This window comes from Myxocyprinus asiaticus, chromosome 10, assembly GCF_019703515.2.
Source record: "Myxocyprinus asiaticus isolate MX2 ecotype Aquarium Trade chromosome 10, UBuf_Myxa_2, whole genome shotgun sequence".
NCBI lineage: Eukaryota > Metazoa > Chordata > Actinopteri > Cypriniformes > Catostomidae > Myxocyprinus > Myxocyprinus asiaticus.
In genome coordinates, this window is record NC_059353.1 from 18,024,664 (window position 1) to 18,168,842 (window position 144,179).

Genomic DNA, 144,179 nt, shown 5'->3' on the forward strand with positions numbered 1-144,179 from the left:
CGCTGACTTAGCGCCATCTTTTGCTCCATGCCACATCACAGTGACGCCTCAGCCTGCACCATGCCACGTCACAGCAATGCCTCAGCCTGCACCATGCCACGTCACAGCAATGCCTCAGCCTGCTCCATGCCACGTCACAGCAACGCCTCAGCCTGCTCCATGCCAAGTCACTGCAATGCCTCAGCCTGCTCCATGCCACGTCACAGCAACACCTCAGCCTGCTCCATGCCACGTCATAGCAACACCTCAGCCTGTTCCATGCCACGTCACAGCCACACCTGAGCAGTTGTACCTGGAGATGGTTCCCACCCTTATACTCACCCTTAGTTCTCCTGAGCAGGCAAGGGGAATTTTCAGCCCTCCAAACCCACCTGGAACCTCCGAGCCCTGGACTTCGCCTTGGCCTGTCAGTCCCTCGACATTGCCTCAGCTTGGCGTTCCCTCGGCTCCACTGCGGTCCTTCAGCCTGTCAGCTTTGCCGGGGTCCCTCGTCCCTCCGGCTCCTCCTTGGTCTGTCGGTCACCTGGTTCCACCTTGGCTCTCCGATCCTCTGGCTGCGCCTTGTCCCTTCGATCTGTCAGCTCCACCAGGGACCTCCTTCCCTACGGCTCCACCTTGGTCCTCAGTCCCACTGACTCCACCTCAGTCTTCCGATCCCCCAGCTCCGCCTTGCTCCTCCAAGCCTCCAGCACCACCTTGGTCCTCCCTGTCATCAGCTCCACCCTGGCCCTTCGAGTCTTCGGCTACTCTCCGGGCACCAAGTTTCATGGCTCCGCCCCCGAGCCTGTCATGGCTCAACCCCCCACGGACTCTGCCCTGGTCCCATGCCCCTCGCCCTTTCTCGCCACGCCCCACACCTCAAGACACCACCCCCCCAGCTCCCTACAGAACTTATGTCATGTTTTACGTGTTTTGTTTAAGTGTTGGGGCGTCGGGAGCCGCCCCTCAGTGGGGGTGATATGTCGTGTATTTTGTTGATTCATGTCTTTTATTTTGAAATGTTTAGTTCCTGTTTCCCTTGTCATGTGATTCCTGTTTTCCCTCCACATTCATGTGTCATGTTTTCATTGGTTTATTATTAAATTAGCTTGTTATGAGTTCTGTTTGTTCATTGGTTTATGTTCTCCCATGTCTTGTATTTAAGCCCTCATGTTTGCATTGTCTAGCTGTCAAGTATTGAATGTGAATGTATGTGTTTGGTACGCTGTTGTTAAGTCAAGTCAAGCCAAGCCATAGTCAAGTCTAGTCTAGTCCATGTTCATGTTTTGTTTTGTAGTCAGGTTTATTGGTTCTCACTTTGTAAATAAACTGCACTTGGGTTCTCTACACTACGTCATCGTCTTCATCATCCTCATTGCCAGCAGCCAGCACACGTTACACGCTTTTAGTAGGAGTGAATTGATGTGAAGATTAAAGATCGAAACATCAATTGCTAAATGTAATAATCGATTATAATGTCTATAATAATACTCAATGTATTACAGAGGCCATCTCAGATAATTTTTCATAACTGTGTGCATCCATTTGAGCAAAATTTGCCACTTTATTACGCATATTTTTGGAATATTTGGAGAACATGGAAACGTCCTGCTGCGCCTTTACTCGTAATTATTTGTTCTTTACGTGTTATAGGCATACGCCATTAAATTGTTAATTCTGTGACCGTGCTTCATTAAAAGATGAGACTTCTCTGCCTGTATTCATGACAGATTTTATTTAGGTTTTATATATGTTCAGTAGCAAAATGATCAATGTTTGTTAATTTACATCAAGTCAGACACGTTATCCTTTATTCATATTGGCTCAATTAATGTAACATCAGTTTTCATATTTGTTATATTTATATTTGCAGTCACAAATAAACCAAAGCTCCCACTACCTAGTCCCTAAATAAAAATAATGTTCAGTAAAGATTTGGAAACTTCTTACTGGTGTGCCTACTTTTGTTCCACACAAGGCATTTATTTCTTATACTAAATTATTTTATTTTATTTTCTGAGTCAGTGAATGTACAACCTTGTGTATTTTTGTATAATATAGGGTATTAGATATATTCCTTAACAGTGCAAATTGTCCCTCAATTTACATTTGCGTCTTTGGCATATTTTGTCAAATAATTAAGAATCGTTACAAAATAATCAAATCGAACCATGATTGAATTTCAGACTTCATCACAATATTTTAAGCCTATATTTGAGAGAACAGACCAAAATATAACTCCTTTTTCACTGTCATCTTGCCATTGCAGTCTCTAGGCACGATCATGATTTCATGCTTAATTTCACTTCTTGTGCTTGATGGATGTACATAGCGCTAGATGGCGCTATAGGAAGTGTAATCGAGCTGGAAATCATAATCACCTAGGAGACTGCTGATGTCAAAATTTATAGTGCAAAAAAGAGTTATATTTTGGTCTGTTCTCACCCAAAACCGATTAGATAACTTAAGAAGACATGAATTACACCACTGAGGTCATATGGATTACTTTTATGCTGCCTTTTGGCTTTTTGGAGTTTCAAAGTTTTGGCCACCATTCACTTGCATTGTGTGGACCTACAGAGCTGAGATATTCTTCTAAAAATCTTCGTTTGTGTTCTGCAGAAGAAAGAAAAGTCATACATATCTGAAATGGTATGAGGGTGAGTAAATGATGAGAACATTTTCATTTTTGGGTGAACTATTCCTTTAATGCAATGGTTGTCAACGGTACATGTCACTTAGGGGGCTTTCACACTTGGCACATTTGCTGCAGTCCGATTCCGAGTGTGATTGTTCCCGGTGCCCCCCGCAGCGTGGGTCTGGTTTCACACTCACTTGATTCTATCGAACCCCGGTCCATTTGCGTTCATCTTACGTCATCACAAACACGCATGGAGAACACAACGTGACTCATCATACTTTTTTTTTATTTTTTATTTTGGTGCCATTATGCACAGCAGAGTGATCGACAACTATGTATATGTGCACTTCATGGCGTAACTCATCAGATGTCTAGGGGAAGGCGGCTTGCTGCTGCTCGCAAACTGCATTTTTGAGGAGACAGCTGATTGCAAGGAATTCATTTGCATCTTTGTTTACACTATACGCTTACGCTCGTGTCCAATGTGAAGTTATCGCCACTGTCATCTCCTATTATACCCTGTATTTATAACCTATAATAGTATTTATAAGGTGTATAGATAGATAGACAGACAGACAGTATTTATAGTGTTGTATGTCATTGTGGTGTCATTACTTTTTTGGGACTTTCAGGAATGTGTGGATCCTCGTGTGTTGTCGAAATAATGATGTCGTCATCGGCTAAAACGCATGCGCAGGTTACTTTACTTCTTGAACGAGGGCGCACCCGAGTCTGAGCTGCTTTCACATTCATGCGAATCGCGCTACAGGTACCACGGTGTGCTCCCCGGTCTGTATGACAGCTTTCACATTACCAATTTTTCATGCGAACCATGCTCTGTTTCGAACTAAACTGCCAGTGTGAAATCACCCTTAATTGTGCTTCAGTTCTTGCACACACTGTTTTTCCTTGGCACACCTGAGCCTCGTTTCTTGTTAAGCCATTGGTACTGTTCCCTTATTCTTGGAAAAATCATCCCATGCTTTCATGCAGATGCACAACAAAAATGTAGATGTTTAGAGAGAAAACCATAAAAGTCACTGAATTAATGGTCATTGTTTTTTGTTATTTTGTGGTACTTCTGTAGAACAATTTTTCCACTGCTACAATAAATAAATACTGGACTTTTTTCCTCAGATGAATTGATTTAGTCATAACAATAAGGACAGAGAAATTACCTGTTTCTGTGCAGTGAACACTCCTGGTTTTCTCTCAAGGTAACACTGTTCTAGAATTTCTTTGATAAAACTCTTTTCTTGCACCTGTCTGTCAGAGGCTGGTGACTCATAATGAGTACAAAGAGCAGCTTGTTTTTTTTTTTTTTTTAGTGCACTAGGCTGTCCATTAAGAAATCATTTAAATGCCAACATAGTACATGAAAGTGTAAAGAGATGAGTCACGACCACCGTTTCATGACAAGCTGACAGAATAATGATAACATCTGTAAGGAACTTCTTTAATGTTTCTCGGGGGAGTGACAAGACAAGATATTAAGAGTCTGTGGGGGATGTTCAATAAGAACTTGATAGATAGTTGTAAATTATGTTCAATTTCAGGAGTGAAACTCCAAATAAGCAGGGCCGTAACTAAAATTCATGGGGCCCTGACAACAACTTTATGGGCAGGCCCCATCTCCCCCATGACAGATGAGCAGCCTATACCATAGAGCAGACTCCATCTCCCCCATGACAGATGAGTAGGCTATACCATAGAGCAGTGAGATTCCCAACCAGGGGTGCACATACCCAGAGGGTACTCAAACAGGTTCCAGGGGGTACTTAGAGAGCTTCTTCTTTGTTAAACCTAAAATGCTGTTTGCTTTATTTATAATGATGATGCTAAATTATGTCCATTAATATATGTGTTAAAAGAAACATATCTTTGTTTTGGTGTCAATGAAGATGATTTTGGTGAGCTTTCTTGGTTGTCCTCCCCTGACAATGTCCTGCAAGGTGACTGTGGAGGTGGGGGCGTGGTTGAGCGTTTGTCCGGAGAGAGAGAGAGAGCGGTAAGTGTTCACACCTGAGCACACTCTTGATGATTAACAGCTGTCTCGTTGCAGAAATGCTGGGGAGAGCTATAAAAAGGGAGAGAACACCAGAGGAGGAGAGTGCGACCTGAGTATGTATGTTGTGCTGAAAAGCCAAACTTGTGTGTTTAGACTGAAAAGTCACATAATAAAATATTACGTAGATTGTTCACTCGGTCCCAGCTTCCTCCTTTCCACCCACCAACGAACTTTGTCACACTGGTGCCGAAACCCAGGATTTTTGAAGGCAGTACACGCCGATATGGAGTCCTTGCCATTGGCCAGAGTCATCCATTCCCTCGCCAACATGCAGCATACCCAACATCAAGTCCTGCTTGAACTATGTAAAGATCAGGATCGTCGCTTCCAAGAGATTCTCCAGGCTCAAGCAGAGGACCGGCAGGCGATCCGAAGCTTACTACGCCAGGAGAAAGTCCCAACTGCGACCCCGGACACAGACGCCACTGTGCCTCCGGTCGCCCTCATAAAACTGGGGGCAGAAGATGAACTGGAGGCCTTTCTGGACATGTTTGAAAAAACTGCCGAGATCTGGAAGTGGCCGCATGTCCAGTGGGTGGCCAGGCTCCTTCTCCTGTTCTCCGGGATAGCCCAACTCACGGCCAAACATCTGCCAGCGGCTAATCTCCTAGTGTATGACAACCTCAAGAAGACAATATTGCAGCGGGTCGGCCACAGCCCTGAAAAACACTGTCAACAGTTTTGCTCGCTGAAGCTTGACGAGCATGGCCGCCCGTTTGTGTTCGCTCAACAGCTTTGTGGCGCCTGTCGGAAATGGCTTTTGGCTGAGGACCATGACACCGAGGATGTTGTCGTTCAAGTGGTGCTGGAGCAATTCATTCATCGCCTACCAAATCATCTACCAAATTCATCCACTGCCTACCAAAAGGAATGGCGGAGTGGGTCCAGTGCCACCGCCCGGCATCGCTGGAGGAGGCCATCCAACTGACTGAGGAACATATATCGATGTACCGAAGGGAAGAAGATCCCACGTGCTCTCTCTCACTTTCTCTCACACTCTCCCTCTCACTCTGTCCCTTTTTCCCGTCCTACCCCTTCCTTTCACCCTATTTCCACACCCCGAAAAAGGGGAATTCCCCCTCTGAAGCCAGCGCCCCACTCTGGGGGTTTGCCATACTGCCACTAACATCTCTCTCTCTACACCCCCCCCCCCAGGTTGTGGAACCCACTGCCACGAGGGCTGGTGTAACGTTTGGGCCAGCCTGCTGGAGATGCAGGAACCCTGGGCAATTCCAGGACCAATGTCCAGTAATGGAGCTGGAAATGTTGGTCCAGGTTACTGACTCACCGCAGGATGCCCCTGATCGAGCTGGAGCATACAAAATACCTGTGAGTATTAAGGGGAGTACATATCAAGCATTGGTGGATTCTGGTTGTAATCAAACCACAATTCACCAATGTTTGATTCAAAACGAGGCATTGTGCACAAATAGGAGGGTGAAGGTAAGGTGTGTACATGGGATGTTCATGATTATCCTTTGGTTGTCCTCATCATTTAATTTCAGGGTAAAAAGCATAGAGTCGAGGCGGCGGTTAGTCCCCGCCTCACCCATCCACTAATCTTGGGTACGAATTGGCCGGCATTTACTGCTTTATTGAGGGGAATTTGTGTGGGTGGGTTCTGTAACAAAATGTTTTGGTGTGTGGTTTGTGATTCATTGGCTGGGGAGAACGAGCTGGGGCCATCTACATCAGCTCCACATCAGGAGTCATCCTACTGTATGATAGGGCACTCGGGCACTCGGCTACGGGAATTTGCACCGGGAGACAAAGTGCTTGTATTACTCCCAACATTGAGCTCCAAATTACTCACCAAATGGCAGGGGCCCTTTGAGGTAACACGACGATTGGGAGATCTCGATTATGAGGTAATACGAACAGATAGAGGTAAGAGAGGGGGAAGTGCCGGCCTCAGACACAAGACCCTTAGGCATGCCTTTGATCAGGTGAAAGTGATTGATGGTCAATGCCACCAGCCAGGCATTGCACTCGCATATCCATATTTTGCAATCATTAAGGATCGGTTGTATCGAGTGACACAGGACACCCAGACAAAGGAAAATACAACACAGTTGTTAGTGCCAAAGAGCCGTCAGAAATTTTTATTCCAGGCAGCTCATTATAATCCGATGGTGGGACACTTGGGACAGGGAAAAACACTGAACCATATAATGACCTGTTCTATTGGCCGGGCAATCACAGGGATGTGAGTAGGTGGTGTGCGACATGCCGTGACTGTCAGCCTGTAAATCCACCGGCCACCCCAAAAGCACCATTGCGCCCTCTACCGCTAATCAAAGTACCTTTCGAAAGAATTGCCATGGATCTTGTTGGGCCATTTGAATGGACAGCACACGGGCATCGCTTTGTATTAGTTCTGGTGGACTATGCAACGCGATATCCGGAAGCAGTGCCTCTGTGCAACATCTCAGCACATAGTGTTGCGGAGGCACTCTTCAGAATAATCTCCCGAGTGGGGATTCCGTAAGAAATCTACACTGATCAAGGCACTAGATTTATGTGACGTACACTACGTGAACTGTATGAATTATTGGGTATTAAATTGATTTGCACCAGTGTTTATCACCCACAAACAGATGGGTTGGTGGAATGATTTAATAAAACCCTGAAAAATATGATTTGTAAGTTCATGCACGAGGATGCTAGGAATTGTGATAAGTGGCTTGAACACCTGTTACTTGCAGTTCAAGAGGTCCCGAAGCCTCCACAGGGTTTTCCCCATTCAAGCTGCTATATGGGCGTCGGCTGCTCGGCATGCTCAACGTCATGTGGGAAGCTTGGGAGGAGGGACTTTCAAACAGTAAAAAACGAAATTTAGTACGTTCTTGATCTTAGAGCAAAACTCCACACTTTGGGTCAACTAACACAGGAGAATTTGCTCCAAGCTCAAGAACGTCAAAGCCGACTGTATGATAGGGCACTCGGCTATGGGAATTTGCACCGGGAGACAAAGTGCTTGTATTACTCCCAACATCGAGCTCCAAATTACTTACCAAGTGGCAGGGGCCCTTAGAGGTAACATGATGAGTGGGATATCTCGATTATGTGGTAAAACGAACAGATAGAAGTGATGCATGTCAAATATACCATCTCAACCTCCTGAAATTATGGAGGGAGTGGTCCCTGTGATGTTGGCAACGGTGGTTCCGGAGAGGGCGGAGTTAGGGCTGGAGGTAAACTTAAAAGCCAATCATGTCACCACTTGTGGGGGCCAGCTTTCACCATCTCAAGTTACAGAGGTTGCCAAGTTGCATGCCTGGTCATACAAACCACATACAGCACCACATCGAGACTATGCCCGGGGTAGTGGTACGTAGTTGTCCCTACCAACTTCCAGAGCACAAGAAAAAAGTAGTTTGGGAAGAATTAGATGCAATGCTCGATATGGGAAGAATCCCACAGTGATTGGTCCAGCCTGGTCTTTCTAGTCTCTAAGAGAGACGGGTCAGTACGGTTCTGTGTGGATTATAGGAAAGTCAATGTGATGTCTAAATTTGATGCATACCCAATGCCTCGTATTGATGAGCTGCTCGATCGGTTGGGCACAGCTCGCTTTTACTCGACACTGGATTTGACAAAGGGTTATTGGCAGATCCCCTTAACACCGATGTCCCATGAAAAAAATAGCCTTCTCCACACCGTTTGGCTTACACCAATTCGTGACACTTCTGTTTGGTTTGTTTGGGGTCCCGGCTATATTTCAGCGCCTTATGGACTGAGTCGGACAGGCCGGATGTCTCCCTGGTCCCAGCTTCCTCCTTTCCACCCAATACTGTTACACTGGTGCCGAAACCCGGGATTTCTGGAGGAAGTGCATGCCGATATGGAGTCCTCACTGTTGGCCGGAGTCATCCAATCCCTCGCCAACATGCAGCATACCCAACATCAGGCCCTCCTTGAGCTTCGTAAAGATCAGGCTCGTCGCTTCCATGAGATTCTCAAGGCTCAAGCAGAGGACTGGCAGTAAATAAAAGATTTACATAGATTGTTCACCCGGTACCAGCTTCCTCCTTTCCACCCAACAACGAACCTTGTAACAGTGACCTTTCTATACTGATAATTAATTAAATTTTGGTGGTTATTTTTTCAAGAGCATTAACAGATCTAAATGCATTTTCCTTTTTCCTTTTCCTTTATGTTACAAATTATGACAATATAAATCTTTTTGTAAAGAGTATGTTAAATATGTCCATAGGAATGTTTAGTCAGACATGATTGATTATATGTTGTGGCAGAATGATCCGCCCCTCCGGCTCGTCGTTGTTGCCCCGCTTCTTAGGGCCACCCTTCAGCCAGGCTCACGACAGGAGTTGGGTGGGAGAGCGATAAGAGGTGCATAATAATAAGCCTTGTTTAGTCAGCAGTGAATGAGGCACACCTGATGGGGATAATGCTTCATCACTGCTGTCTTTAAAATGCAGAGCGCACCTCTTCTCGGGGAGCCGGCTTCAAACCTCCATGTGTGCACACACTGGCATCCTCACACGCCCAGGACCAGAGCTGGAAGGGTTCGGAGCTGGACAAGATGGTGTGCTGCCGCACCCATTCCTCAGACGCCCGGACACGTTAATGAATCGCCGGGGATGAACAGCTCGCGTTGCCGGCGTTGGGCTAGATGCCGGTCCGCCTTCCCCTCACACTTGCCGCGGGCTTGCTTAGACAGGGCACCAGTGACACCGCTGCACCTCACACCGTGGACTTTGGAGGGGAGCGTGAGCAGCCAACTGACCCAGCCCGTGCCTGGGCTATCCTATGGACATTACCCCGCCCTTTCACTGAGCCCCGTTTACCACGAGGATGCCAGATTCCCCCTTTATTATGAACACTATTCCCCCTTGGACACTTTATTACCCCTTTTGGATATTTTACGTTTATTACTGTTTCCAATAAATGCCTCTCCGAGGTTTGACGCCACACCCAGTGTGTCTGTCTCTTGCTCACCCTGCCACAGTGGTGGAGAATGCGGGCAATTTTGTGGGCAGAGACGGCACAGTTGGACACCAACAGTGACATCACGCTTCCTCTCATTCGCCGGTTAGATGGAAAGCCTGGAGTGGGACGGAGAAAAAACAAGGATGGCCTCCCAGCTGAATTAAAAGGTAAGTGGCACTTAATAAGCATTTACCCTGTGGCTGGCTGAGGCTGTCATATTAATTCATGTTTTTTCTCTGTTCCCACCCGGGTGTGAGCGAGAGGAGGAGCTGCCCGGAGAGATATCCCCCATATGTCCACTCCACCATAGGGCCTGGTTGAGGAAGTAGCATTCCCGTGTGGGCGGCTAAAGAGTGTGCACCTCCGGCTCTGGACTCCATGATTGGATAGGAGCGTGGGAGTAGGTGCCGACAGGGTGACACTTGGGGGAGGAGATGTGGTGGAATGATCTGCCCCTCCGGCTCATCATTGTCGCCCCGCCTCTTAGGGCCACCCTTCAGCCAGGCTCACGATGGGAATTGGGCGGGAGAGCGAGAAGAGTTGCATAATTAATAAGCCTCGTTTAGTCAGCGGTGAACGAAGCACACCTGATGGGGATAATGCTTCATCACTGCTGTCTTTAAAATGCAGAGCGCACCTCTTCTCGGGGAGCCGGCTTCAAATCTCCATGTGTGCACACACTGGCATCCTCGCACGCTCGGGACCAGAACTGGGAGTGTTTGGAGCTGGACGAGAAGGTGTGCTGCCGGACCCGTTCCTCGGACCCCCGGACGCGTTAATGAGTCGCCGGGGGTGAACAGCTCACGTTACCGCCAACAGGCTAGATGCCGGTCCGCCTTCCCCTCACGCTTGCCGCGGGCCTGGGAAGACATACCGCCAGTGATGCTCCTCGCACCGTGGACTTTGGAGTGGAGTGTGAGCGGCCGACTGACCCAGCCCGTGCCTGGGCTGTCCTATGGACACTACCCTGCCCTTTCACGGAGCCCTGTTCACGAGGATGCCAGATTGCCCCTTTATTATGAACACTATTCCCCCTTGGACACTTTATTACCCCTTTTGGACATCTTTATGTTTATTATTGTTTCAAATAAATGCCTCTCCGAGGCTTGACGGCACACCCACTGTGTCTGTCTCTTGCTCACCCTGCCACAGTGTTAAATTATTGGTTTGTCTGTATGTCCAGTGACAACAGTGGCTTCAACAGGTGATGGAAAATTACTATGTGACATCATGATAAAATAAAACCTATATAAAAACTGTAACGATTTATATTAGTGCTTGATGAATAGCATAAATTATTTTCTTAAATTATGTTATACAATTATGTATAATTGTGGTAATTCTAGTCTCCTGTTAAAACACAATTTTGTTTAACAGACATTTTAATGATTATTTAGCCTGAATCGTGCAATGAATGCCATTGTTCCTTTGTATTCGGCTTCTCTGCACTTTACTTGGCCACATCGACAGTATGTGTGCTGATAAATATTGCAGAGGGTGTTGTGGGTTATTACGTACTGCACTGAGCCAGGAGGACATTGCAGAAGGCTTTAGATAATTTACTGTGCCATAAAGGTAGCATGAATGATTCTTCTAGTATTTATTACCCCCACCCAATGAATTGCCAAACCAATTCATTCGGTTTGTAGCTTTATGCTAATGGTCAAAAATCTAATTAAGTGAGTTTATTTATTTAATTTTGAGTTTGTGAACTAAGTGATTTATTTGACACTTAAAGAAATGGTACATGATGGACAGCAAATAGCATCTGACACCTGGACATTAAATAGGAATTCCCCAATAACAATCAAAGTTGCAAAAGATGGAAGTATTATGTATTAGTCTACATGAAATCATAACTGACCCTATTTACTTTCTTAATACAAGTTCCTGTTCTTATTGAGAACGATCCATTAGTGGGTGTTAGAATACCAAAGCTTATCTTGGTATTCTGTAATCAAAATGTAATAACTTAAGCAACCTTTGAAAAAACTTTCAGCCAATGTCAATGAGCCTTGTTGAATATCCTGCTTCTCGAAAATATGTCAAATTGCACAAATCAAAAGGATTGTAAATGGCCTATCTTTGAGGCCTTTGAGAAAGAAAGAAATGTGTGTGTACAATGATGCATTATGTTACAGAAATATGCTCTTGACCTTTTCAGTGGCTAGTATAAAAAGGGCCCTGCTTTGATTTAGCATCATCACATGGGCATGGAGGACAAAATATTTTGGCTTATTCAGTAAGACCTGCCACTGGCAGCAATCATTCACGTCATTTATCCGTTTGCTGTTGACTAGTTTCATCTCAAAATGTGTTGATGGATACAATAAAAGTTAGTGTGTGACTAAAGAAGTTTAGCACTTCAAGCCAAGCCGTCAAAGAAAGTGTTTATTTAAGGCCAGTGTTTGTTTTGTTTTTTACCAGGGATCCAAGTTACTGCAGGTGGTGTGGAATGATATATATATATATATATATATATATATATATATATATATATATATATATATATATATATATATACACACACACACAGGGTTGGGGAGTAACGAAATACATGTAATGGGATTACGTATTTAAAATACAAAATATAATTAACTGTATTCCACTACAGTTACAATTTAAATCATTGGTATTTAGAATACAGTTACATTCGAAAAGTATTTTGATTACTGAAGAGATTACTTTGCATTTTATTTTCATTTGTTTTATTTAATATTTAGTCCTTTCAGATGGAAAACATTTATACATATAAATGATGCGATCCAAAGTGAATTTGAACAGCAGTGAAACACTTCCTTATGATGTGTTACATTCATACGAGCAGACAGAGAAGTAAGTTTGAAGTAAGTTTGGAGCAGAAGAAATAGAAATAAACCTTGTGTAAATTGTCAGCTTACGCTAAGCTAAAATGCTACTTCTAGCCATTTTACATGCACGTTACCAGGCACGATCATATTTTTTTATCAAGAAAATTCACGTTGGATCATAATTTCTTTTTTTCTAGCATGACCTTTGATATTAGGGCAAAAATCGTATTCTTGATAATAATTTTTGTATTGTTTTCCTGTAAAAAATATCTAAAAATCCTTAAAACAAGATCAATTTGATTGATCTTGTTTTAGAAATAACACTGCAAGATATTATGTTTTTCAGAGAATGTATTTTTAACATGTGTATTTTGTCTTTCTGTTCTGGCAGAGTTTTTATAGTCAAAACAAGTGAAAAAATCTACAGTGCTGAAGAAGTAATCCAAAGTATTTAGAAAACATTGCTGACCTTGAGTAATCTAACGGAATACGTTACAAATTACATTTTACAGCATGTATTCTGTAATCTGTAGTGGAATACATTTCAAAAGTAACCCTCCCAACCCTGTATGTATATATAATATATTAAATTTGATATATTTAAAAATGTATTTCTAAATGTGGTTAATGTGTTGTGTATCAAATTTTTTTTATTTATGTCGATGGTTTGTTGATGTTACCAGTTATAGTGGGATAAAACCTAGCATTTTTATATAGGGGTGGTCTCTGGGTCAGAAAAGATTGACAGCTCCTGTTTTAAGACCCTGATGGACATGGTGGTAATGTGTAGAAAGCTAATAAAATAACTAGTCTACAGATACCCTAAACAATAGGATTTAAAAAACAAATGTTGTATAAAAGCAAACATGATATCAAGAGCCAAATCACTGACTGACCATTGAAGAGCCCCCACACAAAGGCAATAATTAGACTTAATTATCCTAGGTCCTCTATTCTACTTTTCTACAGACCAAATAAATAACGATTTTTCAGTTAATGAATCTCTACATGTATTTAAATACATTTATGATGGTATGAGTAACTTATTAATACAAGAGGCTGACTACCCCCTAGTGGACATTTCGGAAACATACAAATCAGTACAATGATTTTGATTTTAATATTGCATTAAATAAAATGATTTTCCTGGGCCATTTCTTCTAAACAGTACATTTTAACAGTACAAATTAATTTAGACCTGATGTAGGCTAATTTAAGGAAGCATTTATACACTCTCAGAAATATGCTCTGGACAGGTTCTGGCATTTAAACTTTTTAAACAATGGCAAAACAATTTACAGGATGCCTAAAAGAACCACACAGAATGGAAATAAAGACCTAAAGTTAGCCATTACTCACTGAGGGATTTAGTGTTGGCTTGGCTTAGATGAGGGTGTCAATTTGAAATTAATTTTGATATTATCACGTAGATTTCTGTAAATCAAACAGGACGGAATGTTTTATTGGCGGAATGCCTGAAACAAACCAATGAATACCGCAAAACATCAGAGAATTCAAAAATGCATTGCTAATAGGCTACTTACAGATATGCGCTGTGGTTTTCCAACCAAAAAGATTATATCACTTCCTGGAGGATGATGTCATTAAGGAACTGACTTTTGTTAAAGGGATATAGCAATAGAGTAAAAGTGATACTGAGGACATAGAAAGAAAGAAAAAAAACTGTAAAACGATTGCCAGTCGAAACAATATTTCTCAGAAAACTTTCTTTGAAACATAAAATAAAAAAAACATTTATTTATTTTTTTTTAACTATTAAGATTCTTATTTTTGTATTATAGAGGTTAGTGCATTGAATCCAGAGATATGGCACACAAGGTCTATATAAAAAATAAACCTAAAATACAGAAAAATACTTACAACATTCCAAACAAGAACAAAATCTACTAACACTTTTAACCATCACTGTATTTCAGACAAATTCATGCAGTGTATTGTGAATGAGCAGATTTATTTCTGTAGCTGTGAATTTCATTGTTTCCCTAGCGTGTATGTTTATCTCACCTCTCACTGTTGGATTTCTCACAGTGTTGCAACAGTCTTCTATCCATCTGCTGAATCGGCAAAATGGTAATGCAATGCAAAAGGTGTGACAATCTATACAGTATGGGCCGCTCAGCACAAGACTTCTTCTTTGATTAAACTGTGTCGGCCTGCAAGCTTTAAAAAAAATTGCCAAGACAAACAGAATGAACCAATCTAAAAAATGGACAGTGTACAGACTGGGCCAAACGTCTAAATCAGTGTTTCTCAACCAAGGGGCCTAGGCCCACTGGGGCCTCACCAGACATCTGCAAGACGACCTTATGTTATGTTACAATATTCTAACTTAATTAAAAGGCTTAAAACTGCTAATAATCAAGAAGTAGGCCTACAACATTACAGCTCCTGAAACTGGCTTCAAATATTGTCTTGACAATGAGAGGCTTTGGAGTCAAAAATAATGTTACCACTAGTCTAAATAAAGATTGAAGAGAAAATGCTTTAAAACTCTTATAAAAACCCCTCCAGCAATTACTCTAAACTTGTGCTCAGTTCACCAGAGACTATATGAGTATCTAGTTTTGCACACAAGGGAACATTCTCTCATCAGCCACATATTCCTCTAAACCTCCTGAGGCCATGTTAAATAACAGAAGACTCATTTGCTGTGGATGGGAGGATCTGATATGCAGCAGGAGGATAGAGAGCAGTCGCTTGTAAAAAAAAAAACTGCCAGGGTTAATGATGGCTACTTACAGCAGGGTGTCCATTTGTGATTAGACACTATCCATCACACGGACATGGGGAACACATTTGGTGTGATGCTGATAAATCAAATTTGCTCCTAATGATATCGCTCAAGGGTCTTCCTCTTCATTTATAGATGTGCTTATCTTCTTGTTAATCTCACAGAAACCTTTCCCCATCCCATAAATAACATTACTTTTAATCATACATGTTGTACACAAGCATTATGCTTACTGTGCTTGTTTTAGGACTTGCACTATGTAATTCTACTATTAATTCAACATGAACCACCAGACAATTCAAGATTTGTTTCATAGATCATTTCAGCCTTAGGTGTGCTATCTATTTTGTGTGTGCGTGTGCATGTGTGTGTGTGTGTTACACTGTACACTGATGGCTACACCAAAGCTCTAATTTTCTGCTCCAATGTGCATTTTTGTGAAGACCTTTTAAATGTGGCCCATATCAGACAATGTTCTGAATAGGCAACGCTCCTAAACTGACCCATCTAACCTGGCATGTCCATCACAAGTAAACAAACAGAGATGGCATGGAAAAAGTGAATGGTAGTGAAACTGATATGCAGTGGAGGCTGGTGAAAAAAATTGCATGTTGATTAATTAAAAGCTTAAGAGTAGTCATGATGCAACCTCAATAGAACAGAGAAAATATTCTCTCAAGCATGTAATTATGATGAACGCTGAGTTTGCTTGATGTAAAAAATCAAAAAAGTCAAACCACATCTGTGATACTGTATGTATCTGATGTAATTCCACATATGAAAGTAACCCATGTAGATCATATCGAAAATGTTGGATTCAATGTGATTTTTGCTGTTCATACTGTCATCCAAAAAAAGAACTGTGTCAGATTTGGGACAGATTGAGCTGCAGTGAGAAAGTAGCCTATATGTTGGTTCATGTGCATAGCCAACTGAAAACAAGACGCATACTGAATGTCATGACAACAGCAAAGGCTCTGATGCGGCATTTTATTTACACAGAACCAAAGGCCTAAACCTTAGCTTACCTAAATCTTTTACATTATTTTTTATTGACTTGCAATCACTAATATTTTCATTTTGATCTGTTGATTTATGACCTCTGTACTTATAAAAAGCTAGCAAGGTAATGTAGTCTACAAAACATATAAACGCTTTCATAAACATAAGATTTTGAATTTTTCCACTTTGAGAGCAACTTCTTTTATTTCAGGGGTCTTCAACATTTTTTAGGCCAAGGCCCTTTGGTAAATAGAGAGAAGGAGCAGTGTATCATTACATATTGTATAACACTTATGTGATGCAATGTAAGCCTGGAATATCATAAATAACATGTGTTTTATCATATTAATGTATTTACATACTTTATTATGACATTAACATTGCAAAGCCATTACATTTCATATACATGTACAGTATATTTTACTTTGATATAAAATACATTTTAATGTGGGAAGGAAAATGAAACATTTAGCTGAACTTAAGCTTGATAATTTTTTTTCTTTTTCTTTTTCTTTTTTGTTTTATTGCATATTTGACTTTTCTTTACAATTTATTGTTGTTGTTATAAAAAACATTTTTATATTTTTATAATGTATATAATTGGTGGACCCCTTTCATTGCTGCCGTGGATCCACTGTTGACCAAAGAGATAGTTCACCCAAAAATGAAAAATCCCTCATCATTTACTCACCCTCATGCCATCCTAGATGTATATGACTTTCTTTCTTCTGCTGAATACAAATAAAGATTTTTGGAAAAATATCTCAGCTCTGTAGGTCCTTACAATGCAAGTAAATGGTGACCAAAACTTAGAATCTCCAAACAGACCAAAATATATTTTTCACTGTACATCTTGCCATTGCAGTCTCTAGGTGCAATCATGATTTCAAGCTTTGATTACACAGAGCGCTAGATGGTGGCTCATTGTAAAAATGTGCCTGGGTTTGTTCCTGGCAGGCAGTAGATACTCTAACCACACCCTCTTTCTAATCCTAACCATACTGAGACTCTAAAGGCTGAGTAGCAGCCAGAAACATCTTGAGTCACCTTTTTACATCTTCTAAATGGCGCTAGGGAGTGTAATCAAGCTTGAAATCATTATCGCCAAGGAGACTGCTGATGTCAAGATTTATGGTGGAAAAAGGAGTTATATTTTTTTGTCTGTTCTCACCCTAAACCGTTTGGCTCACTTTAGAAGACATGGCTTAAACCACTGGAGCCTTATTAATTACTTTTATGCTGCCTTTATGTGCTTTTTGGAGCTTCAACGTTTTGGTCACCTTTCACTTTAATTGTAAGGACCTACAAAACTGAGATATTCTTCGTTTGTGTTCAGCAAAAAGAAAGAAAGTCACACATCTGGGATGGCGTGACGGTGAGTAAATTATGAGAGAATTTTCCATTTTGGGTGAACTATTTCTTTAATGCAATAAAAAGTACTTGCAGCTGCAGACGCTAGATGGCGCTGTGGTCTCACATGTGCGCTGACATCATGCTCACTCCACACTTCCCAGAATGCACTACTGTGCTGCTAGTGCGGTTAGCTTGCGCTTACCGATCACATACATCACTATACATACGGCTTCTGGAATTCCTTACTTTATAGTGGTCAATCTAAAGCGATATGCCTCCGAAAAAGCCAGCTCAAGCTACAGGCAATAAGAAAACCCAAGAGAAGAAGAAAGAGAAGATCATTGAGGTGAGATTTGTTGGATTTACGCACTCCTGCAGCATGCTGAACTCTAGGCCTTGTGCTCTCATTCACTCACTGACACATTTCAGCAAGATTTCACGATATTAAAGTCTAAAATGAATGAAAGTAGCAGAATAATGCGTTATATATTTGTTAAATAGAGCTAGGGAAAGATGTCAAGATGTTATTGTCATCTTGATGAAAATTAAAGGGGAAATAAAGCTGAGAAATGAGCTAACCACTGCTGCTAAACAAGACACATTTAGGCTGTGTGCTAAAATCTGGTGAGCTGTTTACCTAGACGGTATTTTTCTCCATCAAAGGGTCGGTCGTTCGAACGTTCTTTTAGAATGATTGCGCTCCAATTATGGCAGTTTTGAGAGCGAGCGTGAGCGACCTGAATATTCTTGTTGTTTTTGTAGTTCCTTGTTTTATGACTGAACACTGAACTTTAGAGGCGACTTTTTTATAGTGGTGTGATCTAAAAGAGCCCCAAAATAAGATTAACTGGTAAAATTAAATTATTATTAGCATGATCATGTTATTAAGAACTGGCTTGCTTGAAACAACATCCCATTTTACAAGCATGAATTGACATTGTTTTATGACTTAAACTGATGAAGTTTCACCAATTGTTTGCTGGACTGTTTTTATAATAAGCCCTTGGTGTCATTGTCACTGAACTATTTCCTGCAGGATAAAACCTTTGGACTGAAAAACAAAAAGGGAGCTAAACAACAGAAGTTCATCAAAACTGTCACGCAGCAAGTCAAGTATGGCCAGCAGAATGCACGGCAGGTAACATAATGCTCATTTAAGTGTACTTATCTAATGTCTGAAATCCCAAGCCAGTGATCCGGAGTTCTGTTTTTTCTTTGTCTATAGATTGCTTCTGCCGAAGGTGATAAGAACAAAAAGAAGGATGACAAGAAGAAGGAGCTGTCTGAGTTGAATGAGCTCTTCAAGCCAGTGGTGGCCGCTCAGAAAGTCAGCAAAGGTTACTGATGATGGACATTGAGCATTGAATGAGGGACAAAAACTTATGTTAAAATGTTCTCCTAATCTAAAGCCAGATGACTGAAATGTAAAACGGGCTGCTTGTTTCTTTGACATTAAGAACAATCTGAAATTGATAATACCACGAGAATAGTCCAGTGTACAACAAAGCAGTAATTCATTCAAACAATGGTGTTACTGGTTCTGTAAAGGTTGTACACTGAAGAAATTGGTTGAAAATATCTTAGACTTTTTGGATATAATTTCTGTTCATGCAAAAGTAAAGAGTACAGGCTATTTCACAGACATACAGTTCTGTGCAAAAGTTTTAGGCACTTGTGAAAACTTTCAAAGTGAGGATTTCTTAAAATAAATAATGCCATAAATAGTTTTCATTAATCAATTAACGTCATGTCCAGTAAACAGAAAAAGAGCCAAATCAATATTTGGTGGGAACACTTTTGCCTTCAAAACAGCACCAATTCTCCTACTTGCACCTGGACACAGTTCTTCTTGGTTGTAGGCAGATAGGATGTTCCAAGCATCTTGGAGAATACGCCACAGTTCTTCTATATATTTAGGCTGTCTCAGCTGCTTCTGTCTCTATATGTTATCTCCGACTAACACGATGTTCAGTGGGGGGCTCTGTGAGGGCCATGCCATCTGTTGCAGGGCTCCCTGTTCTTCTATTTGCTAAAGTAATGTTTGAGAGTCTAACATTTATATTTCCTATTGACACACTAAAGTAGCAGATATAAATAACCATCTTAAGACAAATGCTTTTGTGAAACATCTTATGTGCCTAAAACTTTTGCACAGTAATTTAACTCGGCAAACAAACCAGAACATGCAGACTGACTCCCTAGTTTAAAACCTGTGCGACCTGAATCCCAGGAGTTTTTCAAAGCCAGCCAAAAAATTGGAATTGGTGATTTTGTTTCTTACAGTTCTTGTCTTAAGCATCAGAGAGTCTGTTAACTGTCCATTGTCATGCCATCTATGGGGGAGACTACTTTTGTCTTCACCTGTGTATTAATTACGTTTGTCCTAGCTAGAGGTCGACAGAAAGTGGATTTTGCCAATACTGATAACTGAGGTGGTGGAAAAGGCTAATAACTGATTAATCGGCCGATAGTTTTTAAAATCGATTCATAGAATGTTACAACATTTTCTTAGCTATCACAGACATTAAGGCCAGAGTACAAAATGAATAAAATCTCAGATGTAGTTTATTTTTCAACCAAATCCCAATTCCCAATAATAATCAGAGGACAAGACTGGGTGCATAATGTGGGACTTTTAAGACCAAACAACATTTATTTTGAAATGACGGAGACTTGGCTCCGTTACAATACAAATTAAGATTTTTATAGCCTATATATCATTATTATTATGACAGTTTATCAAGTCAAGATGTGCTGATGAGGGACGTTTCCATATAGTCACATTTTTCTTTGCATGCTTCAATTTAAAAAGCTTAATTATTAGAGGAACACAGAGGAATATATAAAAGTAGCCGCAACTATCGGCATTAGGGGTGGACGATATAACCAAAATTCTATATCACGGTATAAGTAATTTTATATCATGGTGAAGTTATACATCACAATGTAGTTTTTTGCTTTCAGAAAATGAACAAAAAAAATAAAATAATGAAATATCCATGTGAAAGGGGTGGGCGATAAGCAAAAAATTATATATTGATATTCTTAGAGATTTTTGTTGATGATAGATGTATACATGAAGATGGGCCTATAGCCTACATTTCATTATACAAAAATAATGAATTTTTATTTAAAACGATGTCCAGAGTAGCCTAATGGAACACCTGTCATGTCCATTGCAAAAACGTCCTCAATTAATAAATAAAATTTGTTCCGTTTTATGTTCTATGCATTGTTTTTCAATCCAAGCACAAAAAAGAGTCTTGCCTGTAACTATACATCAGACATTTTTTATTTTTATTCTGGAGCAAACACCTCCACCAGGTATTTGTTTTAAAGTTAGCCTTCCACTGGACAATGCAAACATTTTAACAACCTTATTGCCTACTAGATATAAATGCACGGTTTATTTAATAATTTCTGAGGGAATTTATTCAGTGTGATTGCTACTCTCTCCGTGTTTGCGGAGGTATAGATGCGGGTAGGAAAGCTTGACGATGTCAGCAACTATAAAGAGCAGCGGGGCTTTTAGCGGAGAGTCCATTTCACATAATGGAGAACGCATCATTTTATAATGCATTTTCTCTTGAAATGTAAAGTGATTAGAATCTGAGGCGCTCTCTCTCTCTCTTCCTCTCTTCCCCGCACACGCTGTGTATACGCATCATAAAGAGCACTTTCATCCATGAATGTAAGAAAATGGCGCCGTTAAATGCAAAAAATAAATTCCTTCTCTTGAGTTTGACTTGATTTGGAGTCTGTGTTCATCTTTCTGACTGGTTTTCTCATGCTTTTGTCTTAGTCTCACGTGCAGTGAGGAAGAGCGTTGCGCACACAGATATTTACATACCACGATAAAGACGGTATAGAAAATTCTCTACCGGTTGACATTTTATTCTGTCCCCACGATATATATCCCCATACCACCCAGCTCTAATCGAAATAGAACCGAAAGTTCTAAAACTGATATATCGGTCTACCTCTAGTTCTAGCTAGAATTATGCAGCTGTATGTTCATTAATATATATATATATATATATATATATATATTTTATGTTGAAACCAAAACATTTAAAGAGATTTGTCCTGCTTTGGAATTATTATTACTATATAATAATAGCACAGTTCTCCTTTTATAATGATTTGATGTTACTTTTCTTTCTTTTTAGGTGTGGATCCCAAGTCAGTGCTGTGTGCTTTCTTCAAGCAAGGCCAGTGCACCAAAGGCGATAAGTGTAAGTTCTCTCATGACCTCAGCTTGGAGAGAAAGTGTGAGAAGAGAAGTTTGTATGTGGATGGCAGAGATGAAGACCTGGAGAAAGGTGAGACCAATATTACTTTCATAGTGCAACACTGTGTTAGTGATCAACTGATATGGGGTTTTCAATGGCTGATACCAATATCTGGATAGCAGGTAGGCCGATATAATGGAGATAGATTTGTAATATAATTCCATGACAGTAAATGAGATTGACACTTATTTTGCATATTATAAATCATATTTGTAAATTAATATTTACCCAAAATGCACTGCAAAAAATGAAAATATAAATAGTTTTGAATCCCTTGATAAGACTGTTGTTAGATTTCGGGACTGTCACAAGTAGAGATTTTGTTTAACTTTTCTGTAAATCAGCCTAGTAGGTGAATTCAAATTTATTGATCACTTTCGGCCTGGCTAATTTATTGATGTCATTTTTAAAATGTTGCTCATAATATTACATAATTCTGTTTTTAACTTGTATTTTCATTTTGAAATTGCAGACACCATGGATAATTGGGATGAAAAGAAACTTGAGGAAGTTGTGAACAAGAAACATGGAGAGGCTGAAAAGAAGAAAGCAAAAACACAAATTGTTGGTTCTGGCAAGATTTATAATTTAATACATCACACCCAAATGTCCAGCTCAAAAAAAGAAATGATTGTGATCTTCAATAATTTCTATCTTTACTTTAAAGGGTTAGTTCACCCAAAAATTATCTCATCATTTACTCACCCTCATGCCATTCCAGATGTGTATGACTTTTTTCTTCTGCATAATACAAAGATTTTTAGAAGAATATTTCAGCTCTGTTGGTCCTCACAGTGCAAGTAAATGGTGATCAGAACTTTCAAGGTCCAAAAAGAACATAAAGGCAGTATAAAATTAATCCAGGCATTATAAAATTAATCCATATGACTCCAGTGGTTTAATCCATGTCTTCAGAAGTGATATGATAGTTGTGGGTGAGAAACAGATCAATATTTAAGTCCTTTTTTAGTATCAATGTCCACTTTCACATTCAGCCACCTATTGGTTGGGGCTGTTCAAAGGTGGAGATTTATAGTAAAAATGACTTTTATATTGATCTGTTTCTCACCCACACCTATCATCGCTGGAGTCTAATGGATTTCTTTTATGTGTTTTTGGATCTTAAATGTTCTGATCACCATTCAATAGCATTGTATGGACCTACAGTGCTGAGATATTCTTCTAAAAATCTTCATTTGTGTTCAGCAGAAGAAAGAAAGTCATATACATCTGGAATGGCATGAGGGTGAATAAATGATGAGAGAATTTTCATTTTTGGGTGAACTAACCCTTTAATATTGATGCGATTTTTATGGTGATTTATATTTGATTTTTCAGCTCCCATCGAAAATCCACAAATAATCGTATGTTTTTGTTTTTAAGGTGTGCAAGTATTTCCTTGATGCCATTGAAAACAACAAATACGGCTGGTTTTGGGTTTGTCCTGGGGGAGGTGACAACTGTATGTACCGCCATGCTCTTCCTGTGGGCTTCGTTCTGAAGAAGGACAAGAAGAAGGAAGAAAAGAATGAGGAGGAGATCTCACTGGAGGATTTAATAGAGACTGAGGTGAGGGAAGAGAAAAGGGACACTTTAGAGTGTATACCTGAGCTGCCTGCAATTAGAAAGTAAACAAGTTTTTAAACAGTGTCATTGATTGGATCTGTTAGTGTTTTTTTTAGAAGTTTTGTAAAGATCACCTGTTATTCTAGCGATCTGCCCTTGGAGCGAACGTCACTCGAATTACTCTGGAAACGTTCTTGGCCTGGAAGAAAAGTAAAAGGCAAGAGAAACTGGCTAAAGCAGAGGAGGACATGGAGAGAAAGAAAGCTGACTTCAAAGCTGGCAGGGCATTTGGGGTGAGTAAAGATGATGTCACTGCTGATTTCCTGATGTTTGCATGATTAACAGCAGCACAGTTCAGCTGAATTAAATGGATGTTTTAACAGTGATGCCATGATTTCACCAGTGGGTGGCAGTAAAGCTTTGGTATCAGAGCAAGCTGTTTGTATTAGGGCCATGTTCTTCAAAAACTTATGCTGTTCTAATAGCGTTGTCTGTAGCTTTGAATTGCACACATCTGTTTCATGGTTTGTTTCATGGATTGCCCTGTAGGTCAGTGGAAGAGAAGTGTTTGAGTTCCGGCCCGAGCTTGTTGACGATGATGATGAGGAGGCTGATGATACCAAATATGCTACAGACGATGATGATGATGACGACGAACTTTCTAATCAGGTATAATATTTCCTGCTTTTTTTACCCAGAATACAACACTGCCCCATTAGCTTTCATACTAAACTAATTTAACTTAAGCATTTTACATGAAAATAACAGTGAATTGTACCATCAATCAATCATGTAATGTATATTGTTCCTGTCTGTGCTGCATATGCACGTAATACTCGATTTACATTTTCCCTCACTCTTTCAGCCATTTTAATATGATTGTCTCTGCAGGTAGAGGATGCAGATGACATAAAAGATATTGACATTGCTAGATTTATCCCTAAAGAAGTGGACAACGCAGGTATAACGGTGGCAGCAGCGGACAGGTTTACTGCCAGAGCTCCTCACACAAATGACATGGATGGTAAGAGGCTTCTGAATATCTTCTATAATTCATGCAGAATTAATTTAATTCTTTAAACATACAATTGTTTATATTTTTTAATTTAACCCTTGTGTTCGGTTGTGCAAACACCCTTTGTGTTCCCGGTCCAAAATGACGGTTCGCCAAGATTGTTAATAAATGTCCTATATTGCATATGTTATCCCAAGATCTTGCATTAGATCTTTTTGTCAACTTCTTCTTTTTTTTTTTTTTTTTTTTTAAGTAAATATGGCAGGTTTTGTACTCTTTTTGAACATATTTAAAAATAAACATATTTTTTTATTGATAGAAGGATTCATTTAACTGAGCTTATACCGGTCGTGTAGAATAACTGCTCATTAGAAGAAAAAAGTGTAAATGTAACATTTCACTATATCTTCTGCCATCTCTATGGTTCTAGATTTTATGGTGCTTTAGCCTTTTACTAACCTAAGAGTATCTTCCATTGTTCTTCCTAAACTTGTGTAGTAATTCATGGTTAGGTATCAATTATCATAAATGGCATTCTGTGAGGCTTGCTGATGTCCCACTGATCTCTCTGTTGTGGTTCTTTTCTCCCTACAGACAATAAATTGAGCGAGGCCTCAGGCGGAGCCATGGAGAATGGAGAACACAGCGAGGACCAAACACTGGAGGAGGACGAGGCTAACGAGGAGGGGGAGGAGTCAGAGGCGGTGCCAGTGGACGAGAACCTCTTCACTGGGGAGGACCTAGATGAACTGGAGGAGGAGCTTAACACACTGGACCTGGACAAATAAAGACTGGGACTATTGCATCATTCATGAACTACACATGGCTTGAAGTGAATGACAATATTTTCACAAATAACTACTACCAAAATTGCCATGTCAGAAACAACCGCTCTGCCTGCAATATGCACCCTCATCACTCGAGATGTCTTGGGAAGCTACAGGAGAGAATGGAGTAGATGTGGCTCTTGTTCTATTTCAGATTTGATTTGTTTTTTCTCTTTTCCAATTTTTTTAATTGCTGTCTACCCCAATAAAGCACAGTCAGGTGAGGGTCTTCATTTGGATCTGTCTGGGTCCATGTGGTTCTACAGCAGGAACAAAGTCAAAATATTTCTTAGGCTATTGATTTGTTACTTCTCCTGAATTAATTTTTGATTTAAATGATCATCTTAAGGTCATGCAACTAAAATAACAGGGCACAAGTTAGAGTTTCCCTCTTCAAGCACTATTGGAATTGGGTTTCCCCCATCTCTATGGTGATCTGAAATGTTTCTTTAATGAATAAAAAGAATTTGTTCTATGGAATCTAAAATGTAACCAACTGCATGCCTGTATCAGGATCAGAAAGTAAATGGTCAATAAGTTTGATGCTGACATTAAAGTGTCCCATAATCAGTTGATGAGATAGAGGTGTCGAATGTGAAATCTCTTGGATGCAGATGTGGCATTACAGAAGGATATGTGAAAAAATACATCATTGCTAGTCAGATTTGATGTTTGAAGTGCTTTCAGGAAGTGAGAGAACGACAGAGATGAGCTTGAAAGATGGTATTAATGTGTCTGTTCTTTTCAGTTAAAATGTTTTAAACTGCTCTCCCACCAACACATCACAAGAAATTGTAAATAAAAGGATATCAGATACTGATTTTGAGTTAAGATTTGTAATTGAAGTGTTAGAATTTTGAATGGGATCGTTTAAGACTCAAGCAGTGTTAAGTAGTCATTTACTAAAAAAAATCTGGTTGTAACTATGTTTGGTGCGGTGGAATCTGTTTTTTATTTTATTTATTTTTTTTTTTGCAGTCCCTGATAAGTGTAAACATGCCTCTTAATTCTGTGGTGAGATTGTCACCTCAAAGCAGACAGTTGCTTAATCTTAGGTAATATTTTAGTAATGTACAGACCATAAAACAAACTGGTCCAGATGTTTTTCCAACAGACCATAAACATTCTTAATGTAGCACACTCCACTAATTCCTTAGCTTGTGCTGTTTAGAGATGGCTGACATGCAGAGAAATGGTCAGAGGACTGGTATTTCCTATGATCTGCACGAGAAAGCATGATCACCCCCCTCTACCCTCTACTCGTTCTCATGAATAAATGCCCAAGTGCAATTCTGCTTATACAGCTATAGGGTCCCACAAAAAAATCTTACAAGTTTTGTTTTTTTATGTAATCATTGTATAGAACAGCATTCCCACAGTCATGGAAAACCTGGGATCAGGCAATTGTAAAATTGTGTTTTCCTGGCCAGAAAAAAATTATAGAAATTTCTATATTGTATAAAAAAAAAATTCTAGTTATGCTCTGCTCAAGCCATTGTGATGTCGGAGTTAAGAGTGAATACAGTTGTTATTTTGAGTGGGTTCTTTTAGATGTAGATAGGAGATTGTCCAAGAGTGAGTTTCTGCCAAAAAAAAGCCCAGCCCTGACAGGAAAAGGGTGTTTATTTTTAGACTTTGTTTAATTACCTCTTTGACATCCAGAGAAATTAGTCTGATCTTTTTGTCATTATAATGCAGCCCTTCCAGACGCCCCCACATGAGAGATCATTTTGCACTGAAAATATCCCCTGGTCAAGGGTGGCCAGTTTTGTAATTATTGTCAGCTTATAATGCATGCCTGGACTCTTCTACAGACACTTTCCTCATGTTTGCCTCATTTTGAAAGTTATTTCTTTTCAACAGTACAAATGAAGTGTGCTAATTGTAAGAACAAGAAAAATGGCACTATAGGACATTTGCAGAGCCTTCGACAAGTTGCACAATGTAGCGTTCAGTTTTCAATTAGTTAATGTAACCATTTCGTTGGTGGATATCGGAGTAGTTCCTAAAAGAAGAGGAATGAGCTCTAAAACCCACTGGGGGCTCTAAACCTTAAAGGGTTAGTTCACCCAAAAATGAAAATGATCTCATCATTTACTCACCCTTATACCATCCCAGATGTGGATGACTTACTTTCCTCTGCTAAACACAAAGATTTTTAGAAGAATATTTCAGCTCTGAAGGTCCATATAATGCACATGAATCTATATGACTCCAGAGGTTTAATCCATTCAGAAGCAATATTATAGGTGTGGGTGAGAAACGGATCAATATTTAAGTCCTTTTCTACTTTAAATCTCCACTTTCACTTCCACATTCCTTATTTTGTTTTTGTCGATTCACATTCTTCGTGCATATTGCCACTTACTGGGCAGGGAGAGGAATTTATAGTAAAAAATATTGATGTTTCTCACCCACACCTATCATCGCTTCTGAAGACATAGATTTAACCACTGGAGTCTTATGGATTACTTTTATGCTGCCTTTATGTAATTTTTCGACCTTCAAAGTTCTGGCCACCATTCACGTGCATTGTATGGAACTACAAAGCTAAACTATTCTTCTAAATGATTTGTGTTCAACAGAAGAAAGAAAGTCATACACATCTGGGATGGCATGAGGGTAAATAAATGATAAGCGAATTGTCATTTTTGGGTGAACTATCCCTTTAAACTTAACTTCTAAATCTATACAGTTTCCAAACTCTTGTGGTTATCCTAGATATGTTAGATGATAATGTCCATCAGCTCTTAATGTAATTCATTCTTACAGCATCTGTCTGTATTGAAAGATCTAGCAGGGGTGTATGCAAACGAGTTCTTTTGTTAAAGAAATAACACAACATTGAGACACATGGCTTTGAACTAAGCCAGTGTCAACACATTTTGAATCCTGCATCCCTATGTTGTCAGTGGCCAGAAGGCTGAGAAAGTGTTAAAAAAACAAACAAAAAAAAACACAACAAAAAAACTCTAGATTATATCAAAGAATAAAAAAAAGGCTTTCTAACAGAGGGAAGGATGCTTATGACTGAATCTCTACTATAAAAATCTGATGGCATTTTAACTTTCATTTGTGAAGTTGTTTTCCTGTTACAGCAATAGTGCGAACCTGGATTATATAAAGATTGACAGAAATTAACTTAATCTTATTACAGCCCACACCGAAACAGTTCTGAATAATTCAGAAAATATTTACGGGGATGTAGACATAGCTTTCTGGTTAATTGGATAAGTTTCCTGTTTTTAAAGTTTCTAAAGGTACAAAACCTACCCTAGAAATAAATCACAAAACACTTCATGACTTTCTCAAAAAATATGTTCTTTGAAAGGATGAGCATCGGGCTTCTTTTGTCCATTTCTATCCTAGTCAAGTCAGAATTTCTTATTGGAAAATTACAAATAGTTCAAAGTGAAGAACACCCTTTAGAAGTATACTAGAGTACTTTAGTATGGTTTGTTATATACTCACCAGGCAAACATAATTATTCTGCCACTCTGTGTATCACATGGTCCCAAAAGCCCCTTTGACCATGCACGACCAGTCAGCTCTAAAACAAAAGTGACTTTGTTTCCGAGAATGTCGTCCCTGTTCCAATATGCCTCTAGTACCTTTCATTTCCACAGGAAATACAAGCTTTTTAAGCCAATTATAATAATAATAATCCTTTTTTCCATCTAAATTAGTGACTACCGAGTGTAAAAGGTTGAAACTGTTTCTTAACTAAGACAAGCAAAATATAAAAATCACCCAATGTTTCCTCTTTATACAGTTTCTGTTATCTCTCACTGAGGGACCGAGGGGGATTCACAGAGTGCATTCTTGTACATATGCTTCATATGTGGGTCACTGACATGTCCAAATATAAATAAAATACCCTCAGGATCTGAATAGTGATTTGTAATTGCCACAGCTATCTGGACCTTGTGGATAAAGTCTGGTACAAGGACTCGAACTGATAAAAAGGCTATAGCTATAGTCCATCTGTTTTTTTTATTTTATTTATTTTTTTATTTTTTATTTTTTTTATTGTGTATTTGTGTAATGATACATACTGTAACATTTAATGATGGTTATTTCATTATGTAAAATTTTAGTCTTAAAGGAGCACTCAGTAATTTTTTGTTTATGTTGTGCTGGTCCATATGGCAGTCATCTTGGATTTACACTGACACCTAGGGGCATGAGTGCCGCATCTTTCAAACACAATAATTTTCAGTTACAGATGCCAATGTAGAAATTCAGCAATGATATATTTAATCCATGAGTGAAAGCGTCCAATAACAGGGTGTTTACTGCGATTAAGACATAAGGTCATATTCGGCTGGTCATGTGATTCTAACATGGCAGCCCCCATGAGGGGGACCCTCTCTATGTAGAATAAAACAGCTTTTATGAAGTTACCGAAATGACTGGAGTCTTCATCTCATGTGAGGGGTCATGGTTTTATATATATGTTTTAAAATTACTATTCGTTTTCTTTGGAGTAAAACTTTTTTTAAACAATCCCCCATTGAAAACCTATAAAATTGTGCCTTTCTTAACACATGGTGGTGCTGTTTCACTACAGCGCGTAAGACCTGCAGGAATTCATGAATGAATTCCTCTTCCCTGGGATCACAACTTTTGCGGCATTTTAAAATGTTTAGCCATGGGCCATAACCAGCTCACTCATGCCCATTTAAGTCATGAAGGCGATGGCCGATGAACGCTGCGGAAGTCCCGCATGACGTCACCGTGACGTTTCAGTTGCTTGTTTTACAGTATTTTCACATCCTGCACAGTGGGACATCTCCACCAGAGCTGGTCTACATCAGTTCTGTATCCTACTTTAGAGGTTTGCTGCCATTTGACAGGGACTACTAGGACGAATGGCCTTTATAGAAACAATGTAGGAGACATTTCCAACGAATTGTTAGCGTGCTAGTGTTTGCGGTGATTTCAACTTATTTTGTGTATATTATGGAGTGTGGCATCAGTGCGGATCATATGTGCTGCTGCTGATCTAGACATCCACACTCACAAACAGCGCAAGCTCCATCTACACTGATCCTCTACAGACCTCAGAGATACAAAACATGGGCGAACATCTCATCTCCCTTTGGGCTCTACTGGCTCTTATCTACTTCAAGCCAGCCGTTTCATTTAATCTGGACATTAGCAAACCCTCCGTTTTCTCTGGACCTCCGGGAAGTTATTTTGGATTTTCTGTGGCTTTCTTCAACCCTGACAACAAACAGTGAGTAAAGTTGTATCCCAAATTCTAGTCATAGGCGCGCTGATGACCAACAATTCTGTCTAAATAGGAAGCACACTAGAGACTATTGACTTTTCGTCAACTCTAGTTAATATGAATTAACGACGTAGCAAAAGAAGAAGAGCAGTCTAATGTGAGATTGTTATTTTGTTTCACACATGAAGACTTTGGTTACAGCGTTGTATTGATGGTTTTTGAAGTGTAAAAACCATTTGTAGTTTTTGAGACTGTAGGAAAAGCTCCTCTCAGGAAGGCTGTTCCCGTTTCTTTAACTTCTTTTTTATTTTTATTATTATTTAAAGTGTGACACACTTTATTTTAATGTCTGTGTTACTGTATATTTTCATTAGTAAGTACAAAGTAACATAAATTAACTACATGTACATACAGTTTAATTGTGTTGTACAGCTGCATGCAAATACACATTGTTCTAGTAATTTCTATAGTAATTAATTTTGGGAACATTATGTGTAACAGACACTGTAAAATAAACTTTTTTAAAAATGTATTTTCTTTTATCAGTGTAATTTTACTTGTAATAATATAAAATAAATAAATTGATTAAATTGTGGTTTTAATTTATTTTTTAAATAAAATGTATTTTTAATGCATCATTACTTCAAATTGTGTGTGTATGTATATATGTGTATATATATATGTATATGTATATGTGTATATGTGTATATATGTGTGTGTGTATATATATATATATATGTGTGTATATATGTTTGAAGTAAGTTTGAACTTACTTCAAACTTACTTCTCTGTCTGCTCGTATGAATGTAACACATCATAAGAAAATGTTTCACCGCTGTTCAAATGCACATTGGATCACATCATTTATATGTATAAATGTTTTCCATCTGAAAGGACTAAATATGAAATGAAACAAATGACAATAAAATGCAAAGTAATCTCTTCAGTAATCAAAAAACTTTTCTAATGTAACTGTATTCTAATTACCAATGATTTAAATTGTAACTGTAGTGGAATTCAGTTACTTATATTTTGTATTTTAAATACGTAATCCTGTTACATGTATTCCGTTACTCCCCAACCCTGTATATACTGTATATACTGTATATATATATATATATGTGTGTGTGTGTGTTAGTATAAAATAATGACAGTTAGGTATCTTTGACATACAGTACTGTGCAAATGTTTTAGGCAATTGTGAAAAATTTTGCATAGCGAGGATGTCTTAAAAAATAATGCCATAAATAGTTTTCATTTATCACTTAATGTCATACAAAGTCCAGTAAACATAAAAAAGCTAAATCAATATTCGGTGTGACCACCTTTACCTTTAAAACAGCACCAATTCTCCTAGGTGCACCTGGACACAGTTTTTCTTGGTTGTTGGCCGATAGGATGTTCCAAGCATCTTGGAGAATTTGCCACAGTTCTTTTATTTATTTAGGCTGTCTCCATTTCTTCTGTCTCTTTATGTACACCCAGACTGACTCTATGTTCAGTGGGGGGCTCTGTGGGAGCCATGACATCTGTTGCAGGGCTCCCTGTTCTTCTATTCTATTTGCTAAAGTAATGTTTGGGGGTCTAACATTTATATTTCCTATTGACACACTAAAGTAGCAGATATAAATAACCATCTTAAGACAAATATTTTTGTGAAACATCTTATGTGCCTAAGACTTTCGCATAGTACTGTATATTTTATCCTCTGATAACATATTAAACACAAATATTTTACCCTCTGATTACAGATTAAATATACTGGTGGGTGCTCCCAGAGCCAACACTTCAGATCAAACTCCCTCAGAAGTCACAGAGAGGGGGGCTGTCTTCAGCTGTCCTTGGCAAAAAAGTGGCACATGCACACAGATTGAGTTTGACAGCTCTGGTAAGTCACGGCAGTGTGTTTTCAGGCATCACAGTGTAATCTCTGCTTTGCCATGCTGTTATTTAAAGCTTTTTAAGAGTATAAATTCACATTACATGCTACTGGAAGAGGTATCAGGGGTTTTCAGGGTTATTATTGGACCTTCTGGAATGAGGAAAAATAGTTGAGGAAAAATAACAGGGGAGGTATTCTGGGATAGTCTCAAGCTCTTCTATGACCCGATTGCTTTTACAGAGCTTGGCAATGACCTGCAATGACACTTAATTTAAAAGAGCGAACAGACAAGGGGGTTCCTTCACGCTTCACAAAATTCAGTCTTGGCCAGCTAACTAAATTGCAAATGTACATAGGGATTTTTTGTTCTTTGATTGTTTCTTTTGGAATGTATCCATTAAAGAATTGGCCACAAAATGCAAGCAGTACAAGAAGAGTTTGAATAAACTTTTATTTTTTATTTTTTATTTTTTAATAAATAGTTTTTTTAAAATAGCTAAATACATAATGTTGCATTGAAAGCATCTGCATCACACTACTTCACCTTCATAATAATGGCTTTTGAAAGCCTAAACAATCTTCACCGTAACAGGATTTAATTTAATCTTTCATTGCTATGAGGGGAGTATACATGCCAGCTTTTGCCAGATCTCATTGGCATTCAGTGGTGGTTATAGGCTGGTCTGGCACGATTTCCCCTGCAAGCTGGATTGTTAAAAGAGCAGTACCAGACCAAAATAAAGGGTCTTCTTTTGGATTATCTTCGTGTGCTTAAGAGTTCTCACCAACAGGGAAACTACTTCTCTAAGTGTCTGTGATGAGGAGGAGGGCGTGGTCGGGCCATGAGGCTGCACGGGCACGTCTCTCTCTCTCTCTCTCTCTCTAACTGGCGTTCCCGGCTTCCCTTTATCTCGCTCTCCCGCTGATCAGCTGATTCAGCACCGGCCGTGCAGTCTCACGGCCCGGCCACGCTTCCTCCTTGTCACAGTGTCCTCTTCACCCTTAAATAAATTATTTGTAATGGAACCATACAGAGGCCCCATACAAGTGTATGGACACTTAAAGCACATTTAAAAGTGTATAAATCTCATTGCATCAAAAAATATCAAACCAAGTAGCATTTGCAAAGAAATGATGCTAGATCTTTTCTCACTTTTCTACTTTTAACCAAAGGCGATTCTAGACACTGTAAAGTCTGCCTTTTTAGTTGAGCACAAAAGAACATATTTTGAAGAATATTGAGCCACTGTTTTCAATATAATGAAAATGGTTTGTAGCTGTGTGTGGGGAACAGACCAAAATTTAAGCTATCATTGACTGATAATATTTCCCTCTAGCACAGCTCTCAAATCTTGTTCACATTTTTATATATATTCAAATATGTCACATGAAGATGTGTCGTGCCAGTTATGACGTCAGTGGTACCAAAAGCCATGGTAACATTCAACTGATGATGTTGCACAAAGTTTGATTATGTGTAAGTTCAGATGAGATTTTCAAGCTATGGCAAATATTTTCCAGTGAATTAGGGATGGGCATTTTTGAGTAATTTTGTAGTTGAGTACTCTAACCCACAAATAAATGAGTAATTGATTGCCGGTAAATTAAAATGTATGTAAAAATAAGTATGACAGGTATGTGAAATGTATTTTTTTATTTTATGCACAAACATACCAAGAACGGTTTCAAAACAAGCTTCAACAAACTATGCTTTTCTTTTTGGAAAAAAATGAAATGAACTATATGCATTAATACAAATTGAGGAATAGAAAAGTTGTAAAAATAACAGCAAATACATTTGCACTGACACGGAGCTTACATACAAACAATACTGGCAGCATTAGGGTAATGCACATATATAAACTCTGAGTCTACATAAAAAGGCTATCACATCCTGTCTTTTTTTTAAGACTATTTAGTTTCAGTACTAGAATAGTGTTTATATTTGTTATTTAACAGTTACTAATGTGTGAAGGAAGCTCAAACATTCTTCTGTTTAGAACCATACTCACTGATGCATAAATGTGTCCTGAAATGTTTTTATTGTAAAAGATGTGGCTTTGTGAAAGTGTTTTCTGTTCTGGCTGACCCGCTGACTGTGAGGAGCAGACTCAGTCTATAAGAGGGAAATGCCAAAATACAAGATGGAAAACGTTGTCTATTCATGCTGAACTGTTACATGTTACACAACTATGTTTCTGTTGGGCATCTGATCTGTCAAACCCCTTATGTGTTGTTTGGCAATAAACAAGTACTTAATTCTGGTAAATCCTGGGTGTTGTTGACCAGCTGTATGACTGTTTTGACCATGGCAAACACTGGGAAATTCCCAGCTCAGTAGCACAGACAGATGAACAGCTGGGGCTTGCTGAGGCTGAAACTGTGGCTAATATAAACGAAGGCCGCAGGGAGGGCATAAAGATCTGCTTGACTAAATTTGTGTGCATGGATGAACATGTAAACTTTGCACACCACACCGAGTACTACGAAAACTCAACCTCATAAATATTCTTGGAAATATTTTAAGGAATAATTTACCCAAAAGTTACTCAACCTCATGTTGTTTCAAACCCATTTGCTCATTTACGTGCAACACAGAATTAGAATTTTGAAGAAACTTCACGCAGGTATTTTCCATACAAAGACAGTTCATTGTGACCATGTCTGTTGAACTCCAAAAATGACAGCAAATCATAAAAAATGTAGTCCATACAACTTTTGCACTATATTCCAAGTGATATGAAAGTTCAACGTCATGGTGTTTGGCCAAGATACACAAAAGAAATGATGTTTGATTATTTTGACGGTCGGATTTGATCTGAGAGCTACAGCAGAGGGGAAGAGTTTTAGGGAATAATGACTTGTGTAAATAGCAGTCTGTATCCTCACACAAAGTCAGTGTGTCAGTCCAGAGCTTTCATGCAGCCATGCCGAATAAATTTTACCTGACAAGCCATGACTTTTCATAACCTGTCTCATTAATGTCTCTACAAGTCCATTGTTCTTGCAAGAAAGGTAGTGTGTGATTTTGAACATGCCATGAATAGATTCAGCTGTCAGTGGTCATGACCATGGATTGAACTTCAGAAGGTTTGGTCATGAAAAGGATGTGTGTGTGTGTGTGTGTGTGTGTGTGTGTGTGTGTGTGTGTGTGAGAGAGAGAGAGAGAGAGAGAGATGCCTATCAGCATATCAACTCAAAAGAGTGTTTGATTTATGAACTGATGCTTGTAACGTCATTTTTTTTAAATCAACTGAAATTAGAGGAATTTGGCAGTAGATGAGATTTTAGTGATAGGAAGAGCAGAGCAGTCCACTACAAAAGGTTTGATGGCAGTCTTATGAATCTAATTAACTGACTTGTGAAGTTATGTTTCTGTCCCCCTCCCTTCATCTTTCTATCTTCCCCTCCCCCTTCCTCTGTCTTTCCCATCACAGAAAACAGGAAAAGTTCCACTGGACAACAAATGGAGTTTAAGTCAAATCAGTGGTTTGGGGCTACAGTGCGTTCCTCTGGGGACAATATACTGGTTAGTCATGTAGAATGTACAGAGCTAAACAACAAATATTTTTTTCTGCCGCGGCTAAATTGGGCCAGTAGTTAAGCATGCTGTGTCAGAAAAATGTGAAGAAGGAATTAAAGGAATATTCCGGGTTCAATACAAGTTAAGCTCAGTTGACAGCATCTGTGGCATAATACTGATTAAAATTAATTTTAAAAGTAAAAATTGTGGTTACAGTGAGGCACTTACAATGGAAGTGAATGGGGGCCAATTTTTGAATGTTAAAATACTCACTGTTTCAAAAGTATAGCCACAAGACGTAAACAATATGCATGTTAACTTTATTTTAGTGTAATAAAATTGATTACTAACCTTTTCTGTGTAAACTTAAAGACAGTCTTACAACTCTGTTGCCATGACGTTGAATGTTAACAGAAGAATTAATGTAAGTGCTTTTATATAATTGTAAACTTCACATTTCTGCCTTTTAAACCCTCCAAAAATTGGCCCAATTCACTTACATTGTAAGTGCCTCACTGCAACCTCATTTTTTTTTTTTTTTTTTAAAGAAAAGGAGGGACAATTCGAAATACATTTTTGTGATAATCAACATTATGCTACAAATGCTGTCGTTTTGATGTCTAAATGAACAGGCATAAGAACATGACCAACAAAGGTTAGATGTAGTGAAAATGTAGAAAAAGACTAGCCTGAAACTCTCACACTAGCCCTAGGCAATCAGGCAGTTATCCTTATTATTGAGCCCTATTGTAGATTAGAATAATTAAATCACTATATTATAAAATACTGTAGGTTAAAGTCTTAAATCTAAATTATCTAACAAGTCTAAATTATGGCAGCAAACATTTTCGGATGTATTGTTTAGTAAGGAACTGATTCTCAGATGCTTTGCACATTTACATTTACAGAAAGAACATGTGTGCTAGTCATGTACTGATCTGTTCATACATGTTTTGTCCTCTTTGCAGGCATGTGCTCCTCTCTACCAGTGGAGTACAAATGCATTCTCAGAGAGAGAGCCTGTTGGAACTTGTTACCTGAAGAAGGGCAATAACATTGTGGAATATTCACCCTGCCGCTCTAGTATGTACATGATCACTGTGGTTTACTTCGCCTTAGGTTGGCTCATGCCCTTATTGGGTCATATCTAGTAGCATCCCTTAGAAATGTCTTAACTAAGATTTATGGGAAATGGCATAGTTGGGTGTCATAGTCATGTTCCGTCTGTCTCTCATTCTCCTAAGCACACATGGTTTTAAGGCTTGTCTGAGTTAATAGGTTCTTGGTAGGTTCTTTGCCAGACAGTTGTGATAGGGTTATGACAGTTCTGAAATCTGATGTTTGTCTTCCTGTTTCTCTCTTTTCTTTCACATTGAGACTTTCTTAAAGCTATTTCTGCTTGTCTTGAATATATGAATGACTGAATATGTTTGTCCATCAGAATCAAACTCACCTGAGGGACAAGGCTTTTGTCAAGCAGGTTTCAGTGCTGACTTTGTGAAGGTATAATTTTTATGACAGAAAGTCTGTGTCTTTGTATAATTAATATATCATTTTTTTTCTTATTTTATTTTAATGTGTATAAAACATTTTGGTAAATACACTTGATATATGGGATGTTTAACTGTTCAGAAATAGAGTATTAATAACATTACTGATCTTCGTGAACATTCAATATATATACACTGGTGTCCAAAAGTCTGAGACCACATTGAAATTATTAGAATGTATACCTGGAAATGAGTAGAATGTTTTATGATTTAGAACAATTTTAAACATAGAAACATTATGACATAAAGTTAATAAAAAAACAAAACATTATTCTAATCAAGTAAGCCCACAATTTTTGTCAATTTGACCTTGTTAACACTATTGTACAAAAGGTCAGATTTATTGCTTCCATTGAAGCATGCAAGATGCTTATTGTAACATTCTCAAATCATGCTGGAATCACATGTATCAAGTTTTGCACAACTTGCCATGACAGTTTGAGTGCATGCTGTGACATGCGAAATTCTGAAAGTTTTTTTTTTTTTTTTACTTAAATTGTAATGCAGATAATATATTTGTATTGGAGAAAAAAAGTGTATAGAAGCATTTTCACTAGTGGTTTATGTATGTGTTTTTTATAACACTCATATTGCTAGTCTTTAAACTTAAAACATGTTTTCTTGTCTCCTTCCGAAGAATCGGGTTGTTATTGGAGGACCAGGGAGCTTTTATTGGCAAGGTAAACCAATTTATTTTATTACCCCTCTGTGGATTTGACACCTGAAAGGCATTATGGCAAAAAGGGGAAAAAAACAGTATGCTCTGTCAGGATGTATTATGACTTGTTCAGAAACAGAATGCACACAAAACAGGCCACTGAATGTTTGCACAACATCGGCATTGGCAATGCCTCTTTAAAGTTCCCGCCTTTCTCAGAGGAGAGGGAGCTGTGTTTTTGAGTCAATAAATAATGCAGAATCATATGCTGTCTCTTGCAGTGGAGATGAGTCTGCGGTTTTGTTGAAATTGTATTTTGTGTGTGGCGCTGTGCAATGTTGAAATGGTTGTTTACTGAGTTGCAGTACTGTTATGATTTAATAGGGTGGGGTCACATTGGGAACCGTGCCCAGAAAAAAGCATTTAATTTCAATACATCATGAATTTCATGACTGATTTTAAAAGTAAATTTTAAAAGCATTCTTAATAGCCATTTCTTTTTACTGCATTTAGTTTTTCTGCTGATGTTTTCCTGCGGGTATGATAATTATGCACCCCGGTGAGGATAAAATTGCATCAGAAATGTGAATATCAGCATGAGATGGTGTTATAGTTAAGCTTTAGTGTTAGTTAACTTTAGTGTTGATAAATCACTGAAGAATTGCAGTTTTCAGATAGAACCTATGATGAAAATATATTTGTTTTGTACAGCTGTAGTGAGATTACTTGAGATAATTAAAGGAATTATATGGCACATACCACTATGTATAGCAGTGTTGGGGAAGCTACTTTGAAAGTGTAGCTTGCCAAGCTACATTAAACTAATTTGAAGTAGCTAAACTACAGTCAATCTGCCTGCTTGAGAGAGTAGTTAACTACACTACAAAGTACAAACAAAAAGTACTGCATTGATGTTATTTAAGGGGGTATTACCCCCTTAAATAACTAAATATTATTATTAATACAATTTTTAATATCTTTTAATATATTTTTAAATAACTGTTGGATTACACTTATTTTTGGAATTGTGTTTACTCCTAAAGAAATGAATTGTAATGTTGAAACCTATGTATAAAATTATGAGCACTCACATGAGATGAAGACTCCAGTCATGTCAGTAACCTTGTAAAAGCTGTTTTATTTGACATGGAGAGGGTCCCCTCAAGGGGCTATCATGTTATGATCACATGACCAGCTGAATACTATTCCCTTGCTCTCAGTAACTGACCTGTTATTGGACACTTTCACTCACTGATTGAATTAATCATGTTTGACAGTAAATAGATATGTGCCACTGAGAACTATTCCATTTGAATGATGCTGCATCCAGGCCCCTAGGTGTCAGTGTAAGTCCAAGATAGCATGAATGAAAAAAATTACTGAGTGCACCTTTAAACAGTATAAAATGTGTTTTGCCGCAAAAAGGTGACAAATGCGGCACAGGGACATCTTGGAACATCACTGCGCGATTACTCAGTTTTATAGTACTGAGTGATTCAGTTAATTGAACTGAATCATCCAAAGTAACCGATTCACTAAAATTAACAGCTCGGAGGGTTATAAGGCTGTGTGCGCAATACAGTGTGACATCAAAACAGTGATGTAACGTTTTGTCATGTTACATCAGAAAATTGCTTGTTAGCTAGAGTAGCTACACTGTTTTGAAACAGTTGAGCTACCGTCAAGCTACTGAAAATGTAGTTAGTGGCATCACAACTTTTAGTTAGTTACTCCCTAACACTGATGTCAAGAAAGTCTATAAAGATTAGAGACCATAAAAAGAACAGCATTTTTATAACAAACATTTTTATAATGTGTAATTACATATTTTAGACTGAAGTAATAATTTGATGGTTTGGAATACTTTTCGTCAAAAACAATTTTACTTCTAAGTTATAATGTCTACCTGTCTGCATATATTGGCAATGAATTTAGAAACTTCCAAATTCAAAATTAATCTTTCTGGTTCAAGACTTTTACCTGCCCATTTCTTTCATATGTATTTGTGATAGAAAAGACTGTATTTGTGCTGAAGCTGTTTTTCTTTCCAGGCCAGCTGATCTCAGATGACATCACTGAGGTCATCAGCAGATACAATAGAGAGTTTTTTACTCCTTACAGTAACCAGTTATCAACCAAATCAGCTGGGGCGCAGTATGATGACAGTTATTTGGGTAAATCTATTTGCTTCTTTGTTGTCTCCTTACAGATGTAATTATGTATTTGTGGTGATTGTATTTGCTGTAGTTACCTAAAAATCAGGTGAACCATGTGCCAGTGCAGGTGCAGATATTTTGTGTCATGTTATGATTCTCTTACAGGTTACTCAGTGGCTGTTGGTGATTTTAATGATGACGGTGAAGATGGTAAGATTTGTATATTTAATAATTTCTATAGGTTAACAGATTATTATAGTTAAAAAGCACTTTGAAAATGATGATTCTAAGAAATATAAAGAGCACCTATTATGGTTTTTCAAATTTTACCTTTCATGTAGTGTTATATAGCTGTTTGTGAATGTAAAAAAATTCTGCAAAGTTTCAAAATATATGCACGACATATGGAGTTATTGACTCCCAAAAGAAAGAACCGATTCTGAACACCTGAAACGAGTCGTTAGTAATTCCAGACTTACTTCCTGTACTAACCTACCTAATTTGGTAACAAAAAACCCACCTCTGGTCTTCATTGGCTGCTCGCGAACAGCTTTGACCCGCCCTCAAACACTACACTAAGCGGTAGACTAATCACAACAGACTGAGACATCTGACCAATCAGAGCAGAGTAGGCTCTCTGAAAGGAGGTGTTTAGAATGAATCCTTTAGAATGGATCACTGAACGGGTCGTTTCTGACACTGGGAAAAAAAGGTAATGCGCAATTTAAATTATGAGCAAATTAAAGTTTTTTTTTTGTCCTTGGATGCATGTAAATCTATTGTATGAGACCTTTAAAACAAAATTAGGCATGTTTAAAAACCATAATAGGTGCTCTATAAAGACCCAATGAAATCGCTTTATGAGTACAGTTTTCTTTCTTGTGCTGACATATTTCCCAATTATACAGGAAGTTTGGGCGGGTCATGTAGAAGGGCTCGCCTCTTTCTTCAAATTAGGCAATTGCCTTTATATCAGCCATGAACTTGGATTTGCTAGTTGGTTGCAGGTGGTATTAGGGGGTGGGACATTCTCATTGTAGAAAGCATTTGATGTATAAATGGCTTCAAGGCTGATAGACATGGACTTAAAGCCACAAAAAACCCATTTTGATTTCTTGAGGCCTTTAAGGTCTTTTAAAATCAACTGAAATGGCCCACAAACACATGCCAGTCAATTCCACAAGTTCTCAGTGCCTTGATACAGCTGACCTGCTCCAAATACCAAGCCCTAGCATTTCTTAATGAAACTGCATTAATGGAATTGCTTAACTCTGGTTGTTCTCTGCAGTGGGATCAAAAAGCTTCACTGCTGAATGAAGGTGTTGTTTCCAATTTATTTCTCATTTGTTCTGCCTCTAGATTACGTCACAGGAGTTCCTAGAGGGGAAAAGGCTCTCGGTTATGTGAGTTCACTTCTATTTTTGGTCATGATAAAAACATATTAAAGTGATCCAATCCTGCTGCAAACAGCTTGCATGAGTCTGGCACTAATTATGTCTTGATAGGTCAACATTTTCAATGGGAAGAACATGGAGTCTATGTATAATTTCACAGGCACACAGGTGAGAACTGATCCCACCTCTTCTTTCGTCAAGTGTTACACTGATCCTCAGGCATCAGGATATGTATCCGTACAAAACAATAAAAGCACAGATGAGTAGGCTTGCCTCTGAGTAGCGTGCAGATCACTTGACATGCCCATGTTATGCCATGTAGTGACCCTTGTGGTCATGGCCCAGTTCTGTTTGACATTTGTTTACAAGCAGAGATTTCATGTCCTAAATCCACTCTCACATCTGGAAACTATTGACTACAGTGTTGCAGACACATAAGTGTGGAGGCAGAGAGAGAAAGAGGAAGAGGAAGGGAGGAAAAGGTGTGGTATTGACAGCCTGGGGTTTTTTGCTGATTGTGTGTTTTCCACTGTACTGATTCATCAATAGTTAATCATGCTGGAGTCGACACAAGCTTTGACAGAGATGAATGAGTCCAGTTTAAAGAACTGAGTCTAAATCTTTGAGGCACCCAAGGGATGTATCCAAACTGACAGCTAGGGATACACGGTATATCTGTGACCATATTGGTGTCAGCCATTATCAGGCTTTCTTATTTTATTACTATCAGCAAAGGTCTAATTTGGTTGAAATTGGAAACCAGGGCTTATTTTTTCCCCCAATTCAAACTGTATACTCTTTTGCTATGGCAGATTACAAAAGTACGAAAAAGTTATCCATAATTTCTGCTGTTCAGAATAATGTTTTGATGCCTGATTTTAATTTAAGGTGAAGTATAATTTATGTACCATTAGTGTCACCAAATGGAATTGGTTGCACAAACAGATAGCCCCACCCCAAACTCGCAGCATTTGATGAGCCAATTAGTATGTTTACATGCACTTTAAAAGTTTGATTTCTGTTGGACTAAAATATTAGGGGGGGTCGGTCTCTGAATGCATGCTTGACTACCGCGTGATTGTGCGCGTTTACATGCACATTCTTGCACCGATTATGCTTAATAAGCCGACAATGTGTGTGGGTATGAAAACGCATTAAACATCTTTCCTTTATTGGTGTAACATCATAAACGGCGTAAGAATAAACCGATTGACATCGGTAATTTTTTGCCCATTACTCTGATTTTGAGTTGTATGCAAGCGCCTTTACCGCCGTTCTTACTGGCTTATCCAATATGCTTCAGTGTTGTGTGCATACCTCTTCTCAGATTTGACATCAAAAGTAGATTATTTCAAATCTTATGTAAATGTGGGTTTCTGTTTTTATGTAATGGCCGGTAATCTTTATATACAGTAGTTCTATATTATAAATGAATACTGTTTTTGTATGTTTTGAAAAAAAGTGTTCATCCTAAGCTCAAGTCTAGTCATGTCTGAAGTCTTTTTCTCTATCCACCTAGATGGCTGCTTACTTTGGTCATTCTGTAGCTGCTGTTGACATCAATAATGATAGGTAAGTAATGCTCTACACTGCACTTTGTTATTTTCTTCACTGAGGAGAGGTTGATAATTGCTACGCAGACCACAGTGTCCTCTTCTATATTGTTTGACATCCTTGTTTCTTAAAGACACACAATGTCTATTCATAGACTAATGGATACTTTAAATGATATTCTTCTTAGCAATCACTTTCTGTTTCTTTGAGGGATGTAAACCTACCTGAAATGTATGCACAGTAACATTTGAGATCTCCCCGCTGGCAGCATTTGAGCAGCGTTGTGCAACAGTGAAGATAATGTTCACTGCATTTCCCCAACAAGTTGCTCTTTGTCTGAACTCATTCGCCATTTTTGTGTTCAGAAAGGGGCCTCTTTTTATCATGATATATAAAAAATTTTTTTATCAGCTTTATCTTTTTCAGTACTTTGTGTTTATTACAATTAGTTTGAAAAGTATTCAACAGTACTCTATTTATTTATTTTTTTCCTCTCTGGTGAAGCTGGTTGACCAAGGAATCCTTGATTATTAAGATGGTTAAACTAGCAACTTCGTGATTAGGGGTGTCATGCACTTTTTTTTTTTTTTTTTTTGATATTTTAGTTGTGGAAAAAGTGTAAAGTCTTGTATAAGGCCTGTTGGTCTTGTGTGTGTGCATGTTTAGCCAGTGGTCACCATGAATTTTCATTGTATGAAAAAGAGTGGCTTTGACATTCCAATAATAACTCTTTTTGTTTTTGACTAGGAAAGTTTAAAGCAAATTATTTGTTGAAGGTGCGCCTCAATTAGACTGACCACATGTAGCTGTAGATGTAAATTTCTGCCAGTGGTTTAGACAAACATTTTTCAATTGTGCAACTCAAAAATAAAAGATGAAGTATAAAATATGAAAATATATAAATAAAAATGACATATTTGATTAATTATCAATAATTGTATATACATGAAAAGTCAAAATCCACTTGACTCAAAAATCTGAGAGGGCACATGCTGATCTTTTTAGTGGGGTAAATCTTATACTTCCCCCCCCACAGGATGATGGATCTGTTGATTGGGGCTCCTCTGTTCATGGACCGTGGCTCAGATGGGAAACTGAGGGAGGTCGGTCAAGTGTATGTCTACCTTGGCAAAGGTGGCTTCACTTTCAACAGTGTCATCAAACTCACTGGCACTGAGATCTATGCTCGATATGGAAGCTCCATCTGCAGTGTAGGAGACCTTAACATGGATGGGTATAATGGTACTATTTTATCTCGTCTCACTCTTTGTATCTATATGCTTTTCTAATAAACATAACAGGAAGTCTGTCCAGTCCTGATCTCTTATGTGCCAGTGATGACTTGTAAAAATATACAGTGCATATGTGGTCATATATGGTCATGGTTTTAAGCTGTTTTCACTGTTGCAGAGTTTCTTGTCCTATCAGGTGGAACAGTAATCTTGACTCATGAGCTGTGACTGTACTATCGTGGCATACAGATGTAACCACAACAGTACTCGTTGTTGCTCTATCACCATGACACAACCAATTCTTTATTAATCCCTCCATTCTTTCTCAGATGTGGCCATTGCTGCACCATATGGAGGGCAGTTCCACCGCGGTCTGGTGTACATCCATAACGGGCGTCCCACAGGGCCAAATCCTATGGCCTCTCAAGTTCTGGAGGGGACGTGGGCATCTGCTTCCATGCCTTCTAGTTTTGGGTACACCATGCATGGAGGCACTGATGTTGATCAGAATGGATACCCTGGTTAGATTGCAACACTCACGTCATCTTTTACACACATTCACACTCTGAATTTGTTGAACTGACTAGATCCTATCCTTGTTTTGCTTTCCTTCTCTAGACCTGATTGTTGGGGTGTTTGGAGCTGACAAAGCTGTTCTGTACAGGTACAGTACACTCTTGATTCTGTCACACATGCATTTGATAGACTTTATGATCAGGGCCAGATAAGCTATTAAAATGTGCTCTCATTTTATTCAGCAGCATTTACTTTGTTTTATGTGCGAGTAGTGAAGGCAATTACAGCCTGTATTTAAAAAAAAAAAAAAAACATGGTGGAACTTTCCATATACACTTAGAAGACCACCAGGCATTGATTGACACCCGTACTACACATATAAGTAAAGGGACATGTACATATAGATAAATGCCGGCAGGGTGATCAGGATCTTGTATTACACTTATTACACAGCTACTTACCAAGTAAATACATAGACATGGAAATATTGATTTAAGTAATTGTTTTATTATGTGAGAAGAAAGAGTCCATGGAATGATACAACAGATGAAATTAGCACAGTTTATAGGAAATCGGTTTCCAGGGATAATGCTCAATTACAATATACAGTTTAGTTGTCTTCATACAAAAATATTTGACTACAGAATGCTGCAGTTGCCTAATTAAAATAAAGTATTCCGGAACGCAATTTAACCCTTTAAGCTAGGATGGGCCCGTGAGGAAAAAAAATAATCATCAAAATATTGATAACTACAGTCTTGACCAACACAAAATAGGTATTTTTTGAAAGCTTTGAAGCTCTACTTTCCAGTGAATGCAGACATTATGACCAAAACTGAACAAGTGTTTTAAAATTTGCAGACAAATCAGAAATGTTCCATTTGGATATTTTATAAATATAATTTGCACTGTACATACACACAAACTGATCAAATAGCCATGTGTCATATGTTGTTGGAAAGCTCTCAAAGAGTGCAATACAACCAGCCTATTTATTTATTTTTTTTTACTCACAGACAAATATATAGTGAGTAATGGCTGAGTATATGTCTTTGACAATTCTGTTGGTGTTGCTTATATGCCATGTTTTCATTTATAACTTCAAGATAATTATATAATTATTATATAATTATAATAATTAGATAATCCACACTAAGCACAATGTTATATATGGCCACGAGGAGATGGTGCCATGTGAATGGCAGACTCGATGCAGACTTATTGAGTCAAAAGGTACTCATTCTGTGAAATCTCATTACTAAAATCATGTCTCCATGCTACCTTTAGTCATTGTTGTGTTTGCATGTGTAATTAGTTCTTATGTACAATTATTATGTTTTATTTGTTTGGAGAGGCTTTTGGACACATGGAGACGTTTTTGGATACGAGGATAAATATTTTTTGTAATGCTATAACTTTTGATTGCTTTGTCATATCAACACAAACATTTCCTCAGATGCAGTTGACATGACTGAGAAAAAAAGAAGAAGCAGTTTTTCGGAGCCACCTTATTTACAACCAGAGATATATAATGTCAAATATGAAAAAAAGTACATTTTTGGCTAATGATATTTCAGCAGTTTCTTAGGCTGAGAGTCTCAATGTATCATAATCTACAGTATATCATTAATGTTTTTTTTTTAAATTTATCTTTACAATTATGCCAAACACTTGAATCTCTTGTTTTTTTTTATCAAGTTATAAGCCTTTAATTTTGGGTGTGCCATTGAAATAGAAAATCTTTAAAAACACCTTCAGAGCTTAAAGGGTTAATCGAGATGACATTATTGGAATTAGTGCAGCGTAAGTTACAATGATAAAACATGGTAGGACTCCCTTCCCAATTCACCCAGCCCATTTGTGACAACTAAGCTACAAATATGGGTCATCCAGAATGCATTAATGTATTGATCAACATCCCTTCGTATTCTGCAGTTTGACCCGCCTTGATGAATAACATTGTAAACTAAGGAAATCTGTTTTTAACAAATGCAATTTACATTCAGAAGTCTTATTTATAATTATACAGTATATAATTCATAATTATAAGAGCCAGAAAGACAATGGAAAATGGTAATGTAAAACTAAATTACAGTGTTTTACATTTTAGCTCAGAGAATACCAGGGAAAAAGTAAAATGCTACCAAAGTAGACCACTGAATATGTCCCCGTTAAAATTCCAGAAGCCACTCAAGATTTCACTGTCCTGTCAGTGAGGAAATTGTCTGCACCTCATCACATAAAAAAATGGCAGCATGGTAATACATGCCCATTTGTGTGTTCACCTAGGGCTCGTCCGGTCATCAGTGTGAACACCACACTGGATATTAGCCCACAGATCCTGAACCCTGAGGACAAGAGCTGCACCCTGCCTGGAACAACCACCACAGTGTCCTGGTGAGTTTATGTTCTTTCACCACACTGCTCTCCAAACATCATTAAAATGACACTTTGTCAAACCTTGTTTGAGGGGCATTCTTGTAACTTTGTGCTCGTGTCAAAACCAGACAGTTAGAAAAAGGCTCTTTTGTTTAGAAGCAGCTTTTGATATATGTTAGTTTGATTTCTTAAAAGTAAAAAATTTCTGCGGCATTAACATTACCAAATGGACTGTTTTCAAAAAAGTTTCCCAAACACTCCCCCTTTCTGCAAATTGGTCGGACAAAAACATAATCCCACCCGAAACTCGCTCCATTGCTTGATTTTTTTGAAAGCGACACAGTGTTTACACTTTTCTGGGAAATCAACCAAATGGCATACTTCTAGTTTGTCTCTGCACATTATGCATAGGAGGAAGTCTTTTAACATTTACCATTTAACTTCAACTTTAATTTGAAAATATAAAATACATTTGATTGTCATCATCAGTAATATCTTTGTGATATTTTTTGTGACTTCATGCATTGAGAATATCATGGAAAGTACTATGCATTTACACAATTCTTCCTAATGTAATCTCTTAGCTTCACTGTGAAATACTGTGTGAAGGCAAGTGGCAAGGGAGCCCCATCCTCTCTTCGTAAGTACTAGTCTTTATATTTGCAAATTATTAAAATAAATGAAATTTGGTTCAATAGATCCTATTATTGCAAGTAGCAGTAGCACATGGCGGTTGTAAATGGAGTCCTGCTGTTTGGAGTACTGCTTCGGGGAAAAGCAGAGCTCAATGTGTCAGCCCTCAGTGTGTTTTGAGCCGGAAGTACAGCACAGAGCCATTAAAAGCCCAGCGTCCGGCGCTCACAAAGTCTTCATAGGGGTCTCACAGTCTGGGGTGTAATGGCTACCAGATCCACAACCCACCATTCACAGACTGTGATGCCAATTCATTATTTTTCTCTGTGCTTTGAAGTTCCTCTATGCTCTGCTTGGGCTAATTGCTACTGTTTCGCAAAGCTTATGGTGTAGATGTGTTCACGGTACTTGTCTTAACAGATTTGATGCTCACAGTTGCAAAACACAAAATTAGTGTGTATTTTGTCTTTGAGAAAAGAGGTAGTATGGTAGTTATATAATTGTTAAGGTGTCATATCATGCATTTTTTTTACCCATAAGGTCCCACTTATAATTTTAATGATGGTTTTTACTGCAAAATTTTAAATCATTTAGTGTCAAGACCATTTACACTCTATCTGACCTTTAGAAGTCTTGAAGATACAGCAGCAAAAACAAAGCCTTTTCAATTCTATGTAAACAGAACTTTGGGTTTGTGCTGCGGGTTTGCTGTCGGGTCAAATATAGTTTGTTCTGCCCCATCCTTCAGGAACATCCTCTTTCCAAAAGCAGCATTACATTGTAACAGGTTCACAAAACAGTCAGTGTTGAAATGTGTTACATAAACCATTAAGTTCAGACTGAATTGATCAGTCTGACCTTAATGGTTAATGAGAGGGATGCACCAAAATATTGACCACCGAAAAGTTTAGGCCGGAAATGGCTTAAAATGGTATTTTCGGTTTTTGGTCAAAAGAGAGCCAGAAAAAAAGGCAGAAAATGTTGGCCGAAAAGTTTAACAGAAATCGTTACTTTAAAATCTGGTAACAGAAACACTCACATGGAGAAAAAGCATTGTTTATGTTGAATGACATTATTTGGGACACGGATGTTTTCAGGCATTATTTAGTTATTTTATGTAACAAATGCAAAAGTCTAAGCTTTCAAATAATACCTGATATGTCTGACTTATGTATCCGGGGACTTTAACGGTTTAAGCGTAAACTTACTTTGCAAAATAGCGCCCTCTGCGCCCACCACCAGTGATCGCTCTCTTGGTCATCAGCACATTAATAAAGATTGTTTTCCACTGTGTTATGGCCATTACTGTCAAGCTCCAATATGACATTAAAGAAACATAAAAGCATCATGTAGTCCATGAATTATATTCAAATCCTCTCGAAGCCATACAATTAAGGCTGTCAAATTAAAATTTGAAATTCTAATATTCGTCGAATTTAAGATAAAAATGCACAGATATTCTGTAAAAAAATTTTTAGTTTATTTTCATAGTACATTGAACATTTAATTATTATTTATTTAAAGATAAATTAATTTGAATTTTTTTAATGATATGACACCTTTATATTCAATAGTGTAATTTAGTGGTATTCAGACATGGATTTATGTATCCATGGAGTTAAAGATCTACACCGATGAGCTAAAACACTATGACCACCTGCCTAATATGCTGTTGGTCCTCCGCGTGCTGCCAAAACAGCGCTGACCCACTGAGGCATGAACTCATGAAGGTGTCCTGTGGCATCTGGCACCAAGATATTAACAGCAGATCCTTCAAGTCCTGTGAGTTGCGAGGTGGAGCCGCCATGGATCGGATTTGTTGGTCCAGCACATCCCACAGATGCTCAATCGGATTGAGATCTGAGGAATTTGGAGGCCAGGGCAACACCTTGAACTCTTCATCATGTTCCTCATACCATTCACGAACAATGTGTGCAGTGTGGTAAGGCGCATTATCCTGCTGAAAGAGGCCACTGCCATCAGGGAATACCACTGCCATGAAAGGGGTGTAGCTGATCTGCAATGATGTTTAGGTAGGTCAAATTGATGTCCACCATTGCCCAGAACATCACACTCCCTCGATTGGCTTGTCGTCTTCCAACAGTGCATCCTGGTGCCATCACTTCCCCAGGTAAACGGCACACACATACATGGCCATCCATGTGATGTTAAAGAAAACGGGACTCATCTGACCAGGCAACCTTCTTCCACTGTCAGAACTGGACCTTGGAGCACTCGCGTGCCCATTGTAGGCACTTTCGATGGTGGACAGGGATCATTATGGGCACTCTGACTGGTCTGCGGCTATGCAGCCCCATACGCAGCAGGGTGCGATGCACTGTGTGTTGTGACACATTCCTCCCGTAACCATCATTAAAATTTTCTGTGAAAATTTCTGTGAAAATCCACAGTAGAACTTCTGTCGCCTCAGACCAGACGAGATAGCCTTCATTGCCCTCGCGCAGTGATGAGCCTTGGGCGCCCAACACCCTGTTGCCGGTTTGTGGTTTGTTCCTCCCACCACTGTAGGTAGGTACTCACCACTGCTGACCGGGAGCACCCCACAAGCCTTACCGTTTCAGAGATGCTCTGAACGAGTCGTATGGCCATAACATTTTGGCCCTCGTCAAAGCCGCTCAGGTCTTTACTCCTGCCCATTTCTCCTGCATTCAGCACGTTGACCATGAGAACTGATTGTTTGCTTACCATCTAATCTACCCAGACATAATGTTTTGGCTCATCAGTGTATATGCTAGTAGCTGAAAGGCTGTGGGTTCAAACTTAACTCCAGGTTACTCTAGGTAGACTGAACCTGTATTAAGTGTGCTGTAAGACACCTCATATTACCTTGTAGGCACCACTAGAATGAAGCACACACAGTAGAGTTAAAGACAGCTGAGATTCAGAGGCATCACAGCTCTTAAATGGTTCAGGGTTGACCGCTTGTGTTTTAAACAGTTTAATTTGCAGATTGTTTCTCTGGCATGTTTCCTTTTAATTGGCTCTTTGTTTTAAAGGAGCTCTTTTTATGTAAAGAATGTAAATAACTCTCTCATTTGCTGTCTCTTGTTGTGCTTTTATGATTATTTGTGCTGTCTCTAATTCCATTACAATTCAAATGAAAAACTGACCTGGAAAACCCTATCCTAGAATTCCAGGTGGATCTGACACTGGACCGCCTCAAACACAAGGGAGCCATCAAACGAGTGCTGTTCCTCCACAACAAGTTGTCTCATTATTCAAAGAACATGTCTGTCTCTTACGGCCAGGGACAAACCTGTGAGGAGCTTAAGGCCTATTTAATAGTAAGTAAATCCATTTACATGTATGCATTTGTCAGATGCTTTGATTCAAAGCGACTTCTAAGGTACGCATTTTCTCAGTGCGTGTTTTCCCTGGGAATTGAACCCATGACAGTGGCATTGCTAACACCATGCTCCACCAATTGACTGGAACACACATAATTCACTTCTGCTGGTCACTCAGTGTTGCTCTATGAAATGATGCTGCTGTATTTACATTTAGTGTTGTTCTGCTGTATTTGGCAAGCTAAAGAATTGCTGATGCCTTTATGTCATAAAATATGTGTTTGCGCTGTGGTTAAAGCTGTATGGTGGCGGATAGCCCAGATCTTTGGCACTGGAACATGCTGCTATTTTGTTTTAAAATAAGAACAATGCATTACAGACCTAAAGAAGGGTTTAACCTGGAAAGCCAAAGCTCTCTTTTCTGGACATAAAAGAGCATGTTGCAGAGAGTGTTAAGCCCCACTGAAATTCTCCAGCCTTGAGCTCACTGATATAGAGGCCTTGTTTTTATGTCGTTCTCTCTCTCTCTCTCTCTCTCTCTCTCTCTCTCTCTCTCTCTCTCTCTCTCTCTCTTTACAGGATGACTCAGAATTCAGGGATAAGATCACACCCATCGCAGTCTTTATGGAGTACAGCTTGGATTACAAAACAGCAGCAGATAAGACCGGCCTGTTGCCCATCCTTGACCAATCCACCCCTACAAATATCACTAAGCAGGTACAAATCTTTCCCATGCTAGATCTTAGGACACCTGTACACCTACTTATTCATGCGATTATCTAATCAGCCAATCATGCGGCAGCAGTGCAATGCATAGAATTATGCAGATACGGGTCAGGAGCTTCAGTTAATGTTCACATCAACCATCAGAATGGGGAAAAAATTGATCTTTGTGCATCGACCTGCATGATTGTTGGTGCCAGACGGGCTGGTTTGAGTTTTTCTGTAACTGCTGATCTCCTGAGAATTTCACGCACAACAATCTGTAGTTTACTCAGAATGGTGCCAAAAACAAAAAACATCCAGTGAGCGGCAGTTCTGCGGATGGAAATGCCTTGTTGATTAGAGAGGTCAACGGAGAATGTCCAGACTGGTTTGGACCATAGTGTTCCTAATAAAGTGCTCACTGAGTGTATATGAACACACATGGGTGGGGCTCTTATGAGGGGAGTTCTTATACTCCAGAAAGATCTCTGGATTGAGTGGAATGGATGACGATGGAATAGATAACTGATTTTAAACATTGTATACAATTGCCATGATCATTCTTTTGAAAATAAACAATAATGTTTGTTCTTTCCATTGAATCAGTTGAACAATTTCACAAATTGCTCTGATTATTCATTAGCAAATGGGTCTGAATTTGAATGATTTTCAAAATCCTTATCCCCTAGTCACAAACGACTGGAAAAGTTATGGAAATGCATTTGTAAAAAAGTGTGGGAATTTAGCATTATATATTAAACCAGCCACTAACAAAGATTTCAATGCAGATTTACTCAAACTTTCATGGTTAAATAACATGAGCATCAGATAAAAAAATAGAAGCTGACTTCAGTTTCCCATTCCAATTTCTTGTGATTTTCCAGGCCCACTTACTCCTGGATTGTGGTGATGACAATATTTGCAAGCCAGACTTAAAACTGTCTGTTGTGAGGTGAGTTATTGGTTCATCAGAGCCCTAAAGTCCACTGTATTGTCTGGCTGTGTGGGGTAGTTTAACTTTGTGTGTCTGTACGCATGATGTCGTTTTGTGCTCCAGTGACCAGAAACAGATCTACATAGGTGATGATAACCCCCTGACCCTAGAGGTCACAGCAGAGAATGGAGGAGAGGGTGCATATGAGGCTGACCTGATCGTCACTTTACCATCTCAGGCAGATTTTATTGGGGTGGTGCGGAACAGTGAGGTGAGCAGTATAGCCAGAAGACAAAACATGAGACTGGTATGATAAAATTGCTTAATAACCTTGTCTGTGCTTTACCCAATCTTTCAACTCCTGTAATGGCCATGTAAAGCTGGTACACTCCGTAACTTTCATGGTATACCAGAAAGTAATGTGACACAACTATCCATACAATACTGTTTGTATTGCAAACTCCACTCACAGAAGTTGTGTTGGTTATGCAGAACTAAAAGTTAATCTGCCAAAAAAAGTAGTCCCAGTATTTGAGGTTTCATTTGTTATTTATGGATTTCAGACACTGTCTAGACTGTCCTGTGCCTTCAAGAAAGAGAATCAGACTAGATTGGTGGTGTGTGATCTTGGGAACCCAATGAAAGGAGGCACTAAGGTGACCAAAAGCCTTTCCAAGCAAAAAATCTGCACCTTCAACATATATTTATTTTGATCAGTTTCTGTAATGTATAAATTCACCATCTGATTTAATTGAAAATTGTTTTATTTCATAGATAATTGCAGGATTGCGCTTCAGCGTGCATCAGCTCTCTGAACAGGACACAGAAGTCAAGTTTGACCTGCAGATACAAAGGTATTAGACTCTTTAAACCTATCTGCTTTCACAAAAATCTAGTAACCCAAACCTGTAACTAAAGAAGAGCCGTTAGAACAAACTTAAAGCAAAGATGTTCTTAACAGATAGACATTTCCTTTTCCTGTCTTTTTTATTATTATTGTTTAACTCAATAAAACCTTCAGACAGCACTGGATTCTAATCCTACAGTTCCCTGTTAACTGAGTGAAATTTTTATGGTCTTTAACATAATGATTTATAATGTAGAGTTACAGCAACTTGTGGGTGTTGTTTGCAGAGTTTGGTCTCAAAATTGAGGAAATGGCTACCGGTTTCTGAAACAACAGTGTCACCCTCTGCTCCATTGTGGAAGTTAATAATTCCCTTTTGCTTTCAGCTCAAATCAGTTCAATAAAACCAGCAATCTGGTCTCCGTCACCACAAAGCTTGCTGTGCAGGCCAGAGTGGAACTACGAGGGTATGATTCTTAATATTTTACTTTCTTAATTTCATGAAGCTGCTGTGTTTTTTATGTTGCCAAAAAGTTGCTGAAAAAGGACTACAGCTACCACGAGCATGCGAGTGTGCGTACTTGATAGTAACTTGTTAGCAACTTTTTGAAAAAACACACATTTGAGGTATGACTGTGTGTAATTAATGTTAACAAAACAAAATGTTTAAAACATGTAAAGTCCCTTTGGAAATTCCAGAGGTAACCCGTGGGGAATTAGCCTTCTGGGTTGGCCTACAAATGTAAATAACAATTTAAATAATTTTGTTATTAAATTGAAATGCGTATTTTAAAATAAGGCTAAAATATTTTTTTGAGTGTACTGATTGAGTGTTTTTTTTTTGTTTTTTTTTAACAAATGATTTACTTATTCTGGCCCTAAGCAGTTTGCTTGAGTTTATGGTTCACAGTGAACATTTAAATGTTTTTAAATGTATAAATATGTATGCATTAAGTAAAAAAAAAAAAATCAATAATTCATACTGTACATTTGAAGGAAATCAAATAAATTTACATAAACATTCACTCAAATGCGAATTTTTCAAGATTTATGCGTTTCAGTTTCATAACAAATTTCCATCAAATTGAATTGAGTAATCTTTAACAAAAGTTAACAAGATTTACTAATTAAATTTAGTTAAGATGGAATTAGTTTGATGGACATTTGTTATGAAATTGAAATGTGTAAATCTTAAAAATATACTTTTTGAGTGTTGGGCATTATGAAAGTTAGTAGACTAAAGTTGAAAGAATTGTTCACACATAAGTGAAAAATCTCTGTCTTAATCATCTGAACAAACCAGTTCTCTAAAATTAATCGGACATTCTTATGATTCATATGATAATGCATTTGATTCTCCTCCTTGCTTAGTGTGCCTGTAAACAAGGGTTCAACTATGTGAATGCGTCGGGAAAATATTGAAATATGGGGACATTTTGTGTCCCGGAAAGGAATTACATTTTTCCAGGACAGATAGCCAGATAAGGACGATCCTGGAAAATCCTGGACGGTTGGCAACCCTAGTCACGGCTGAACAGCTCTATAGATTATGTCCCCTTTAAGTCTGAGTGCTCTTCACCTTCAACCTTCAGTGTTTATCTTGTCTTTCCTGCTGTAGGGTGTCTGCTCCAGAGCAGGTGTTTTTACCCATCGCTAACTGGCAGCCAAAAGAGAGCCCTGTTCTGGAGGATGATATTGGACCTCTTGTTCAGCACATCTATGAGGTTGTAAACTGCAGTGAAGATCATTTATCAAATACGTTATAATCACTATCAAACTTCTGCAGTGCACGGTATACAGCTGAACTCCTACCTCGAGTTATTACTGATGTTACATTGAAATGTTATTTTTCGTAGCTACGGAATAGAGGACCCAGCACATTCAGTAAGGCCATTTTGGATGTTCAGTGGCCCTACAGATTCAACAACGGCTCTCTGCTCTACATCACCAAGTTTGAAGTGGACGGAAACATGAACTGCAGCTCAAACAGGGAGATCAACCCTTATAATGTCACTGTAGGTATCCCACAATGTAAACAACAACAAAAGCACTACAGCTACAATGGATAAAATATACTTTTTCATTTACCTAGAATCCCAGATTACCTGACAAGAATGAGACTTCTGCCAGTGGAGACAGGGCAGAGGGAAGGATCAGACACAATGTCCACCGCAGAGACGTGGAGGACAAACAAGGGGAGGAGAACTTGGAGATTCTGGTAAAGTCGCACCTTTTAACAGTTGCCATCTGACAGCCACCACAGACAGTCTGTGAATTATTCAGAATGGTTTTAAACTGAATTTTTGTTACAATTTTTCATTTAATGAGTTTGTCATGGTTTTCAAATCTTCAAAACAAGCATGAGAACAGTTGTCAGAGTCAATCAGCACAGTAATATACTGTATATGGAATTTAACTGTCCTTTACACCAGTGTGCTTGAGTATTATCCATTATCCATTAGTATTATTGTTTGTGTGTGTATCTGCGCAGGATTGCGGGACTGCAGAGTGTCAGGAGATTAAGTGTTGGGTTGGACGTCTGGAGAAAGGCCAGAGTGCCATTCTATTTATTTACTCCAGACTTGCTGTGAGCACATTTCTCAAGGTAAAAACATCATTCATTTAATTAAACATTTGTAGTCTTTCCACTTCAAAGATGTAAAGATCTTAAAAATCCAAATTTCACTCATAACCATTAAAATACAGTAATGCTTTTCTTTCCTTTTCAGGCTGAGAATCAAAACAAATCATACATTGTTCGATCCTCTGCCTCCTTCAGTGTCATAGAAATGCCTTATAAAATATTGAAATCCGAATTCCCAACCAACAAAACATCAGTAAGTATGCAATCTTCAAATAATCATGAATTTAAAGGGAAAAATCATAGGAAACAATCTTTTTTATTAAAAAGTTTGATATAAAATGTAGACATACACTAATGTTCTCAATACAGACCACCCATATTTGCATAGCAATGCATATTCAGTACTCAGCAACACCACGTGTGGTATCCCGGAGCCGCTGTTACTTATTTCACATGGAAATGTTAGCCAGTGGACCCTTTTCACATTTCTGTATTTGGAAAGCATAGCAGGGTAAACTTCTATAGTGGTCAATGTGAGAACACAGCAAATGTAACGTTTGTGTTCCCATTTGCTTCAACTTCACTATTCCATGACTTTCCAACAGAGGAAAAAATAGAGAAAGATGGATTACTGTAGTCAGAAGAGAGAAAGATGCCAAATTTACTGTCACTCCCTCAGCAGCAGTATTTGCAACCCCATCACAGCAGTGTTGACTAATTCTTTTTTTAAATTAATGCCAGGGTAATAAACTATACATTTACACAAAATAATTGTAAAACAATACTAGATTTATGCTGCTAAATTTAGGTGGAAATGTGTCATCACAGACAGTGATAAAATAAAAATAAAAGAGGTCAATTACATTGAAGTCTTAAAGGTACATTAGCAAAAATTGTCTGTTTAATTCTAAAGGCTCTATTTTCGTGAGTGCACAAAGCGCAGTGCTATGACCATGCACAGTGTCTAATCCAATTTTCGTGAGAGCGCTAATTCTGAGAGCAATTTTTATGCCAGTGCAAAGCGCAAGTGGGCGTATGTGTATAGTATCTAAATGAAGTGCCGCAAAGTGCATTTTGTTATTTTTCAGACAAGATGGTCATTGCGCTAAGACATTTCAAAAGCACGTCTTTTTGCATCTGCATTTGCAGTTTGGATATTCCACCAGCAGCTGGTAATGAAGTTTATGCCCAGACAATCACTGTTGTAGCCGTTTTTTTAAATATTTATGAGATTTAAGTTCAACTATCTTTAGGTCTTGGTTTATTTTTCAATTATTATTATGTTTATATTTACAATTGGATTTATGATTTAATTTGTATTGGTGCTGTCATAGTGAGTTTTAAGTCACTGCAAATGGGGCCGGTGGAAGAAGTTGGAGAGAGTAAAATGTTTGGATTTGGTATGATTTCTTTTGTCCACTTTGTTATTTTGATTATTTTGTCGTTTCATTTGAAGTGTAAATTGAATTTAGAAATATTTTTGGTTTAATTATTTCATATTTCAATAAATTAATTTAATTTTTCAAAATCAAAACCGACCGGTAGAAGTGACGTGCATTCCGATTCAATCACTGTTAATACTAGCCTTGATTTGTGTGCCAGTACATGAAAATGATTTAATACTTACATTCTCTATAAATTAACGCATCGTAAATCAAAATCCTGACAAGAACCACATTTTCCATGCGTATAAAAATAACGTGTCACTGTCATAGAAATATTGCTGCCATTCAACAGGGATGCAGTTAATGCACAAAAGAACATAAGTCCATATTTCTATTTTTCTAATATATTGCATACAGTCCATTTACACTGCCAAATTCTAATGAATGTGCTGTCTTGAATGGACTATATAATAGGGTGCAGACGTTGCCGAAGAAGAACCTCAGAATGAAATTGCTCTTGACCCAGCCCATTAGCACTTTGTGTGTGCAATTTTTATCATGAATGTTTTTTTGTTTTTTTTGTGGTAGTGTTAGACATCTGCTGTACTCACCGAGAGGCATCTGTGTCATGATTTCTATTATGTGTATCTGTTCTCCAGGCTTCTCTGAAGGTGATCTGGGTGAATTCAGAGCTCACTCAACCTGTTCCTGGTTGGGTGGTGGCTTTGGCAGTACTGGCTGGACTACTGCTCCTGGCTCTGCTCATATTCGTTATGTATAAGGTAAACAACAACTGAAGAAATTTGTCAGACTAATTAATTGATACAGTAGCTGTTTTCATAGCACAATCCAGAATCACAACACTATCTGTGGGGATGATCCACAAATATGGAAGTCTTTGGAACTAAGTCCATACCATGATCAATAAAATATAACGATACGTCAATTCAATACACAGATGGCGAAATTATGAATATGAATTTTATGCTGATATTAATATCATGCTATGTATACAGTCATACAAATCAAAAAAGGAGCAGAAGTGCTACTGCTAGTCAAAAATGCTAGTTTCATCTTCATATCTCTCTTCCACAGCTGGGCTTCTTTAAACGTGTGCGGCCGCCCCAAGATGATAGCACAGAAAAAGAGCAGCTACAGCCTCCAGAGAATGGAGACAGAAACACAGAAGCCTAAGATCTTCATCTTCACCAGTATATCACAGTGTCAACACAATAATGCTACATATGCAGAAGTATGCCAAACTCACAGGCTAGGAGCTCTCATGCACTGATGCTGATGAGAATGCAATACATCCATTAGAACACTTTCACCTTGGCCACTCACTACCTTAAATCTGTGGACATGTCGTTGGAATATGGTACACATAGCTGTGGTGGTTTTGATGTTTTGATGTTGTGTTAATAAGACTAAAGCCCTATGCCAATCCCTTTTCTTCTGTTCCTCTTCTGCACTGAGATTTGATTTCAACAGTGGGACATAGAGATTAATACATTTAAAATCTTTGTTTACAAATAACAAGAATATAATGATAATAATAATAATAATAATGGTAATGAACTTTTCATATGATCACATTTCATTTTGAGGAAAGATATGTAATAGTTTGGTACATTGTTAGATTGCTGGTTCTCGTTCTTCTGTGGGAAAACTTTGTTTTTTTATTATTTAGTGCAAAAGTTTCTGCTATTGGGGGCATCTGCAGGACTCTGGGGTTTCAGTTCTTTCCTGTTTTCTTTGCAGTTGTTTTACTTTTTTCCTGCAGTTGGGATTATGACTCTGATTTACTATTTGGGCTGAAGGTGTGTTATTTTGAGAAACTGTTTATATGTTTGTCAACTGTTAACATTATTTAAAAGCAGGGGCTTTGTTTAGTTGAATTTGTATAATAAAAAAGAGAAATCAACATTTTTGCACAACAGAGCAATAAAACAGTAGCATTTTTATATTGTGATAAAACTCAAACCACACCTTATGGACAGGGCACCTTTACAATATGTTAATTCACCTTTATTTTTAATATTCCTTTTAGTCACAATCCTAATCTAAGCAAAAAAAAAAAAAAAAAAAAAAAAAAAGTCCTACCTTGTTCTTAAATATATATTTTTACCCAAATACTTGTCAGTTAGTAATACAAATTCTAATGCTGCCATTCTATGGTGAATTTAATGTGATTTTGAAAAAATGTGCTGTAATATTAATTGATCAGGAATGAACAAAATAGTTTGATAATGTGGGGAATAAAATGTGCCAGTGCATAATTTTTTATTTTACAAATCTGGTATAGTGAAGTTGGAATCCTTGGGAACAATATTGCAATTTTTCTTTTTTGCTGTTTTTTTATTTACAAAATATATTTTTTGACTTATGTTTATTTGATTATCTGGTTTAAAGGTTGCTATTCATAGTTATTGCTCTTAATTTTGACTGCAAATATATTACAATATACAACCCACCATACTGAAAACATAACCTGGATTCCTTATTTTGCTGTATTATATATAGTAATGCTGCTCCCCATATGAATTTACCCATATTGGGTTGCCACAAGTATGTTGTCTAAATGAAAATTTGTATACATTTATAATTCAATCAAAATCATGCTTTTTACACAGATCTTTGTTTTTAGTTTTTCCGAGAAACAATATTGTTTGTAAAAAAAAGTTTGTAAAAATAGAACATAGTCATAGTTCCAAAAATATGTATTTTAGAGAATCAAGCATTTGTTGAAAAAAAACAAAACAAAAAAAAAACAATTAAAACTCCCTCTTTATTTTTGCCTAGTTCCATTTTCCTTGATTTAACAATGAGTTGTTAATGCTTCCATAATTCAAATAAACAGATATACTGATGTAGTACAATGGATTTTTTCCTCATTCATCAACATAGCCGGTGCTCATACATTGGGTTTATTCGTCCATGGCATGTATTTCGTCTCTACTTTTTTAGTGTCTAAAGTTCCTTCTATCCTACAACACCCTTTTCTAATCTATGATGATGAACTTGACCTCACAGTATTTATGTAACTATTATCATGTATCTGGTTTATGAATAACCAAATGCATCCTTTTAATTCACAAACCATCGTCTTTTAAAACTAAAGTGGCTGCATTGTTTTTGTACTTGGAGAAAAGTACTCCAATAAAGCAAAAGGGCTGTAAATGAGATTAAAGGGATAATTCACCCAAAAATGAAAATTCTCGCATCATTTACTCACCTCGTGCCATTCTAGGTGTGTATGACTTTCTTTCTTCTGCAGAACACAAATGACAAATATTAGACCGATATCTCAGCTCTGTAATAATGCAAGTAAATGGTGGCCAGAACTTTGAAGGTCCAAACAGCATATAAAGGCAGCATAAAAGTAATCCATTAGACTCCAGTGGTTAATTCTCTTCAGAAGTGATGTGATAGGTGTGGGTGAGAAAAAGATCAATATTTAAGTCCTTTTGTACTATCAATCTCCACTTTCACTTCCACATTCTTCTTATTTTGTTTTTGGTGATTCAGATTCTTTGTGCATATCGCCACCTACTGGGCAGGGAGGAGAATTTATAGTAAAAAGGACTTAAATATTATTTCTGAAGATATGTATTTAACCACTGGAATCTTATGGATTACTTTTTTGCTGTCTTTATGTGCTATTTGGACCTTCAAAGTTCTGGCCTCCATTCACTTGCATTGTATGGACCTACAGAGCTGAAATATTCTTCTAATCTTTGTTTGTGTTCAAAGAAGAAAGAAAGTCATACACATCTGGGATGGCATGAGGGTGATTAAAAGATGAGAGATTTTCATTTTTGGGTGAATTATCCCTTTAATTTCTATGATTGCCTTAAACACATGTACAATGAAGAGTTTTTAAATTTACATTGGATTTTATAATTTATTGTAAAAACTAAAGTTTGTATGCATTGTACATTATTACAATGATGTCTTTTGTGCATCTGTCAGTAAGAAGCTCAGATCACTGCCCGGTTCATATTCTGTGGTTTGCTTCCCCCTGAGAAAGAAATCAACAAACATTGTTATTTACTGTGCACTCTTCGGCATTATTATTTTCTCTCTGCATATTTTGCATGTGTGCATGAGCGGGAATCTCCACATTACCTCTGGAATAGTCTTATTTTGGTGCACCCTAGTAGGGTGACCTTGATTCCCTCCACTAAGAGCATGCATCCTTCCCTAAGACACTGTAATGAACAGTATAGTATTAGTGCTCAGTCTGGATTAATCACACTAGTAAAGAATGCAGTGAACTGGATATTCTTAACTGCTTTTTGACATACCAGGACACATGGTGTGTCCGGCTCCTTGTGAAACTGGATAATTCTCTGCTTGCGCATTTCCTGTAAAATGCTAAATCAAATCTGCATTTATGAAAAATGTAATCATAAGGGGCACCTAAAAAAACTTAAGAACGTATCTTAAACGTTTGCTTTATTAAGTCAAGTCAGGTTCATTTGTATAGTGCTTTTCACATAAATATTGTTTCAAAGCAGCAGAGAGCTTATTTGGAGTTGTTTTGTGTATGATTAGCTGCACATACCCCCATATGTGTGCTGTTGGGATCAGCATCCAGATAGTGAGGGTTAATGTTGAAGGGCACAAGACCAATGGCAGCAAAAGTGGGTGGATAAATGATGGTCATCTCATTAGTGATGTTGATGCTGATGGTGGAGACATTGGTGCCTGCACTTGATCCCATGTAAGGTAGTCCATCCTATGAGGAAAAAAAAAAAAAAATGTCTTAAATTGCATGTCCACTCACCTCTAAACAGTAGCGGTTTTAACCACCACACAAACCACACAAAAAGCTCCAGGTGAAAATAAAGTAAATAAGACAGGAATATAATACTATTGTATATAACAAATCCTCAAAGTAATAATAATAATACTGTATCATGTTATAATGACAAACTGGACAACAATAAATAGTTGATGGGTTATAATATTAATAAATACCAACTACATTCCAAAATGTTACTGGGTGAAGTAGTAGGTTTTGCACACCCTGTTCACAAAAAAACAAAAACAAATTATTGCTTTTTTTATCTGTGGAAAAACTGGAAAACATGCATTAATTACATTTAACTAGATTTTTATTTAATTAAACATTTTAAATGTATGTACGGCTTATAGGACGAATTTAAAATTATGATTTAAAATCAATTGTATAAAGATTTTTAAGCTAACATTTTCAAAATGGGGCCCCGGGTTGGTCGGTTGATTGGAGCCTCAGAAATCATAAACCCACCACTGTGTGTAAATGTGTTGTGATTGATCACATTTTTAACGTCCTCTTTTGCTGTGTTACAACTGTGTTTAAATTCTTATAATTTATCATAATTTTCATAAACATCTTCAGTGGAGAAATAAATTTCGCTGCCTCTCACTCGATTGGCTGTTTGCTACGCACACTTGAACTAATCATAACATCGGGATCAAACTCTGAATTGATAGAGGAAGTTGGTAACGAGCATCTTGATACCACTTAACCCTAATGCAGCCTGATTGGATTTGGTGAGTTTTGTCAAGCTAAAACCAATCCTGGAATCCAGAATTTGTTCAGCTTTTCTTTTTTTTTTTTTTTTTTTTTTTTTTTGTGATACATGGCACAGGAGTGCAAATGCAGGCAGGAGGTATGTTCTACTATCCACACAGTATTGACATTAGCTTCCCTGTCTGACTGATAACAACAGGAGTCTGGTTAGAGTTGAGGTGAAGGTATTGCTATAGAAATACTTATACTCTAAACTATACTGTACAATGGAATATTTAGCATTTTATTTTAAATATGCACCTTGTTTTTTACAGATCATATTATTATTAATGTATTTTCATTTGGTTGTTTATCTTTTGTTCCTCAGGGGATGAACTTGGACAGCAGTATTCAAGTCCAGAAGATGTGTTCTGCTCTAAAGGCTGTGATATCTTGGGAATTGTGGGATGAGGTATTTTTGCCAGCCCAGATCAGCTCAGAGCTGCAGAGGAATACAGGAAGGCAGGCTGGGAGGCTTATCTGAAAAGACTGTCACAGGCCAGCTAATGAAATCCCACTGGAAATGGAAAGAGTAATTTGGGGACCAGTTTGTAGTCTGATTATTTGTTCAACATTAATACTAGGTATATTTTTAGCCTTTATCATCACACTGTCAACAAGATTCGGTTTTGTACACACATGGTAATAAAACTTTCAATTAAAAATCTTACAGTATTAATATCTGTAATACAATTTAATTATAAATGATTCCAGAATGTACAGTACTGACAGTGTGAATGAATGTGAATAATGAAAAACAGTGTTAATTTGCAGTCATAGTTAAATAGGGTAAACTGGGGCTAATTGTCACACAGGGAATTTGTCAGTGCAATATATCTCAGTGCCCAGAAGTCTGAAGTCCAATTACACAAATGTTTTTTTCTTTTCTCTAGCAGTATTTTGTATGGTGGTTTCCAATATATAGTGCAAAATTATTAATATATAAATTGTAAAATATATATTTGTTATGAATCCTATCCCCCAAAATAAAATATCATTATTGTTATAGCTGTTAAGTAAACATGTGAATGCAATAAAACCACACTAGCATACATTCAAGCAAGGGTCAACTTATATAATGAAGGTATTTCAATCAAATGTTTTATCTGTGTTCTAGGACAAGGGGTTTTTCATAAATGTCTGGTCTGATTTGCTTTAAAAATATATATTATTATTATTATTATTATTATTATTATTTTTTTTTTTTTTTTTTTTTTTACAATTGATTGTATACAATATCTGTTGGCCAAAACAATATTTTTTTGTTTGCTACCCTTAATGTTGTTGCTGTTTCATGAATTATTTTTATATAATTGTTTTACTTTAAAATTTTGCCAAAAGTCATTAAGAAGCCTAAAATTGTCTATTTAATGGTAGGTTCCCATTGTGACAACTTACCCCAGTATAGTGTGACAACATGTTCTGCCTATGTTTTAAACAACTCACAGTCATTGAGGTATTTCCACCTTTTAAAGTTCAATAAATAACACTAAATACTTCATGAAAGCCACTTTTGTCATGTACCATAAGAACCAGAAGGGGGCAGACGCATACAAGTTGTTATATGGTTATTAACGGCTAGGTAACATTGACAAATAAGGCCCATTAGCTCAATAATGCTACAGTTGAATGTGAAGCTGAAAGTGTATATATAATCAGGATATAATCAGACAATTCTGAAGGAGTCTTCCAAAGATTATGTTCATAAACGCAGAATAGGCCTACAGGGCCTTGACATTTCATTTCCTTTTTTGTCATTTCCCTACTTCCTCTTTTCATTGATAATTGAGTCCTTGAGGTTTAATGCCATGCACTGACAGCAGTGTCCTGCAGTGTAACAGGCTGCTCTGCATTTAAAACCATTTTATACAGCATTCTTTTCATTTGTGTTGGCCTGTTTTTATTATACATGCAGTTTTCATGACCTCATGTCAATTGAGAGACCACATGAAATATTTTGGCTCCTAAAAATGTTATTTGTCACCGGGGGACTACTTTGTGAACTGATAAATTGTGATTAAAAAGTGTGAAACAAAAATAAAAAATAATAATAAATGGTCACAGCAACTTTAACTTCCCTTATTGATACTATCTGATGCTGTAAATGTAAGTCCATGTGTTGTTTTTTCAACTTCTCAAGCACTCAAGCAGAAGCATACATGTACAAAATAATAATAAAATAAAATGAATTGAAAAATGTAGTAACAAATTACTACTAGGCTCTTGCTTGTTCGATCTGCATAGAGTAGCAAATATTGCTTGGAGGTTTTGCAGCTATCAGCTTCAGGCAGTCAACTGTAAATGTGGATTATTTTATTCAAGTTTTTGAGGCACCTTTCGATATCCACATCCTCAACACATTTTAACTCTGTGAAACACGAGATCAGTTTGAACAAAGCGAAAAGATTGACATAATAGAGAGAAGTAATCTACTCTGGCCCTCCCATATGACTCCCTATCAGGGGTGGATCTACCAGGGTGGAAAATGGTGACAAATGCCACCCTAAGAAAAGGCATTACCACCCCATATGCCACCCCAGTATAAGTATACAAATGTTTAAAATATAAATGTAACAGTGGCGATTTCTTAGGGCCAGCAAAGCCTTCTCTGCTGGTGTAAAATGCCTAATAAATAAATATTTTTTCATCCTTTCATTCTCATTGACCTTTTTGCCTTTGTATTTTCAATCGCTTTCCACTCCTAATTCATCTACAAACAAATAGCAAAAAACGAAAAGTTTATCCAATCAGAATTTATTCCTCGATGCTTAAAAGCAAAGTGTGACAACTGTTTCACAAATCGCTTGCCCGAAGCCATGCTCGTTAGCTGAAGCAGTGCGTGAGTCTGAGCTCCACCCCATCAGGCCTTCAGAATTTCAACAGAATCCCTCATCATTGTAAGTAAATAGGCATCTTAAGTCAAATTGTCAGATTCATCAGCCAATCAGATTGATTTATTTGTTCTTGTGGGTGTGGTCTTTAGGATATGTCCCAGTCCAGGCCTTCTAGCTGGCCTTGAGTGACGTAATCACGCTTTAAGTGATGTATGTAATTTGAAAGCGAAGAGCGTGAGATCTTGCTGATGAGACAGTTGTCATCACTGCTGTTATTGCTGTTGAGAAAGAGATCCTTATGGATTTAAAAACCTGAGATGTTCTGGATGATCGAGCGATTGATTAATTAAACAGGAGAGGACTAATTTTCACTTCAAGCAAATTGGTAAGTGCTTTTTGCATTGTTACAGCAACATCAAGAGTATTTTAAGTGTAAATTAGGCTGCTTGAGCATTCAGTGTCGGATCAAGTTTTAAAAAGTAATCGTTTACCCTGACGAAACAAAATTTATTGCAAGCAAAATTTAAATCGCAAATATTATTAGAGAGCTTTTTCTTGGTATTAGACCTCCTTAGTTCTGGCTTTCGTGCGTGGATTTGTTTTTAAAATGTCAGTTGGTATTATTAGATGACTGCCACGTAATGTATGATAGGCATACGGTGTCTTATTCATTGTGAAACTGCGTTTTCTTTATGGCATGAATCGCACTGAAGGCCTAGACTTAAAATGCACGGGCCGCTGCTGAAATGTAATATGTTGACATTGTGTAGAGGTTTATTCATGTCGAACTGCCTCAACTCTCACCGGACACACAAATGACTACACAGACTGATGTGTGATTGATTACAGTGGCAGCCAATCACGTGAAAGTATATCAGTGGTCAATTGCATGATAGGTCAAAGAAGCGGCTAATGGTGTGATGGGTAACAGCAGCAGTCAGTCGCGTACTTGCTGCTGCATATCATGTGCAGTGTTTGGGTATTCGCAGGTTTAGTTTTTTTTTAGCTTATTTCCTCATCCACAACAACAATATGACAATATGGACAAATACATGGAGAAAAAAAGAGGTAAGAGATTAATTTCTCTTTTGTTTTTTTTTTGTTTTTGTTTTTTTAAATCTTCACTGAATGATTATTCGATATATTGTCGTCAATTGAGACATGTCCTCAGCACATTGTGAAATAGCTTTCATCAGGTATGTGTATAATCCAGATGAAACATCTCCAATTTTGAGTTGGAGTTTCTATTTCATCTGACCAGTGTATGTTATGATTGGAATGTGTTATTTTGAATTTTATGATAAATGTTCGTTGTGGCTGTTATCAGTGTTGTTTTGTGTCAGCAGATTTTTCTGCAGCTCAAGCTCTTTTCTGTAAAATAGAAAAGCAAAATATGCCCCCATTGTCATGGACTTCTCGGCCGTATTGTTTGTGTGTATGTAGAGAGTGTGTTTTGTCTTTATCTCCCTCTCTCTTAATCATTCTCAGGTGTGGGGTGACCAGGTGAGCTGATTGTTAATGGGGAGGACCAGGCATGCAGTGTGTTTCCTTCCTATATAAACTGAGTGTTTCATGGCTGGGTTGTGCGATGGGAGACGAGTGTTCGTGAACTGTGCCATCTTCTTGGTCACCTTGGTCACTCGCGTAGATTCCCGCTGCTGGAGCGGAGAGTTTGTGGTTGTCGCTGTCTGAACTTCGGAGTTAGCTGTTTTTTCAAATACAGAACAGTCAATAAATGTGTCTGTGTTTCCGCTACTCTCGTCTCCCCGCATCTTTTATTGCATTTTATTTTTAAAGTGTAACACCCATCCACTGACATACAGATGCAATCTTGGTTTATTATGGTAAAAAGTTATATTTGGGTGAATTAGAAACCAGAACCTCTAAAAACTAAAAGCAAAAAGTAACCACTAGACCAATCAGTCATGTTCTTGATTAAATTGCTAATCTATGTGTTCATCTACTGACTAAAAAAATCCCAAGACTGATAGTGGCAGATGTAGAGATGAAATTACCATATTATGTGAAATATCTATCTGAGTGCTTGAATCGGTCATTAAGAATGACTGTTTATCAAAATGGGTGATTTAATTATTATTTTTTTATTTTTTTTATTGTACATAAAATAATTAACATTCATGAGTTTTGCAGCACTGCCACCCAAAGTACAAGTTTCCTTGAGTTTATTTTTATTTAGAACTAACTTTGTGTTAATGTTCCCTCTCAAATGGCTTATTCCAGCTGTTACAAAGTTGATTTGCCTACAAGATTTTATGAGCAGAATAACATTGAATATGCATGCACTCTCCATCCATGGGTATACTTAACAAAATAAAACTATTTGGCATGTATAATGTGGTGAAGTTTATTCCAGATTGCCAGTTTTATGTGAAGCTAAGGCTATTTTGTTTTGTTTTTTGGTAAATCAGTAGCAAAATAGTTACTATGTGTGGTTCCTGTGAAAATGCAGTTGTATTGCAAATTCATGGATATTTATAATTTGTGACGTCACTTTCCACCCCTTGTGGTCCAAATTGCTCCAAACCGGTGTCGTTCGTTTGTGCTCGATTTGTGCCATTCAAAGAAACACTGTAATTATTTCCCTTCTTTAGATATAGCAAGAAACTTTTTGGGAGCAGTGACGTCACTCTCCAACCCATATCGTCCAAATCACTCCAAACCGATGCCGTTCGTTTGTACTGATTTGTGCCGTTAAAAGAAACATCATAATGTTTTCCTTTCTTTGTATTAAACAAGATAGCTTTTGGGAGCCGTGAAATCGCGCAGGCTAAACCCCATGTCAATCACTCTCATCTGTCTCCATGGTTTGTGCCGTGTTTGGTATGGTTGAAGCGTAAATTTTTTGGCAAAGATTGTCCGTGTTTGTGCTGCAAATTATGATTTGTTTATAGGCTACAGGTGAGACTGCTGAACAAAGCTGTACATCATGTTTATATAGGTTAATTATTCCTATTTTGTTCTGCAAGTAAACAGCCAAAGATTTCAACTCTGAATGTGCTTTTTTACTCTCCACTACACTTAACAAAATAAAACAATTTGGCCAGCATAATGTGGTTTATTCCAGATTGCCAGTTTTATGTCAAGCTAAGGAACATTTAGAATTTGTTGATGTGTTTAATAGACAATCTCTTGTTACTCTGGAGATTTTTTTTTTTTTTTTTTTATGTTGGCAAATCAGTAGCAAAATGGTTACTCTGTGTTGTTCCTGTGGAAATGCAGTTTTATTGCAAATTCATGGATATTTATAATTTGATAGCGACTCCAATTAATGAACTAGTACTTGTTGCAATGAAGCTTGGTATCTTGATCCATAAGAACTATGCATGGGCGCTTGCTTTGGTGTTGCCACCCCTCATAGTATTCATGCCACCCCATGAAAAAAATTCTAGTTCCGCCCCTGCTCCCTGTGTCAATATTGGATGAGAGGAAAGCGCTGTGTGACAGGTGTCCACGACAGAGTTCAGCGCGCTAAAGAGAGAGCACAGATCGATGTATTTACCCGCGTGCAACTGACTGTATACACCAACATTATATAAAGCTAAATGCGTCAGGTCTGCTCTGAGAAGAACATTCTAAAGCATCTCACGAGAGATGAGAGAATAAAGGTAAGTTAAACTGATCTGCTCTGTGTAACAAGTTTTGGTAACACTTTATAACAAATGCTTAGCAGATCATTATGTAGGCCTACATTGAAATCGTTTGAAATGTCATTACAAATATATAAGCTAATCATCACGTTCATGAAATATTTATCTCGTTAATGAAATCATAATGCATTAGTCAAGTTTTATATCGAATGACCATTTCAATCTTACTGCTTGTTCTTCTATTCTTCTCAGTTGCCTTAAAGGGAAAAGGACAGGTCATCATCAGAGGCTTAATGGATTCATCAAGATGAAGAATGAATCGTTTGTGTGTTTTCTGTATTTGTCTCACGCTGAGCCTCACGCGCAATACCTGAAGATGAAAAGGTTTTGTTCGTTCGGCTCGCGTTACGCAGATGCAGACACGCTTCAGTAAAACACCAGAGCAACGAGACACATCGACAATTTCACTGCTGGCAGAATTGGAAGATTATGCTTATGACCGAAGCCTTTTGGCACAATAAAATAATAATAATAATAATAATAATAATAAAAATAATAATAGATAAATAAATCAAATAAACATGTATAATATGCCCATTAACAACAGTAATAAATTGTTTCATAAATAACAAATAAATATAATGAATTTGAGTCTATAGGCAATATTATTGTGCTCACTATTTATTTAGAAAATTTTCTTTATTTAGAAAAAAAGGTGAACTTAATGTTAAAAGCATTCAGTTGTGATGAACAGTTTTTTTAAAACGGTAAAAAGTGACAATTTTACACACCAGAATTATTTTGTTTCTTTGTTGTGATTTATTTTTTATTTTATATAACAATAGAATGAATGTGTTTTAAGAATGTTTAAGTCTATTGTGTAATAGCAGTTTCGTGCTGTATAGCCTATTCACTGTGTAAATATCCTGGCTGTCCACTTTTTAAATGCAATTTACCCTCAGCTGTCAGAACATTTCTTCTTTAATGGAGCTCTGCTGGTTCAGGTAACATCATAGTTAATCTCTTTGAGATAATTCAATGGCCATTATTCTGAATTTGATCAATTATTTTAATAAAATAGAGACAGAAAATCCAGATCCTCCAATAAATCTCAATTTAAAGAGGAATTGTTTATAAGACAATAATAATATTAATAAATATATGAATAATTATATATTTGTTTTTATTTGTTCTTTGATTATGTTCTAAAACAACTACAGTATAGTTTGTAATCGTCACAATACAGTTCTCTTTGAATGCTGCACATCTCCCAAGAAACATTATTCCATTAGTCTGTATAAAGTGATTTGCAAACAGCTACCTGCTGGACAGGCGTTGCCTGTGGGCTATGTGGCAGTTAAAAGGGTTACTATTAAAAATGCAAATGATGGTTCTTGCCCTAGGCAGTAGATTAGATGGAAATGTCTGTATCTACCTCACATGACAATATTCTGCAGTACAGCTCAGCTTGTGTGTTCAAACACATAAAGGACATTATCTGAGCAGATGTCACCTGCACTAGTTGTCTGGACCTGTTCACATTTGCCCTTAGAAGGATTAGTTTCCATGGCGCCATAAAGAAAACGTCAACCAGGACATTTTGAGGTCTTTCACTAAATATTCAGATAGCACAGGCATATTTCAGGGCACCTTCACACCTGTTCGAAAACTGGAAATGTAATCCATGGCAATCAAAAAAACAACAACAAAAAAAAAAAAAAACAAATAAAAAAAATAAATGCTCACCTAAATAGAGTTTGATGATACTGTCCGCATCATGTACACAAGTTTTTTAAGGGCGATCTTTTTCCTGGAAATGACACATGGCACAGATAATTTTATTATTTTCAGACTTTAACCAACTGAAATGGATCTGTTCAAATGAAATGTGTGATATGCCAAATCCTGCTATTACTAGGATACAGTGAAATACTCTTGGAGTGATACAGAACTGTCATGCGTTCTGAAATGCAAAGAACTGATTTGCATGTCAAATAGCTCTGACAGTTACACCTTGTTTTTGCATTTGAAATGTGTATGTTGAGCTTACATCATCTTGTAATGCATCTTTTGAGGAAGGGTTGTACAATGTAGTATAGCTTTGTTTGAGAATGTTATTGCAAGCAGTATGCATTCTCAGTACAACAGCATCACAGAAAATGAGGCAACGAGGAGCTTGTAGACTCATAGATGTGCTCTATTAATCCATAACCGGAAATTACCATTTTTGGATTTACCCTAAATTCATACATTTTCAGAAGTTTAAAATTCCTTTAAATTCACTAATATGTGAAAGGGCCAAATTGATCTTGAAAAGGGTTCTGCAGAGCTCAGTACATTTAATTTTCTAGACAAGGCTAGTCAAATGCATTTTCAACAAGTAGACAAAGGCACAATTGGAAATCTCAATTCACGGATTTCCTGGACCTGGGTTAAAACAGGTGATGTCACCACCTAACCATTTAATCAAATGAGCTCTCACAGGAATACCACTATACTTAATATTAGATATAGTATATTGTGGAAATATATTACATAGCCTATTATGTAATTACACAAATGGTAGCCCAAATAGAAACAATAATTTTATAAATAAAAATTATCATCTTTGAAATGTAATAGTCTCATGTTGCAATTGCTCTTTGTTCTTGTTTTCATAATGAAAATAAGGTATGGATGGAACTAATAGATAGCCCGCTTGCACCGGGTTTTTGAATTGGGGCGTATGAGATTTAAATGAGCTCCTGCATGATTCATCTGTCAAATTAGAATAACTGGACAACAGCTGTGTGTCCTGCGTCCCTACTGCACCTGTTCTTATACAAACAACACCTAACAGGTGAGAATAATTACATGTGCATGCACATACAGACATATGCATGCCTTGGCATATTATAATATTTTAAAGGGATTTGTTTCCAACATCATTTTATACGAAAGTTAGGTATATGAATAATAAAAGTAATGTTGCAACCTTAAAGGTAATCAGAATTATAAAATCAGAACCAGAGGTGTTCGTCATGCAATTAAGTATCACACCACCAGATGTCATCAGGAGTGCTGACCACTGGACTAATTTTCAACACACACACACACACACACACACACACACACACACACACACACACACACACACACACACACACACACACACACACACACACACACACACACACACATGTTGGTGCAGCTATCATTATGAGGACTCTCCATAGACATAATGATTTTTATACTGTACAAACTATAGATTCTATCCCCTAACCCTAACCCTACCCCTAAACCTAACCCTCAACAAAAAACTTTTACTAAATCATTTAGTATGTTTTTTAAGCGTTTTGAATTATGGGGACACTTGAAATGTCCTCATAAACCACATTTATAGCATAATACCCTTGTAATTACCAGTTTGTAACCTAACAAAAAGTCCCCGTAAACTACTTAATATATTATTATTATTATTATTATTATTATTATTATTGTTATTATTTTATTTTATTTTTTTCACCCTTAAATCCATGGGAATTTCTCCAAACACTCTTACATATTCGGGTCTTTAGAGACCCACGTATATCTATTACAAATGGATCTACAAAATGCCCAGATAGTGTAAAATTTCCAAAATTATTTTGAAGACAATTAGAAAATAATAGAATAAAATATATTTTGATGTTTTATATTTCATACTGTGTTTCAAATAGATAATGCAACAAATCAGGACACATAAGATACACTAAAACTACACATGTATTTTCTCATGCTTTATTGAGTCTAAACAGATGCACAACTTACACAATTTCAGTAGTACACCCAAATGACAATAGTCATTTAAAACTGTTCATGTGTTACACTTGCTATAGTTTACTTCAGTATTGTTTCTTCATCAAATAGCAATGTCAAACGTAAATCAAGTCAAACACTGAAATAATAGCACCACCTTGAGAAACAAATAGCATGTATAATATGTATGTGTACACATTTGGCATACTGATAATTCACCATTGTTGCACAGAAAATGAATTGTACTTATTGTTCTTAAGATGGACTTCACCGGAAATAAATCTGCCACATGCTTACAATCAGACTGCAGTGCACCTCACTGTCCTCTGCCTGCATCACCTTGGTCAAAGAATGGACTACACTCTTAAAATGGAATACAAAGATAATAAATTAATTACCAACTTAAGACTTCATCAGCCAAATATCAAAGGACAATGCATCTGTGTTCACTTCCGCAATTAATTCAGGATGGACTTCCAAGACTTTAGTCATTATTCTTACAGATCATACAAAATCTTTTTGTTTAAACACTGACCCTTAACACTTACTTAGTTTACTAATTTTAAATCTTGACTTGTACTACACACACATAACTAATATTGGCATTATATTCATGTTGTTTAGTCAGAGGGGAACTGGCGCCACAGTGAGCCTGGTTTCTTCCAAGGTTATTTTTCTCCATTAACCAACATCTTATGGAGTTTTGTGTTCCTTACCACAGTCGCCTTCGGCTTGCTCACTGGGGGTTTAAATACAAATATAATTTCCTTTTTTATTTATTTTATTATTTATTTTAAGGCGCAATTTACAATCATGTTTTCTTTTTTATTAAACCTTACTATTATTACTCGAAGACATTATTATATTACAGCTTCTTTTTCTGTTAAATCATAATTTTCTGTAAAGCTGCTTTGAAGTGATGTGTGAAAAGCGCTATACAAATAAAAATGACTTGACTATTTATTTGTATGAATATACGTATATTGTGTTTATTTGTATGAATATTGTACTAATTTATCTTGCAATAAACAAATAATATATATCTTGTGATAGTAAACTTATGAAGTTTAGATATGAAATAATCATAAAAATATAATTTTTGGAAGTGCAAAACAAACAAATAAACAAACAAACAACCACTATTACATACCTCAGGTCTCTAATGATCCTATACACTTTTGGTACTTAAGCCATTATAAAAAAATATATAAACATTTTTTTTATTGCTATATAGCCATTTTTTTTTTTTTTTTTTTTTTTTGTGTTACATTATTTATAAGAGAAATATTGAGGAATGCTGAAGAGGTGTGGGCACAAATCCAAAAAAAGATAAGGTACAGGGGGTGGAATGAGGCCCCAGGTCACTAAAGACCCAAGGTATGCATTTAAGGGTTAATGTGACTTTTTGATTTTTGGAAAATTGTGCTGTTCTGAAACAAATAACACTTGCTTTATATTATGAATCTGAATATGCTAACTGAATCTGGAATGTTTAGTTCATCATTTTACATTATATATTATTCCTTGTTTTTATTTATTGAACTACAGGTCTAACCTTAAAAATCTATCTCTATATCTAAACAACAGCATTTTGTGGCAGAAGATAAAAGAGATTGTCTTTTGCTAAATGAGATGCACCCACACCCACAAATAAACAAAAGCGGAAAGGCAAGAGAAGGAACAAAAGGGAACACATTTCACAGAAAAATGTGAAATAGTCCAGTAGCAAATTTGTGAAAATTGTGTCTAATGCTGACTTGATCTGAAATGGAAATCAAGTATTTTTTTGTTTGATTCTTTTTTTTTTTTTTTGGTGTATTTAACAATGTGAATTATGCTGTGTCCATGGTAGTGATGTCATATAGTCATTTTGTTACATAATATGCATCTCCTCCTATAGGCCAGCAGCAGCACACAGATCTGCCCAAAGAGGCCATCCACAACCAGCCACCAGAGATAACCACCATCACTCTATCTAATCTCCCACAATTCTGCCATTATCTGCTCTATCCAATCAAAGTCTCATGCCAAAGTATCGGCATTGTGACCAACCAATGGTCCAGCTTGGGGGCAGAGAGTGGAGTTTTGATGAGTCAGTGACTCTAAGACCTTCACAATGGGCCGCACTGGGCTCCACAATAGTGAAGGCTAATGCGGATTTTCTGTGGCTGCTGCTGAGTGTGCAGGCCTGGTATGCATTTTGCACTAAAAGAGGGGCCCTGTGCTATAAAAACACCGTACAAAGGCTCAGCCTCCACATTGATTATACTGGATCTGTCCCACCTCAGTACGTGAGTATGCCACACTGTCTTAACTCTCAAAGTGAAACATCGGATTCCTTTCCAATATTAAAGAGCCCAGACAGAGAGAAGGTCATAAAAAAAGATCATGCAAGCAGGAAACAAATACATTCCTGCTTTGTCAAAACTCCAGGAATCGATTTTTACTTTATCTACCAAGGAATGTTATACTGAGTGCATGAATTCACGCTGTGGTCTTGGTTATCCCCCTCTTCTCTCCACACTTTTCCCCGGTAGAGAGCGCGGTGACTGACAGCAACCATGAACCCGCAGCAGCAGTTGGAGCAGAGGGGGGAGTTTAGGATGACTGTGTTCGAGGAGGAGTTCTTCCAGGGCAAGAGTTGTGAGTTCACATTTGAGTGCCAGAACATTCTGGACAGAGACTTCAGAAAGATTCGCTCCATTAAGGTGGAGAATGGCCCGTAAGTCTAACACCTGCATTTCTTTTGTGCAAAAGTTAACGCAAAGAGGATATTACTCAGATGTTTAATATACTGTATGAGAGATATAGAGATATGGTAAGATATTTGTAAAGGGAAAGGATTAGCATTCAAAGGAATATTCCATGCTCAATACAAGTTAAGCTCAATCAACAGCATCTGTGGCATAATATTGATTACCACAACAATTTAATTTGACTTGCCCCTCCTTTCTTTACAAAAAGCAAAAAATTGGGTTACAGTGAGTCACTTACAATGGAAGTGAATGGGGGCCAATCCGTAAATGTTAAAATACTCACTGTTTCAGAAGTATAGCTACATAAACAATATGTATTACAGTGATTTTAGTTTTAGAAAAACAACTTTGCAGCTCAAATAACACATGAGTTTTAACAGAAGAATTAATGTGTGCTTTTATAAAATTATAAGCTTCACATTTCTGCCTTTAAACCCTCCAAAAATTGGCCCCCATTCACTTCCATTGTAAATGCCTCACTGTAGTATCGTTTTTTTTATTTATTTTTTTTTTAAAGAAAAGGAGGGATGTGTCAAAATTACTTTTTGTGGTAATCAACATTATGCCACAAATGCTGTCAATTGAGCTTAACTCGGTTCCTTTAAGTTTCTGACTGTTGTCTGTTTCATATTAATAATTTCCCTTTGTTTTGTTTTCTAGTTTGATTGCAAGAATTATTACAAAAACAAACAAGCTTACATTACAATTAAGGGACTGCTTCAACTGATTTGTCTTTACATAGATGCCAAAAAATTATACTATGCACATAATGTCCCACAAAATCACCAATTTAATAGTAATCAACAGCCCTTCCAACTTCAACTAAAGTCTAAATGCTATTTTTCTAAAGATTTTAACAAACTGATTTGCAGTAAGAGAATGAAAAGGCAGGTTTCCAGAGAGTGTATGTTACAGAGTTTAAACAAAAGGTAGACAGAGATACAGCAGATATAGTCTGTGTGGCTGGCAGCTGCCTGCTGTGTTTCGGCTGCCTGCGGTGACAGATGAGCTGATAAAAGAATATAGAGCAGCTCCATTCAGCCCACACCATCATGTTTGCTTTTGCTTTTGTATCCTCATCAGCAGAGATCATTGCCATGTAAAACGCTGTTGCTTCCTGGTTTGTGTTGACTAAAGCATTCTCTCTCTCTCTTTCAGCTGGGTGGGGTATGAGTATCCTGAGTTCCAGGGCCAGCAGTTTATTCTAGAGAAAGGAGACTTTCCCTGTTACCAGGCCTGGAGTGGCAATAGCAGTTACAGAACAGAGCATATGCTCTCTTTCAGACCTATTAAATGTGCTGTAAGTTTATCTCAGGGGGTACAATATTACATCAAACAACCGAGACGAGTCCTTTGGTTTTAGACAGACTTGTAGTCTAAGCCTTTGCGAAGACTTAGTCCATCACCTCTGTCAACATCTCATTGTTGAAATGGCAAATTATAATTACTTCATAACACGTTACCTCTGAAAAATCCTCGAAATCATCCCCCCATTTCCCATACTTTCCCTGACAGAATCACAGTGACAGTAAGATTACCCTCTATGAGTGTGAAGACTTCATGGGACGTAAATTTGAGATGTGTGATGACTATCCCTCCCTCCAAGCCATGGGTTGGTGCAGCAAGGAAGTTCCCTCAGTTAAAGTCAACTCTGGAGCGTAAGTTATTCCTCACATGGCTTATCTGTCATTAACAGCTACTGGTTCATTTGATATGCTAACATATTAGGGTTAACAATAAAACCACTATTTTATCCGACATCAGAATCTGATAAGATGCGAGACAAACATTGACACAACTGTAACCATTGACTATAAAAAAACATTTTAAATTCTATTCAAGAAATAATAAAGGTGATTTTCAATAAGTGTCTTCAAAAGCACATCTTAAAATTTTCTTTGTGACAAATAACATATCACTTGCATAATGTAGCAGCTCTTACTGGTGTGCGGAGCAATAAATGAGATTTGCCCTTTTCTCTGGCAGCTGGGTAGGCTATCAGTTTCCTGGTTACCGTGGATATCAGTACATCTTTGAGAGAGACAGACGCCAAGGAGAGTACAGATGCTACAACGAGTACGGCACCCAGGCACACACCAATCAGATCCAGTCTATGCGCAGAATTCAACAATAAGACCAAACAACATTATGTACCCACCATGTCATGCCGTGTCAATAAAATAGGCATTAAAGACATTATTTAAATTATGGTAAAAGAGTGCCTGTGGCAGTTTCTTGCTTTTTTAAATAAAACAACTTCCCTGCTTAAATCATGGATCTGCCAAGTGGTATTTTGTGGTAATTAATGAACTGATGCTTTTTTAAAGGTATCGGTGAATTAGAGCAAGCCTCCCAAATAATTGTAATAATGCAGAGATAGAGAGCCAGAAGACTTTTGATGTTATAAGCCACTCCATCATATTTAAAAATAGGGATGCTTTACACCAGATGAAGACCAGCAAATCTTACTTATTGATGTTTAATACCACCTACACGAGGGATGTAAGACTGTAATATATTTCTAATAAACAAGAGCATAAGAACATGTTAGTCTTTCACTGTTTGTTGTATCAGCATGTTGTTTATCTGTTTTTGAGAAAAAATAGATAATTTTATAATTTAGAAAAAGTGCTGCTAACTTAATATTGAACAACTACTGTAGGCGCACTTTGAGCCAAAATCTGATATTTCAGTTATATATAAGTAAATTCAACTTATGGTAATTTTATGTCAGCATAACTAGAAACTCTTTATAGATATACACAAATGTATCAGTTCTTTCAAATTGATTTACTTAAAAAGCTATGTTACACGAATAAGATTTAACAACTAATAGCACATTGTTTCAAATTAACTTTTCTTACTATTATTGTTTCTACCTAATATAATTGGCTCAAAAGAAAATAATGACTGAGGTCAGTCATTAAACAATTGATTCCCCAAAGAAGTGCAGATATAGCATGCACTTCAGCAATGCACATTTACCTGCGCAAAGAAATATTACATTGATTAAAAAAGATCCAACTTAACCAAAGGGAACACTAATCACCTTAATGATGACTTCACACAAAACAACCAATTACAGTAAAACAACATCAATAATACAAAACACAAAAATTTCTATGAATTATTAATAACAACTATATAAATGCACTAATAAGTTCCTTTTGACCGAACAAATGTGTTCAAATTATTCATTACTTATGTTCTGTACTTGATCTTTTGATTTTGTAGTACTAAAAATTTTAATTTTATGGATTTTGAAGGCAAAGAAGTTCAAGGAACACACAATTATTCTTTTACTTTATATGTATCACTCTAATTTCACCTTATAATTAATACTTTGTGTTGTACACATTAATGTAAATTAATAAAGCTAAAAGATTATAAATATGTACATTTCTGATTTGAAGCATTTCAAAGCATTTGAACATTTTTTTCTTCCGTTATTGTTGTTGAGACAATAAATCCTTTTAGTTTTTTTTTTTAGTTTTTTTTTCAGTAATTTAATTTTTGAAGATTTTATTTAAACATTTTAAAAATCAATTTGAATCATTTTGTATTACAATAAAATTTGAATAAACTTTAAATGCTTACAACTATTCAATAATCTTAATATTTAGAATTTTTTATATGTTTATTGAGCTTTTTTCAATACTGATAAGGCAAAGAAAAGATATTTAGGGTTTCTTGCTGGATAATTATTTTAAAAGAGAGAGAGAGAGAGAGAGAGAGAGAGAGAGAGAGAGAGAGAGAGAGAGAGAGAGAGAGAGAGAGAGAGAGAGAGAGAGAGAAACATTTGTGAATTCCACCCCTCCCCTAAATAAATAAATAAATGGACAATAAAATTATTAATAAATCAAAATAATGAGGGGGCCTGGGTAGCTCAGCGAGTAAAGACGCTGACTACCACCCCTGGAGTCCCAAGTTCTGAGTGACTCTATCCAGGTCTCCTAAACAAACAAATTGGTCCACTTGCTAAGGAGGGTAGAGTCACATGGGGTAACCTCCTGGTCGCTATAATGTGGTTCGCTCTTGGTGGAGAGTGTGGTGAGTTGTGCATGGATGCCACAGATAATAGCATGAAGCCTCCACACACGCTACGTCCATGGTAAGGCGCTCAACAAGCCACATGATAAGATGCGCGGATTGATGGTCTCAGACACAGAGGCAACTGAGATTCGTCCTCCGCCACACGGATTGAGTCACTATGCCACCAGGAGGACTTAGAGCACATTGGGAATTCCAAATTGGGGAGGAAAAATAGGAGAGAAAAAAATAAAATAATAATAATAAGAAGAAAATATTAGCTTATAGATAATACAAGTGTACACAAACCTGCACTGATAAATAGGGAATATGTTCACAGTATCAGTATTGTTAGTATTGCCCATGTGCGCCTTTGAAATCATGTTATGATCCCATCCCCCCAGTCTCCCTTTTGCCTCTCAAATTTCCTATCAATAAAGACAAAATTTAATGAATAAAACAATAGGTTAAGAGATAAATAAAAAATAAAAAATAAAAAAATCGAAATCAATAAATTATAAAGGGGTGGGGTGGAAGTTCTCATGCTCACACTCAGTTGGGTTTCACTGGAGCTGTCCGAGGTCCTGACCTTTCGGGATTAAATACATTTAGGCATACATTCTTGTTTGAACATAAACGTTTTCATTGTTCGAAACGAGGTCTAGTGCGATGGATGAATATTTCAATTATGAAGAGGACAAGGGAAGTGAGGGATCCCCTTCGTCCAATCAAATCTTTTATATCAGTGGGATCCGGGTGTGATTCCGCCTCTTGTTTGTTTGTCATGCAACCGTTCAAGACTCAAGCAGTATTTGACTGCACACACCCAAAGACAGAGTCAGATGTGGACGGCACAGTTGCTGTTTGAAAACTTGCTCCCACACCCAATCCAGGATCTCCTAATAAATGTTCAACTGAACACACCTTTGACAAATACACATTTTACTACCAGCTGATTTAAAGTGAAGCACTGGTTCTTAGTGCAGTGTTAAGACAGACAAGAGCAGAATGCAGGTGGATCTGGAGACAGGTTGCAGCCTGACATAAACTGACGGGGTAAGTGAAACTTTAAAGGGAGCAAGTCAGAAACTTGTAAGTTATTTAGCGGGAAATGGCCGACAAGTTATAAAGCTAAATATCACACATCAAATCTAACTAATCTAGCTATTATACTGCAGGCCAGTTACAGCTACCAGCAAGGGTGTAGATTTGGCTTGAACACTTACTTGTTTTGATTATGGGGGGTTCCCTCCCCCCATCCCCCCTGGAATCTAGGCCCCTATCTACCAGTAATACTACTAGAACCACAGTAAACATCTATAAAGATTTCAGATTTAGGCCTACTATTGTATGATATATTAATCAGATCCTTTCTCTGTCATTTTTCGTTTATTATGGAATTCAGTGTTATGAACTTCTACTGTTTTAGGATTCATTCAACTAAGGTCCAAACCAGCGTACCTCCTACGGAAAATGTTCTTTGCCCAGCCTGCCTAGAGAGAGTCATGCATCGCCTTGCATTCGAGGCTTGTTTTAAGTTGCCTGCGATTTCTTTTATAGCTCAGGCAGCTAAAGCAAGTCTGGGACGCAAGCGACTATCCGACAGAGCACGTGAAAGTGGAAGGAGTGGACAAGATGAGTGATGGTTACATTTGTTATTATTATTTTTTACAGTGTTTGTGTTAATAATGCTGGTACTCTAAACCCACAGTATGCTACACTGTAAAAAGTGAATGTGCTGTAGTTACTATGACACCTGATCCGAACCTTTCAAACTACGTTTAATGGCGTTATGCGTAACCACCCTTACAAAAAATAGAAATACCTGGCAAACTTGCCACAAATTTCCCTCTCTTTATTTTTACATGCAAATGTGCTTGTGATTCGCCGCAAATGTTTGCGAGAAGTTTGCATCTCTTCACCGATACTAGTTTAGTGAACCTGCAGCAAACCTTTGGCGACAAAGGACAATTTGCCGCAAGTTTAACCTACCGCAAAGCTCATTTGCTTGTGAAAATAGGCTAATCCGTGGCGAATTTGCGTCAAATTTGCCACGAACTCTCAATTTTTGTAAGGGCTGCACATTACGCACATTTTTAGGTTAACTGGTTCTGCTTTGGGGTTTCTTCTTTTTCTGTGTAATTATAATAAATATACAGTGTACTTTAAATACTAATAGTTATCTCAACTTGTAAAAAATTGTGTACTCAACTTGTTTAAGTTTTTACTATTCTTACTAGTTTTAATTAAGTTACCGTTACTCTCTAAGTCCTAAAGTTGTCATTAATAAAATAAATAAATAAATAAATAATAATAAAAAATAAAAAAATGGTGGTCCTAATTAAACAGTACTTGAAATGTCACATTATGGAATATATATATATATATATATATATATATATATATATATATATATACTTTATTTAAACTTTGGCTTTGAGTACTACTAACTCAAAATTTTCAAGTGAAAAATTGCAGCAATGTGGAATTCCCATAAGCCCTTGTGCTTGAATAAAATGTGTATGTTTGGTCAAAACAAGGGAACTTCTGTAGAAAATTAACCATTGTTATTTAAAAATATATATTGTTTTAATTCTTATGGCTATTGTTGTTGTTTTGTTATAGGCTACCTGGCTGATAGTTGTGATTTGTATGAAGTCACCATGAGGGTGATTAGTGTTACCTCTGTTGAAGTTGGAGCCTTTTAAATTCAAGCCATTCTAACTCAATTACTTAACAAAAGCGCAGATTTATGTGCACTAAGAAGTACTGAGGAGAACTGAGATTTCCAGTCATAATTTCCCATTTACTGTATAAAACGTGCTATAACTCAATTGAAATAATTAAATAAAAACAATGATACTTTAATCACAGATGAATTAAGTGTTACGGGTAACTAGTTAATGTTACTTAAAAAAATTAAGTTAAGTTTACTTGAGCAAAATAAGCATGTTTACTTAGAAAAAGCGTGCAAACCGACTGCAAATATCATTTTTGCGATTGGTAATATACAAAAATGTGGATGCGCGCAACCCAGTTTTAGATAAGAATTACACTTCCTTGTACAGATAGAGAATATTAGTTGGATGCTTACTCGAGCGCATTAAAAATATAATAAAGCACACTTTTCTTCTCTTCAGTGTTTTTCCTTCTTCATGAGTGCATGGGTGTTGTATGGGATTGCTGACACGTGATAAATTAATTGAACCCTTGTGCTGGTTATTGCCAAAAAGACCATCTCCGTTTCACCATTAACACAAGCCTTTAAACACCCAGTTTAAAGATCAGCAAATGAATGATACATCTGGAAAACAGAACTAGAACACTCAGATATTTAGGGGGAGTAATGGATATTACATATAGGCTACGTTATTAATTTTTATGTATTTGAAAGCTCGTGTTGCTTCGAGAGAGAGGATATTACGTAACACTTTGATATTAATAATCGGTCATCAATTGAGGAACTTCGATTTTTTTAAGCCCTAATAACCAACATATTTGTCATTGTCTATTAGTCCATCTGATCATAAGACAGAGCGCATGGTTCACATTTACCATTTCACTTCTACTGCGTACTAAAGCAGCATCAGTTTGGAATAAAATGTTCTTGTTTACCATTATGCACTGAGGCATGCGATAAAAGGCAAATATTCTCTCCCAACATGGAACAGGCCTTTCTGTTTGCAAAGAGGTAAAAAGGCGGAAAAGAAAGAGGATCTGAAACGGTTTCCATGTCAAACACTTCAATTCTCCATAGAAACTCTGATCTTAACGCAGAAACTTTATTAAACCTTGATGGTGGATTGATAAGGCCGAATTTCTATCGGTTCCTTTTTATTGTGGAGACTGGGAGGGATGACAGAGGTAAATTGCTCTTTTAATTAAACCAATGCACTGAAGGAAATTGCTGTCTGAATATTGTCTCAGAGATGGGGCTTGTGACAGTTGCCTGGAAACTTCAATCTGTCTCACATTTATTCCAGATCACAGTTTTGAGATAAAGTTTAATAAAAATCTTTGCCCCAATGAAAGCCTACCCTTTCACATCCACCACCACCACAATGCGACAGAACAGCGGAGGAAGCCTTATGTTTAACATGTATCTCTCAGGTACACAGTCTTTTTGTGCGTAAAATGAGAAATATTGCTGAAATTATTAAAAGAGAACGGGGCAATTGTAGGGGTCCGCGCGTGCATGCTGCGCACCATTGCCGCTGTATGTGACTTTTCCATCTTGAACGCATGTCCTCTTTCGTCGGAAATCGGATATCCTTTTTCCTGGACGCGTTTCCTGACCTCACCGTTGAAGTTAGGCAGAAATTCTGGGCAAATAGGCTACATCGTGTAGCAACACAAGAATGCTCTTAATATTTAACCTCTTTTACAGATAATTATTATTTATTGATACGTTACATTTAGACGCTTCTCTAAAATGATTACAAATAGTGAGAATTATTAGTGCATCTCTTTTAGTGCATGCATTTGAATAATTTCCCCAATATTTTCAAGGGACTTTGAATTTCAACATTGAGAATATGACATATTTATAGACGAATTCTAATTGGCAATAGTCTATTTAAACGTTTTCTTCCAGACCATACGGAAAATCTACTGAAGGAAAGCAAAAGCTCATCTTGGACCCCAATCAACACAGGTGTACAAAAAGGTGAGTTTTGCTAATATATTTTGACAGATAATCGCAAAAAAAAAAAAAAAAAAAAATAATTAATTCATATATGTTCTTAGTTGTATTGATATACCATAATATCGTATTATTGTTTATGTTTTGCACATATTTATCATTGTTTTACTTTTATATATATATATATATATATATATATATATATATATATATATATATATATATATATATATATATATATATATATATATAAGATCACAGTTACACTAATTTTCCTACAAATGATATTAATAACAAAAGGTCTGTTTTTTTTTTGTGCACCCCACATTAATATAGCATACATATCCTAAACTACTTTTGTTGCATTTTAGGAAGTGGACAAATCCAACTATGGCAATTTCTTCTGGAGCTGTTGTCAGACAGCGCCAACATGTCATGCATCGCCTGGGAGGGGACCCACGGAGAGTTTAAACTGATAGACCCGGACGAGGTGGCCAGAAGGTGGGGGGAACGCAAGAGTAAACCCAACATGAACTATGACAAACTGAGCCGAGCTCTGCGCTATTACTACGACAAAAACATCATGACCAAGGTGCACGGAAAGCGCTACGCTTACAAATTTGACTTTAACGGCCTGGCACAAGTGTGCCAGCCCTCTTCCACTGAACAAGCTATTTATAAGTTTCAGAGCAACTTCGCTCCTATCCAGTTTTCAGGCATTTCCAAACTCAATCTTGTTGCTCCAGGTGTTGGTCCGTCAGGGTTCTCTTATTGGCCCGGATCTCCTCCGACTCTCTACCACAGCCACAGCCTGCAACCACCAGGACCCTTCGGTGCCGTGTCAGCGTCGCATTTAAGTTGCGTTAACAATATCAATACTTTAAATAACTTGAATAATATAAATAATCACTATAACTGATTTTTGTATATATGCGTCAAGAGTGCGCACCTGACATTAGGCCAACATTTCAAAATTTCATTAAGCGCAACTAACCGAGGACAATGCAACAAGGTAGATTAAAAGGCAAATTATACTTTAATAATTTGCAATAAACACATAATGTAGGTCTAAATAAAAATGAATAAACACGTAATTCGAGTTAAAGTGTGAGTTTGAGCAAGATATTTTGTTGGCTGTTGATGTTGATCATCACTGTGATAAGAAAGCAATTTAGCGCCATCTTATGGATAACAAATGATCCCATCAACACTTGCTTTTATTATTATTTATCATTTTGCATCAGTTGAAATCAGTTTTGCTTAAATTAAGATGTTTATTTCTATATGATAATTCACAAAACTTGAAACATCATAGTATAAATGTATAAAATTATTGAAAGGTAAAAATAAATGATAAAATGAAAGTAAGCCTCTTGCTGGAGATCAGTAGGAGAGCAAATGGAAAGAATTTGGGAATAGTCTACAAAGCTGGTAAAATAATGTGTGAGTATTCGGATGCTGCACTTTTTAAACTGAGCAAATTAGTGTACAACACTATAATGCGCATTAATATGCGATTATTTAACGCCGATGGAGGAATAATTCTCCAAATTGGGCATACATAAAAAAGCGAAATCGAATAAATCGTAAAGAATAACAATAATAAAAAATAAAAAAATGTTATGTGTGTGTGGTCCATACACGTAGGGATTCAAGGATCCTCGCCCATGCCCATGTCATTCTTCTTTTCACTATGTTGATTATTTGGCTACATAATGTATTTTGTTTGAAACAATACATTAAAACTGTAATATTGTAAATTAACAGAACGTCTGATCTATTTATCATGTGTATGTGTGTGTGTGAGTGTGTATGTGTGTGTGTGTGTGTGGGGAGGGGGGGGGGGGGGGGGGGGCAGGTTTAAGTGGTTTACGAAGACTTTTTTTTTAGGTTACAAACTGGTAATTACAAGGGTATTATGCTATAAATGTGGTTTATGAGGACATTTCTAATGTCCCCAAAATTTTAATCACTTAAAAAAAAAACATACTAAACAATGTTTTATTGAAAATGTAAAAATGCAGAAAGTTTTTGGTGAGGGTTAGGTTTAGGGGTAGGGTTAGGGTTAGGGGATAGAATCTGTAGTTTGTACAGTATAAAAATTATGTCTATGGAGAGTCCTCATAATGATAGCTGCACCAACATTTGTGTGTGTGTGTCTGTGTGTCTAACAAACCACAATCTGGGGTTCATGAAAGTATGTTTTTTTTTTTAATTTTGAATAAATAAATAACAAATATTAATAATAATAATAATAATAATAATAATGTTTCTAGGAGTAACATATTTGTAATTTAGTCATTTTGTGTGTCACCTACATTGTGGGGAACAACCAAAGGTCCCCAGAAGGATAATGCTTAAGTAAACATACACATTTCTTAATAAAAATACAAAAAGGTTTCTGTGAAGGTGTGTGTGTGTGTGTGTGTGTGTGTGTGTGTGGACTCTTCGTTCTACAATTCTGCTGTCTAGACAAAAGTTAGCACTATGTAGCTACTATAGGAATCATAATCACTAGAGCACTTCAATCATGTTTCCCATCAGAATTTAATTTTTCAAGGAGTTCATACATGAATATTTTAAAACAAACAACCTAGGAAAACTAAGAAAGAAATCCCAAACTTTTCCTGTAACATACTAATACTAAATAGCTAATCTACACTCACTGAGCACTTTATTAGAAACTCTATGGTCCTAATAAAGTGCCAGATGTTCTGCTGTTGAAGCCCATGTTCTGCAAGGTTCGACATGTTGTGCATTCTGAGATGCTATTCTGCTTGTATATTTGTACAATTGTACAGAGCAGTTATCTGAGTTACCGTAGCCTTTCTGTCAGCTCGAACCAGTCTGGACATTCTCCGTTGACCTCTCTAATCAACAAGGCATTTCCATCCGCAGAACTGCCGCTCACTGGATGTTTTTTGTTTTTGGCACCATTCTGAGTAAACTCTAGAGACTGTTGTATGTGAAAATTTCAGGAGATCAGCAGTTACAGAAATACTCAAACCAGCCCATCTGGCACCAACAATCATGCCATGTTCTAAATCACATTTTTCCCCATTCTGATGGCTGATGTGAACATTAACTGAAGGTCCTGACTCGTATCTGCATGATTTTATGCATTGCACTGCTGCCACACGATTGGCTGATTAGATAATCACATGAATAAGTAGGTGTTCCTAATAAAGTGCTCAGTGAGTGTATGTCCAAATGCCAACGCATTTCAGTATTAGTTTGTGGTTTCCTTATTGAATTGACTAGTTTCTTATTTGATGTCAAATGTGAGAAATTTCTCCAGCATTGCTGTGTATTGTGGGGAGACTGATTAGTCTCCTCAGTGTGATCTGCATGTCAATAGCACCTCTACTGGGCCTTATGGCAAGATTTGTCTGCACTGACACACTGGACTTATTTAAAATCCAACTCTGGCCTGGCCAACAGACATGAGCTTAGACTAAAACTTTGTACAAGGAATCACTTGGTGTAACTGTTCAGCCAAGGCTTCATCTTTCTCTGAGTGTAGCTGAGATAAATTATAAGTATAAAGCAGTCTCACAGTTTCTAAATTCAGTTAACAGTAATAAAAGATTAGATATTTACATATAATAAAGGCTCTGAGCCAAAACAATCACACAAAAAGCACATTTATGCTTATGAACATTTTTATATATGCACTTCTAATTTTTAAGCTTTGTCAAATATTTCAAAGGTCCATACACCAAATTGTCAAAAAATCATTCTTTATGTGGTTTTGAATTTCTGTAACCTTTAAATTATGTTTAAAACTATAGAGCTGTTTGTATATAAACTCAACAGAAATGTTTATTACACCCTCTACAGGTACTAATATAGCCCTGATCAGTCAAAGGTTAGTGTGTGGGTTAAATCATGCTGCATTGGAGAGATGACCCCAGAAAAGCAGAAAGACTAGAACAGTATATAATCAGTATTACTTACATAACAGTAAACCGATATATTGTTGCAAGAGAGAACATTGGTACACAAATGCTAAGTAGAATGCAGAACACACAGGTGGGTGGAGAACATTTCCACCAATCTATTTTTTGCTCTAAAGCATGGATAAAAATGAAGAATATCAAAACATGTCCTGCTTCATTCCTTCATTATAAATTACCCACTTTGTTTAAATGGTTTTAAGCACTAGACAAAAAAAAATACCCAATGCATTAGTTACTAACAACACCATTTATTAGCATGGTGCCACAGTGGGCCAGGAATAAATACTAACATTGAAGTAAGTTTAAGAGAGATCAGTCAACTTGGGTTATTAGCACCCTAAAAGCTACAGAAACTATTGTGAAGCAGGCCTTCTGGTAAACACAACACTGTGTGACAGAAGGGAAGTGTTGGCTGGCTGCCCCCTACAGAACCTTATTGAGCAGTACTGCTCTGAAGTTTGAATCTGTCTGTGTGATCTAGTGACAATATCCTTCATCTCTTTCATGTTCTCTCACACAGAGAGAGAGAGTGAAAAGAGTGAAAGCATGCCAGTGGTTTATTATTCTATCTTAATCTTAGTAATAAAAGTCAGAGTCTTTTTTTTATTTTTTTATATTATTATAAGTTTGTTTAGTTGTTTAGTAAGTTTTGAATACGGTTAAATAAGTAATAGGCCTATCTATTTGGCTGTTTATGAACAGAGCTGTGCTGTGATTTGTTTGTTTATATTCCTGGTCATGGGAAAAGACAGACTTGTCTCCATTTACTCATCCACCAACAGATTATTACAACTGACACTTTGATCTTCTACCTGAGATAACCTATTTCCACTAATCTCGGATCAGGTAGTGGAAAGCGTTAGGTAAACCTTCTCACACATAGCCCGGGCAAACCCGAGTGTCAAAAGGTCAAAATGACAGGGACTACTGAAGAAAGCCTCACTGTAAAAAAAATTCTGTTTTTTTTTACAAAAACAAAACAAAACTGGCAGCTGTGGTTGCCAGAATAATTATGTAAAAAATACAGTAAAAAAACAACTTTACAGAACAACCTGTACATTTTACAGTTTAAAACTGTTGTAACATACATGACCATGATGGCATTGTAATAAATAAATAAATTTACAGTAGAAAAATGTCATAAACTTGATATAAACCTTCTGAAACTGAAAAAATCTGCTTTTTACTTTATAGGGTATTGTTAATTACATTAAAAATGACAGTTTAGCACATGATGACATGAAGTTCATCAATAGTGGCTCTTCCAGGAGCAATGACCAATAAACACACAGAGACAGTGCTCAGTGTCACTCACACAAACACTAAACACCATCAGGGTAACACATGTGAAATTTAAATAACGCAGTAAACATTAACTAGACTACATTAAATATAAAACAGAACACCCCAGTGTACGTAACTGATATTAAAAATAAGAAGAAACATAACTATTCCCATAAAATATAATGAAGTATGATGGGTCACGCAGGGAATTGTTGGAACGCCCAATTATTGTTTTTTATTGTAATTTTAACAATAATTTACTGTAAAAAGTACTGCATTGTCTTTTAAAATATATTACCATTTTTTTACTGTATATTTTACAGTTAATACCCGTTAATCAATTAAAGTTTTTTTTCCTGTAGCCGTTTTACAGTCTTTTACCCTTAAAATTACAGACATTTTTTACAGTGCTGCTGACAGATTAAGGAAGAGTTTTAACAAATAGAAAAAAAGAACTAATCTCTGTGCTTGGCAATATATTACCCAGGTCTCTGGGTAATCCTGCCCATTTGAAACATACTAAAAAAATCACTTGTTTACTGATGATTCAGACATTCTGTCTCAGTCAGTGCTAAGCAATAAGTAATACTGACACAACAGACAGAACATATAGTAGCACCAGTGGTAATGTTTGGTAATATTATGAATTAAAACATAGTAATGGGGTGACTTTAAAGTGATAGTTCACCCAAATAGGAACATTCTGTCATCATTTACCCTTATGCTGTTCTAGACACATAAGACTTTCTTCCGCAGAAAACAAAAGGAAATGTAGGCAGAATGTTAGCCTCATTCACCATTCACATTCACTGCAATGAAATGTGACTGAGACTGTCATTCTGCCCAACATCTCCTTTTGCGTTCCACACAAGATAGAATGACATACAGGTTTTGGAAAAACATGAGGGTGACTAAATGATGACTGAATTTCCCTTTTCAAAAATGTTCACATTATGTGTACATATGAAACATTATTGGCTGAGAATAGGGTACAATGGGGCTTTGGCACACCTTCAGGAAAATATGCTTTTTTCTGGTCACAAAGTGTATCAAGATTTAAAAAAATTATTCTTTTTATTTAATATTGATGGAGCAACATAATTTGTGTGGAAATAAATAATAACGAAACGTTGATTTGATTAAAATTATTTTTGGTACTTTTGAGTAATATGCTTTTTTTGAGTAACAAAAAAAATAAAAAAATAAAATAAAAAATAACCACTTCAGAAAAGGGCTAACCATTTTCTGTTGATTTCAATCAAATTTGGCATTTCATAACATCTCAAATATTTTATAAACATATTAATCTCCATTGTGACTGGATCAGTCAATGTGAGCCCACTTTGAACATTTTTCAGAACAAATCTATTCACCCCACTTAAGAAAAACAACGTGTCTTACGGAGGCCTTTAGCTCCTGCAACAGGGGGGCATTTTACCCCAAATTCTGTACTGTCATTTCACTTATTAGACAGTTATTTAAAAAAAAAAAAAAACTTTTGATTTAATAGTTTTTTGTCTCAAAATAATGTAATCATTTCAGGGATTCCCATTAGCAACATAAATTTGCTAAATTGAAAATTATTAAATATGAGATAAAATACCTCAAAATCAAACTTTAGACATTGCACACAATAACCTCATCGATCAGGAATATTTTGCAATATATAGTGACAAACAGGTTTAAATATATATATATATATCTATGTATATATATATATATATATATATATATATATATATATATATATATATATATATATATATATATATATAGACCCCAGGGGGCCTTTATAACCACTTTTGGCTATGCTATAGGGAAGGCTATATATAGACCTTTTTCACACTCCGGGTTTGGAATGCAGAAGTAAACATTTGCAGGGTAAACTTCGACAGCGGTGAATGGGAGTGAATGGGAGATCACATCAAATATTATTTTCACTTACCCATTTGCTCCAAGACCAAAAGAAAAAATCCACTATTACGTTTGAATGACTTTCCAGAAGAGGAAAAAAAATAGAGAGCGGTGGATTAAGATTTTACTGTCTATATTTACTAAAGCCAACTAAGCCAAATTTACTGTCACTCTCTCAGCAGCTGTAATAGAAACCCCCTCACAGCTGCGGTAATTCGTTTTTTAAAACTAATTCCAGGGTAAAATAACCCAAAGGATAATGTTATACATTTAAACTCAAAATTAAAAAATGTATAATATAAAAAAATCTGCGAGATATCCGCTGCTAAATAAGGCGGAAACGAATCATCACAGTCTGTGAAAAAGGTCTATTGCTGTACCACTACTTGATACACCATGGTACTGAATAATTACCATAAATTTATTTTGCTTGGTACATCACCGCAGTAAAGATAGTTTGCGGTTTGAAATTCAGACTTCGATTGGCTATAAATCTGCTATTCGCTGTGGTAGACATGTAAATAATGTCACATGTTATTCTTCATGATTTGTGTATTCGGATGACATCATCCTCTGCTCCAAAATCGGTCATTAAAATTTTACGACTCTTCATTTTCTAATGCAAATAGCTCCAAAAGTTGAACATCTAGAAGAAACCACTCTTTTCTTGACCAGATCCTACATCATGTTGCTTATGATTCCGACAAAAGAAACTTTCTAATGTCCAATTCGAAAACCACTCGAAGGCTGCGTCCAAAACCAAAGGTAGCTGTCTTGTTGCCTCACTGCCCTTTCAGTCAGTGACTCAAAAGACAGTGTTTGCATACGAAGGCACCTCCAGAAACTGGTTTCAGACAGGTTACTGAGGCAGTGTAATGTCACATCATTACTAGGATACCAGCTTCAAGAACATAAAGGTGGCATAAAAGTAATCAAAATGACTCCAGGTGTTTAATCCATGTCTTCTTAAGCGATCTAATCGATTTTGGGTGAGAACAGACTAAAATGTTACTCCTTTATCACTGTACATCTTAACATTGCAGTCTCTAGGCCAAGCTCTATGTGGCACTAGGAAGTGTAATTGAGCTTGAAACCATGATCGCCAAGGAGACTGCAGATTTATTGGACTGTTCTTACCTAAAACTGATTAGATTGCCTCAGATGACTTGGATTAAACCACTGGAGTCTTATAGATTTACTTTTATGCTGACTTTGTCATTTTTGGAGCTTGGAATTTTGGTCACCATTCACTTGCATTGTGTGGACAAACAGACATCATATCTCCATTAAAGTATGTTTGTGCTATGCGGAAGAAAGAAAGTCATACGAGATTGAGATGATATAAGGGTGAGTAAATAATGAGAGAATTATCATTTTTGGGTGAACTATTCCTTTAATAGACCTTATTCACAGCAGAGCCATGTTTAATTTTTGATGGGAATGACAACAAGTTTATGAGGGATAGACGTACAGTCTCTTCCAGTGTTTTTGGATTGTTCCACTGATGAAATATTGGGAAAAATATCTTTCCTAGAAATTTTAGTAGACAAAAAACTACAGACAGTATGAGCTGTGGAAAATTTAATGTGGTCTTTTTTGATAGCTTTATACAGTGCATGTCATTGAAGAGACGGTAGTCTATCCATCAGCCTAATTTTCATTCCCGTTATAAGGTATTTTGGATTCTATTTATAATCTTATAATCTTTTGCCAAATTACATGATATCAGTAGCATTGATAAGCCTCATGCATGAATTATATATCAGCACCAGTCAGACTGGGATTTATTTAAAAAAAATAAAATAAAAAATAAATTATACTCCAAGCAAAATATGACACTTTTTTTCCAAACCAATGTGAATCAAAATATTAGTCATTCATACATATATTGGCACATATAAATCTGATGATGAGAAAACATTTTCAAGTTTTACATTCAGAATGAATGTCTGTCAATAGAGCCTGAACACAAATAGGTCAGGACCTTGGATAGTTCCATTCACATCTCTTCAAAATGAACTTTTATCCTCTTGAGACTCAGCAAATTATGCCACTTTTTTTTAAGTCTGCGTTAGAAGACATCCAGACCTTTTTTGTAATACTAATGATGTAGCCAATAAATAGGAAAATCAAATACAATAAATTGTAAGTTTAAGTATAGTAAAAATAACAATAATGTTTAAGGCTTATCTAAATGCTTATCTAAAATTCTAAAAAAAAAATTCTCCCCTGAGTCTCAGGAGGATAATGAAAGATAACCCATGACTGACATTTACAACTATGTGGAATAAATATTTGTACGTTTTCACCTTCCCTTTTTTTGACTATATGGATAACTGTGTTTACAGCAACTGTACAGATACAAATCTTTTCAGCATGCATTGGACTGCAGCTACACCCGTGAATCTATTTTGACTATTATAAATCACTACACCAGGGTATTATTTATGCTAATACTGTTAAGACAAATCCACTAAAACAGTGATATAAAAAATTATTAACCAGCTCATGTTGTAGTCACTCAATGTAATGATGCTGGCAATGACAGGCATACATGAAGTGAAGAACCCAGGTGCAGTTTATTTACATGAAGTGTGAAAAACAAAAACGTGACTACAAAACATAAACATGAACTAAACTAGACTTGACATAACTTGACTTGACATAACATGACTTGACTTGACTTGAATTCCAAACAATGTTACATGGCAAACATGAGGGTATAAATACATGGACAAGGGTATCAAGATAACCAATGAATAGACAGAACTATAAACAAGATAACAAGACTAATAAACTTAAAATAAAATCTAGAACTGATAACGAGTTAACAAGACAATAAACCAATGAAAACAAGACACATGATCATGGAGGGAAACAGGATGATCACATGACTTGACATGGAAACAGGGAATCACATGACATGGCAGAGAAACAGGAAATAACATGACCATGTGTCTTGTTTTCATTGGTTACATGACCTGAACAGGTACTAAACTTAAAAAAAGACATGAAAAAAGAACAAAACACATATAGACGTGACATATCCCCCCCCTCTAGTTGCAGCTCCCCATGCCCCAAAACACAGAGTTAAAGAGGGAGCTGGGGGTGGGGGGGGCGACTTGACGTGGCTACATGGCATGACGTGGTAACATGGTATGGCAGTATCCTGACTTGGCCATGGTAGGCATGGATGATGACTCGTTGGCCGTGGCAGGCGTGAGTGCTGGCTCATAGAGCAGAGGCGGGCCTGGACCGTGGAGCAGTGGCGGGCCTGGACCATGGAGCAGAGGCGAGCCTGGACAGTGCAACAGAGGTGGGCCTGTACCATGGAGCAAAGGCTTGCTTGTGACATGGCATGGAGCAGTCTGGGGCTTGGCTGAGACATGGCATGGAGCAGACTGAGGTAAGGCTGTGACATGGCGTGAAGCAGACTGAGCTGTTATTGTGACAGGCTCAGGTGTTGCTGTGACATGGCATGGAGTGGGCTGAGGCACTGCTGTGACATGGCATGGAGCAGGCTGAGGCATTGCTGTGACATGGCATGGAGCAGGCTGAGGCGTGGCTGTGGAGCAGAGGTAGATGGAGCTGACATGGCATGGAGCAGGCTGAGGCATGGCTGTGGAGCAGAGTTGGGCTGTGGAGCTGACATGGCATGGAGCAGGCTGAGGCGTGGCTGTGACATGGCATGGAGCAGGCTGAGGCGTGGCTGTGACATGACATGGAGCAGACTCAAGTGTGGCTGTGACGTGGCATGGAGCAGGCTGAGGCGTGGTTGTAACATGGCATGGTGCAGACTCAGGCGTGGCTGTGACATGGCATGGAGCAGACTCAGGCGTGGCTATTATATGGCATGGAGCAGACTCAGGCGTGGTGGTGACATGGCATGGAGAAGACTCTGGCGTGGCTGTGACATGGCACGGAGCAGACTCTGGCATGGCTGTGACATGGCATGGAGCAGACTCTGGCGTGGCTGTGACATGGCATGGAGCAGACTCTGGTGTGGCTGTGACATGGCATGGAGCTGACTCTGACGTGGCTGTGACATGGCATGGAGCTGACACTGGCGTGGCTGTGACATGGCATGGAGCTGACTCAGAATCAGGGGCAGAAGGTGGCGCAAGCTCTACGACCATGACGTGGGACCCTGGCTCATCGACCATGACATAGAACCCTGGCTCATCGACCACGACGTGGGACCCTGGCTCGTCGACCACAATGTGGGATCCTGGCTCATCGATCATGATATAGAACCCTGGCTCATCGACCACGACGTGGGACCCTGGCTCGTCGACCACGATGTGGGATCCTGGCTCATCGATCATAACGTGGGACGCTGGCTCGGAGAGGTCGATAAATTGAGTCAGGCTGTAGGTACTCCGGCCACCTGGCATCAAGGAGGAGATTGGCTCATTCATCCCAAAGCAAAAACAGTCCTTGAGGGCAATCTCATTAAAATCGACCCTGCTGGCCAGAGGACAAATGTCCTCTACATATTCCTCCAGGGGACGATTCCCCTGACGTAAATGAAGAAGCTGAACTGCTGGGTTCATTTTGTGGTCAGGTATTCTGTAACGATGCTGGCAATGACAAGCAGACGATGATGATAAAGTGAAGAACCCAGGTGCAGTTTATTTACATGAAGCATGAAAACCAAAAACGTGACTACAAAACATAAACATGAACTAAACTAGACTTGACATAACTTGACTTGAACTCCAAACATGTTACATAAACACAATACCTGACCAAGGACCATGGCAAACATGAGGGTATAAATACATGGACAAGGGTAACAAGACAACAATGAACAGACAGAACTATAAACAAGATAACAAGACTAATAAACTTAAACCAATGACAAACTAGAACTGATAACGAGTTAACAAGACAATAAACCAATGAAAACAAGACACATGAACATGGAGGGAAACAGAATGATCACATGACTTGACATGGAAGCAGGGAATCACATGACATGGCAGGGAAACAGGAAATGACATGGAACCACATGACCTGAACATAACTAAACTTTAAAAAAAGACATGATAACAAGAACAAAACACATATAGATGTGACACTCAAGTAGGGTTTACAATCATATTAAATCTATCTGTAGCTACTGCGCAGATTATGATCACATTAATGGTCCAGTTCACTTGCATCCTTCTTGGAATCCCCTTCATTTCTTAAGTCTTGAAAAACCTCTGTGAAAAAGTGCGGATCTACATTAATCTGCAGCATTTTGCCACTCAGTTTATCGATGACATCCAAAGAACGTTCCCAGAACACATCCTTGTTGGTCTTGATCATGAAGGGCTTGAGAGGGTAAGAAATCTCGTTACCTATGTATGAATACACCAGATAGAGGCAGGTCAGAAAGGTCCTGTGAAGTTCACGTGGGCTGTCAACATCGTTGGATATCATTTTCCTACAGAGCAGATAAACAAACACGAGGTTGGCGGGCGTGATGAACCCGTGGTCCTGCCAGCCCTGCAACAGAAGAGTCCTGTCCACATTTCGGAACCAGAGAATGACCTCGTTTGGACTGAGTTCCTTGAATTTGAAGCATCGTTTGCACACAGATTCTGCCAGGCAGCGGAGCAGCTCCCCAGTGGTGGCCTGAATGATTACGCGTCTCGGGGAGATGAGCGAACAGCTGCTGAGCTGTTTCTGAACCGACACCAGTTGCTTCGCCTTTGGAGATAGCTGGTCCTGATCGAGATGAAGCTTCAGCTGGGTGGGAACTGTAGGGATGGGTACAGCAAGAGGTCTATTTTTCGTTTTTCGATCTGTGTTGGTCAGCCGTTGCGATTTCTTCAAGTTCTCATGGTTGAGATGCTTGATCTGACAGTCGCTAGTCAGTGGTGGTAGTGGAGCAGGATTTGGAGTGACTTTCTTGGCACTTTTCTTCTTAGCTGATGCTTTAACCAGCCGTTTAAACGTGAGAGTAGACACGATCTGCGAATATTTCTTAAGGCACTTTTCTATTTTCCCGTTGGTTTCATTCACTGTCTTATGGTCTCCTTGTTTAATATTGGGTATATCGAAAGCACAGTCCCCATATCGGAGCAGCGCGCAACGGGCAGCAAAAAAAAGTTATTTAAATGGCCCCGTGTGCGAGGAGATGTCGCAACTGAGTTTGATCGTATCAGGTCACATACGAAGCTCCATTTGGTTTGTCATATAGGCTACCATGTAAGTAAAGGTTCTGAGTCAGCCCATCAAAGATGTTTAGAGGAAATTTCAGAGCAGGCAGCAGACACTCCCTCCACTCCTTCTGCAGCAGTGTCTGCAACACAATCCTGCATTGCCTACCTCAACTAAAGGGATTTCTGGTGAGCCAGACCAATCTGACATCAGCCTCTGTTAACTGGGATTATCCCATCACGTCTGTGTAACTAGCCAACCTTAGGGCTACAGAAGTAGACTGACAGACTAAAGCACCAAGAGAAACAAATATCTGTGTGCACATCACTTCAGAAGGTATACAGCATTTTTGGATTGCATGAGACAAGTATAGCTCTGCTATTTCCAGACTGGTTATTCTCTCCTCAGCTGCTCTATTTTACCTACTACAATAGTTCACCTTCCCCAAATGAGAAAGTAATGACACGATTAAAAGGGCCTATTTTGAAAACATTGTGTGCCAAATGACTAAAGAATAGTCTAATTTCAAGTTTAGAAAATCATACAAATAATTACCATTTTTGTAACCCAATGAAATTCATTAACATAAATATCTGGAATGAGGACGCAAGTTTTTGATTTTTAACTGAACACCAAATTGTTTGCTTTGTCTTGGCTGGAGGATACATGTGTTGTCCTCAAAGGGATTTTCCAGGTTAAATTCATGTTAAGCTCAATCATCAGCATTTGTGGCATGTTGAGGAGGACCACAAACATTTATTTGTCCCACGTTTATTCAAATAATAATAATAATATTAATAATAATAATAATAAAATAAGGCACTTACAATGGAAGTAAATGGGGCCAGTCATAAATGCTAAAATACTCACTGTTCAAAAGTATTGCCACAAGATGTTAACATTATATACACCGATCAGCCACAACATTAAAACTACCTTCCTAATATTGTGTTGGTCCCCCTCATGCCGTCAAAACAGCGCCATCCTGCATCTCAGAATAGCATGCCGAGATGCTATTCTTCTCACCACATTATACAGAGTGGTTTTATGTGTTACCGTAGACTTTGTCAGTTCAAACCAGCCTGGCCATTCTCTGCTGACCTCTCTCATCAACAAGGCATTTCCATCTGCAGAGCTGCCCCTCACTGGATGTTTTTTATTTCTGGCACCATTCTGAGTAAATTCTAGAGACTGTTGTGTGTAAAAATTCCAGGAGATCAGCAGTTACAGAAATACTCAAACCAGCCCGTCTGGCACCAACAATCATCCATGCAATTTTCTAATCAGCCAATCGTATGGCAGCAGTGCAGTGCATAAAATCAGGCAGATACGGGTCAGGCGCTTCAGTTAATGTTCACATCAACCATCAGAATGGGAAAAAAAATTGATCTCAATGATTTAGACCATGGCATGATTGTTGGTGCCATATGGGCTGGTTTGAGTATTTTTGAAACTGCTGATCTGCTGGGATTTTCACACACAACAGTCTCTAGAATTTACTCAACCTCATTTGTGTAAAGTTATATCCAATATAAAAACGTAATTGTCATGATGAGCCAACGACTTAATGCAGAAATCCCGGTATTGCATATAACTTTACACAGGTAAGGTTCGTAGCCATTTGTTCAAACAAAAATCATGTTAACACATAATGCTTACATCTTGTGGCTATACTTTTGAAACAGTGAGTATTTTAGTGTTTATGGACTGGCCTCATTAACTTCCATTGTAAGGGCTTTAATATAACTGCGATTTTTGTTTTATTTAAAATAAAACAGGGACAGGTAGAAATTATTTTTTGCGGTATCAACATGATACCACACATGCTGTCGATTGAGCTTAACTTAGTAGTAGTGAATCTGAAACATTCCTTTTTAATGTTTCCATGAAGAAAGGAAACACAAATTTATCCCAGGAACAAGTTTGTTTCACCTCACGTCAGGTTAGAAGTTCAATTCCAGGCTGCAGATGACATTTGCACCAGTCGACATGATTGGCAGTCATTGGACTGCAGTATGTTGAACAGTACACAGTACTTTAAAACAGTACATAGATTCAGTAATAATTAAGCTTATTTTGAATTAAACATGGCTGGCAGTCATTGGACTATGTTGACCATTACTTTGATTCAGAATTGATTAAGCTAATTTCTGATTTTTCATGCGCTACAGCACTGCCTACTGCTTGTTTGTTTGACAAGACAGAGAGAGAACATTGAGTTTGTGTAGAGAAAACTTTGTAATAAACAATTTGATAAACACAGCTTACTTTCTATAGCTTGGTATTAAAGGAATATTTCACAATAGTTCATCCCATTTTACTCACCCTTATTCCATCCCAGATGCGTATGACTTTCTTTCTTGAGCAGACCACAAATGAAGACTTTTAGAAGAATTTCTCATCTCTGTAGGTCCATACAATGCAAGTGAATGGATGCCAACATTTTGAAGCTCCAAAAATCATATACATTAGGTCAGCATAAAAGTAATCCATATGACTCCAAAGGTTAAATCAATATCTTCAGAAGTGATTTGATAGGTGTGGGCAGGGTTGGGGAGTAACGAAATACATGTAAGGGGAATACGTATTTAAAATACAAAATATAAGTAACTGTATTCCACTACAATTACAGTTTAAATCAGTGGTATTTAGAATAAAGTTACATTCAAAAAGTATTTTGATTACTGAAGAGATTACTTTGCATTTTATTGTCATTTGTTTCATTTAATATTTAGTCCTTTCAGATGGAAAACATTTATACATATAAATGATGCGATCCAAAGTGCATTTGAACAGTGGTGAAAATTTCTTATGATGTGTTACATTCATACGAGCAGAAAGATGAGTAAGTTTAAAGTAAGTCTGGAGCAGAAGAAATAGAAATAAACCTTGTGTAAATTGTCAGCTTTACGCTAAGCTAAAATGCTATTTCTTGCCATTTTACATGCACATGCTACCAGGCACGATCATATTTTTTATCAAGAAAATTCACGTTGGATCATAATTTATTTTTTTCTCGTAAGACCTTTGATATTAGGGTAATAATCATATTCTTGATAATAACTTTTGTATTGTTTTCCTGTAAAAATATCTACAAATCATTAAAACAAGATCAATTTGAATTATCTTGTTTTAGAAACAACACTGCATAAGATATTTAGGTTTTTCGGAGAATGTATTTTTAACATGTGTATTTTGTCTTACTGTACTGGCAGATGTTTTATAGTCAATACAGCTGAAAAAATCTACCAGTGCTGAAGAAGTAATCCAAAGTATTTAGAATACGTTACTGACCTTGAGTAATCTAACAGAATACATTACAAATTACATTTTACAGCATGTATTCTGTTATCTGTAGTGGAATACATTTAAAATGTAACCCTCCCAACCCTGGGTGTGGGTTAGAAACAGATCAATATTTTAGTACATTTTTACTATAAAAAACTTTCCAGGGGTGTAAAGTAATTGAGTAAAAATACTTGATTATTTTTGGGGATTTATACTCTAGTGCAGTTTAAACTGAATACTTGTACTATTACATAATTACATTTCCAAAGAAAAAAATTGTACTTTTTATAATTTTATTTTTTTACTTAAAAGTACTCATTCAATTTTTCCAATCATTTTCTTATGTCTTACTGGTCTGAATCCGCTTTTCACTACAACTAACAAATGACAGATGACAGACCAGTGGTCAGTCATTTCAAATGGAGTGTCGCACGGCCGCTGTGTGAAGTTCTGACCATCTGCAGAGGTCGAATTTTGGAACTGATTTGAGCTTCGGATACGCTGAAATATTTGTGCGACTAGACAGTATGTGACCACTCGAGTGAATGTGATGAATTCATTAAAAACTGTGAGCATAAAGTGAGAAACACAGATGGTTTTTGTCCTAAACTTTATTCTAAACGCCTGCTACTTCTACAGATTGGACCGTTATGAAGTCAAAAATTATCATTTACGTTGCAAATATATATATATATATATATATATATATATAAACAAAAGGCTTTCATAATTAAATGTGTACATGTCATTTATTTCTACACTTGCCTTCATATTTAAATCATATCTATGAATTTCTACTCCCTATTTGCTGCATTTTTATTGTTGTTGTTGTTGTTATTAGACAAGTATTGATTATAATAATAACTATAAAACCAGCAATGATAATGGTGATATTAATTATAACATTTATGGAATCTGAGTAAATATTAATTATACATTTTATTTAATTCATCCATCTGCTCAACAGCAAGGCAGCAAACCTCAGAAAACAATTCACAAAACCAGCAACATTACTATCTTTATTCAAGGCTTATTTAGATTTTTTTTTATCTTTATGTCTCAAGGGGCTGGGTGCTATGACATCGCAATTCGTGAGTGCCTTCTCCCATGCAATGAACGTTGTGTGACTGTTGCAACGTTTTTTGCAAAATAAATGTCCATTGTTTGGAGCTAAAAGCGAGTGAAATGTTCTCCCGAAGAATCCCAGAATTTTCTATTGAGATTTAAATCAACAAAACCCACCTCCCTACCCTAAACCTTAAACCTAAACGATAGTGTCAGAAAAGCAAATGTGAGATGAAAAACACAATTGCGCAATTTTGTGGTACTTCAATGACACTTTCGGCTCACGTGTCGTCTGGCGTGCTCTTCAGTACTCATACCCCAGTCCTTTATATTGCATATTCAACACTCTATCAGTTGAGCTACTGTGCAGTTTGATCACACTTAAACAAGCTTGTAAATGTATTTTGTTATGTAATGAAAACATTAAAATGCGTTGTGTGCTAATAAAAGTGACTTGGTTGACTTGACTTGACTCTAGTGTTCATTTCACCAGGAAACTTTCGCAATACATATAAAAGGGCACATGAAAATTATTTTGCTTAAAATTTAGATATTGTAACATGATTCTATGACAAGGTTGTGAATGCCACTGGGGGAGAAATATGACAGTCATCAGAGACAGTAAAAAGGTGACTTAACAAACCAATTAAATTTAAAAACATCCTCTCTCACACAATCTCCTCTGTTGATTTCATTCTAGCTAGGAAAAAAGTTACCTTTCACTTTATTAATACTTAAGCACAATTTAATGTGAATACTTTTTTACTTTTACTCAAGTATGTTTTTGGCTAGATACTTAGACTTTTAACTGAGTATCAGTCAGTATCCATACTTTCACTTAAGTATAATTTCGGAGTACTTTTTACACCCATGTAACTTTCACATTCTTCTTCTTGTGTTTTTGGTGATTCACATTCTTCATGCATGTGCCCCCTACTGGGCAGAGAGAAGAATTCCTGGCAAAAATTGACCTAACTATTGATCTGTTTCTCACCCACACCTATCATATCATTTCTGAAGATATGGATTTAACATCTGGAGTCTTATGGATTACTTTTATGATGGCTTTACGTTCTTATATGAGTGTCAACATTTTGGCACCCATTCACCAGCATTGTATGGACCTACAGAGCTGACATATTCTTCAAAAAATCTTAATTTGTGTTCTGTGGAAGAAAGAAAGTCATACACATCTGGGATGGCATGAGGGTGACTAAATGATGAGAGAATTTTCATTTTTGAGTGAACTATCCCTTTAAGTAAAATTCCAAATCATTGACCTGCTGGCCCTGAGAACATACATTTTTAGGCTATTTGCTGTTCAAAGAAATTGCTTTGTTTGCATGGTTATCAGGTGCTACTAGTTACAAACCATACATAGAAATGGAAAATGCACACAGAAATCTTGTCCTGGTCTCAGGAGGTTGAACACTCTTTATTTTCAGATTTTTCACAAGACTGGTGAAAAATTTTATAGACAATTGACATATATATTGCGGACCTTTCAGAGGATATAATAAAACATAACCAAATTCATTCTTAATCTAAAATTCCCAAACCCTGTTCCTTTGTTAGGCAGCATGATGGCTTAGTGGGTAGCACTGTTGCCTCACAGAAAGAAGGACCCAGGTTTGAGTCCCAGCTTACCCAAGGCCTTTCTGTGTGGAGTTTGCATGTTCTCTGTATGTTTGTGTGGGTTTCCTCTGGGTGCTCTGGTTTCCCCCACAGTCCAAAAAAAAAAAAAACATCCAGTTGATGAATGTGTGTGTTAGCCCTGTGATAGACTGGCCATATGTCATTCAGCCTGAGACAGCTGGGATAGGCTCCAGCACTACACATGACCCTACATAGGACAAGTGGCAGTAGAAGATGGATGGATGGATGTTCCTGTGTTGCTGTTGTTTTTAAGTTAAGTTAAATGGTCTTTGTCTGCTAGCAACTGACCCCAGCTGATCTTCCATCTGTGGCTCTGGCGAATGACAAAATGGCATGACAGATAAACTTTGATACACTCCAAAGTAGGCCTACTTAACTGACACCAAATAGAAAGAATTTGTAATCTATTTTGAGGAAATTTTATTTATGACTGATTTAAATTTTACATGGGCAGTAAATCTAGCCTAGTTCTTGCAAAAGTCACGGGCTGCGCCACCACCTTGTGATCAGTTGGAGTTATATTGGTGTAAAATTGAGAAACTATCATACCAGAAATCTACTGCATGTTGATTATTTTATTATTAACATGTTGTCCCAAATTTCTCTTATAATGAGTCATTACTATGTTAGAAAGTTCTACAATAAAATATTTATTGGAAAAGCAGACTTTTCAAAAAGAAGAAATAATCTCTAATCATTTCATAAAATGACTGGTACAACCTCTGTTGAAATATACAGCTCTGGAAAAAATTAAGAGACCACTACAAAATTATAATTATCAGGCATGTGTTTGAGTAAAATGAACGAATCGGGCAGATTCGTCTTTGTGAAGGACGCATGAATCAAGCCACATACAAGGTTATCCTGAAAGAAAACTTGCTTCCTTCTGCTCTGACAATGTTCCCCAACTCTGAGGATTGGTTTTTCCAGCAGGACAATGCTCCATGCCACACAGCCAGGTCAATCAAGATGTGGATGGAGGACCACAGGATCTAGACCCTGTCAAGACCCTGTCAAACAAAAATGAATATAAACTTGTTTTCTTTACATTTTTCGAGGTCTGAACACACTGAATCTTTTTTGTTATGTTGACCAGTTGTCATTTTCTGCAAATAAATGCTCTAAATGACAAGATTTGTGTTTGGAATTTGGGAGAATTGTCAGTACTTTATAGAATAAAACAAAAATACCTATAAAAAACACATACCTATAAATAGTAAATCTAGAGAAACTGATAATTTTGCAGTGGTGTCTTAATTTTTTCCAGAGCTGTATATCCTGGCTATCTCAACATTTATGAAACGGACATTTCAGTTCATTTAATCACAGTATTTTGCAAGGACAGAAGAGGGCACCATCTACTCAGTCTCAAGTGTTTGGAAGAAGTGAAAAATCCAGATAATAGGGAGTGCTGATGATAGCTCCTGTCAGCAACACCCTTCAGCACCTCAGGCTAATATTTAATAACCCCAGGCAAGAGCTAACGAAATTGTACACCCTCGGGTCTCTATCTGTCTAATATTCTCCCTCATGACAGAATCCTGCTGTCAGCTGAGACACTGCTGCCAACAGCAAAATATCTCAACAAATGACTATACCTCCCTAGCTGTTAGCAGAGGAAAGAACTCTTCATATGAAGGACAACCATTTATTCAATTTGTCCACATTTAGGAGGAAATTTAAAGGTGTTAAAAAAAGGCAGTTCATGGATTCTGTGTAATACAGATTTCAAAAAGTTTTTTATTGCTCCCACAATTGTACGTGTATAGTATAAATATGATCCTAGACTACATCATTAATGATCAAACATGTGAAGGATTTTATGGGAGAGAACTGTATGTATGACCAATCTATGCCATTGGCTACGTTTACATGCACCCTCATAATGCGATTACAATGCGATTAAGGCAATACTACGATTAAACTGTTGCTCATGTAAATAGAATATTGTGATTATGATACTGCGATTATGCTAATAATAAGAGTAATGATAATCTCAGTGAGATATGTGGAGTAGGCTACTCCTATTTTAATTGTTTTATGCTGGCATGTAAACGCTTTAATTGCATTTCGTCCAGTCTGACCAAAGTGCGCCTGCGCCAGTGCTACATATGGATGACATTACACTCAAGCACAGGTTAAAAAAACATCACGGAACAGAAGAAGCTGCACGTACTTATCGGCTTAGAATCTAGAGCCCCATGGCAAAAGAAAACATATTTTCCAGAGTTGTGAATGTCCGTTTGCAGTCATAATTGAATGTTGGTGAGTTAAAAAGACCATATTCTGCAAAAAATGGCAATACGTTTTTCAAACGAGTTTGTCCTCGTGGCAGAACACAACAACATCCAGCGCGTGTATTCCGATTCACAAAGTGACTCTTATGAACCAAATCTCTTTAGAGAATCAAAACAGACAGAGTAACCAGTGTAATCCGATAAACAAATGACTCTTATGAACCGATTATTTTTAGTGAATCAAATGAGACAGCGCATCCAGTGTAGTCAGAGTATTGGCAAGTAGCATGTAAACGTGATTGAAGAGGTTTGCCCAAATCATCTTAATCTAATTTTTCCTTATACTAAGATTATCGCAATAATCAGAGTATTGGTGTACATGTAAACGTAGCCATTGATAAAGATAAAAACTCAAAGGACTCAACTGTGTCAATGAGTGCATTTACATGCACGTTCTTACACCGATTATGCTTAATAAGATGGCAACGCATGCAGTCATGTAAAAGCAATAATCCACATTCCTTTATCAGCGAAAAGGCTATAAATGGCTTATGAATAACACGATCGACACAGGTAGATTTTTGCCCATTACACCGATTTCACGTGCCATGTAAACACCTTACCCGGTGTTCTAACCAGCTCATCCAATGTGCAAACATGTTGAGCGCATGCCTCTTTATGGTTTGACGTCAAAAGTAGAGAATAATGTGATTATTTCAAATGTGTGGCAGACCTCTGCCTTCCCTACTAAAGAGGAAGCGGGAACCGGAGTGAACAATCAAAAAGACTTTAATAACATGATCATAAAACTGCTTTTCAGCATAACAAAACACGTGCGCACATACAAACACAGCTCCGTGTCTCTGTCTTGAACTGTCATCCCCAGCTCCTCTTTATCTCTCTCCCGCTAATTGGGGCAACTCAGTGCCAGATGTCCATCGTCATGGCCCGGCCACATCCTCCTCCTCGCCACAACATGTAAACGTGGATTTCTTACCTTGTCAGATTTTTTTTAAATAAGCTGATTTAGAGAGTAATCAGAGTAATGGTGTGCATATAAACGGGCTCTCTGTTCACAAAAAGCTGTGGCCTGTTTCATTCCTCGATTGGCCCTGTGAAGCACACAGCACTGCAGAAAAGAATTTGTCCACCTCTTTGTTGTGGGTCACATCAAAAGCAAACACAGAGATCATGTTGCTGCTCTTATCACAGGGTTGTCCATCAGGACTCCAGAAAGGGCTTAGCAGCACAGCCAGGGGCAGATGGGCGGCAGAGCATATCACAGATATTGCAGCTGGACAACACTGAGATAAACACACACACACACACACACACACACACACACACACACACACGTTGGTACTCCTATCATTACGAGGACTCTCCATAGACATAATGGTTTTAATACTGTACAAACTACATTATATATTCTATCCCCTAACCCTACACCTACCTCTAAACCTAACCCTCATAGAAACCTTTTGGCATTTTTACATTTTCAACAAAACATGGTTTAGTATGTTTTTAAAGCCGTTTTAATTACAGGGACACTAGGGGTGTCCTCATAAACCACATTTAAAGCATAATGCCCTCATAATTACTAGTTTGTAACCTAAAAAAAGTCCTCATAAACCACAAAAACCAACTCTCTCTCTCTCTCTCTCTCTCTCTCTCTCTCTCTGTCTCTCTCACACACACAGTTTTGCAGGTGAAAAGCATGGCTATGCTAGTCCACCAGCTAGACCAGCAATAACCAACATAAACCAGCCTAGACCAGCATGGGAATTGAATGCTGGTTAAGCTAGTATTTTTAGTAGGGCAAACACTTGTTAATACTAATAAAGGCTCAATATGACACTGCACTGGCTGAACTCTCTTGAACGCCTGTTTTCCTTTTCTGGTCTCCTGTTTTTTGACTCGTACCTCCATAGGCTTTTCGCAGATATCATTACATTTGTGTATAAATTAATGAGTAGTAGTTCCTCATGAGTAGACAGATGTCATGAAGCGATTGCCCGAGCTAAGTTGCGTTGATATCATTCACTACTTCGAGTTGTTATGAAAGCCAGCAATTGCAGAAGTTAAAATTGTACAAATTGTTTACTTCAACTAACACTTAAAACGTCCTGGTTACTTTCGTAACCTCCGTTCCCTGATGGAGGGAACAAGACGTTGTGTCGATGTAGTGACACTAGGGGTCACTCTTGGGAGCCCCAAACACCTCTGATTTTGAAAAAAGGCCAATGGGAACTGGTGAGTGGATTTTGCATGCCACTCCCCCGGACATACATGTATAAAAAGAGATGGCTCGCAACCACTCATTCAGGTTTTGTGCTGAGGAACTGAGACAAGGTCCCGGCCATTTCAGTGGGTAGTTCAGTATTGTGGCAAGAGGGACACAACGTTTCATTCCCTCCATCAGGGAACGGAGGTTACGAAAGTAACCAGGACGTTCCCTATCTGTCACTCACTCGACGTTGTGTCGATGTAGTGACACTAGGGGTCCCTATACGAAATGCCACAATAAGCTGAACTGTGTTACATGGACTGGCGGTGCGAGACGGGCAGACCGCTGTGTGCCTCTTGTGAGCATCGAATGGTCCTTTGAGAACAAGTCGACTTGCCCAACAAATAGGGACAGGCTAGCCCAGCCGTGGCCTCTTTTCCTCTTTTTTCTCCCCAAAAAGAGTGGAATTTTGTTTACCGGCTGGGGGCCATAAGTGTCTACATCGGGGGGGGGGTCACTCCCAAGGGGAAGACACCGTGGAGACCACACCCCGCCCGGGGTGATGTATTTCCATTTCGAATGGAAATACATCAAATGGTCTTACCGAGTCTTGTCGGAAGTATGTCATGTGGAGAAGTCCCATGGTAGGTCCTACCCAAGAGAGGAGGAACTCTACAAACACGGTGACCGGGGGCAGAGAACCCTCTGCCCAAGGAAGACGCAGTTTATTAACAGGGAAACGATTTAGCAGCAGATATATCACATGGGGTCACCTATGGGGAACCAGCGCATGTGGAGCACCTACCCCCATACAAGGCTTAGTTAGCACATGTACTGGGCCAGCAGCGAGTTTCTCCGCAAACTCACCTGTCACAGGGCTAAGGAGGAAAGTCATCCAGGGATCACAACTTGTGAACGACTGGGAGTCAAAAGCGCACGTCTTCACCTCAGGGGAGGGGAAAGGCGCTATGCGCAAGTGGTACACCTGGCCAGCTGTCCCGGAATTCACTTGCTCATACCTGACAATATACGGGACGAGACTGGCTCAACCCGCAGATTGTAGAACCTCGCAAAGGTGTTGGGTGTTGCCCAGCCCGCTGCTCTGCAGATGTCTGCCAAAGAGGAGCCATTGGTCAGGTCCCAGGAGGCCACCACACTCCTAGTAGAGTGGGTTCAAAGCCCCACGGGGAGCGGCACGTCCTGAGCGTGATATGCCATCATGATGGCGTCAATGACCCAATGGGCGATCCTCAGTTTGGAGACAGTGCTCCCTTTCTGCTGTCCGCCAAAGCAGACAAAGAGCTGCTCGGAGCTTCTAAAGCTCTGCATGCGATCCAAATAGATGCGTAAAGCACGCACCGGACACAGCAACGCCAAGGCTGGGTCTGCCTCTTCCTGGGGCAGCACTTGCAGGTTCACCACCTGATCCCTAAACAGGGTCGTGGGAACCTTGGGCACATAGCCCAGTTGGGGTCTCAGGATCACGTGAGAGTAGCCGGACCGAAATCCAGGCACATTTCGCTGACAGAGAACGCCTGCAGGTCCCCTACCCTTGCACAGGGTCTGTGCAAGTAGGCTCACTGGGGGAAACGCATATTTGCATAGCCCCGGGGGGCAGCTATTTGCCAGCGCGTCTATACCGAGGGGTGCCTCGGTCAGGGCGTACCAAAGCAGGCAGTGGGAGGATTCCCGGGAAGCAAACAGTTCTACATGTGCTCGACCGAATCGACTCCAAATCAGCTGGACCACCTGGGGGTGTAGTCTCCACTCTCCCCTGAGCATAACCTGTCGTAACAGCACATCCGCTGCGGTGTTGAGGTTACCCGGGATGTGAGTGGCTCGCAGCGACTTGAGGCACTGCTGACTCCAGAGGAGATGGTGGGCGAGTTGTGACATGCAACAGGAGCATAGGCCGCCTTGGCGGTTGATGTATGCTACTGTCGCCCTGTTGTCCGTCCAGACCAACACATGCTTGCCCTGGACCAAGAGTGACCCCTAGTGTCACTACATTGACACAACTTCGAGTGAGTAACAGATAGGGAATGATTTTTGCTCTCATTGAGGATCACTTATTTCAGTAGATACATTGCTACTTATGGAACCAGACAACAGTCAATCAGAATTAGTGTTGTTTTCAAGTCCACCTTAGTCGAGTCCGAGTCGAGTCCGATTCCAAAAGGGGCCGAATCGGACTCAAGACTGTTGGGCCTCATGTATTCAGACAGAAGACAAAGGCAGGCCTTACACAGTCGTAAAACCTAACTCAAGCCCCCACATACCAGGTCATAATTTATACTGATATAAGTCGCGCCAAAATCAAACAAAGGGAGTCCAAAACAGACTACAAATCCCATGAAGCCTTGATCACTAAAGGATCTCAACTCCTATTGGATGAGGCACACAACAGAACATCCCTCAAACCATGACATCATCAGGAGTAGAAATACCTCTGAAATACTTCCGGGATTTGCTTCCAGCAACTTTGTTCGCCGAGTATAGACGTAGCTCATCGCTGCTCTCAGGTGCAACCTCGTGGCACAAGGAAGTAATGTCCAACTTGAAACTGTGGCCATACAATCTCCATCTCGCTGGACGAGTTGAGATTACTCTGTGTTCAACCGAACTCGCTAACGGATCCGAAGGACACCGCCGAGCAATCTGCATCTTCATCCGTTTTCCTGCAGAAGTGAAGAGATTAAAGATTTCTCTTCCATCTTCAATCAAGTCAACATTTCTGATTTCTCCTCCAGCCCGCCGAGAATCAACAGCCATGCCCGCCAACAGAGCGAAGAAACGGCCTCCCGTCATCACACAAGCCTCAAGGAACCGGGTCGGAGTTAAAGGATGGAGGAACACACATTCTGCATCCTCATGCGATTCAAGTAAGAGGTTTACGTCTGGGCAGAGATAGAATATTATAGTGTGTTATACTTGTGTTTCAAGGTTTTTGCTTGTACAGTTTACGGACCGCCATGTCCACTCATTATTAATACTCAGGGTATTAATTATCACGAATCTGTTTTGCTGTGTGGTCCAACCAAATTGGACTGTTGTGCATTTTCGCCATCGTGGGTGAGACCGGCAAACTGAGTTATCCACTAAAGAGTCAAAGAACGCGGGACTTGTATGAGCCTTCCACCGCGTCTCTGAGCGATAAACTAACAGCTGCTTTCTCTCCCACGATCGCGAAATCGGCTTTAGGGCCGTCACTTTATTCTCTCTCTCTCTCGTACTAACCACACACACACACACTTGCTCTCTCTCACACACACACCCTCATGTGTTATTTATTTCCATATCTAATCATATCACTGTTTAGTTTGTAGTTGTAAGTCGGAAGTTTATTGACTGCATTGTATTAATTATTAATTGGTATTACTGCATAAATAAACTTTGTTTATATTACAAAGAGAAGTGTTTTGGTTTGTTTTGCATATGCCTGTGTCACGCAGACGGGATGTCAGTGCTCAGATTCAAGCCTTCATTCTTTGTCTTTTCCCGAAAATCGATATTCTTCGGATGTCGATTTTCCTAAGAAAACAATCTAACACTGAGACTGTTATACTATCTGGTTATTATGAGGTTTTAATGAGTTAGATTCAATTAATTAATTTAAATATTAATTAATAACTAAAGAAATAATTATTAATTATTTCTGATAGTAACACTGATCTAAACAACCAGTAAAGCCCTACAAGACCGAGTCCATAACAGGCCGAGTCCGAGTCGAATCCGAGTCCGTAAACTCAACATCAATATTTTAAGCTTATTTTAACTTTCACAACTAAAAAAACACATTTGTCAATATAAATGTAACAAAAACACCTCTATATTTTATGATTAGTATCCTGCTGAACAGACTTCAAAGTGGTTTCAGAATGAAAGCATATGCTTTAGGTGTATGAAGACAAAACTGTTCTTCAACACAATTCTTATTGAGTTCTGCTGACATTTCAATTATTTGTTGTGTTTTCCTCTCCACTCAAACATAGACTAAAGAAAGTGAAAGCTGCATCAGTTATTAAAACCAAGGTTATTATGTTTTGACTATAATATTAGGGCCATTTAACACGGACATGATTGTTAATTCACGGAAAACGTGGGGCAGTTCTGTGCACTGCTTGTGCACCTAAAACCATGATGTGTCTGTGTGTTATCATTTTTTTTTAAAAATAAGAGGGATCATAAAAATGTATTTAGTACTACCTTGAAGAAGCTATTTGACAACAGATAGTCTCATATATTCCACAAGACAAAAATAGTAACTGAATTTAAACAAATGATCCTGTCCTAAAGTTTACATTTCCTTGGTTCTAAAAGAATTAGTTCACCCAAAAATTAAAATTCAGTCATTGTTCACTCACCCCTGTGTTGTTATATCGCCATATGATTTTCTTTCTTTTTCTTAACACAAAGGGAGAAATTGTGGAAAGAAAATAAAATAAATTGTGCTCAGTGATGTCACACAATGGCAGTTTATGATGACCACTTCTTCAAGCTTCAAAAGGATGCAAAAGTATAATTCAGAAGTCTAAAAAATTATTGTATGTGACTCATGTTTTGTTCTGAAGGAATACGATAAGGTTTGGTGAGAAACAAACCGAAATCTGATGTATTATTAAGTGAAACACTTCACCGACCACATCTCCTGTGCTTGACGGAGACAGACTACACATGAGCTTTAGAGCTCCTGGCACGAGAGCAAACCCTTTAATATGGTGTGTTGCTTTCTCTTTCTCCCTGCTTTGTACTGAGCTGTGAAACTGCCCACCTTTCTTCAGAAAAATACTGTACATTCTTTGGTTTCCCAGCATCTTCTGCACATTCTAGTTTTTCTCAACAGTGGCTAAATGATATAGACATCCAGCTTTTGAAACTTAGGACAATTGATGGACTCATACACAACTATTACAAAAGGTGCAAAACATTCAATGATGCTCAAGAAGGCAACACAAGAACCAAGGGGATGCAAACTTCTGAACAGGATGATTTGTGTAATTTACAGTACATTTTGTGTAATGTAGCTTTGGAAGGGCAGTACTACATAAAATATATAATCTTTTATCTCTTATATTTGCATACATTCTGAAAGGGGTGTGAAAACGTATAGGCCTAAAACAAAAGGGGTATACAAACTTCTGCAATACATAGTTTGTGAAAATGTATATTTTATTTTATATTTTGTTTTTCACTATTTAACCACTATTCTTTTTTTAAAAAAAAGCAAAATTCTGTGTTACATTGAGGCACATACAATGGAAGTAAATGGGGAAAATGAAAGTGAATGGGGCCAATTTTTGGAGGGTTTAAACAAAGAAATGTGAAGCTTATAATTTTATAAAAGCCCTTGCATTAATTCTTCTGTTAAAACGCATGTATTATTTGAGCTGTAAAGTTGTTTAAATTGTAATTTTTACAGTCAATTTAAGGTTTTAGGGTTTGTTGACATTAAATTGTCATGGCAAAGAAGTTGTAAAACTGGCTATAACTTTACACAGAAAAGGTTAGTAAGTGATTTTATCACACCAAAATCATGTGTACACGCATATCCTTTATGTCTTGTGGCTATACCTTTGAAACAGTGAGTATTTTAACATTAAAAATTGGCCACATTCACTTCCATTTTAAGTGCCTCACTGTAACCCAGATTTTTGCTTTTTTTTATTTATTTTTTTTTATACTCTTTTTCTCCCAGTTTGGAATGCCCAATTCCCACTACTTAGTAGGTCCTCAAGGTGGCGTGGTCACTCACCTCAATCCAGGTGGTGGAGGACAAGTCTCAGTTGCCTGTGCTTCTGAGACCGTCAATCCGCACATCTTATTACGTGGCTCGTTGTGCATGACACCGCGGAGACTCCGCATGTGGAGGCTCATGCTACTCTCTGCGATCCACGCACAACACGCGCCCCATTGTGAGCGAGAACCACTAATCGCAACCAGGAGGAGGTTACCCCATGTAACTCTACCCTTCCTAGCAACCGTGCCAATTTGGTTGCTTAGAAGACTTGGCTGGAGTCACTCAGCACACCCTGGATTCGAACACGTGACTCCAGGGGTGGTAGTCAGTGTCAATACTCGCTGAGCTACCCAGGCCCCCAGATTTTTGCATTTTTCACGTGTTGCACGAAGACATGGATCGGCTTCTTTCAGCTCGTTGTTGAAAACGCATTTTTGCATTATTTTGGCCATTTGAGCTGACTGACAGGACGACATAGAGCGCATGACGTCATTGGCATGATAACCAGATACATTTCAGCTGATTTGCTGAAGACTAGAATGAATGTTTTGTCAAATCAACATGCGACGCAACTAAATCGATTTTCTTCTCTGCTAACAATACCAGAGACAATAGCGAGAAAGACAATGAGGATATTTAATTTAATAAGAAAAAAATCAGCGACCCTAGCAAAAACCGGTACTGTCCTTTGTGATAAACCTGGATGTCTGGTCACCCAATCTAAAATTAAATTATAAACAAAACATTTCGATGCCCAAAATAACTTCATAATTCATTGTGCATTTTATTGTGGAAAAAACTGTAAAAGAACATATTTTAAGCAGCTCGTCGATGCTTTTAAAATAGAAAAATAATAAATAGGTGCTGTTTATCTGTTTGTCAGAGTTGCAGTCTGCTTTAGTAATAAAATTTTTTATTCCCAACTATTTAAAAAGTTACAGTTAATTCATCAAGGACCAGTTTAAGTTGACAACACTGCATGGACCACAAGATAATACAGATGCCTACATGTGTGGATACATTATGCCTAAAAAGACTTAATAGCCCAATATTAATAACAGTTTTCAGAATTTTTATTTTTATATATTGTTTTAGTAAACTGTGAGAGACATGATGTGGGTGACTTGACTTAATGAATTTCTTAACCACGATGAAACCGTGATGCGAGCATTGTCTTGGCTGCACAAACAGTGCGTGCAATTTTACCAGTTGTCAGGTCCCATGCTGTGCGAAACTGCCTTGCAGTTTCTAGTACATTGGCTACATACCTGTATCTTTATGTGTACATCGTGCCACCTCGGTAATCGATGCTATACAACAGTCTCCATAGTAACATTCAAGCGTACTGGTTGACTGAGTGTGCCGCTCTGCAGGTGTGTTTGCTCAACATGGTGAAACAAACTCTGGATACGTCTACGACATCAGGAGGTGCTACAACTGCTTGCAGACAGAGTGTCCATTTATTTCTGTTTCGTTATTTTTATGTATTTATTTTGTTTATTGCATTACAAATCAAACGCCATGGACTCGGCTAGACTCTGAAAAAAATCCAGAGTCCCAATGGCTTGAGTCCGAGTACGAACTCGAGTACCCCAACTCTACTCTATATGCAGTAGATAATGTGTAATTGATTCTGCATTCTGCATTCATGGGGCTAATACTAATGCTAACGCTAACACACAATGTGTGCTTCTCATTTCATAAATTGTGCATCCTCGTTTCCTTGCTCCTCCATCCTTCAGCCTATGACCCAGAAATCGATTAAAGTCCACCATCATGAAGGAAGTATCAGTTCTCTAAATGCACCACGAGGAGGGGAGTATGGTGGAGGGAGGAAACACCGGAGCATCCTATCCGGTAGACTTTTTGGTCGAAGCACTTGGTGCATGCATAAATTCTCCTCCCCTTTCACATCTGACACAACAGTTTTCATTTATGTTTAACATTGGCGGTTTAAATAACTCATAACTGTCACATACTTTAACAGTGCATCTTGAATTATTAGGTTTTATCATGAAAATATCAATTAATCAGGTTTCAACAACATAACAGCAAGTGCTCCAAGGTAATGCAGCTGCACAGAGACAGTGCTCTGTAGTGACATGTGAGTGAGCAGGACATTCCATTTTACAAATCCATTTTACTAGGAGCTAGGGAGCTAGGAAGCGAGGAAAGGAAGCAAGGAAAGAAAACAAGGATGCACAATTTCAGAAATGAGAAGCACCCTTTATGTGGTCATAATATGCACCAGTTACCATCATTTTTTATTTTTATTTTATAGACATTTGTAGACTTCATCTAAAAAAATGACATGACATGGTCTTGGAAAATGTCTCTATGCAAACGATTGTACAGAAGTAAGTAAGTTTCCAAGAGCTTGCAGTGTGTTAATGCTGACTGATCTGCATCTAAGATGTTGATGTCAAAATATAATTAACTGTATTCCACTACAGTTACAATTTAAATTATTAGTAATTAGAATACAGTTACATTCAAAAAGTATTTTGATTACTGAAGAGATTACTTTGCATTTTATTGTCATTTGTTTAATTTAATATTCAGTCCTTTCAGATGGAAAACATTTATACATATAAATGATGTGATTCAAAGTGCATTTGAACAGCAGTGAAACACTTTCTTATGATGTGTTACATTCATACGAGCAGACAGAGAAGTAAGTTTGAAGTAAGTTTGGAGCAGAAGAAATAGAAATATACCTTGTGTAAATTGTCAGCTTTAGGCTAAGCTAAAATGCTATTTCTAGCCATTTTACATGCACATGTTACCAGACACAATCATATTTTTTTTTATCAAGAAAATTCACGTTGGATCATAATAGGGGATGCTACAACTGCTTGCAGACTGAATGTCCATTTATTTCTATTTTGTTATTTTTATTTATTTATTTTGTTCATTGCATCACATATCAAATGCTTTGGACTGAGGTCCCAGACAAGTCTGAGTAAAAATGCATCCGAGTCCATGACAGGTCCAAATCCATTAAAACTGGACTTGTAACTCAGACTGAAATCCGAGTCCGAACTCGAGTACCCCAACTCTAATCAGAATCAGAGTCATCATGTCACCGCCCCGGTGAACCACTGGTCAGGAAAATCTTAATGAGAAATGCGGCAGTGATGGAGACATACTTCCTCAATGATTTGATGACATGTTTATAAACTTTTTTTTTTTTTTTTTTGCATTTCTTATTAAATTTTTGGGGGAGCAGTGCTTCCAATATAGTCTAAATCTCCTTTCCCACATACAGTCCCGTTACTTTCCCCTTAGGAACTTTCTAGATGAGAATTCTTAAGCCCCGTACACACATGCAGCAACTTTATCGCTTGATGATGCTAGTCTCTGTACTGTGAAGTCGCTAGTAGGTGTTCCTACTGCTGTCGCTCTAACGTTATTGGTGGACTTCACGTCTGGCCATATCTTTAGAAGATTTTATCACAGCTGAAATATATTGCCGGTAAAACTGACATATTCTAATTTGACAAGGAATCAGTTCTATTGTCCCTAAAAATGAACATTCTGCTGTGGAGAGTGTTTTTATAAAAACTACAGCAGTGCTCAATGCATCATATCATTAACAAGTAGAACGATCTATCAATGTATAAATCAAACTCACTCAGACTGCCGACAGTTTCTTTTCCATGCATCATTTTATTATATCCAAGTATATGGTTACAGACAAATCATATAGAACAGTGAAATCTCTCACAGAAACTTGTCTTGCCTGCACTTGACTCCATTATCTCAAAGGAGATGGGTGACGTGAGCTGAAAATTAATGAGATCAGGTTGCTTTGTCGCTGGAAGTCACTGCAAGTGTGAACGGGGCTTTAAGAGGAACGGCACACCCGAGGAAACTTTTCCCTCTTGCATGTGCACTCACAAAATCCTCTGACTAGCAGGCTAGCAGCTACAAATTTGTTTACTCATGGCAGCTGCCAACTCTTAACATCTCTCATTGCGTTGTGCATTATACGTGTTTGACCAATCATAGGTTGCAACACCTCCCAATGTACATCTTCTCCCAAAACAATGCCTAAATACCCCAGAGTTAGAGCTAAAAAAGCCCTCTAAACAGCTATGTATTTACATGCATTCTATTAGTATGCAGGGTACCTTTAAGACGCTGACCATCTCATTTGCATATGCGTGTACTGTGTGATTAGAGAGTTACTCAGTCTGTGGGCAGGTGCAGGAGGATGTTGACCGATATGCTGTCCCTGACCTTTATTATACTTTTATGTTTTGTGACGCTAATGGTTTGTTAATTCTCTCATGTATGAGAAGAGCGTGCAGCCTGTGTATCTGCCATTAAATATGTGGAATACAGACTTTTGCTGTTTGGCTCCATGATTTGTCGGACTAAACCATTTATCTCCGGGTAAAAGTGTTACAGTGCCTGGTAACTTGTGCATGTAAAACGGCTAGAAATAGCATTTTAGCTTAGCGTAAAGCCGACAATTTACACAAGGTATATTTCTATTTCTTATGCTCCAAACTTACTTCAAACTTACTTCTCTGTCTGCTTGTATGAATGTAACACATCATAAGAAAGTGTTTCACCACTGTTCAAATGCACTTTGGATCACATCATTTATATGTATAAATGTTTTCCATCTGAAAGGACTAAATATTAAATGAAACAAATGACAATAAAATGCAAAGTAATCTCTTCAGTAATCAAAAAACTTTTCTAATTTAACTGTATTCTAATTACCAATGATTTAAATTGTAACTGTAGTGGAATACAGTTACTTATATTTTGTATTTTAAATACGTATTCCTGTTACATGTATTCCGTTACTCCCCAACACTGACTATAGTTCCTTGTATGTGAAAATTAGTTCAGAGTAAAATTTCCTAAAACGGGCTTTGGTTTGTGCTGTGGCGAAAGTATCCGATAGATTGTTGGGTAGGGTTTTAAGTTAACCATTTTAATCCAGGTATAAAATGTCCACACTACCTGACAGATATCACTGAAATAGATGTCGAGTCATTATACAAATTTGGTGATAAACATGTCCCTTGACTTTTTAGTCATGACAAATATTTCAAATATGAAACCTCATTTATTCTACAACCTAAACTTTTATTAGGGGTCTGAAGAATCCTATTGTATTTATACTGATTTCTTATTAGGGGCCAAGCACTGAATGTGTGTAGGCACCTATTGTATTTGTTAGTGTTCTTCTTCTTCTTCTTCTAAATTAAGTATATGGTGGCCCATCGAACCGTACATATAAAAGTTATTAAATCTGGCACACTGATAGAGGACACTCTGATCTGTAACTGACCCAAATTTGTTGTCTCTAACTCCAACGCTGTAGTGCCACCAATTGTTCAAAGTTGCACTTATGGTTATGCTCATAACTTTTGAACTTGAATTATTTGGAATCCAAATATTTTTTTCTTCTGATTCCTTGGCTTGTGCCGAAATGAATGGTTTCAATTTCAGTCTGACTAGATTTTCCACTATTTTGAATAGTTATTTGAACTAGTCCCAATATTTATTGTTATCAAAAAAGTTTGAACTTTCGATTCATCGTTGCAACGGTACGCCAAAATGTTCAAAGTGGACGTGGCCACATTTACTTAAATGGTTATAACTTTTGAACGGAATGAGATATTATCACCAAATTGTAAATACTAATATAGGAGGTCAATCTAAGGACACATGACAAATTTGTGCACTTATGCCTCTTGGTGGTGCTTTAACAGTCAGGAGTGTATAAAATACCATATCTCTGTGCTTCCTAACCTGATATTTCTGGAAATTAAGACACTTTATCATTGTTTTAGGTGCTAACAGACTGTCCAATTAATACTTATTATCTGTTACAAATGCACTTAAAAGACCTTAAATGCTTGAACCCCGTTAATTGCTGCTTGCAGCTATATTTATTATTATTATTGTTGTTCCCTAAAAGCGAATGGTCAGCCAGAACCATAAGTCCTTGAGACAACAAACTTAGCAGGATGGTCCTAAAAACTTGTATTGTATTTTAAAAATACTGAAAGTTAGAAAAAGTGGAAAAGAACTTCCAAAGTCAAAGTTCAGAGTAAGAAGTTGCTGCTTAAATGTGCATATAGTGATTTTCCCACCATGTTGAAAAGTTAATTACTATTTAACTGTAATTTGTTTACTATACATGGTTCATCATTGGTATTACATTGTTTAATATTCCTGTGAAAGAATTGTATTGAAAAACATGTATTTAATGGAATGATTAATTGATTTGATTTTGATCAGTGTTGTATGTTTTGTGATGCTATTGACACCATCTTAGAAAATTAATCTTTTAAGAGAATTTGTCACTGGTGTTATCGTCACTTGTGTTACAACCCTTGCTTTATTCTTTAAACAAAATTAAGTAATAAAATAAAGAACAAAAGTCAAGCTGTCCTTTATGAATAAAAATAATGACAAAATATAAATTCTTTTTACCCTGAGCTTTTTTATGAGTGATCAATTAACTGAACTAAATTACATTTTTCAATATTTTGTAAGCCAGAAAGTCAATATTTTTTGAGAATGAACCTGTCCCTTTTCTTCTTAACAATAGCTGACGGGAGAGTGTCTGAGAAATCTGCTTGGAAAAGAAAAAGCTTAAATCAGGTCCCTTGGTTTAGAGCTGCTTTGAAAATGTGCACATTTTGACATGTTGCATGCTACAAGTCAAGACCAATCAATCAGAAGACATAATGTGTAATTGTATGTAAATAAACTCAGAATAAATTAATACGAACTTTCAGAGAAGTACACATTATTAACAGAACTCCCTCAATGTCCGACTGATGATTTTTTGGTCTTTTGGCTAATTAGTGCAGGTGATGCAGAGTGAGACCTCTCAGCTGGTGCTGTATTTATGAGAAGTACTCACGATAGAATAAACGTATAGGCTAACATAGCGTAGTCACACAAAAACACTGGGAATTCAGACAGTGCACATTAGGGTAAGGGACTCAAGAACAGATACACTGTTATAGTGTTTTAGATGAGTGTTAAAAATGAAACAAATGGTCTTTCCATTTCAGATAATACCCAAACAACCATTCTGTGAATGTTAGCTTTTGGTTTCCAGAACGTTTCCGGAACAGAGCTTTAAGGTACGTTTTTAGTTTTCCAGGTAAGTTTTCTTTACAGAAATAAAACGTTTGTTTTGGGTTCCTCCAACGTTTCCTAAAGGGACTGTTCACCCAAAAATGAAAATACTCTCATCATTTACTTACCCTCATGCCATCCCAGATTTAAATTACTTTCTTCTATATATTTCACATTTTCATATGAATATTTCAGCCCTGTAGGTCCTCACAATGCAAGTGAATGGATACCAAATTTTTGAAGCTCCAAAAATCACATAAAGGCAGCATAAAATCAATCCATAAGACTCCAGTGAAATCCATATCTTCAGAAGCGATATGATAGGATTGGGTGAGAAACAGATCAATATTGAAGTCATTTTCACATTCCTCTTCTTTTGTTTTTAGCAATTTGCATTCTTCGTGAAGAAATAGTTTGATACGAACAAATTACTTTGAAATTAAGAGGTTTCTATTCTGTTTTGACTTTGTAACTCTCTGTCACCATATTTTGTAACAACACTTCATAAAAACTTTATTAAGTAATTGAACAAACGCAATAGTTGATGTAAATTCAAATATGAATATGAAATTATATGTATCAAAGTTGTAAACTATTAGAATATGTATTCACATCTGTTAATGTAGTAAGTAATTATTGACTCCGCCCATTAAATTGTTTAAAAATAATGCACACCTGAGGCGCCTCGTGAACATTACACCTCAAGTGTGCATTATTTTTAAACAATTTAATAGGCGGTGTCAATTATTCCGCTTATTCCATGGTTACCACACCTTAAGACGTCATTCAGGGTTTTATCTTAAGACATTTTCTGGTTTTCGTCCCTAAAACGCTGTTATGATAGGAACTACTTTCTTTCGCCACAGATTCAGCATCTTGCTTTAATACAGTCAGAGCCTTCATTGCTAATTCGAAAATGTCACGTTAGAACTAGCAACGGAGGATTGTGTGGCTAGCGCTACTTTACTGGAGCACTTACTGGAGTAACAAGTTAGTGTGTGTGTGAGTGTGTGTAAGTGTGGGGGAGACGAGGGAGGGCTCTTTTTAACCAAAATTGAAATAAATGTAGATATTTTAGACATTGTTTTGATGTTCTTAACCAATTTACTTTAACCAATGAATTTGTTTTAATTTGTTATTTTGTTGTGGTAGCCTGTAGGTCTCTTTGATATAACTGAAATAATTTGGCGAAGCGATATGGAACCGTTATGTGGTCAAGACCTGGAACTACTTTATAGCTATGTGTTTCCTTGAAAAATAATTGCACACCTTAGAACGTCCATGAACCAATCAGAATCAAGCATTCAGCAGACCCATGGTATAATGTTTGTTAATGTTATTTATGAAATTTATTATTAACTGTTACGTCATATCAAATAATTTAATATCAGAAAAGCCTTTGAAATGAAAGACTTATGTCTTCACTGCTTGTAAAACTATGCAGGAAAGCAAAGTACAATTTTGACTCAATCAAAATTTAATTTCACCAGTAGATGGCATCGTTGTCCGTTTATGGCAACCTTGAGTGTTGAGCGCTATATATTACTAGACAGCACAGGCCATGTGTTTGGGGACAGGGTCATGCTGAATGCTGTGCCAGTGCCAGAATCAACAGACAGATCCCTGATTCAGTCCAAATAATGTGACTCATGAAAGGCCAAACCCCCGAGATAAATCCATTACACACAACTTCTGTTGTCATCGTCCCACCTCTCACCGGCCTCCCAAAATAAACTCTAAAATCTTCCTCTCCCAGGGCTAGGAAACTCACTCGGACGTCTGATCAGGCGAAGAAATTTTCAACGCTTCATTTAATGGCAAATGTATAAATAAGTTTATAAGATCATCACTTGGTGTCCTGTGGTCTTTTATGACACCAATGAATGACAATGTGAGGGTGAGAGACACAGTGAGCAGATTCCTGCACCCCAGGCCCATTTATTAGCAAGTTTGAAGTACCAGATTGACACAGAAAGGCACATGAAGCAAAACCATGTGTATCCAGAAGTAGGTCGTCTGCAAGGAATCATGATAGCATTTTGATGCAACTCTCATCTAATGTAAGGGAAACATTATGATGATGTCATTGTACACATACCCAATTAAAAAAGTACAGTGGGTGGTTTAGCCAAAACCTGGGCTTGTAAATGAAGGTTGCAGGTTCAAACCCCACAAGGGGTCATCCATGAACTATTAACATTTTATGCCCTTGAGCAGGACACTTAACCCTAGGTTACTCCAGGTGGACTGCACCTGTTACTTTTGCATAAAAGCGTCAGCTAAATGCCTAATAAGAAAATAAATTCTCCCTATTTCTATAAGCAAAATCGACTAACATCCACTAATGTGGAATGCTCCTCCACAAGACGAAGCCAAACTAAATTGCGGCTTGAGATACAGTGAACACACCAAATTATCATCTTTGGCTGCACAGGAGAAAGTGGCAAGGTTTCCGCATTCCTGTAGACAGGTGGTAGATCCAACCCCTGTATCGTGCTAGCCTCACACTGTGTTCTCTCACTAAAGCAGAGGGAAGGCTCGCTCCCCAGTGCACAAAGTACTTTGACACCTGGTCCAAAATCAACAGAGCATGTTGAAAAGCACCAACTGTGCCCTGTTCCACGGTGGTCGATGATGTCACCTGAGCCCGCCATAGTGAAAAACTATGATGTCAAATTCAAGACAGAAAACCACAAAGAAGTGTACCCTCTATAAGTGATGAGGCCTTTCTGTTTTCCTTCTGGAATCCACAACAGATGCTGTCTGCACACTGAATGAAGAACAGACCAAAAAGGTCTATCAGAAATATATTTTTTAATTTAGGCTTGCATAGTGAAAAAGTGCAATGTGCAGTGAGTTAAAAACAGACCAGTAAGCAGACGTTTCAGCCCATAGCTTTCTTCAGTGCTCACCTTACAAACAACTCATCCCTTTTATAAACACATGATTACAGATTGAGACCAGCTGAGCTTGATCCAGAGAAACTCTTAAAGTTATAGAGCTCAATTACAGAGACTTCAACACAAAAGTAAAAAAAAAAAAAAAAAAACATTAGTGAAAACAGGCAAGATCCATCTCCTCATTCATGCCATTGGGGACTAAAGAGTTTAACTCAAAAATCCAAAAAGCCTCTCTTTGTAATAATTTCTTGTCTCGATTCCCCCCTCTCCTATAAGGAAGGACCCTCTCAATGCCCAGGAACTTCAAATCTGAAGGGGAATGTTTGGCAGATTCAAATTGACGAAAAACAGAAGATGTGTTATCTTGTCTCCTGATGGCACTCATGTGTTCATTGATTTTGTTTTGCCAATATATAACAAAGAACATGGTATTCCTTCTGGGAAATGGAGATTGTGCGCCAGGGAAGCCAGTTTCCATATTACACCTGCTGCCAAGCTTTAATGGTATGATAAATAAAAAGAAACCGTTAGAGTGCATTAAAAACACAGCCCTTAACTCGCTTGTGACTAAGGTTTATTAGAAAGAGGCAAATCCTCTCCTCTCTAAAAGCTAAGAACAGAGCACCATATACAGTATATATATCATTTTACAATTTATACAGTGCACTAAAGCAGAGAAAAAGCAACTTTATAAGCATCTTTTAAGCCATAGCAGTTAGAATTAGCATACATTTTCACAGTGGAGCAGCTATACTTTAAAGGGGCCATGACATGAGTAATCAAATTTTCCTTGATCTTTTGACATATAAGAAGTCATTGTACTAAAAACACATAATGTAAGTTTCAGAACTCAAAACTTCCTCCTTACTGCAAAAAGAACATTTGTTGAAACCTAGCTGCCAAAGCGACTCTACTTCCTCCACATTGTGGTAGACATTTGCTTCTGACCACCTCCACAACAACACATCAATGCCTAATTTACCTTTAATCACTTCCGTAGCCTGCCCAGTAGCAGTGAGATGTCAAGAAGAGAGCAGATCGAGCAGATCAGTGGTAAAAACGATGGCTACCACCCCTGGAGTTTGCTAGTTCACTAGTTTGAATCCCAGGGCTACCACCCCTGGAGTTCGCTAGTTTGCTAGTTTGAATCCCAGGGCGTGCTGAGTGACTCCAGCCAGGTCTCCTAAGCAACCAAATTGGCCCGGTTGCTAGGGAGGGTAGAGTCACATGGGGTAACCTCCTCGTGATCGCTATAATGTGGTTTTTCTTGGTGGGGCGCATGGTGAGTTGAGTGTGGTTGCCGCGGTGGATGGCGTGAAGCCTCCACACGCGCTATGTCTCCATGGCAATGTGCTCAACAAGCCACATGATAAGATGTGCAGGTTGACAATCTCAGATGCGGCCTCCACCACCTGGATTGAGGCGAATCACTACGCCACCATGAGGACTTAAAAGCACATTGGGAACTGGGCATTCCAAATTGGGAGAAAAAAAAAAAAAGAAGAAGAGAGCAGATCAGTCAAGAGCAGAGAGCCTGTCAAGTCTTAAAGGAGTAGCAGCACCAAAACCAAGCATTTCTGACAGAGGATCAGAATGAGGGTGGAAAATGATCATATTTTACAAATATATGAGTGTTTTTTGTACAAAACACTGTACTAATATAATAAGTGAACCTCAAGAAACATATTAAAATAATAATAATAAAAAAAAGGCATGTCATGATCCCTTAAAGGTTATAATAACAGTGTGTATAGTGTATAAAATAAGGGTCAAAAAGTTTCCATGAAGTGCCATTGAAAACAGCCTTTCTATTGACAAAAAAAAAAAAAAAACTTGCTCCTACCATTAAAATGTAGCATTACCGACCATTAGCAAAGTTAGCTTTCTTAATGATTCTCCAACAGAGGGCAACACAGGATCCCATATCTAACAGATGGCACTCTACAAAGTATTTGCATAAACCTGCTTCATATGCCTATAAATGAGTATGTCCCTACAGTGCCATGAAGGCACCTATTATTTCTGCCCTTTTTAATCACAAGAATGCCACATTAAAGATGCATGATGAACAGCACGATATACAGTAGGACTGATCCCCTCCAAAACATAATTCATGTCAAGTGCACAATATTAAACAAACCCAATAATTTCAGCATCTGTTCTCATTAAGCCTAAACAGAGAGTAATTGTTTTTAATTTGAAAAATGTGGCGATGGAGCTTTCAGCTACTGCTAATGTTGCTGTTGTTATTTCAGAGGAACCCAAAGGAGTATTTAGGCAGCTGCTGAGGCCTCCATCCCAGCCCTGGTATCATCCACCCTTCAGGCGCTCCTTGAAGTGGTTTTATAAGACATGACGAGGGAGCTTGGGCCGAAAGTGATCAGTCGACGACACACATCTGAAACCCATTTCCCGCAATTAAAGGGGAGAGACTATCAGCTCTAAACATCGCCTGTTTCCACGGTATCGACTCAAACATTTGCCTCGCACACACATTCCCATAAACAGTGACAGAACATTTCCAAATATATTTGTTTAGAGAAAAAAAAAAACAGAGTGACCGTTCCAGCTGGGCTTGAGAGGGGGGTCTATGGATAAATAAAAGTCTAGCTTTTGAATGTGTGAAAGCATTCCCAGCACCCACACCTGGGGTAGAACGGTTCTCAATATGCAGCGGCGTGAGTGTGCGTCTTTAAATTTGTGTTCAGCTCAAGAAGTGCTCTCTCCTTCCATCCCTTCACTGGCAGTTCTCTCTCTCTATTTGGATGCTCATCAGACTTCAAACACAATAAAACAAATACCAGACATGCAGCTAGTGGTATGGCAGACCTAATTGCTATCAGAAACTGCAATCAAGTCAATTTCACTTTAAAAATGCATTGTTATAATTCCAACACGCAAAGAGACAATTTTGACCTTGAATTTTTTGGTTCACTGGTTCTCTGCTGACCTCTAAAAATGCTTTGGCTGAGAGTATATTAACTTCTCAAGCAAATTCGTCAATGTTTGTTTTTGAATGACATAGAAAAATGTCCATTGGTTTGCTGAAGAAGCACTGCAATCGTAAAGCTTTTGAGACTTTTGGAAATCAGCATTAATGTGCTGCCAGCATCAGAGTAAAGAGAGTTTTACACAGTTTGTTGGTCATCTCTTTGATACAGTTGTATACTTTCTTTGGTGTGTTTGGTCTATATAAAGGTGTTTATATTTGTGATGGTGTAAGAATTATGTGTCACTAGGTGCAGAGTGAAGGGGGGCAGTTTCGGTCCTGGTTCATTATGTATTAGAGCAGAAATGGTTTCTTAGGGCAAGAAAGAAGAAACTCTGAAAAAATTCCCTTCACACGTCAGAGCGAAACATCAACAGAGATGCGTTCTGTGACATTTCAACTTTTGTATCTTGGCAGCAGTTGAAAAACAGCCTCACCTCTAAAAAACAAGACTGATGAAGTTCCATGCCAAGATTTTGTTGTTTAGACCCATATCAGTTTATCTGATCAAACTTGTGGTTGAAAGCGACTAATGCTATTACTAACAAAAATATTATCTAAACCAATCTAAAATTTAAATGACAGAAACAATTTTTGGTAACACTTTACAATAAGGTTCCATTTGTTAACAACAGTTAATGCATTAGGTATCATGAACTAACAAAAACTAACTTATTCATTTTGGTTTATGCTAATGCATCCATATAAAATGTTTATTTTTAGTATATGTTGAAATTAACATTAACCAAGATTAATAAATGCTGTAAAAGTATTGTTCATTGTTAGTTCATGTTAAATAATGTAGTTAACAAATGTTAAACAATGGAACATTATTGTAAAGTATTACCAAATTTTAATATAGAAGTTTATTAGTATATGTAGAAAATAACAATAACCAAGACAGATAAATGCAGTTACGGTATTGTTTATTGTTATTTCATGTTAACTATTGCATTAACTAATGTTAACGTATAACTTTATTGTTAACACTTTACAATAAGGTTCCATTTGTTAACACTAGTTAATGCATTAGGTATCATGAACTAACATTGAACAATATATATTTTTACAGCATTTATTAATCTTAGTTAATGTTAATGTTAAAAATACAATTGTTCATTGTAAGTTCATGTTAGTTCATTGTGCATTAATGTTAACATATACAACTTTTGATTTCAAAAATATATTACTATATGTTGAAATTACAATTAACCAAGAATAATAAAAACTGTAAAATTATTGTTCATTGTTAGTTCATGTTAACTAATGTTGTTAACTAATGTTTACAAATTAAACCTTGTTGTAAAGTCTTACTGTTAAGTCTTACCAAAATGTACATTTATTCATCATTGTATCAAATTGTTTTTTAAGGTCAAGCTTATTTTAGACTTTAAGACATTTGGGATTATAAAAATGAGCATGCCAGATTATTAGGGCGAAAGAAAATGATTGGGGATTGCTTAGGTCTAGAGATGAATCCTGCAAGAGGCTTTAGCTCAGTCATATGAAACAGATTTCCCTGTGGTCAGACATGCTCTCCTCGGTGGAGGGCAGATGTCTCTGTGGACTCAACCTTTTGATAGTGAGAGACAGAAATGTCAAAAGCAAAAATGTCATAGGGGGATGATCCTGGTTCATTTTAGGGGCAAACTTTGCTTAAACTCTTTAGGAATATTATGCTGGAGCCGTTTCTCGGCTACCTAGACTTATCTCCAGACAAAGTGATAAGCTTGAAATGCAGGGAGGATTTTAAGCTGCACACGGTTGCAACATACCTCCAGTACACTTAAAAACAAGGGCTTCCAATGACTGACAACTTTAAACTAAACTTTCTTTGTAAAGTTGTCATGTATGATCTCCTGTCATGAATGGATAAGAATGGAGCAAGAATATAATCTGATATGTGTCTATGTATACAGAAAAGGCCAACATTTTGGACATAAACTGTGGCCCCAAAAATATTTGGACACTTCTAAACGCTTAAGTAAATCACACTTAAAAGAATAGTTCACCCAAAAATGAAAATTCTCTTATTATTTATTCACCATAATGCCATCTCAGAAGATGTGTATTTTCTTTCTTCTGCTGAACACAAACAAATATTTTTAGAAGAATATCTCAGCTCTGTTGGTCCTTTTCAATGCTTTTGAATGGTGGCCAGAAATCTGAAGGTCCAAAAAGCAGATAAAAGCAGCATAAAAGTAATCCATAAGACTCCAGTGGTTAAATCAATATCTTCAAAAGTGATATGATAGGTTTTTGTGAGAAACAGATCAATATTTAAGTCCTTTTTTATTATAAATCTCCACTTCCACTTTCACTTTCACATCTGAAAGTCACATGTGGCACCTGTTTAGTTTCACTTTCACATCTGAAAGTGAAAGAGGAGATTTATAGTAAAATTTTGGTATATTTCTAAATTTGGCATCTACGATGATAACATCAAGGTTGTCAGGTTTGAGGGTTGATGTTATTGACAACATTACTGTTTATGGACTTTATTAATGATTTAATTTGATTTGAGAGTAAATAACAACTTACTGTTTGTTTCGCTTTTGGGTGAACTATTCCTTTAAAACCTAAAACAAATACAACACGTTTGTGTTAAATTGACATTGAAACCAAGGTTCACATTTTCAACAGCACGTATTCATCTACATTCCTGTTCACACCTAAATTACTCTATAAGAAATTGTTAAAGTTTGTGAAAGGGCAGCAGTATGTGCCAGTGCAAGCCTATAAAATGGCCATCAGTGAGGCCTCTGGTCACTGTAAGGCAATATGAGCATCTCAGTGAGAGCCTGTTAGACTCATCCATCTTTGTCCTTCAGCATTGTCTACCTGCTGGCTGGAGCTGCATCTGGTGTCACTGTCTCTGGGAGAGTCTGCCCACAGCCCCATAAACAGACTAATCATTAACATAGCCAGGTTTAGCCAAGAGTGTTACACTCCCACAGCTGCTCAGAGCACTAAAGGCAAACATAAATCTGTCCGGGGAGAGCTGAGCAGAGGGCACACTCTCCTGTGGGCACTGGGAAAACAGGCATTTATTTGGGAGAGTGTTGCTGTTGGGAGTGCTGCTGTTACTAAGTTGTGGGTGCTGATGGGAACAAAGGTAACATTTTGGACTATGAAAAGGGTTAGGTACCTCGATGGGCCATATGGTTTCATATGTTTATGTTTACATTAAACTTTCCAAAGAGTTACCATGCCTATCTGTTCCAGACCAAAAATTTGGAATGATACATGTCGTTAAAATACACGCAGATGCTCCAGATGTTGATTATTTTTTGTGCTGGACTGAACTATGAAAAATGGGTCAAGGGTAATGCAGCATTTTGCCCCACTGAGAATTACTTGACTCTTTCACATTATTTACAGTAATTGTTTTCCATGTTTTTAAAACTCCGTGCCATCCTATGCCATGCTTGCTTGGCAGCCAATACCATCACTATTATGATGGCAACATTGAATGTAGATGCCCAGAAGGAAAAATGCAGCTGCATACAAAAACAATCAGACACATATCAGGAAATCATCAACTGCTGGAGGAATGCAGAACAATGAAGTGATCGGAGGTGATGAACTTACTCAGTTAGTTTCTTTGTGCCGCTTCTGCAAGCACCAAAAGGCAAAAACGTCAACACATTGCCAGTCTTCAGTACAAAATCAGTCGGATGTTTATTGTCTCTAAGGTTTCCAAGAAGCTCTTGTTATTGAGCAAAATATAACTATACAGACAATTACACCTATTAAGTTTTTTCGTCTGTTGAGACTCACCTATGCAGCTCAATATATATATATATATATATATATATATATATATATATATATATATATATATATATATATATATATACACTGGTGGCCAAAAGTTTGGAATAATGTACAGTTTTGCTCTTATGGAAAGAAATTGGTACTTTTATTCACCAAAATGGCATTCAACTGATCACAATGTATAGTCAGGACATTGATAACGTGAAAAATTACTATTACAATTTGAAATGTTCAAATGTTCAGAACTTCTTATACTACTTCAAAGAGTTCTCATCAAATCCTCCATGTGCAGCAATGACAGCTTTGCGGATCCTTGGCAATCTTGCTATCAGTTTGTCCAAATACTCAGGTGACATTTCACCCCACACTTCCTGTAGCACTTGCCATAGATGTGGCTGTCTTGTCGGGAACTTCTCACGCACTTTACAGTCTAACTGATCCCACAAAAGCTCAGTGGGGTTAAGATCCATAACACTCTTTTCTAATTATCTGTTGTCCAATGTCTGTGTTTCTTTGCCCACTCTAACCTTTTCTTTTTGTTTATCTGTTTCAAAAGTGGCTTTTTCTTTGCAATTCTTCCCATAAGGCCTACACCTCTGAGTCTTCTCTTAACAGTTGTACATGAAACTGGTGTTGAGCGGGTAGAATTCAATGAAGTTGTCAGCTGAGTACATGTGAGGCATCTATTTCTCAAACTGCAGACTCTGATGTACTTATCCTCTTGTTTAGTTGTACATCTGGGCCTTCCACATCTCTTTCTGTCCTTGTTAGAGCCAGTTGTCCTTTGTCTTTGAAGACTGTAGTATATACCTTTGTATGAAATCTTCAGTTTGTTTTTTTTTTCCCCCAATCATTGTGTAGCCTTCATTCCTCAAAACAACGATTGACTGACGAGTTTCTAGAGAAAACTGTTTCTTTTTTTTGGCCTAATATTGACCTGAAGACATGCCAGTCTATTGCATACTGTGGCAACTTAAAAACAAACACAAAGACAAAGTTAAACTTCATTTAACGAACCATATAACTTTCAGCTGTGTTTGATATAATGGCAAGTGATTTTCTAGTACCAAATTAGCAATTTAGCGTTAGTCAAGGACAAGGTTTTGGAGTGATGGCTGCTGGAATTGGGGCATGTCTAGATTTGATCAAAAATTACTTTTTTCAAATAGTGATGGTGCTGTTTTTTACATCAGTAATGTCCTGACTATACTTTGTGATCAGTTGAATGCCACTTTGGTGAATATATGTACCAATTTCCTTCCAAAACAGAAAAATCTGTACATTATACCAAACTTTTGGCCACCAGTGTATATAATATATATATATATATATATATATATATATATATATATATATATATATATATATATATAAAACTCAGCAAAAAAAAAAGAAACGTCCCTTTTTCAGGACACTGTATTTTAAAGATAATTTTGTAAAAATCCAAATAACTTTACAGATCTTTGTTGTAAAGGGTTTAAACAATGTTTTCCATGCTTGTCCAGTGAACCATAAACAATTAATGAACATGCACCTGTGGAACGGTCATTAAGACTCTAACAGCTTACAGACAATAGGCAATTAAGGTCACAGTTATAAAAACTTAGGACACTAAAGATACCTTTCTACTGACTCTGAAAAACACCAAAAGAAAGATGTACAGGGTATGGACCTTAGGCATGCTGCATGGAGGCATGAGGACTGCAGATGTGGCCAGGGCAATAAATTGCAATATCCGTACTGTGAGACGCCTAAGACAGCGCTACAGGGAGACAGGAAGGACAGCTAATCGTCCTCACAGTGGCAGACCACGTGTACCAACACCTGCACAGGATTGGTACATCCAAATATCACACCTACAGGATAGGTACAAGATGGCAACAACAACTGCCCGAGTTACACCAGGAATGCACAGTCCCTCCATCAGTGCTCAGACTGTCCACAATAGGCTCAGAGAGTCTGGACTGAGGGCTTGTAGGCCTGTTGCAAGGCAGGTCCTTACCAGATATCACCAGCAACAATGTCGCCTATGGGCACAAATCCACCTTCGCTGGACCAGACAGGACTGGCAATAAGTGCTCTTCACTGATGAGTCGCGGTTTTGTCTCACCAGGGGTGATGGTTGGACTCGTGTTTATCGTCGAAGGAATGAGCGTTATACCGAGGCCTGTACTCTGGAGCAGGATCGATTTGGAGGTGGAGAGTTCATCATGGTCTGGGGCAGTGTGTCACAGCATCATTGGACTGAGCTTGTTGTCATTGCAGGCAATCTCAATGCTGTGTGTTACAGGGAAGACATCCTCCTCCCTCATGTGGTACCCTTCCTGCAGACTCATCCTGACATGACCCTCCAGCATGACAATGCCACCAGCCATACTGCTCGTTCTGTGCGTGATTTCCTGCAAGACAGGAATTTCAGTGTTCTGCCATGGCCAGCGAAGTGCCCAGATCTCAGTCCCATTAAGCATGTCTGGGACCTGTTGGATTGGAGGGTGAGGGCTAGGGCCATTCACACCGGAAATGTCTGGGAACTTGCATGTGCCTTGGTGGAAGAGTGGGGTAACATCTCACAGCAAGAACTGGCAAATCTGGTGCAGTCCACGAGGAGGAGATGCACTGTAGTACTTAATGCGGCTGGTGGCCACACCAGATACTGACTGTTACTTTTGATTTTGACCCCCCTTTTGTTCAGGGACACATTATTCCATTTCTGTTAGTCACATGTCTGTGAAACTTGTTGAATCTTTTTATGATAATACAAATATTTACACGTTAAGTTTGCTGAAAATAAAAGCAGTTGAAAGTGAGAGGACATTTCTTTTTTTGCTGAGTTTATATATAAATGCATAGTATAATCTAAAAGATAATCTAATTAGTTCCATCCACTTTACAATCAGGAACAAGAATATTTGCTGAAATCTAACAATTCTTAAAGAGAGTCAACTAGTGATGCACAATTTCTTCTACAGTTAAAAAGTTTTAACTGAAGAGGGTGTACACCTTAAAGCGCTGCTCTGGGAACACACAAATGATGTTGAAACCCACCTGCCTACCAGATGTCATTGTGCTTGCCCTTAGTGATTCATAGAACCTGTGTTATTTTATTCTTTTTCTGCCCTAACCACTGATGGTATTTGTCTTGACATAATATATGTTTACAGTAGCGCATTAACCTTGAAGATGGTGAGGTGAGGGAAACAACACCTGATGACAGGAAGACTTCGGGGAATCCCATATAAGTCACCTTGCTGAAGCTACATGGTTATGGTATTTCAAGCTCTCCACACCAAAAAAGTTTTAGGGACACACATGTCTTTTGGCACATACTATTGACCAACTGAATGCTGTGATTGTTAGGTTCTTATAGAGATCCAGGTGCCTATAATGTCCACAATGTGTTTTCTGTTGTGTTTTCAGGCAGTTTTGGATAAAATCATACCATGTTTGGACTGAAGTGATCCAAAAAAATGTGTATGACATCCGTAAGCCTAGCTACTGTCAGCCTGTACAGGTGAACAACTGTTTTGTTTTAGTTAGTTGAGGCACAAAACACAAGCTCAGAGTAATTATTTCCTGTGTTCTGATGGAGGCAGCTCCCAGTACACCAACTTTGAAGGGAACGTCATGGTTACTTTCGTAACCTCTGTTCCCTGATGGAGGGAATGAGACGTTGTGTCTATGTAGTGACACTAGGGGTCACTCTTGGGAGCCCCAAACACCTCTGCTTTTTTTAAAAAAGGCCAATGGGAATTGGCATGTGGAATTTGCATGCCACTCCCCCGGACATACGGGTATAAAAGGAGCTGGCATGCAACCACTCATTCAGGTTTTGTGCTGAGGAGCCGAGATCAGGTCCCGGCCATTTCAGCGGATAGTTCAGCATTGTGGCAAGAAGGACACAACGTCTCGCTCCCTCCATCAGGGAATGGAGGTTACGAAAGTAACCATGATGTTCCCTATCTGTCACTCACTCGACGTTGTGTCGATGTAGTGACACTAGGGGTCCCTATACAAAACGCCACAACTATCTGAACTGTGGACTGGTGGTGCAAGATGGACAGACCGCTGTGTGCCTCGTAGCCAGCGCACCAGGCCATCACGTAACCTCCCCCAATGCTCTTATGAGCGTCGAATGGTCCTTCAGGAACAAGTCGACTGTCCAACAATAGGGATAGGCTAGCGCAGCCGAGGCCTCTTTTCCTCTTTTTTATACCTAAAAAGAGTGGAATTTGTTAACCTACTTGGAGCCATAAGTGTCTACGTCAGGGGGTCAGGGGAAGACACACGGAGACCACACCCCGCCCAAAAAGGGGGGGGTATTTTGAGTGGAATACGTCACATGGTCTTACTGAGTCTTGTCAGAAGTATGTCATGTGGAGAGGTTCCATGGTAGGTCCTACCCGAAGGGGGAGGAGTTTCTACAAAGCATGGTGACCGGAGGCAGAGGGGCCTCTGCCCAAGGAAGACGCAGCTTACCGACAGGGAAACTATTTTGCGGAAGATATCACATGGGGTCACCTTCGGGGAACCAGCACATATGGAGCACCTACCTCAGTACAGGGCCTCATTAGCGCATGTACTGGTCCGGCAGCAAGTTTCTCCGCAAACTCAACTGCCACAGGGCTAAGGAGGAAAGTCATCCAGGGATCACAGTCTGTGAATACGACTGGGAGTCAAGAGCGCATGTCTTCACCTCAAGGGAGGGGAAAGGCACTATGCGCAAGTGGTACACCCGGCCAGCTGTCCCGGAACTTACCTGCTTGTGCCTGCTAATACACGGGACGAGGCTGGCTCAACTAGGAGATTGTAGAACCTCGCAAAGGTGTTGGGTGCTGCCAAGCTCGCTGCTCTGCAGATGTCTGCCAAAGAGGCGCCACTGGCCAGGGCCCAGAAGGCCGCCACACTCCTGGTAGAGTGGGCTCGTAACACCGCAGGGGGTGGCACATCCTGAGCCTGATATGCCATCACGATGGTGTCAATGACCCAGTGGGTGATCCTCTGTTTGGAGACAGCGCTTCCTTTCCACTGTCCACCAAAGCAGACAAAGAGCTGCTCGGAGCTTCTAAAGCTCTGCATGCGATCCAAATAGATGCGTAAAGCTCGCACCGGACACCAAGGCTAGGTCTGCCTCCTCCTGGGGCAGTGCTTGCAGATTCACCACCTGATCCCTAAAAGGGGTCGTGGGAACCTTGGGCACATATCCCGATTGGGGTCTCAGGATCACGTGAGAGTAACCTGGACCGAACTCCAGACACAATTCTCTGAAAGAGAATGCCTGCAGGTCCCCTACCCTCATGATGGAAGTGAGCGCAGTCAGGAGGGCAGTCTTCAAAGAGAGTGCCTTAAGCTCAGCTGACTCCAAGGGCTCAAAGGGAGCTCCCCATAGACCCCGAAGGACTACAGAGAGTTTCCCACAAGGGGATGAGGCATGGTCTGGAGGGATTCAACCTGCTAGCACATCTCAGCAACCTGATGATCAAGTCGTGCTTCCCCAAGTACTTACCATCTACTGCATCATGATGAGCCGAAATAGCGGCTACATGCACCTTCAAGGGGAAGGGGTCAGCCACCCATGTAGCCTCTCCTGCAGGAAGGAAAGCACCGATCCGACTGTGCATCTCTGGGGGTCTTCCCGTCGGGAAAAACACCACTTAGCGAACAAACGCCACTTCAAGGCATACAGGTGCCTCGTAGAGGGAGCCCTAGCCTGAGTGATCATGTCTAACACTGCGGGTGGTAGGCCTCTTAGGTCTTCTTCGTCCCATCCAAGGGCCAGACGTGGAGATTCCAGAGGTCTGGTCGTGGGTGCCAGATGGTGCCCCGTCCCTGAGAAAGAAGGTCCTTCCTCAGGGGAATTCGCCGGGGGGGGGCTATCGTGAGGAGCGTGAGATCCGAGAACCATGTCTGGGTGGGCCAGTAGGGTGCTACTAGGATGACCTGCTCCTCGTCCTCCCTGACCTTGCACAGGGTCTGTGCAAGTAGGCTCACTGGGGGAAATGCATACTTGTGTAGTCCAGGGGGCCAGCTGTGTGCCAGCACGTCTATACCGAGGGGTGCCTCGGTCAGGGCATACCAAAGCGGGCAGTGGGAGGATTCCCGGGAAGCAAACAGGTCTACCTGTGCTCGACCGAATCGGCTCCAAATCAGCTGGAACACCTGGGGTGGAGTCTCCACTCTCCTCTGAGCGTAACCTGTCATGACAGTGTGTCCGCCTTGGTGTTGATATCGCCCGGGATGTGAGTGGCTCGCAGCGACTTGATGCGCTGAGACTCCAGAGGAGTAGATGGTGGGCGAGTTGTGACATGCAACGGGAGCGTAGACTGCCTTGATGGTTGATGTATGCCTCCATCGCTGTGTTGTCCGTCCGGACCAACACGTGCCAGAACCTCCGCAGGGCGAGCAGTACTGCCAACAACACTAGGTAGTTGATGCGCCAATGCAGCCGTGGGCCAGTCCAGGAGTGGGCGGTTGTGTGCCCATTGCATACGGTGCCCCAGCCCCTCTTGGAGGCATCTGTTGTAACCACGACGCGCCTGGAGACCTGCTCTAGGGGAACCCCTGCCCGTAGAAATGCAAGGTCGGTCCAAGAACTGAAGAGGAGGCGACAGATCGGCGTGATGGCCACATGATGTGTCCCACAGTGCCATGCCCATCTCGGGACTCGAGTCTGAAGCCAGTGCTGAATCGGTCTCATATGCATCAACCCGAGCGGTGTGGCCGCTGAGAATGCCATATGCCCCAGGAGCTTCTGAAAAATTTCAGTGGAACCACTGTCCTCCATCTGAACGCCTTCAGACAGTTCAGCACTGACTGTGCACGCTCGTTTGTGAGGCACGCCGTCATCGAGACTGAGTCCAACTCCAAACCAAGAAAAGAGATGCTCTGAACCAGGGAGAGCTTGCTCTTTTCCCATTTGACCCGAAGCCCCAGTCAGCTGAGGTGCCGGAGCATGAGGTCTCTGTGTGTGCACAGCAACTCTCAAGAGTGAGCTAGGATTAGCCAGTCATCGAGATTCAGGATGCGGACACCCACTTCCCTTAGGGCTGCCTCTGCAACCTTCATGAAGATGCGAGGGGACAAGGACAGGCTGAAGGGGAGGACCTTGTACTGGTATGCCTGGCCTTCAAAGGCAAACCACAGGAAGGGTCTGTGTCGAGGTAAGACCGAGACGTGGAAGTACGCATCCTTCAGGTCTACCGCCGTGAACCAATCTTGATGCCGGACGTTCGCTAGAATGCGTTTTTGCATCAGCATCTTGAACGGGAGTCTGTGCAAAGCCACGCGCCCAAACTCCGGGTGAGGGGGACCAAGGGAATGATCAAATCGGATGTACCGGCGGGTGGGGCCTCCTGGCAGGGTGGAGCTCGAGGTGCCACGTCGAGTGGACTCGAGCCCCGTGGCCGTGCTGAGTCCAGGGATGTCAAAGCAGTTACCTGGCTCCTGCCACCCACCATAAGATTGGCCAAGGAGGGGGGAGGAGGAATCTCATCCCCGTAGTCCACTGGAACCAATCCCGTGTGGGTGTGTTTGTGCCACAGCTGGGCGCACAGGGGCGGGGGGTCTGCCACTGGAGTGCCATACCTGCAAAAATGGGACAGTCGACGGTGGTCGTGATGACGGCCGTGCGCACTGGACATGTGACCCAGGAAACGAGAAAACCACTCTTTTGTCGAACTTTTGTGTACCGCAGCCTCTTGGGCATGCGGCAAAAAATGAAACAAAGGATTCTCTTCCCGTCCCTCCCCTGGAGGATGGAGTGGTCTGTTCACCAGCTCCAGAGAAGCAGGTCTCCTCGCCCCTGGGTCGCCTGTCTCAGGGGCACTTCAAAGCCTTCCTCGGCTGGCCGTGAGACAGGTGGAATCTGTTTCCTACGTTGGGCTCCACGCCGGGGCCGGGCAACGAGGGCGGGCTGCGGCGGAGCCGGTGTTGTTGCTGCAGGAGGACGCCCTTGGCAACGAGCAGACGGGGTGCGGGGTCTTGAGCTGCGCCGGGGCAGGATGTGTTGTATGGCCTCCGTCTGCTTCTTCATTGCCGAGAACTGCTGGGAAAAGTCCTTGACGGTGTCGCCGAACAGGCCAGCCTGGGAGATGGGGGTGTCAAGGAACCGTGCCTTGTCAGCCACTCACATCTCAACCAAGGTCGGTCGCTGAGTGCAGTTCCTGCATCAATCCCGGGTCAGAACTACCCTCGTGCAGCTCTTTTAGTGCCTTGGCTTGGTGTACTTGCAGGAGAGCCATGGCGTGCAGGGCGGAGGCGGCTTGTCCAGTGGCACCAAAGGCCCTATTTGTCAGGGATGACATAAACCTACAGGCCCTGGATGGGAGCTTCAGGCCATGCCTTATCCACCTGGGGGATCACCGAATACCCCCTGGCCACTCCACCATCAAGGGTAGTGAGAGCGGGGGAGCTGAAAAACCGGGACCGGGCAGTAAATGGTGCCTCCCACGATCTTGTCAGCTCCTCATGCACTTCCGGAAAGAAAGGGGGCAGGGCGGGGCATGGCCGTGGGCAGCGCCCTGAGCCCAGAAACCAAACGTCGAGCCGCGAGGGTTCAGGGGAGAGTGGAGGGTTCCACTCTAGCCGACGCTCGCAGCCGCCTGGGAAAGCATGTCCGTCATTTCTGCGTCAGCCTGAGACTGGGCGACCATTCCCAAAGGAGTAAGCCCAGCCGAAGCCTCTGCATCCGACTGGACGAGCCCGCTCTCTGATGCTGCGCTTGATAACTCACCATCTTCCCGGGCTCCGAACAAGAGGTCGAACTCGCCCTGAGACGAGCCGGAGGTTTCATCCGAGAGCCCGACCGGGGCAAGCGAGCGTGCTGGGGATTGTGAGGTCTGTGGGGGGTTACCTGGCGGAGGTGGTCCCATTGATGTCCCCAAATCGCCCCCAGTGCTAACCGACGTGGCCTCAAACCCGTAGGTAGAAGGACCGGTGCGAGGAGCCGCAACGTTGCCATGGTCATGTTCTCGCAATGAGGACATGACCCATCCACGAACGATGTCTCCGCATGGGCAGCGGCCAGACACATAAGACAGCGATCGTGGCCGACAGAAGCGGAGAGATAACGACCGCAACCAGAAATAACACACAAACGGAAAGGCATCGTTAAAAAGACATTCCGTGTGTGCCGCTCTTTTTGTGAATGAAAATATACTCTTTTAGAATATACTCTCTTTTTTCGCTCTGCCGAAGCGCCCAGGGGCGTTCTCTGCACTCCACGGGTGCAGAGGGGGAGAAGCCGCTGAAATGCGCCATAAATCCAGTAGTTTTGAGGTGCATCTTTGGAGGGAATTGAATTCAGTGCATTGAATACAACCACTCGGCTCCGAAAAGAAAATCTGAATGAGTGGTTGCATGCCAGCTCCTTTATACCCGTATGTCCGGGGGAGTGGCATGCAAAGGGGCAGTGGTGGCTCAGCAGTTAAGGCTCTGGGTTTCTGATCAGAAGGTTGGGGGTTCAAGCCCCAGCACCACCAAGATGCCACTGTTGGGCCCTTGAGCAAGGCCCTTGACCCTATCTGCTCCAGGGGTGCTGTATCATGGCTGACCCTGCACTCTGACACCAGCTTAGCTGGGATATGTGAAAAAAAAGAATTTCACTGTATATGTGCAAATGTATAATGTGTGATAAATAAATAAAATTAATTAAAAAATTTAATTAATTAATTAAAAATTCCACTCACCAATTCCCATTGGCCTTTTTTAAAAAAAGCAGAGGTGTTTGGGGCTCCCAAGAGTGACCCCTAGTGTCACTACATCGATACAACGTCAAGTGAGTGACAGATAGAAGAACTAGAGTATAAGGAACTCATGGGAGCCAGAAGTATAATGCGGATTGGTTACAGGAAATTACAATCAATTAATGAATTGCTTATAGAAACATGTTCCACGATGTTATGGACAGTCTTTTTTGGGGCCCAACATATTATTATTGAGATATGGTAGGCCCGAAACATACTCTTAAGCATATACATAGATGCTTCTAACAACGTAAGCTTGATTTTGTGCACCGTTTGCTTCCGAAATGTGTCAGACTGCAAGTCATACTCAGCATTGCCACAAAGGACACTATAGTGGGTTTTAACTGTCTGCTTCTATGGCTTCTTCCATGAGTACTGAGTTTTTTTACCGCCAGACCAATGCAAGAGTGAACATTAAAGTTCACCCTTAAATGAAAATTCTGTCATTATTTACTCAACCTCATCGAAATCTGCATGCCTTTCTGTCTTCTGAGACACAAAAGGAGTTGTTGGGCAGAATGTTAGCTTCAGTCACCATTTACTTAAAATGCATATTCGTTTTCATACAATGAAAGGGAATGGGGACTAAGGCTAATTTTATGACTAACTTCATTTGTGTTACACGGAAGAATAAATAAAGTAATACAGGTTTGGAACAACGCAAGGGTGAGTAAATAATGACATCATTTTCATTTATGGGTGAAATATCCGTTTAAGTATGTACAGTATTGGCCAAGTGTTCACGTCTGCATTCACATAAGTTTCTGGCCTAGGTCAGCACTGGCATAATTTAAGCACCAAACCAGAAACATCAAATCATCAAACAGAAACATCAAATCAGAAAGCATTTTACACACCATCTATGAACAAGTATGCTAATGCACATTTTTGGTGTGTCAAAAGAAGAAGAAGAAGAAAAAAAGGAAAAGCAAAGCAGAGCATGGCCAGTGAAAGTATTTCTGCAGCTGGTAAACAGAACATGTGCATGTTTTCTTGTGTATTTTGAGATTTCACTAGATTCTCAGATATTAAACATTCAAATGAATGAGTCGCTGGCAGTTTCTATTTAAGCAACCACAAACTGGCAGGGCTAGAAAGAGCAACTCTGTCCCTACAAAAGGAACGGTCTTTAATATTTGTTGAGAAAGCCGCAGCGAGGGTGTTCCACCCAGATCGGTGGCCAGCTGTGGTGGCTGGAGCCTATAGGCCGTTTGATCCCTGAGCCAGATTCCCTGGTAAAGCTGAACTTCCCTCTGCCTTCTGAGTTCAAGTGCTCCAGGTCGCCTGCTGGAAATGTTACGGTTCCGTCAGCAGCGGGACAGCCCAGCTGCTCGTGGGCCACTGCCACCAGAACCACGCCAGACACTCAACATGTGTCATAGCCACAATTTACTGAGAGCAGTGTTGCGTAACAGATATATGATACCACAGTACTTATACAGTTATTTTTAACATGGTCAATCTCCTGCCAGCAGCAATTAGGAACATCACATCTATGGGAAGCCCAAAGAGCCACAGAGGTTGATAGGTTTGCTGTCAGCTGAAATAGGATGTTTTTAAGGGCTTTAAAGATGTTTGTGTTCATTGTGGGACAAACAAATGTTTTTTCTTGCCATCCCCCCCATTACCCTCAGGTCAAAACATGATGGGAATTGATCCACTCTCCTTACCCATGGATCTTCTTCCATTCAATACTGTGAAATGCAATGAATTTTTTTTAGGTCAACAAATAGTCTATTACTTTTCAGTTTGTCTTAAGTATATTCAAATATTGTTCTAAAGATCCAGATAGCATGTACAGGATCAGTGAATGTAGACAGATCCTTTTCAGTGGTGAAATGTGAGTGTTATACATGGAGATTAAAAAGCAGTTCATTATTCCCCACCAAAATGAATGGGTTTCTGCACAGGACAAGTCCAACGATTAAGCAAAACAACAATGGAATAAATTAAAGAGATTTAGAAAACAAAAGAAGATGTATATCATTACGGAAAATGTTATCAAACTCATTAAATACCTTAGTCCTTAGATTTGATGGCAATATAATATAGCTACATCACATCGTAAATAGTAAACAATAATAATGGGTCTTATTCACCGTATATATACTCACGTATTTGTGTGCAAGAGTTTTGATGCAGGAATCTTAATCTTCAATTTTTCTACATTTATGATAAAACTTAGAACCAACTGACAAGAACGTGTCCTGCTGTGTAGGGTTTTTGTGCTGTGTTTGTGCTACAACATCTCGGTTATGTGAAGTGTAACCCTGGGTTCCCTGAGTGGGAACGAGAAGCAGCATAATCGCATTGGGACACGCCCTGAGTGTCACGTGGTCTGAAGCCCTTATACAATCACAACAGTTTATTAGCTGATGGTGCTTAAGCGACGCCCCTAGGGAGCTACATCATGGGCTCCATAAAGGTGCTCGTTTCGTGCCATCGAGTCAGATTTTCTGCATGAAGGCACGAGCCTATGCAGCTGCTAGAGTGTATGGCCAGCTTACGCAGCATCTCATTTCCCACTCAGGGAACCAGGGATACGTTTCACGTAACCGAGACGTTCCCTTTCGTAGGAACTTGAGCTGCGTAATCCCCCTGCGTAAAAAAAAACCCTTGAGCACCCTGGTGAAAAATCCATACATAAGTGATTAATCGACTGGGCATGCAAATCACCATCCCTTTTAAACGATGCCAATGCCACCAGCAGGGCCATTTTAAGAGTCAGAAACGTATCAGCAACTGTTGCCAAGGGCTCAAACGGAGCACCCGAGAGTGCCTCTAAAACAACAGAGAAATCCCATAAAGGAATGTGGACAAGAGACAAGTTGTGGAGCTCATCCAGCACTGAAAAGGTCTCGCACGCAACATGCCCAGGGGAATGACAGCAGAAGCCGCGATCATAAGCCCCAAAAACCTGTGAAATGTACTTGCAGGGAGAACGCATCCCACTCTAAACATCGCTAGACACCGGCGGAATGACAGAACGCGAGCTGGAGACAGACACACCTGCATCGCCTGCGAATCTAGCTCCACTCCTCGAAACAGAGTCTGTTGCCTTGACAGCAGGACACTCTTGTCTAGGTTTACACACAACCCTAGATTGCTCAAATGGCTGAGAATGATGTCGGGTAGCCAAAGTCTCCAAGTGGCCTAGCACCAACCAATCGTCGAGATAATTTAAAACGTGGATGCCCTGA

The 144,179-nt window shown here is 38.6% G+C and overlaps 4 protein-coding genes, 1 long non-coding RNA gene and 1 pseudogene across 7 annotated transcripts; 4 read left to right on the forward strand and 2 right to left on the reverse strand.

Annotated features, from left to right (window-relative positions):
* Nucleotides 1–17,720: 17,720 nt before the first annotated feature.
* On the forward strand, nucleotides 17,721–26,078 carry LOC127447193 (zinc finger CCCH domain-containing protein 15). Its single transcript, XM_051708844.1, has 10 exons — nucleotides 17,721–17,904; nucleotides 18,595–18,696; nucleotides 18,784–18,895; nucleotides 21,728–21,880; nucleotides 22,323–22,414; nucleotides 23,234–23,419; nucleotides 23,563–23,709; nucleotides 23,966–24,085; nucleotides 24,308–24,440; nucleotides 25,026–26,078. The coding sequence occupies exons 1-10, from the start codon at nucleotides 17,830–17,832 to the stop codon at nucleotides 25,217–25,219; spliced, it is 1,314 nt and encodes a 437-aa protein (XP_051564804.1). The 5' UTR covers nucleotides 17,721–17,829; the 3' UTR covers nucleotides 25,220–26,078.
* A 3,957-nt stretch (nucleotides 26,079–30,035) lies between these two features.
* LOC127447179 (integrin alpha-V-like) lies at nucleotides 30,036–60,610 on the forward strand. 2 transcript variants are annotated; one of them, XM_051708817.1, is made up of 31 exons: nucleotides 30,036–30,497; nucleotides 32,243–32,379; nucleotides 35,811–35,902; nucleotides 36,865–36,979; nucleotides 37,338–37,399; nucleotides 38,084–38,126; nucleotides 40,156–40,278; nucleotides 40,426–40,470; nucleotides 41,620–41,663; nucleotides 41,766–41,822; nucleotides 42,077–42,136; nucleotides 43,174–43,226; nucleotides 44,245–44,450; nucleotides 44,770–44,961; nucleotides 45,059–45,104; nucleotides 47,246–47,353; nucleotides 47,920–47,975; nucleotides 51,119–51,273; nucleotides 51,856–51,993; nucleotides 52,866–52,933; nucleotides 53,039–53,186; nucleotides 53,479–53,571; nucleotides 53,690–53,769; nucleotides 54,149–54,229; nucleotides 55,381–55,486; nucleotides 55,619–55,777; nucleotides 55,855–55,980; nucleotides 56,254–56,367; nucleotides 56,492–56,599; nucleotides 58,391–58,513; nucleotides 58,827–60,610. In XM_051708817.1, the coding sequence occupies exons 1-31, from the start codon at nucleotides 30,337–30,339 to the stop codon at nucleotides 58,923–58,925; spliced, it is 3,198 nt and encodes a 1,065-aa protein (XP_051564777.1). In that variant the 5' UTR covers nucleotides 30,036–30,336; the 3' UTR covers nucleotides 58,926–60,610. The 2 variants fall into 2 exon arrangements, with proteins under 2 accessions (XP_051564777.1, XP_051564778.1); XM_051708818.1 differs by lacking the exon at nucleotides 42,077–42,136.
* A 920-nt stretch (nucleotides 60,611–61,530) lies between these two features.
* LOC127447209 (uncharacterized) lies at nucleotides 61,531–71,645 on the reverse strand. The gene is made up of 3 exons (XR_007898361.1): nucleotides 71,480–71,645; nucleotides 62,039–62,472; nucleotides 61,531–61,942 (listed from the first exon to the last, which is right to left on the reverse strand). It is a non-coding gene; the product is annotated as an uncharacterized LOC127447209 (long non-coding RNA).
* Nucleotides 71,646–75,656: 4,011 nt separating this feature from the next.
* Nucleotides 75,657–78,536, forward strand: LOC127447203 (beta-crystallin A2-like). 2 transcript variants are annotated; one of them, XM_051708866.1, is made up of 5 exons: nucleotides 75,657–75,801; nucleotides 76,048–76,232; nucleotides 77,425–77,566; nucleotides 77,782–77,924; nucleotides 78,253–78,536. In XM_051708866.1, the coding sequence occupies exons 2-5, from the start codon at nucleotides 76,072–76,074 to the stop codon at nucleotides 78,398–78,400; spliced, it is 594 nt and encodes a 197-aa protein (XP_051564826.1). In that variant the 5' UTR covers nucleotides 75,657–75,801; nucleotides 76,048–76,071; the 3' UTR covers nucleotides 78,401–78,536. The 2 variants fall into 2 exon arrangements, with proteins under 2 accessions (XP_051564826.1, XP_051564825.1); XM_051708865.1 differs by having other exon boundaries at nucleotides 75,657–75,797.
* A 4,208-nt stretch (nucleotides 78,537–82,744) lies between these two features.
* Nucleotides 82,745–86,687, forward strand: LOC127447202 (protein FEV). Its single transcript, XM_051708864.1, has 3 exons — nucleotides 82,745–84,405; nucleotides 84,890–84,961; nucleotides 85,309–86,687. The coding sequence occupies exons 1-3, from the start codon at nucleotides 84,321–84,323 to the stop codon at nucleotides 85,854–85,856; spliced, it is 705 nt and encodes a 234-aa protein (XP_051564824.1). The 5' UTR covers nucleotides 82,745–84,320; the 3' UTR covers nucleotides 85,857–86,687.
* Nucleotides 86,688–97,236: 10,549 nt separating this feature from the next.
* On the reverse strand, nucleotides 97,237–98,159 carry LOC127447361 (cyclin-dependent kinase 5 activator 1-like; annotated as a pseudogene).
* Nucleotides 98,160–144,179: the final 46,020 nt, after the last annotated feature.

Bases quoted from the DNA above. Each gene is read 5' to 3' on its own strand.
- LOC127447202 (XM_051708864.1), top strand. From the start codon at position 84,321: ATGAAAGCCTACCCTTTCACATCCACCACCACCACAATGCGACAGAAC. The intron at 84,406-84,889 runs GTACACAGTCTT...GTTTTCTTCCAG, and splicing joins GTTTAACATGTATCTCTCAG to ACCATACGGAAAATCTACTG. The intron at 84,962-85,308 runs GTGAGTTTTGCT...GTTGCATTTTAG, and splicing joins CAACACAGGTGTACAAAAAG to GAAGTGGACAAATCCAACTA.
- LOC127447179 (XM_051708817.1), top strand. From the start codon at position 30,337: ATGGGCGAACATCTCATCTCCCTTTGGGCTCTACTGGCTCTTATCTAC. The intron at 41,823-42,076 runs GTGAGAACTGAT...TATTGACTACAG, and splicing joins ATAATTTCACAGGCACACAG to TGTTGCAGACACATAAGTGT. The intron at 56,368-56,491 runs GTAAAAACATCA...TTTCCTTTTCAG, and splicing joins CTGTGAGCACATTTCTCAAG to GCTGAGAATCAAAACAAATC.
- LOC127447193 (XM_051708844.1), top strand. From the start codon at position 17,830: ATGCCTCCGAAAAAGCCAGCTCAAGCTACAGGCAATAAGAAAACCCAA. The intron at 17,905-18,594 runs GTGAGATTTGTT...TATTTCCTGCAG, and splicing joins AGAAAGAGAAGATCATTGAG to GATAAAACCTTTGGACTGAA. The intron at 22,415-23,233 runs GTTGGTTCTGGC...TTTGTTTTTAAG, and splicing joins AGAAAGCAAAAACACAAATT to GTGTGCAAGTATTTCCTTGA.
- LOC127447203 (XM_051708866.1), top strand. From the start codon at position 76,072: ATGAACCCGCAGCAGCAGTTGGAGCAGAGGGGGGAGTTTAGGATGACT. The intron at 77,567-77,781 runs GTAAGTTTATCT...TTTCCCTGACAG, and splicing joins TCAGACCTATTAAATGTGCT to AATCACAGTGACAGTAAGAT. The intron at 77,925-78,252 runs GTAAGTTATTCC...TTTCTCTGGCAG, and splicing joins GTTAAAGTCAACTCTGGAGC to CTGGGTAGGCTATCAGTTTC.